This window comes from Microcaecilia unicolor, chromosome 6 (genome assembly GCF_901765095.1).
Source record: "Microcaecilia unicolor chromosome 6, aMicUni1.1, whole genome shotgun sequence".
In the NCBI taxonomy this organism is placed as follows: domain Eukaryota; kingdom Metazoa; phylum Chordata; class Amphibia; order Gymnophiona; family Siphonopidae; genus Microcaecilia; species Microcaecilia unicolor.
The window spans coordinates 317,793,567-317,937,745 of record NC_044036.1 but is presented as its reverse complement, the minus strand read 5'-3'; the positions used below and the strand labels follow the sequence as shown (position 1 = coordinate 317,937,745).

Sequence of the window (144,179 nt, the reverse complement as noted above, 5' to 3'; positions counted from 1 at the left end):
TGCCTCCTTGTTCCTAATACCCCAACTCGCTCCAATCTTTGGTTACACTCTGTCCAGGAACTAATTAGCCAGGCAAAGATTACTTCCCCTTGTATTGTGTGTTCCCGATTTTCTCCTTATACTACAGATGTCCCAGCTGTTCCTGTCCCTGTGCAACTCCCAGCTCTTATACCTCCCTACTTTTCGAGTTCAGGCCCTTGGAGCCAGGATTATACTTGGTGGTCCTTTTATAATGCTACTTCCCCCTCTGACTCTTCTCTAAGGCCAGTTTTTACGTCTCCCTATCCAGCTTCTGGAGTGTTTTGTTTAACAAGAAGCATCTCAACTGTTCTTCCCATTCCCTGTAACTATACTAATGTTCTCCCAGAGAAGGAGGAACCTGTGTGGGTAGTTTCTCCAGGTACTCCTATGTGCCCTACTACCATACCTGTAGATTATGACCAAGGTGATTATCTGGCTCCTAACTATACTACTGAGAAGACTATAGTGTCCCATCCTATTTTCTACTTTCATAAGTCCCCGGGGGATGAAGGGGTTGCATCATATGAGCGGTCTGTTACAATTGGGGATTGGCACCTATGGTGTACAAAGTCTCCATTTCTTCTTCGTTCCCCCTGGGATAGGGGCTCGCATTATGGGCATCCTAATCTCCATCCTGTGCCTACATTTATTGGGAACTTTCGTCGCCCTCTCCTTGGTCATTACTGGCTCTGTGATAATGTCCTCCACATGATTCTTCCCTCCACATATGATTTTTGTGTATTGGTAACCTTGAATTATTTTCCTAAAGTTATTCCTCTTAAGCCACTATCCCCGCACCGCTCTAAGCGAGAGGCTTTGTCCTTACCCTCCTCCGTTGCCACAGAGGATGAGGCGATTGAATTAGCCCTCCAGTATATTAATTCTACTTATCCTCTGACTAAAAAGAGACTTGTAGCCCTTTCTGCCACGGCCTGGATTCCAATTGGAGGCCCGGTAGCGGGTATTACTGAACTAGGTATGGCTACCCGGAGACTTCAATCCCTACTCCATGTTCTAGTTCATGAGCTGAACGTGGTAGTCAATGCATTGCAGGATCAAATTAATGAATTAAGTATAGTTTCTAGATATAACCGTATGGGCCTTGACTATCTCTTTGCAGCCCAGGGTGGTCTCTGCACAGTGTTAAATTCTTCAGAGTGCTGTACTATTGTCATAAATAGGACGCATGTAGTTAGGCATGCCATGGATAAAGTCCTACAGTTGGCCAGCCTTAATGTGGAGGATTACCGAGGAGGATTAGACCTTACCTCCTGGTGGTGGTCATTGACCTCCTGGATACGTCCCTTGTTCATTTCCCTAATAGTCTTAGTTTTAGCAGGGTTTTTGTTTTGTTTCCTGGCCTCATGTGCTTCGGCAGTATGCCGTCGGACCTTAACAAGTAGGGTAATGGTGATTCACAAGTCTATTCCTAGTTAGGATCACTATAGTCTCCAGAGTTTGAGATGTGAGACTTATCTCTGCATAAGCTGATTTTAGTCTCAAAGGGGGGAATGAGGCAGCCATGGAATAATTATATATATAAGAAATCATATGAAGGGTTAATTCTGTTAAAAGCTTGAAGTTAGAATTCTAACTTTTTACTTTGCAACTGAAGTGAAGGAATGCCAGATGGTTCATATTATTTGAAAGTCTTGCCGGGCTGGGTCAGAAAGGTCAGAAAGACCCTTGTGAGGGATGGATTGCTAAATGCTGGCACAGCTGTAAACTATTATGAATGAACAAAGGAATGAGCCAGACATGCTGAAGTTTAAAAGGCTGAAATACTATTTCAGAAGTTCTTGATATGTAGATTTGTTATAAGGAAATAGTTAGATTCTAAATAATTCTAGATATTCCTGATATTTAGAATATGTCTTATAAGAATGCTTACTTTAGAATATGTTGTATTCTGTGTAAATTAATAATTCTGTGTAGGATGTTTGTTCAACTCTGTGTTACTTTTAAAATGATCCTTTGTCTGCTGTTTAAGGCTGCAGTGAGGAGATCAACATGTGTTTTGAATTAACTATGGTCTTAGCTAGTTCTGTGTATGGAGCTGATAGGTGAAAAAGGTCAGGACTAGTCAGCTCTCTTCTCCTTGATTAATTATAGGTAAAATGCAGAAATGGTCTTGGAAGCAATAGCCTGATATGTATGCTATTAAGTAAGACTGACTTTTGACCTCTTTAATGAATGCCAGAGTTTAGTTAGTAGGTAGTATGAAGCTGATTAGGAATATGAGAATAACCAATGTTAGATGGGGCCTCTTAGTCTCAAAGGGAATCCAGTTTAAGCTATAGATGAGACATCAATCATAATGAGAAATGTAAGAGACTGGAGACCAAATGTCTGGCATGAGGGGCCCCAGGTCACAGGTCAGTTTAGGATGTCTGGAACCTATGTAACTGATATTTCAAAAGTAATGATTGGTTGAGGCAAGGTAGCCAATCAGTTTCTTAACCAATTGGGAGTAAAGGGGGCTAGGCTAGGAGGAGGGCTTAGGACCCTATTTAAGTGGGAGCAGAAGCAGTTTACGTCAGAAGGAGCTCAGAAGAAAGAGAAGGACAGAAGGAGCTCAGAAGAAAGAGAAGGACAGAAGGAACAGACAGAAGAAGGAGAAGACAGCATAAGAAGAGAAGCAGCTGAGACAAAGACACAGAGAGCTGAGAGAAAGACACAAAGAGCTAAGAGAAGAGAAGAGAGCTAGAACTGATGTCTTGCTTTGTTTGCTGGCAAATAAAGAAGATTTCTCTCTCATACTGGTGTGTGCTGTCTGACTCCTGAAGTATCACAAATTCCTATCTCAATTCCTGCAACAAAATTGTACAGCGCTGCGTAACCCTAGTAGCGCTATAGACATGTCAAGTAGTAGTAGTGTACCTGAATGTTCACCTTGAGCTGCCTACTACTGAAAACGTGTGAGCAAAATCCATAACAGTACAACAGGCAGAAATTGCAACTTGAATGCAGGCATGCACATTTACACTTGCTCAAGTACAGAATGCCGCCACATGTACCTCCTGACCGGCTAAATGTAGCAGGGTGAAAGGCAGCCTCATCGTTTTGCTTACATTATTTTGAGTGTGCTGGATGACGGTTGCGCGGAGGAATGGAAACAGAGATTAACCTAATTGGTTTTCAACAAGGACCTCCTTGCTCGTACCGTTTCCTGTTCCCAATCAAACCTCCTTGGGGGGACGCGGCCTAGGGAAGGAAGTTGCGTCAGAGGGGGGCGCGGCTACGGAAAAGGAAACTGGCGGGAGGCTGGAGCTAGGCTTAGGGGTACCCGGTTGCGGGCCTGGGGGATTCCTGGGTGCGTGGGCATGCAGATGCGCGTGATTTGGTCTCTCTGGCTTATTGCGCGTGTGAGTGTGGTTTTTAGGAAAGGGGTTGGGGTTTGTTATTCCGCTTTTCTGACAATCAAATTGGTTTACCTGCATTATTTTGTGCCTGGGACGGTGGAGGGTTAAAATTGACGCGGGACCAGCTTGTTTATTAATTATTTTAACGTTTTTATCTAGAAGCTGGCCATCTGGTGATTTGTGGCCTCTGAGTGGCTGACGAATATGGAGGAGCTGGATGTGGATCCTCCGTTGACGGTAGGAACTGGCAGCGGATTCCGGCCATTCTTATTATGAAGTACAAGGATTTATTTAGTTATTTATTGCATTTGTATCCCACATTTTCTCACCTATTTGCAGGCTCAATGTGGCTTACAATGATTCGTTATTGGTAAATAAAGATTAAGATAACAGTTGTTGTTGCATACAGGCCATGAATAACATGATCAAGAATATAATCAAGTATTTGGATACGGAGAGAAGCAGAATTTAGTTTGACGGGATCGTCCTGTCCCGATTATTGTATTGCAAGGACCCTGTTAGGCAGTAGCGGTGATGTTGCTGCTGCAAGTCACCTCCTTCCTTGACTGACATGACAACGTAACGTGTCCTATCCTCAAAATGTTCCTAAGGTGGTATGAATTGTAATTATCAAATAGCTTTTCCGTGTTAATCAGAAAGTATCAATGCATTTTTTTCAAATGTTTCTTATGCTGTGGCCATCTTTCCCAGAAGCTCAGGAATGAGGGGGCATAGGATTGTAAGCTCTTTGAGCAGGGACTGTCTTCTATGTTTGTGCAGCGCTGCTTATGCCTTGTAGCGCTATAGAAATGCTAAATAGTAGTAGTAGTAATAGGATGGTGAAAGAGGATAGACTTGAGTAATCTATGGAAATGCTTATTTCCCGAAAGGAACAGAGAGAAAAGACTCTATCTGAATCCAAGAAAGCTTAGGATAATCCAGGGAGGGGAAGGAATAGTGGAAGGTGTGAGTGAACAGACTGGATAGGCCATATGGTTTTTATTTGCTGTCATTTTCAATTTTGATTGTCTGTGTAAGTACAGGAAAGAAGGCAAAGCAAAGGGAAACAAATGCCTTATGGGTAGATGCAGCAACAAAGGGACAGGGAGGCTCAACAAAAGAGCCCAAGATTTAAAAGTCAGTTTCATTTATTAATAGATTCAACAGTCATGCAGTCATAACAAAGGACTAAATACATTTGTTTCTGCACAAAAGCCTGCATTAGGAGTCCATTACAACTATCAGTGTTGTAACTTCGATGTAAACCGCTTTGATTAGAACCAGAGAAAAGCGGTATATCTAATCCCATCCCCTTTATGTATGTGATCAGAGAAAAAGCCAAATGGATGGCATTCAGATTCATGTTCTGAGGATACAACTCACGTTCGAGGTCAGCTGTGACCAACCTCGCAGCTTTCCATCTTCAGCCATAGCGTTATAACTTTGATAGCTATAAATTGTAATTACTGCCAGTTGCTTGTTAGCAACCAATTATCGACACCGATTGGCTTGTTAACCCAGTGATTCCAAAACCTGGTCCTGGAGGCACCCCAGCCAGTCTGGTTTTCAGGATATCCACAATGAATAGATTTGCATGCAGATCTCTCTCATGAATATTCATTGTGGATATCCTGAAAACGTGACTGGCTTGGGGTGTTTCCAGGACCAGGTTTGGGAGCCACTATGTTGACCAATTGAGCTGCATGCGGAAATCTAGGCATATTCTGATTTGCGCACGCAACTCTATTCATACTATATAGATTCTGGGGATTACATTTACCCACACAAAGGGGCACATAAATGCCTGGGCCTAGATTATAGAATTGCATTCATAATACACAGGAAATCAATTACTACTTAGTTTTTTGCATTTAATCCCTTGAGTCAAGAGAGAGTTCTGACATCCGTATTCATACGCACTAGCACAGACACTTCAGATGAACATTTGTGTAACATTTTTTCATGGAGCTCATAATGTCAGTGTTACATATGCTTGGATTAGACGCACAGGTAACAGTGTTAACTTGTGTTGTAAGGTGTAATTTAATTAAATAAAATACTGATCTGGCTTTTACTGTTGCTGCCTTGATTGGGTGATCTTACTGGTGTTTCATTTACTAACCCTCTTACAGTTCCACTGATCTGTTTAGTGGCTTCTGCCCCACCATCACCCTTACATTCCTCCTCCTCTTCCTCAGTTACAGGAAGTGAAGAGTACCCAGTATTTTTATCAGTCTATGTATCCTAGATACATATAAAGCAAGGTGCCTTTCCGTTCCATCTTAATATTGCTTACTTTGATCTTTTGTCTTTCTTTCTTCCTGGCTCTTATTTTGACCTTTTTTATTTAGAATTATGTTGTAGACCATTCTGCTGCTCATGTGAAAGGTGATATATAAAGTATGGTAAACATAGCCTTAAGATTGGTTCTGTTAAACTGGGGCACAACACACTAAGAAGCTAGTTTTAGAAACCTTAGGCAGTGTTTGTGTGTTTGAAAGCTGGATTTATACCATTGAAGCAGTATATACATGTATGTGGCAGTTTTAGAAAAGGCAGTTCTGTTACATAGCTTCCCACTATCCAGAACCTGTGAGATGGTTCTGTCTGTCAACCAGCAGGTGGCGATAGAGAACTGAAAACTGATCTGAGAGGTATGTCTTTTGGCATCCAGTCCACCTCCTCAGTATTTTCTGTTTCCAGCAGGTAGATGAACACACTTTTCAGCCTCTGGTTCTGATTAATTTGCTCCTGGTCCAGTTGGTCAGCTGGTCCCTAGTTAAACTTTGTGGGTGGTTTGAGTCTGCTGAATCTTATCCGGAGGTCATCAGATCCCTGTCTCTGGTGCCCCACAAATTGACTTCTTCCCTCCCTTCATCTCTCCCCTGTTTCCTGTGGCGCTCTCCTTTTCCAGTGCAACAATCCAAAAAAAAAAAAGAAAGAAAAAAGGTTTACTGGAGAGCAGGGGCGGCAAAATTCCAATGGGGTCCAGCTCTGGGGTCTCTCTCTCTCTTTCTCTCTTCTACTCCTGATGGGACCCAGGTGATTGTATCCCAACAGAAGCAGGAGATTGAAAACTCCAGTGCCGGGCCCCCTTGGAGGCTCGGGAGGACCTAGAGGAAAAGGCACAGCAGGCTGCTCTTCTTCAGTCTGCCACTTTGCTTTCCCCTGCGGCTGCCTTTCCCCTCAGGCCGCTCATGCACGATCTGAGAGAATAAAAAGCAGCCACAGGGGAAGGCCATGCAGCAGAAGGAAGAAGAGCAGCGCTGGAGGGATGAATTCATCTGCTGGCAGGGCCTTGGGATCCCTGCCAGGCAAGGTATCTAGGGTGGGCAGCGGTGGCAACGATCCTTTGGGGGGGGGGGAATGGGGGTGATGATGGGGGGGGGGGGCTGGCAGCGGCCTTTCCCCAGGCCCAGCTCAATCTCTCGGCGGCCCTGCTAGAGAGCATGGGACCAGAGTACCAGTCCTGGTTCTTTCTAATCTGGGGTAAGACTTGTGGAGACTGTGAGCTTGGGGGGTGCAACCGGCAGTGTTAAGTTGGACTGAAGTTTGACTCTGAGCCGCTTGGAGGTCTGCAACTTCTATTTGGTGCAGGGGAGGGATCTTGACTCACTGCTTGGGATTGCATTATGCTGTGCTTGTGCCAGTTTGGTGAATGGCAACTCCCGCGGAGGCAGTTAAGCGGTTTTCCCGCTGTGTGACCCACCGGCCGGTGTCAGGGCGCTGCAGTGCGTGCAAGCCAGGAATCCTGCGAGACACAGGGGAAATGGTCAGTGGCAGCACATCTTTAGGTTTGGCATCATGTCCAAATATGCCAGGGACTTGGGGCTTGCCAGCAGGGCCGGTGCACTGTTTGACCATGGTGATTGAAATGGTGCCATTATAGGAGTCTTTTCTCGGCCGCTGGTCTCCAGTGTCACAAGTACAACCTTCGTTTTCCTTTGACACTGGTCACCAGATGGAGTATGAACTGGTGGTTGCCCAGGAATTGGAGCTCCCTTTCTGATAACACAGTGGGAGGTGGTGACAACAGACACCAGCAAGTCAGGTTAGGGAGCTTATTACAAGTTCCATCTGGCACAGGGCACCTGGTTGGAACAGGAGTCTCAGCAGTCAGTAAATTGCTTGGAGCGCAGGACAGTTTGTAATGCCTTATGTGACTTTGCTCCCTTCCTAGCTTGGACTTCGGTCTGAGTTTTCTCTGACAGTGCGATGGTGGTGGCCTTTATCAACAAGGTGAGACCCACTGATGGCGATGGAGGCTACCTCCCTTGTGAGTTGGGCAGAGAATAATATTCTCTGCTTGTCGGCAGCTCACATCGCTGGATCCTTGAATGTGGAAGTGAACTTTCTCAACAGGCACTCCTTGGACCTGGGAGAATGCGAAATATCCAGCAAAGGTTTTCAGCTGTTAGTGGACCGATAGGGTTCTCTGCTTCTGGACTTGATGACGACAAAAAAGGAAATGCCGAAGTACCCAAGTTCTTCAGCTGTCGGAAGGAACCACATTCGATGGGAATCAATGCCCTACTGCAGCTCTGGCCAGAGACATATCTACTGTGTCTTCCCTCCTTGGCCCATAGTAGGGAACTGGGTACTCTTCACTTCCTGTAACTGAGGAAGAGGAGGAGGAATGTAAGGGTGATGGTGGGGCAGAAGCCACTAAACAGATCAGTGGAACTGTAAGAGGGTTGCTTTGCACCAGGGTTGAATAATTCTCGTAGCCCTGTACTGGCCACAGAGGCCGTGGTATGTGGACCTGATTTGACTGTTGGACGGGGATACTCTCCTCTGTATTCCACAGGTGCAAGGTCTGGTGCTCATGGAGGATCTGTAGTACATATGAACCAAAATGCATATGCTCAGGAGCATTGCATTTCTAGACTGACTTTTAGTGATTGACCTTTTCAGAAAGATAAGGCAACATAAGTTTTAAGTGTGAGTTCAGATTAACCTGTTATTTACCTTACTCGGAAGTGAAAGGAGGTTCTTTTCTTCTGCGTAACCAAACTGACAAGAAGTATTAGTGGTTATGGTATTACATATGAGCAAAGATGAATTTGTAGCCTAACTTACAAAGAAGAATCCTCTGTAGGATGTTTCCCTTGGCCCTGATTTGAATAAATATTAGCTTCTAATTTATCTTCTTTAGACCATTCCTGGCGTGAACTCTAAGAAGAAGTGCATGGGGTTTGATTGGGGACCTGGAGAGATGCTGGTATATGAAACATGCTATGAAAATCAGAGTAAGAATCTTTATGAAGGTTTGTTTTTAACTCTGTTTCTGGCTAACTGTGCCTGTTCCTCATATTAAGTGAGCCTTTTAAATCCCGGATTCATTTTGTTGTATGAAGTCATATGGAGGGTGTTTTTTTTATAACAGAATGCCTAGACTGTCAGGGCACATAGGTTTCCTGTTTTGTAGAGGTAATATTATGCTAATGTGCCTCTATAAAATTACCTCTACACAAACTTCTACACAGAGATGTATTTTCAAAGCACTTAAGACTTCCAAAGTTTCGTATGGAACTTTGTAAGTCTAAGTGCTTTGAAAATGAGTCCTAAAGTTCGATAAAATAACCCATTTGGAGAAGTTGCTCCTTAGACCTGCTCCAAGGCAAGAATAACTTTGTGTATATGTGCCAGTAAGGATCTGCATATGTGTTATAAGATACATAGGTGCCCACTCTGTCCAGTATTTGAGATCTAATTTTATAATATTTGTGTGAAAAAAGTTGCAAAATGTCCTGTTTTATAAAGGTAATGTGGGAAACTTATGCCCCGATGATCAAAACTCCGGCACTGCAGGAACAATGCCGCAGTTTTACCGCTATGGAAGTCCCTTGACCTAACTCCTCATGAAGCTGGTATTATGCAAATGATATGTGTGCGATTAGCGTCCATCATGAGGGAGCAAAGCGGACGGATGTCACCTGGGACATGCATTCAAAAGTTGTGCGTTAAGCACAACCTTTGAACACGTGCCCAGGATACGGGCTGTCGGTTGCATGCATGTAAATAAAAACCAGCCTGGGGGTCCAGTGGGACCCCTTGTGCTGACTCCCCTGACGGGGGGTCTAGTGTCACCCGCAACAGGGGGCCTGACTTGATCCTCCCCCACTGAAAAGCTTTCCCTGGTGGGCTAATGTCGGTGGAGGGATCCCCCAACCCATCCCCCTCCCCAGTACCTTAGAAGTTGGAGGAGGAGGGACTAGTACTTCCTTCTCCTCAGTGGACATCACCTCAAAATGGTGGCGCCCTGCCCGGAGCATCATGGGATGCAGAGGACGGGGTTTAACTTCCATCACCAGGGAAATTTTGTCGTTGGGGGAGGATGGAGTATCAAGTTGGACCCCCTGTCATGGGTCATACTAGACTGGCAGCAGTGGCAGCTGAGGGGGAGTGAGGACAGGAATCCCACTGGACCACTAGGCTGGTTTTTATTTGCATGCAGGCTTCAGGGGTCCACTGGACCCCGGGGGCTGACATTGACAACCCGGGCTTCCTTGTCAGAGCAAGGGGGAGGCTCTCCCCTTAACTCTAATGCCAGCTTCGAGCTGGAGTAGGGTTAAGGCGGTAGAAGCACGCACGGGAGGGTCAGAGTGTAGTTCTCTGATCATGAGGGGGGGAATACCAGTGAGCTTTTTAAAAAGTAATTGAGCTCTGTGGTATTCCCTGGCGCGTTTATTTGTCACGCTGGAGCCCTCTGATCATTCTGTGCAGGTAAATGCGGATTCTAGTGGCCTCTAGCGCCTGCATTCACCTTTTATCATCTCCCTATTAGCGCACATTTAAAATAAGCTTGTACTTATCTTTTCCAACTAGCCTTTGGGCCTTCATGCCCAGCCCCTTGATTTCCTGCCACTTGTGGCGGTGGTTTGGTGGATTGACCAGTGTGTCTGTACGTGTGCGTGTGTGTCGTCTTTTGTTTTTTTCCTCACTCCCTCTCATCTTTCCTTTGATTATTGGCGTTCCTTTCCTTTTCTTAACCTAGATTGTAAACCGCTTTGAGCATCCCCTCATAAGGCAGTATATTATACTTATTGGGAAACTCAGAAGAGGAGACTCTTACAGATACCAAATTTGTGCATTCACCAATCTTTTTAAGGAGAAAAATTCTAAATATAAATCTTATAAAAAGAGATCATTGTAAACAATGAGCAATGACTCTCGATAGTACACAAATGCTCTTGTACAAATTTACACCTTTTCCAAATATGTAAATGCATTTTTTTTTTTTTTTTGCACGTTCAAAATGCCTTACAAAACAAATCCCATATTGCTTCAGTCTTCACTTCCAGTCCTCAAGAGTCATTAATAGGTCCCAGAAGGCTGCAAACAGGTCATGTTTTCAGGATGTCTTTGAGTATGCGTGAGAGAGATTTGCATGCAGATTTCTTTCATGCATTTTCATTAGGGATATCTTGAAAACTTGACCTTTTTGCAGCCTTGGAAGACTAGTGCCATATGACATAGCAGTGAAGACTACGTTTGTATACATGGGGCAATTTTTAAGCATCTATTTAAGCGTGTAAAGTGCTGTTCTAGATGCTCAAGTTACTTATAAAATTACCCTGTAAGTGGTCAGTAGGGCTACATGCCATTTGGGATTTTAGTGCTGATCCATTTTGTACTGTTTTCCAGGAAGAGCTGAGAAAGGCCTTGGGTGTCCCTTTATCCGTATTGTACAGAGAGACGAGGACATATACTCTCCAGTTCTACGCAAACTTTTTAATGAATCCCATGGTATTTTTGTGGGACTTCAGAAGAGTGAAGAGGAGCTTCCCAGCAAGTCACGCAAAACACAGTGAGTGGTTTTTACACTGTGCTTTCCCTCCTGTACTTTTGGGCTTCCAGCTCGGTTGGAACCAACCTCTATTGGGCTGTGGTGCTCTAAGTTTTCCTCTTCAACCACATGAGTTTTTATTTTGTGGAGTGGAGGAGTGGCCTAGTGGTTAGGGTGGTGGACTTTGGTCCTGAGGAACTGAGTTTGATTCCCGGCACAGGCAGCTCCTTGTGACTCTGGGCAAGTCACTTAACCCTCCATTGCCCCATGTAAGCTGCATTGAGCCTGCCATGAGTGGGAAAGCGCGGGGTACAAATGTAACAAAAAAAAAAAAAAAATTTATAGTCTCTTCCAGTCACGTATTCTGAGTCTGGCCACTTGATGTTGCCATAGTGTAGTGACTGAAACCGCATTACATTGGTGATCTGCAAGGGCCGACTTCTACATGGAATGTTGCTAGTGGAATAGCAACATTCCATGTAGAATCTCAAATAGTAGCAACAGTGGAGGAGTGGCCTAGTGGTTAGGGTGGTGGACTTTGGTCCTGGGGAACTGAGGAACTGAGTTCAATTCCCACTTCAGGCACAGGCAGCTCCTTGTGACTCTGGGCAAGTCACTTAACCCTCCATTGCTCCGTGTAAGCCGCACTGAGCCTGCCATGAGTGGGAAAGCGCAGGGTACAAATGTAACAAAAATAAAATAGATACTATTGGAGATTCTACATGGAATGTTGCTACTATTGGAGATTCTACATGGAATGTTGCTATTCCACTAGCAACATTCCATGTAGAAGGCTGCGCAGGCTTCTGTTTCTGTGAGTGTACGTGCAGGACGTCAGACTCACAGAAGCAGAAGCCTGCGCGGCCACATTGGTGATCTGCAAGGGCCAACTTCTACATGGAACGTTGCTAGTGGAATAGCAACATTCCATGTAGAATCTCAAATAGTAGCAACAGTGGAGGAGTGGCCTAGTGGTTAGGGTGGTGGACTTTGGTCCTGGGGAACTGAGGAACTGGGTTCAATTCCCACTTCAGGCACAGGCAGCTCCTTGTGACTCTGGGCAAGTCACTTAACCCTCCATTGCTCCGTGTAAGCCGCATTGAGCCTGCCATGAGTGGGAAAGCGCAGGGTACAAATGTAACAAAAATAAAATAGATACTATTGGAGATTCTACATGGAATGTTGCTACTATTGGAGATTCTACATGGAATGTTGCTATTCCACTAGCAACATTCCATGTAGAAGGCTGCGCAGGCTTCTGTTTCTGTGAGTGTACGTGCAGGACGTCAGACTCACAGAAGCAGAAGCCTGCGCGGCCACATTGGTGATCTGCAAGGGCCAACTTCTACATGGAACGTTGCTAGTGGAATAGCAACATTCCATGTAGAATCTCAAATAGCAGCAACAGTGGAGGAGTGGCCTAGTGGTTAGGGTGGTGGACTTTGGTCCTGAGGAACTGAGTTTGATTCCCGGCACAGGCAGCTCCTTGTGACTCTGGGCAAGTCACTTAACCCTCCATTGCCCCATGTAAGCCGCATTGAGCCTGCCATGAGTGGGAAAGCGCGGGGTACAAATGTAACAAAAAAAAAAAATTTATAGTCTCTTCCAGTCACGTATTCTGAGTCTGGCCACTTGATGTTGCCATAGTGTAGTGACTGAAACCGCATTACATAGGTCTGTGAGCATAGCCTCTGCAACTTGCACAGCCTCAATTTAACCCAGGAAAGAAAGTCCTAGGAATTTAATCTAGGTCATCTGCATGGTGGTGCACATCACTGATTTTGAATCATCAGACCCAGCTCCATCCACAGTATATATTTCCTACTTTACTTTGCTTAAGATTGCAGAACCAGCAAACGCTGCAGAACTTCATCTGCTTCTCTTCCAGTAAATGTTCCTTTATTAGTATTTAGAGGTAATCTTGCCTGAAAGCGGTACTGCAGCTATGCTGCATTGCTGGTGGCGGTGTGATGTACACTGACAAGCATTCCCCTTATCCCTTCTTCATACACAGCACATTTTCTGTCCATCATAGTGAGAGTCTGTCAGCCTTCTCATGTTAGCTCTCTGTTACATATGATGGATCTCTCTGGCTGATGGACAGTTTTAAAATAATAGTCGTAAGAGGGGAGAGGAACTCTTCTTGTATCACCAAATTACACTGAATGCTTCCTTTGTCTTCCATACTTGGTATCAAGTTGCCCTTGCAATGTGTACCTGTTATATTTTGAACTGGGGTTTCCCAAAGTCCACATGCGATTGTATTACTTGAACCCAGGTGGAAGTTCTTTATCAGATTCTCTGCTCGCTAACTGGTGATTAGTTAAGATTCTTCCTGAAGATCTGAAGCAACTCTTTTATTCGTCCCATTTTAAAAACTGCAGATTTTATGAGACTTTTACTTTTGAAACAATTTTTAATTGATGGTTCAGCATGTTACACATGGACATACTTGTATTATATAATTACATAATTACTTGAATAACATAACACACTTATAAACATGAATCATAATTTCCTGCTATTTTAAATTTTTTGATTTCTCCTCCCCCCCCCCCCCCTCAATATTTTATGAGACTTTTATTGATTGTCACCCAGTGCTTTGGTCTTTGGATTTTGTTTTTGGGCAGGTTGGTTCGAGTGAGTAAAAACTATCGGTCAGTCATCGGAGCTTGCATGGAAGAAATGCATCAGTTGGCAGGCAAGTGGTTCTTCAAATCCTCTTTGCAGTCATTTTCAACTAATTTTTATTAACTTTGGGGGTCTGGTACAAAGGCACGGTAGCGTTTAAATGCTAGAGAAACCCATAGAAATACATGGGCGTCTCTAGTGTTTAGCGCACGCTTATTTTTAGCGTGTGCTAAAAACACTAGCGTGTCTTTGTAAAAGGCTCACTGTATGAGTAAAGCTGTTTTCTATTTGCTTTGGCACTTGTACTTCATATAGTTATGTCAGCAGTTCCCAAACTGGTTTGAGATCCCCAAATGGGATCACAGAAAAAAAAAGGCCATTCCTCTCCTTCCTGAATCTTAGTTCTGACCCTTACCCAACAGAGTTAGCCCATGTAGGGCCTGTAAACCTGTTCCACCCTCCAGTGCGACCTTCCAGTTAAGACTGTGCAGAGGGTCAGGGCTGGTGTCTGTAATCATATAGTGAACCACAGGCCCTCTGCTGCAGCTGCTTTCATGCTTTAAGTGTAAGGGAGAAATAGGGAAATGGAAGACTGCCATTTTTCTTTCTAGCACTGTCCAAGTTATATGAAATTTCAAATATTAAAATGGGTTGATTGGGAAACACTGATTTGGGTGAATTCAGTAAGCACTGCTTGTTAGTAGTCCCCTGTTGATTAAAAAGACATTGCAGTTTAGTTCTGCTCTTGACAAAAGACTAAACATTTCTATGAGATTATGGAGTGACTGGAATTTTGAGCCCACAAAAGCTGTTAATGAATTGGACAGTTCTTTATGTTGAAGTGGTGCAGACTACTACTACTACTTAACATTTCTAGAGCGCTACTAGGGTTACGCAGCGCTGTACAGTTTAACAAAGAAGGACAGTCCCTGCTCAAAGAGCTTACAATCTAATAGACAAGTGAACGGTCGGTCCGATAGGGGCAGTCAAATTGGGGCAGTCTGGATTCACTGAACGGTAAGGGTTAGGTGCCGAACGCAGCATTGAAGAGGTGGGCTTTAAGCAAAGACTTGAAGACGGGCAGGGAAGGGGGCTTGGCGTAAGATGATTTGATTTTTGTGTGTGTGGGGGGGGGGGGAACAAGCAAAAGTGCTGGCCGCAACTGGCAAAATTTGCACGGGGGGGGGGGGGGGAATCCTGTGCACTCCTGCTACCAGCACATCATCTGAGAAAATATTTTGCAGGAAGGACTTGGGAAGACGAGAGCTTGACTAAATCCTGAGATTGTTGATGACTTATTTTTCATCCACAGATTAAAAAATCATAACAGTGGTTTGTAGGCAGTGGCGTAAGAAGGGTGGGGCGGTTTGCCCCAGGTGCACGCCGCTGGGGGGGGGGGGGGGGGGGGGGGGGTGTCGGCTCGCTGGTTCCCTGCTCTTTCTGCCCCGGAACAGGTTACTTCCTGTTCCGGGGCAGAGAAAGCAGGGAAGCAGCAGAGCCGACGCAGCTCCCAGTGACGTGCACTGGGGGCGGATCGGCCCTCCCACCTGCCCTCCGCTGCAAGGTAAGGGTGCGTTTCGGGGGGGGGGGGGGTGCGCCGTGCCCTGCACCCGGGGGGGGGGGGGGTGCGCAGTGGTGACCCGCCCCAAGTGTCAGGCACCCTCGCTTACGGCACTGTTTGTAGGGCTTATTTCTCCCCCCGCTAGGGCATACAGAGCAGGTTGTATTTTGTACCCCTGGACATATTAGGGTGGATTAGAATTTCTTGGGGTAGTAGGTCGCCTTTTTGTTGTGGTTGTAAGGGTAGAGGGTGTGGGGGGGTGTTATTATATTTGCTCGTTATTATTTTCTATTTGATTTATAAACAACAATTGCACAGAACATTGTTCCTTTTTATACTGTAATAAAAAGATTTAAATATAAAATCATAAGTGTTTGAGGCACATGAGGACAGAGCCCGCCGGGACGGGGATAAACATTGTCCCGTGTCATTCTCTATTATGGCGTTAATTTTGATCTGACCGTTGGGAACATTTTTTTTTACAATTCAACAATTTTTTTTTTATTGATGACTAATATAACACAGCAAAATGCACATAATAAAGAAAAAATAACACAGCAGTCATCAAAATGGAAACCATTTTAACTTCCCCCACACGTTTTCCCCTGCCACCCTCGATGAAAATAAAAACAACTAGGTAAACAAAGGAGAAGAGAAAAGGGGAGTAAGAATGTCTAGCATGCCTGTGCTCTTATGGCATCCCAGAAAATCTTTAAACAAGATCAGGTCGCAGAAGTTCATCCCCAGCCTTGAAGGAAAAAAAAAAAGGGTGAAACCACGGCGTGCCCCCCCCTCCAGGAGACACACACAAAAAAAAATACCAGTCTGAAAGCAAGTCACAGGCAAAAATATTAAAAGGAATTAAGAATCAAACTCCGAACTCTGAGACAGAGATTGAAGATAAACCTCCAAGGTAGCCAAAAACATCTTTTTCCATTTAAGAGAATATTGTGCACGCTGCCATTCAAGGAGCATGAAAGCGATTCCTCCAGAGCCAGAAAGAAGGGGTTTCATCATTGATCTGCACTCTGTAGATAAATCGCTTACCCAGCACTCCTGCCTTCCAGAGCAAAAGAGTTTGAGAACGATTGATAAGATGGAAAAACTTTTGTACTTATCCAGAAGTAACCCCATTGGAGCAAAGGAAAGATAGTGTCCGAACAAAGTCTCCATGTAACGCAAAAGGGTTCTCCTAGAAAAGCTGGACTTTCAAACAATTCCAAAGTGCATTAAAAAAAAAAAAAAAAAAAAAAAAAAAGAATTAACCCTTTGATGGCATTTCTGACAAATAGGGGTGTCTAGCCTTCCCATCTTAAACACCCATTGTGTGAAATATGTGCGATGGAACTGGTGTTCCCAGAGTTCAACACTGGTAGAAATCTCTGGAATCCGTCTAACCAACCTACCCAGAGACAGACCCAAATCCCAGCACCACAGAGTCTGAAGCTGTTGACTGAAGAAAGCATTTGCAAGGCCCGATGAAGAGAAGATACTGACAAACCACCATCCTGAAATGGTTAAAATAAACTCCCAGCAATTTTTAGCCTGTAAAGGAAAAGCCAACCCCACCAAATCCAGAGTATGAACATAGTGGTGTAGCCCATGAGCAAAGAAATCTCTGGGTTCCACCACTTCGCTAGCGAGGTGCTCCTCCCAACAAAGGATCGTACCATCGGTGTCCAAAACATGCCACAGATATAGTACACCCTGTGCCACCCGATGATGAAAACTAGCATTATCATATCCAGGGAGGAATTGCAAATTTTCGGAAAGAAGTAACTGATCAGATACTCGAGGATTGCCCCCCCAATAGCAAGACAAAATCCTGCCAGGTATCCTGCAAAGAGCATAGTAAAACACCCCTATGCAAATGTAAGATAAAGGATTGCAACGAACTGAACACCCCTATGCAAATTTAAGGATTGCAATGAACTGTGCAAAGGAGAAGAAATATACCCCTCGGACCATGAGTTAGCTTATAGTCCGTGGCATAAGTCTTAAGGAACAATTTCTCAGATGCCTAAGCAAACAAGCCAAATTACATTTCTTCAAATCTGGAAGGCAGGAACTTTTTTTTTTTTTTTTTTTAACATGGTCAGAGGAGCTGTCCAGACTTTGATACTGAACATTAAAACATGTAGGACTCAGCTTTGTTATCCTATATTTTCCCCATTTTGACAACTTAGCTCTTGATCTATATATCCATATATATATAATATATAAATATATATAAAGTCAAAGGAGGCAGAGGCCTGCTACAAATGAAGCAAACTGAAGCATCGTCATCTCCCCATCTCATGAATAGGGCTTCTAAAATAACATATTGCATGTGTATATCCTGGCTTCCTTATCTTCCATGCAAGCCAAACCACCACAAGGGTGGAGGTACACAAATTCCTACGAAAAGTAGAATTTGAGGAAAGGGGGAGTAGGAGGAGTAGGCTCTTGAGCAACACCAGTAGGCGACGTAGATAGGAACAATCTCTTTATTTAAATATACACTCGACTCAACACAGCCGTGTTTCGGCGCTACAGACGCCTTCTTCAGGAGTCTTGTGATATATAGATATACGAATATTAAACTCAAAGAGAATGAAAGCAAGGCTTCTGCTACAATTGTAATCCACTGCCGATGCAGGAAAAAAGCTCAGCGTATTCAATTGCTTTCATTCTCTTTGAGCTTAATATTCATATATCTATATATCACAAGACTCCTGAAGAAGGCGTCTGTAGCGCCGAAACACGGCTGTGTTGAGTCGAGTGTATATTTAAATAAAGAGATTGTTCCTATCTACGTTGCCTACTGGTGTTGCTCAAGAGCCTACTCCTCCTACTGTTGAATTCTTTCAACAAATCCCAATAAAGTTATAAGTCCCAATAAATGTATATACAGAAAAACAAGAATTAGAGAAACAAAAATTGTAGAATTTTTTCTTTTTATTCAACTGCCAATGCCATGACAGAGCTATGTAGAGAACATCTACATAGGAAGCAAGAATATAGGAACAATCTCATTCAGTACAGAGATGAAGTTGCTTACTAAGACAGTTCTCATCTAACTTATATACACATATTTCTGGCATCATCACACATCCCTTACATGTTATTTAGCTCTTTACTAATTTATCTCAAGCCATCTGGCGTCTAACTTTCTCTCCCCTTTTTTTCCCTTCTGCAGTACTATCAGACACATGTTTCACATGTCTTGCCAACCTTTGTTCTTACTTTCAACTCATGGTCATGCTGTAGACATCCTGTTCCTCTACCCCCTTCTTTCTCAGGACTCTCAGTACATTCTTGATAAAGGTTATTATAATGTCAGATTTTCAGTGTCAGCTATTCCAGCTGCACTTCTGGAGTCCATTTTATATTTGTGACTCCATTTTGTCAGTTTTAATATATACACTACTCCCCCTTTCCTCAGATTCCTTATCTTCCATACCAGACAAGTGGGTTATGTTCTCCTACCAGCAGATGAAGCCAGAGAGAAGTGTCTTAGAGCTGCCTTCGCTCCCCTTGAAGGGGACTGGTGGTGCCCTTCAGCTCCTTAGTATTTATTTGGCTCTACTTTTTACCAAAAATACATAAGTAAAGCATGTTGGACCCTTCTCTCCCTCTTTTTCTCTCTGCTAGAGAAATGTGGACGTTCATGAAAGTTCCATGTCTATTCTCGGGCATGGCAGAGCCTGCACAGCTCCAGTTCTCTATGGACTTAATATTTCAGCAAGTGGAGTTCCTCTCTTTTCTCCACTTCCTCCCAGCTAGGAGAGTAGTAGTGGGAACAGCCTGCAGAGCTAGCTCTCTCTTCTGCTCTTCTACACAATCGAAGCCTTCCAGAGTACCTTTAAGGTCAGATTAGGCTTGTGATGCATAAAAATGGTCTTCAGCCTAAGAATAATCTACTATAATAAAACTCACCCTCAACGTTCTGAGGACACTGATGTCAGTGAAGCCAAGCCCTGACTTCCTTCAAAAAGGTTCGAAGGTTCGTGGTGGTGAAGCCACCAAAATCGCTCCGGGCCCCGCCCTCGAGGGCGGAGCTATGGCAGAACAACGAAGGGGTTGTCAGGGAGGGAGGTGGGAAATTGCTCCGGGCCCCGCCCTCGCCTCCAACGTCATGATGTTGGGGGCGGAGCAATGGCAGAACAACGAAGGGGTTGGCCAGGGAGGGGGGGTGTTGGCGACGAAAACCTTGCTAGCGCCCGTTTCATTTGCTCATGGGTGACCTGCTTCACAGCACCTTCAGGGTCCTCATTGAGCTCTGTGTCCCTGCATCAAAAGAACCCCAGGTTGACTTTGGCAATGTTTGAGATACAAGAGGAGGAGGAGAGAGACAGTTCAGCAGACGCAGGGAGATTGCCTCATCAGAAAGGGGATAGTGCCTCAATGGGGAGATTGTTTGGGTGTGGGAAGCTGGTGACCCGTATTTTGTAAGGCTTGATCTCTGGGGTAGATCTTAGATGACAAACAAAAAAAGCAACACTGGGCCTTCAAGACTGAGACAACAGGAGTATTTTATTGACAAGTGACCCGACACGGGCCGTGTTTCGGCGTTAACGCCTGCCTCAGGGGTCAGGGTCTGGATGTAATCTTTTTAAAATTATATATGTGTCCAATGTCTCCGAAAGTAAACGGAGAGGGTCTTTACAACCAAACTCGCCTGTCAAAATACGCAACGGCGATATTGAGCGAAAAACTTGTGTGTAAGCCTTTTCTTTAACAAAATGTTAATCTGTAGGGAACTGCTGTATTCCTGGGTGGTCATAGTGTTGCCCCTTCTATCCTGCCAAGTGCTTCCTGACAAAATCTGATAGCTGAAGATAGGATCTCTTCAGGCTGTGATACCTGATTCTATCCTTATGTGGCCAAAAGGTTTTATATTCTCTTCGTAGTAAAGAGAAGAACAAGGTGTTGGGTCACCTAGGGGTTCATCCTTATGTAAAACCATAATTAGAGGGAACCCTCAGTCTTTCATGTAAAAAAAATGTTTCTACATCATATTTCATAAACTTTGAAATACTTTAGCTATGATTCATATAATTTACTTTTACTAAAAAACATCAAAAGTTTGAAAGTAGGGATAAAAAGTCCATGCTGCATCTAAACATTTTTAAATAGCATATATTTGAAAATGTGAAAAAAATAAATTTTAAACTTGAATTCTGTGGGAATATCTTAAATGGATTGAAACACTTAACATTATTTAAAAGTTGTTTGTTTTATGGCCTATGCTCAGTTTTAAGACTTTAACAATTCTCTTTAAACATGAAAGGTCTGACTGCTGTTCAGGCTTTGGCTCTCAGCTTTTGGAGGGCATGTCACACTGATCCTTTTTTTAACACCTCATTTCATCTCTACTACTTTGTTATTACAGTGCTTGGCTTCCCCTGGGCAAAAATAAAGGATGGTCATAGTAGATGTAGGTTATAATCTGTGCTATAAATATTTGATCTTTTATGGCTAGGCTAGTGGTTTTCAAATTAGTCCTCAGGACACACCCAACCACTGGGAATATTCAGGCTGTCCACTGTTCCCACTGTAAGCAAACTTATCTCATGCATAGTGTGACAGTGGGTTTTAAGCCTGTAAAACTGAATTATTACTTGAAGTGTATTTCTGTAGTTTGGCCAGCAGGTGGTGCATGTTTATGTTTAAAGCTGTTACAGAGAACTGAGTATACCTTCTTTAGTTATCACAGATAAGAGGTAACCTTCAGTGATGTGGCCAGCTATTTTTAAAATTTGTTGTTCTGGGCTCTGATTGGCACAGGAGCTCAAACTTCAGCTAGGATGTATTGATTTTTTCTCCAGCCCTAGCCAGGGAGAAAAGAGAGAAGGGTCTCTTTGCTGAGATCCTGTGAACAGTTATATTTGATGACCTGTGAGCAGCTATATGTCCTGATCTCCCCAGATACTATTTAGGTAGTTTTATAATTGATCCATATTCAGTTGCCTGTTATTGTGTGCTGTTTTTGTTCTATCTGGTTTATGGTTCACTGTTTAATATTTTTAATAACAACAAACATTCTCAGTTTATTGCCTCTGGACTGACTTAAGAATCCTTGTGGTTTGTGTGTTGGGTCTGTGGGTGCTTTCTAGGAACTGTGGGACCACTGGGAGTGTGGTCCTAGTAACCTAGAAATCACTGAGGATAATTTGAGAGCAGGAGACTCACCCAGAGGTAGTTGGGACCAGTCAGTGTGTGTAAACTGCATGGGAACAAAGAAACTGCAGTCGGAGAAAGAAGTTAATTATGGTCCGAAAGGTCCAGAAAATTCCATAACAATGGTTGTTGGACTGGTGCAGTTCTTTGTTGTTTTTCTTGGTAGGCCTGACTGCTGTGGCCCTGAACCATAGCCAGGGCCTGGCTGGTTAAATCCTTGGTGATGTGCTCTTCCTGGGATTAATCTGTCCTGGTATAGTTTAATTTTTCAAACCGTTATACTTTACCAGTAGTCCTAACCTTTTTATTCCAGTTATGAACAGGTTGTCTGCATAGTCAACATTTTCATTATCTTCTGCCAGTTAATTTTTCCAATTTCATTATCAATGACAGGTAAAATGAGGATTATTCATATGAGATTTGCTAACCGCTCCCCCCCCACCCCCGGCAAAAAAAAAAAAAGCTCAAGGTTCATTGCTCGGTCGTTCTAAGGTTGCACAGTGCCCTTGAGGGGCAGATCACACAGAACTACTTAATTTCTCTGTCTTCATCCACTGATTGACATATAACACACAGGTTCTGCTGCGTACAACTGGTAGCGCTATAGAAATGATATATAGTAGTAGTAGTAGTGGTGGGACTAAAGGAAAGAAAATTAGCAGGTAAGACCTAATTTCTCCTTTTATTTTCTGCCAGTTTCCACCCGGGATGCCGCGTTGACTGCCCAATACACCAGTCAGGTAGGAGAACTCTGTGTCATAATGCCATTTAGACAAGAGCATACACATTGCTAAATTAATTGTAGCAGGAGAATAACAAAGAGGATGATAACATATAGAAGGAAGACCAAGAGAAATAAGGGAGTGCCAAGGAGGATATGCTAATGCTGTGGTTTTATGAATAAAATAGATACTTATATTTAGTAAGCAAAGGGGGTGGGAATGGTAGCCCCAGGGCCAGTCTTAGGCAGAGGCGACCAAGGCGGCCGCATAGGGCCCCGCGCCTAAGGGGGCCCCGCTCAGCGTGCCTCAACTCTGCCTCGTGCCTCCGCTGTGACCCGGACCGGGACCGCATCGAGTCACTCAACCTCTCTTCAGCCATAGGCAGATAAAGCATTCCTGGCATACATTGTACACTGTAGCACTGTACTGGATCTTTTCTTAATATTTTTCCTTATTTTCTCCTTTGTTATGCGAATTGGAACTACTAATTGTAGTGGACTTGAACTGAATAATTTCTGGGGAGGGGAGGTTTCATGATGATAGCATTGTGCTTATTATTTCAATCAGTTTTTTTGTACAAGTTTAGCTTTATTTGTCTTTATTTGAAATTTCATAAATAAAAAAAATTTCTAAAAATGGAATAATCTTATCAATGGGGTGGAGCTAGGGTGGGGGCGGGGCTAGGATGGGCCCCCACCAAATTGGTCTGCACAGGGCCCCCGCACTTGCTAAGACCGGCCCTGGGTAGCCCATTGTTAACATAATAGATGTGAGTATGGAGTTACTTCTGGGTTCAAAGAATACAGCCACTTCTGGGAAATGTGGAAGGAGCACCCAGCTACATAATTGTCAGCTTAAGTTCCTCCCCTTTGGCAATTGGTGTTGATTTAAATTGGAACAAAAGAGAGAAGGTGTGAAGAGTTAGAAGGTGCTTAAAGTCTGGAAACAGTATGTAAATTCCAGGAAGCCCTTGACACACTGCACTGATTCACTCTGCTGAACTAACACTACTCCAAGAAGAGTGCTGGAGAGACTTTGTTGTGAACATTGTGCTCCTGTTTGATGTGATTTAGAAGATTTTTATGATTTACAAGGACTATAATTTGAACCTTTAAGGACAATATCTAAGACACAAGTGGAAGATTTGAAATTGAGGAAACAACAATTGGGGAGCATGTACACAGATTGTGGATATATAGAAATGTGCCCACACAAGGTTTATGTGAATGGGTGGTGAAGTGAAGGGTGTGACTGGGCGAGTTCCGGAACTTGCATAACATAAGTTGTTTTATAAGATATATGTATTGTAATAAAAGAAATTAAATATTTTAAAGGAAGAACGTTTTTTGTGATATAGATTTAAATTGGCAGCCATCATCCCTTTGCTTCTCAGGTTCTTTTTTTTTTTGGGGGGGGGGAGGGGAAGTCTGATAGTATTCCTGTACCTTCCAAGGGATAGCTTGGAAAGTTTCTCAATGAACACTGTATTTTGGGAAAAAAAAAAAAAAAGTAAGACGTTTTTCTTTTTTTTTTTTAAGTTGGTATATTTTGTATTTGGATTTCGTACATTTAATCAAAACGTCCAAAGTCCGACGGTAGACCCACTATTAAAAATGCCCCTCCACATAACTTTGTAAGTCTGTGCTTTGAAAATGAGCACCTTTGTCTCTAAGGTGAAAGACACCAGTATTAGTCCAAATATCCATAATACCTAGTGAAGCTGTTGCCTAAACGGCTGCCTGCCGTGTGCTCACTGATATTAGGGGTGTAACCGTCAGTGTACTGTCCACCTTGTAGACCTGATGCAGCTGTACTGCTGCTCTCTGCACATAGGTTCTATTTGCCCCTCCTTGACCTGTTTCATACCATGGAATAAAATTCAAGCTGCCTCTCTGTTCTGTCTGTTATCCCTCACCTGCCCTTATCACCATGTGTTGTGTGTCCTGAGCACGTTTATATTCTCTGTTTATTTGATACCGCTTCTGCTGGTAGGGTATCTCTGTAAAGAAGTTTTTCTTATATTTTCTCTGAATCTTTCTCCCTGCACCTTCATTCTTTGTCTTCAAATTTCCTTTTTCTATGGAAAAATGTTATCCCTGCCTTATATGGAAACTTGGCAGTGTTTTTTTTTTTTTTTTTTTTTTTAATGTTTCTGTTGTGCAGCCCACCCCATTCCAGAGCCTCTGCTTTATTCCCCAGGTCTCTGTTTTGTCTGCCATGGAACTGATCTGGAATCTCTGTGAAATCCTTTTCATTGAGGTAGCCACAGGTGAGTTTTTTGTAGCAAGTTAATTTATTTTAGCACATTTATATCCCACATTTTCCCCCACATGTGAGCAGGCTCAAAGTGGCTTACATTGTACCGATTAGGCTTTCACCAGACCAGTGGTGAAACAATTACAGTTGTTAGATACGAAAGAATAGAAGAAACAGGGAAGAAGAAATAGGGAAAGGGTAAGAGAGTCCAAAATGGTCCCAGGAATTGTTGTTGGGAAGGGCTTCAGGTTGTATATGGTGAAGTGCCTTCTGCCTTGCCTTTCCTGCTTGCACCAAGAAGAATTTTATGGCTGCTTAATAACTTGTGTGATGTGACGGATGGATTCTGATTACGTGGTCTTATGCTTACAGCTGGTTCACTTCTGCTTCACCTCCTTGACTGGGTCCAGCTGCACGTGTGTGAAGTGGACAGCATGGCCCAGGAAGTCCTGAACAGCGAAAATCTGACAAAGCATGATAAATACTGGAATGTTGTAAGGAATAACTTTAAAAAAAATCTGTTTTGGGTCCTTGCCGTTTACGATTTCTTTGACATATCTAGATGTGATTGCTTGCCTATTTGAAGGATAAATCATGCCCTGCCCCTGCTCCCCCTGTACATTACAATTTGCATTTATTTAGGCAAAAAAACGTTTTTAGTTTTGAACAGCACCTTTCGTCTGTGTTACATTCTACAACATTTTACTTTTATAAGAAGACTAGTAAAAAAGGCCCGTTTCTGACACAAATGAAATGGGCGCGAGCAAGGTTTTCCTCAGAGTGTGTATGTTTGAGAGAGTGTATGTGAGAGTGACTGTGTGTGAGAGAGAGAGTGAATGTGTGAGAGAGAGAGTCTGGGTGCGAGTGTGTGCAAGTGCGTATGTGAGACAGTGTGTGAGAGAGAGAGTGTGTTTCATACAGATACAGTGTGTACGAGAGAGTGTGTGTGAGACACAGACTCTCTGTGAGACTGAGTGTATGAGACCAATAGAGTGTGTGACACAGAGAGTGAATGTGATACAGTGTGAGACAGAGTGTGTGAGAGACAGTGTGTGAGAGAGAGAAAGACATTGACTGTGAGAGAGAGAGTGTGTGTGTGTGACAGAGATACCTCCCCCCCTCTCTGGTGTCAGGCCCCCCCCCCTCTCTCTGGTGTCTGAGCTTTACTGTGCAGGACGCTGAGCTCTGGCTGTGCTTCATGGAACTGACCAATCCTATTTAATAGAATGCACTTCCAACATTCTGAAGCTGAGAAACCTCGTGTGGTTGGTCACTTCTGCTTGTGACGAACCCGGAAGTACGTGATGTCAATTCAGGAGATGGATACAGAGAACAGGAATGCCTCAGCCATGCAGTCAGCTTCAGAATGTTGGAGGTGCGTTTTATTATATAGGATGGGCAGAGGGAGGCAGGTCACACTGGGAAGGGGAGAAGAGAGAATAAAACAGCATTTTGGTGTCCGTAAGCACATTTAACCATAGCAAGAACTGGACAAGAAAGAAATAAAGAAAAGCTTGGGAAGAATGATTAACTGGTTTTGTTGAGGATACATTAAACTGTAAAGAGGAGATCTGATATGTTCTCAGGTTTGCACTCTGCTTTTCCCCATGTGTTGCCAGCTCTTTCTTTAGTTCTTCCCCCCTCTGTGGTGCTGTTTTCCAGATTACCAGCTATGTACTGCAGGGCCGGATGGATGAAGCACGACAAATGCTTGCCAAAGAGGCCAATGCAACAGCCGCTTCACGGGGCATGTGCAGGATTCTGGATGGACTGATGAAGAAGATGCCTGTCTTCAGTGTACGCAAAGCTGGGATTGTGAGGGAGTGGTTTGAAAGGGGGGTGGGGTGGAGCTGTTTTTGTAGCCTGGGGGGAGCAGGGGAAAGGATCCTCTCCACCTTTTCAATGTCCTCTTTCCTTGTTATGTTTAATCTGTGTCAAATCTGAAAGATCAAGTTGCAGAATAGAGGCTTATTTGGACATCCAGAAGTTTGACGCTGCTTTAAGAACTGGGTTCCAAATTAAGTGTATAAGTCAGTGCAAAAACAGCACATTATACCAAAAATAAACGACTTCATTTTAAGTAATAACGAATTTGAAGCTCGTTTTGTGACTTGCTTTGTCTCACAGAATTCTCATTCATAGCTTTTCTAGAAGAGACATCGTAATTATAGCCTTTGCTTCTCCCACCTTCGTCAAGTCATTGTAATCTAGAAATGCTGATGTGTAACTTTAGGCATTGAGTTGTAAAGTTAATACTTCACAAGTGTGAAAGGTATCTTCATAACTAGAGACTTGTAAATATGTCCCTGGCCATCACGTCAGTTCTGTTTCTTATTCACTTTGCTGTGGAGGATATGAATTGCACTTCAGTTGTGTACCTTGGCTCTTACATAGCCTTTTGGGTGGGTGGAGGGACTAGACAGTGGGAAATCCCAGGCCCATCAAAATTTCTCCTAGTAGTAGAATCCTTGCAACCTTGCTTTTGACTGCCCACAAATGCATGGTTATGGTAGCTGTGAGCCTAGTCCTTTCAGACTACAGGCATTGACAAACTACTGTTGGCATATAGGTGGCTTGCCAGGTGCTGTGAGGTGGGAGTGATTATGAAGGTTGGGAGAGTCCGTACTTTTGCTTATACTGTACCTGAACATGCCATTCAGATGCAGCTGTTGGCAGGGATCTGTTTCTGATTTTGCTGAGCTTGTGTTCTTTGGGTTGTTCACAGCCTGGAGGTACACAGACTCTAACTGAGTTTGAATTGAAGTGGCAGCACTGGCATGAAGAGTGTGAGCGGTATGTGCAGGATGGGACATTTGCATCCAGTAGCCACCTGGAGTCCATCTGCAAGGTCAGTTCATTTGGCTAGGAGCTGCATCTCAAGATTACTGATGTCATTCACATTAACTGCATGTTAAATCAGTTCCTATTTTATCTGTGCGTATCTCTGGAATTTGCTTAGTTTTTAAATGTAAGGATAAAGTGCAACAAACAAGTTAGCAAGTCTACTAAAATCTTGGTAGTCAATATTTAGCCTGCGACACTCAGCCATTTTTTAAAAACATTGGCCACCGCAGGCAGATTTTGGACCAGATATTCTGCGCTGGGCCAAAGCCAGATCCAGTACTGAATATCTGGTACATCGGTGGCTGCTGGAAGTTATTCAGATCTGGCTAAGGTTCAGTGTTTCATTCCTGAACGACTATCCAGGAAGGTTAGGACAGCCCTTCATCTGGCCCAGCTTGCTCAGATAGTTATTCGGGCGCTGGCAGTTGTACCGGATCAAGGATTAGAACCACCCCAGTTTTCCCCAGCCACACTTACCCCAATCGTATCTTGGGATGAACACTAACAACCTAGTTACAAAAGAAAAGTACAAACAAGAGAATCTTTTGATATTAGTAAAGTTTTATTCTTACAAAATTAGGAAGAATAAGACGTTAGTTTTTTGTAGAGTTACCATATTTGCTGTGACAAAAAAAAGAGGACACAACCCGCCCCTGTCACACCCACACCACACCCCTGCACCACAGTCTCACCTTCACCCCCCACCCCCAAAGAAAGCCAGATTCCCTCTTTCTTCCCCCATGTGTGTCCCCTCCCCAGTCTTTTTTCCAGCCACCCACCCTTTTTTTTATAGCTCCTTCCACCCACATGACTCCATTTACATCCCCTCCCCTCCTGTACCTTATTGTCTCCTGGTGGTCTAGTGGTCTCTTCAGGACAGTAAAGAGCTCCATCTTTCCTGCCCAGTGCTGCCGCAGACTTCTCCCTCCCGGCGCCACTTCAAAATGACTGCCAAGAGTTCAGGCAGTTCTGCGAAAGTCTCGCGAGACTGCCACTTAAAACTCTCTGCAGCCATTTTGAAGCAGCGCCGGGACGGGAGCGAGAGGTCCGTGACCGCGCCAGACAGTAAAGGAGGGGGCTCTTTCCTGCCTCAGAGGCCACTAGACCACCAGGGCACGGCAATAAGGTACAGGAGGGGAGGATAGGACACCTTGAGGCCTGCCAGCCTGCCCGTCCGTCCGCAAACTCAGACAAACAGGCAGGTTGGCAAAACCCGCCCTGGCGCCCTGCAGTGTCCTCAAAAAGAGGACATGTCCAGGTAAAACCGGACGTATGGTAACCCTAGTTTTTCGTAGCAAAATAAAGCAGGGGTGTGAAAATACAATGAGGGAAAATAGCCAGCACTCAGAGAGGCTGGTCACTGGTGTACCAGTAACTTGAGATGTTCTGCCTCACTCCATACCTTTTGCTGAGATCTTATATAGCAGTGTTTCCCAAGTCCAGTCCTGGAGTGCCCTTTGCCAGTCAAGTTTTCAGGATATCCAAAGAAATAAGCAGTGGATTTTTCCCCATTTTAATCAGGCAGGAGCCTTCCTACACAGTTAAATTTGTGCCAAATATTGACTGCTTTATTTACACTCAGAGTATGGCTAGCATAGTGCAATTGAAGCTGCTGCTTATAATGGAGCTGGTGACCACTTCCTACAAATAAAGGACTACTGATTGGAGCTTCAAAAATGTTCCCATGTCAGTCACTCTTTACCAAAAATCAACTTTCTATTCCTTAGCAGCCCTCCAGACCAGTCCAGACCCTTGGATTATACATGCCTACCAGCAGATGCAGCCTGAAAACACCTGACTTGAGAACATACAAGTACGCTGTGTAGTTCTCAGCCAGTCAGTATTTCTCAGTCTTCCTGCATATAGTGGATGTGCAAGTCTGTGCTGGTCTGGTAGGCCCTGGAGAAGAGGCCCCGGGATCCTTGGAACCATTCGTTTATTCTAATTTTACTATGATTTGTGAATATATTTAAAAAAAAAAACAACTTTTGTCTTTTTCCCTCTTTCTGAGCCTTTGGGCTTCTGGGGTGTTGGTCCATGGGGGCCATCTTTATCCCGCATATGCCACATCCGGATCACTTAAGTCCCTCTTCCTGTTGAGAGGGACCGCATTGTGCCTCAGCTCATGTTTCTTTAAACCGGAGCCTTCTGAGGAGAGGCTTCGTCTCTCCTTTTGTACTTGGGGTCCTCCTCTTTCTCCAGGGTGTGAGGTTATTACAGCCAGGAGCAGGAAGTCTGTGATTTGTGCTGTCATAGTTCGTGTATGGCAGCCATACCATGAGTTCAGACCATTTGTGCCTTTGCTGTGCCTGTGGGCACAGGGGGGCTGGAGGTGCCCGGGACTGGATGCAGCCTCTTGGGGGAATATAAGGCAATGGTTATGGCCGCATCGTAAGAAACGTGGGACGTTAGCAGGGGCTGTGTTGGTGGCAGCGAGTGAACTAGTGCAGCAGTGGTCAGTTTTGGCGAGAACCGTCGCCATTTTGAGCATGGCCCGCACATCAGACTAACTGCAGTGCCTGGTAACAGTCTGCTTCCAGGTTATTCCTCCTGTACTAATGACAAGGGAATCCTCCAGTGGGAATGTGTTTCCCTTTTGATTTTATTTGGACTGTGTTCAGAGCTTAGAAGGCTGGGGGACACTCTGATGTGGGCATGGAGATGCCGGACCAGTCTCAAATGTCTGTAAAGATGCCCAGATTGGAATGGACTGATGAATATGATGAGTTCCAGAATCTTGGAAGGAAGCTTGAGCTATCAGGAAGATTTCTGTTCCCTTCAATAGAGCACATTTTCCACAGAGATGAGCTGATGGAACTCATTGCTCAGGCATCCACTGTTCTTAAATTTGAGGGGGAGGATCCCAAGGAGGGAAGGACTAGGAAAGTGGACCTGTTGGTGAAGGGTATTAGGAAGCCACCAAAGTCCTTTCCCATGAACCAGGACCTAAGGGGGTGTTGTGCACGAAGAGTAGGCTTCATCTGGCACTTTGTGTAAAGTTGCCTGGGCAATGATTAAGCTGTATACTATCCCTTTTGAGGATAGTGGCCTAGTGGTTAGGGTGGTGGACTTTGGTCCTGAGGAACTGAGTTCAATTCCCACTTCAGGCACAGGCAGCTCCTTGTGACTCTGGGCAAGTCACTTAACCCTCCATTGCCCCATGTAAGCCGCATTGAGCCTGCCATGAGTGGGAAAGCACAGGGTACAAATGTAACAAAATAAAATAGATACTATTGGAGATTCTACATGGAATGTTACTACTATTGGAGATTCTACGTGGAATGTTGCTATTCCACTAGCAACATTCCATGTAGAAGCCTGCGCGGCCACATTGGTGATCTGCAAGGGCCGACTTCTACATGGAATGTTGCTAGTAGAATAGCAACATTCCATGTAGAATCTCAAATAGTAGCAACAGTGGAGGAGTGGCCTAGTGGTTAGGGTGGTGGACTTTGGTCCTGAGGAACTGAGTTTGATTCCCGGCACAGGCAGCTCTTTGTGACTCTGGGCAAGTCACTTAACCCTCCATTGCCCCAGGTACAAATAAGTACCTGTATATGTAAGCCGCATTGAGCCTGCCATGAGTGGGAAAGCGTGGGGTACAAATGTAACAACAACATATGGAAGTGTTGGTTGTCGCAGCAGTTACCAAAAAGACTACTTTCCTAGTAGAAGAAGGAGCTGCCCTGAAGGTCCCTCAGGACCACAGAATGGCAGTGGCCTATGTTAATTGCTAAGGAGACACGAAGATCTGTCAGATGGCAGCAGAAGCGATGGGTCTTCTAGATATTTCAGTAGCTCACATGACAGGTGTAGAGAGTGTGCAAGTGGATATTAAATAAGAGGAGGATAAAGGGCAACCTTGTCTGGTTCTCTTGGATACAGAGAAGGGCCCTGACGAGTTTACAAAGATGTTAGCCTTTGGATTTAGATTTAAAATTTGGATCATTTTTAACAAATTGAGGACTAAAGCCAAACCATTTAAGAGCACTAAATACATGATTCCATTCAACTATATGAAAGGCCTTCTCCGCTTCCAGAAAAAGGGCAATTTAAAGTATCTGGGTGAGAAGGTTACAAAAAAAAGTCTTGCATTATCAGATGTGGATCTTTCAGCTATAAAACCATTTTGATTGGGATGTATAATGGAAGGGAGAACCTTGGTTAGTCTATTTGTGGTGATCTTATCATAGATTTTACTATCTAAATTAGAGAAATGGGCCTGTAATTTTGAAACTAGAGATGGGTCTGAACCTGTTTTTGGGCAAAGCAATAATTTGGGCTTCTATGAAGGTACCATCAACTGTTTGATTTTGGATGAAGTGGCTTTAGATAGTTTGTAGTGTGGGGGCAAAATCGGAAGAAAAAAATATATATTATTCATCTATAAAACCATCAGGTCCCGGTGCTTTGTTTAAGAGTATGGATTTAATGGCTATTTGAATTTCTTTGAGGGAGATGGGAATTTCTAGTTGTTTAGCTTGTGCATCTTTTAAGATTTGGATGAAAGTTCTCAATATCTAGTGTAGAAGCAGTAGTTTCAGAGGAGTACAGCAATTTTGTAGAATTTTTGGAATTCTTCTAAATATCTGACTTTTGTAATAAGTAAGTCATTTATATTTTTGATGGAAGTAATTCCAGCTTTTAGTCTTTTGCCTTTTAAATAATTTGCAAGAGTGTGGCCAGCTTTGTTGTGCTGTAGAGAAGTATCTAGCTCCAGTAGTTGCTGATTGTAGACCATATTTACAGACAAAATATAAAATATTACAGAAGAAAAATCTGCATAATTCCTCCCTCATATAAATTATACATTAAAAAAAAAAAGAAACAAATTAACACCACAAGTCACCCTTTCATCCAACCATGATCCATCGTACCTTCCATTAGAAATGATCAACATCCTGTGTATCAGCTCTCTAACTCCCATTTATCAAGCAAATGCTTGAGATAAAAAGCCAGATCTTTAAATTTCTCCACAATAAAAGAAATTCAGTCTCCCTCTGCAGCTGTGCCAGTGGAGTTCCACAGCATAGGTACTTAAATACTAAAAGCAGTATTTCACGTATGTAAAGGCCTGGCTACCAACATAGCTGGAGTCACCAAGATCCTCTTGGGAAGACTTTAATGTACTTGATGCAACTTTCTGTGTCTGGTCGCTTGTCAAATTAAGATGCAACCTGATGATAAAACTTAAAAGCCATGGAGGATTCTTGCACATCAGTACTAAATATGTACTTTCTCCTTGTGTAGATCCTTTTAGGAGATGAAGCTACTTTGCTGAAGCAGAAAGAACTTCTGACGACATGGTACCATTTCTTAGTGTCACGATTGTTGTACACTCATCCCATGGTGAAACCAGCAGAACTTCACGTCTATGCACAGGCAAGTCTGTTCCACCTCTATGCAACTGCACAACACAGAATTAGTGTACAATTCCCCACCTTCGCAAAATTCTGCTTAGCCACCGGCATCAGCTGCTCTCCTGAATTTCTGTCTCCCTTCCCCGCAGAGATTTCATAGCACATGAAGTAGGCAGACCACTTCCTCCTCCTCTGATGGTCTAGACTAAACTGTTCATTTGAATTGCGGGTCTGTACAGAGGTCTGCAGGGTTTACATAAACAGTTGGGCCTAGGACGGCAAAAGAGGAGGATGCAGTCCGATGTGCAACTGTTCACTTGTTCTCCCCTTGCCACATAATCTTTGCAAGGTATGACGAGTATAACTGATTATGGTGGCAGAGTGTGTGCCATGGAGATTTGGTGGTGGTGGGGGGGGGGGAGGCAGAGCAGTGTGAATGTGCCATGGAGATTGGGGGGGGGAGGGGGCAGCAGAGAAAGCTTTGTGCCATGGTGGTGGAGGTTGGGGGGGGGGGGGGCAGAGCAAGCTGAGTGAGGATCAGGCTAAGCTTGAGGGTGTGCCATGAGGGGGAGGGTGGGGAGAAATACAGTGGGAGATGGGGGTGTGTCCCTGACACAATCATTGCCATACTGGGACAGACTCAAGGCCCATCAAGCCCCGTATCCTGTTTCCAGCAGTGAGTGGCCAATTCAGATCACAAGCACCTGGCAAGATCCCAAAAGAGTAAAACAAATTTTATGCTGCTTATCCTAGTGGATTTTCTCAAGTCCATCTTAATAATGGCTTTTGGACTTTTCTTTTAGGAAATTATCCAAACCTTTTTTAAACCCTACTACGCTAACTCCTTTTACCACATTCTCTGGCAATGAATTCCAGAGTTTAATTACACGTTGAATGAAGAAATATTTTCTCCAGTTTATTTTAAATTTACTATTTAGTAGCTTCATTGTGTGCTCCCTAGTCCTAGTATTTTTGGAAAGAGTAAACAAGCAATTCATGTCTACCCGTTCTAGACCTCTGTCATATCTCCTCTCAGCCGCTTTAGCCTTTCCTCATAGGGAAGTCATCCCATCCCCTTTATCATTTTCGTCGCCCTTCTCTGTACATTTTCTAATTCTGCTATATATTTTTGAGATTCAGTGACCGGAATTGCACACAGTATTCAGGGTGCAGTTGCACTATGGAGCGATACATAGGCATTATAACATTCTCATTTTTGTTTTCTATTCCATTCCTAATAATTCCTAACATTCTGTTTGCTTTCTTAACCACCGCTACACACTGAGCAGAGGGTTTCAACGTATCATCAATGATCCTAGATCCTTGTTGGCAGTGACTCCTAATGTGGAACCTTGCATCACTTAGCTATAGTTTGGGTTCCTCTTTCCCACAAGCATCACTTTGCACTTGCTCATATTAAATGTCATCTGCCATTTGAATTCCCAGTCTTGTAAGGTCCTCTTGCAAATTTTCACAATCCTCTTGCGATTTAACAACTTTTGAATAACTTTGTGTCATCAGCAAATTTAATTACCTCACTCGTTATTCCCATCTCTAGCAGCAGTCCCAGCATAGACCCCTGGGGAACCTACCTTCTCCATTGATAATACCGACCATTTAACCCTACTCTGTTTTCTATCTTTTAACCAGTTCTTAATTGATAACAAGGCATTATCTCCTTTCCCATGACTTTCTGATTTCCTCAGGAATCTCTCATGAAGTACTTTGTCAAATGCCTTTTGAAAATCCAGATGCACAATAATATCGACCAGCGCTCACCTTTTATCCAAATGTTTATTCACTTCTTCAAAGAAATGTAGTAGATTGGTGAGGCAAGATTTTTCCTTGACTAAATCCATGTTGCCTTTGTCTCATTAATCCATGCTTATGTTTATGCTCTGTAATTTTGTCCTTTATAATAGTCTGTATCGTTTTGGACTTTGGAGGGTGACCAATATAACACCATGCTTGATTTTAAATATAAATTACATATTACTAACAATAGCTCTGTAAGTTAATTTTTCAGTTCTATCTCTACTCTGAGATGTACACCATCTGGCCCAGGTGATTTGCTACTCTTCAGTTTGTCAGATTGTCCCATACATCTTCCAGGTTTAAGAAATTGGTTTCAGTTTCTCTGACTCATCAGCACTGAATACCATTTCTGGCACTGGTGTCTTTCCTACGTCTTCCTTGTTGAAGACCGAAGCAAAAAATTTAATTTAATCTCTCTACTATGGCCTTGTCTTCCCTGAGTGCCCCTTTTACCCCTCTCATCTAGCAGTCCAGCTGGTTCTTTTATTTATACCCCACATTTTCCCACCTATTTGCAGGCTCAATGTGGCTTACATATTCCCGTAAAGGCGTTCGCCAATCGGTTGATAACAAATACAAGGTTGCATTGTGGTCAAATGAGGTAGGTGTGTGTCGGGCACCGTGAAGGTCTAAGGGAATGAGGATTGTATATTGGCCAGTACGATCATTGGTTGTGCTGTGTTGCTGAATATGGGGATTTACGTTTGATCAGTGGGGTAAGCCTTTTTGAAGAGGTTGGTTTTTAGTGATTTTATGAAGTTTAGATGGTCATGGATTACTCTTACAGCTTTTGGGAGTCCATTCCATAGTTTTGCACTTATGTAGGAGAAGCTGGATGCGTAAGTTGATTTGTATTTAAGTCCTTTGCAATTTGGGTAATGTAAGTTTAGGTATGATCGTGATGATCACATTCTGTTTCTGGTTGGTAGATCTATGAGGTCTGTCATGTAGCCTGGGACTACGCCGTAGATAATTTTGTGGACAAAGATGCAGATTTTGAAGATGATCCGTTCTTTGATTGGGAGCCAGTGCAGCTTTTCTCGGAGGGGTTTAGCACTTACGAAGCGTGATCTACCATATATCAGCCTGGCAGCTGTATTTTGGGCGGTCTGGAGTTTTTTTGCGAGTTGTTCTTTACATCCCGCATAGATTGCGTTGCAGTAATCTGCACACAATCTATGCGGGATGTAAAGAACAACTCGTCTTTCTTCTAATATACTTTAAAAAAAAAAAGGTTTTACTATGTGTTTTTGCCTCTAACGCAATCTCCTTTCAAAGTCTCTGTCTTTCTTATCAGCGCTTTGTATTTGAGATGCTATTCCTTATGCTGTTTCCTATTTTCAGTCAGATGGGAAGGGAGTTGAGAAATGAAGGTATTATGTGAGGGAGAAGACTTTGGGGGTAAACAGAATTAGGGGTCTTGCTGGGAGATAGAAAGAGAGAGGGAACTATAATTGGAGTGAGAGGGAATTGGGGAGGCTGGAGCCTGAGGAGAGGAAAGGCAGGAGGGGATTTCATTCTTTATTTTGGGGGACGTCTGTGCAAAAACACTACAAATAAACTGCAGAATTGTAGAATATCGCATGCAGAATTTTCAAACATTTTGCACAGAATTTTTAAAAAGCTTTTTGAGCTGAATGCTTCCAGGAGTACTTGGATAGGGATTGTCATTTCTAATAGGATAAATAGCTCAAAGGAAGGTTGAAGTAGATAGCTGAATCGTTTGGACGGGGTAGCCTCAAGATGATTAAAGGATTATTGCTTTGAAATTCTTTTGGTTTAACAATTATATAATGTAACTAATTTGTCTTGTGATTTCAACCTGATCATAAGGTGAGTGACAGTCCGTTGAGGAGTGTTTTATACATGCCTTTGGTGTACAGCCCTTTAATTTTACATTTCTTCTTTTTTTTTTTTTTCCTTTCCTATAACATTGGTGGTGGTAATTTTTTTTTTTTTTTTTTTTTTTTTTTTTTACTTTAAAGTAACAAGGCTAAAAGAGTCCATAATTGTAGTTTGTGATCTTGTTTGTCTTTGGTTCTGCAGTCCAGTTTGGACATGTTCCTGGGAGGGGACAGCAGCCCAGAGCCTTTGGACAATATCTTAATGGCAGCCTTTGAATTTGATATCCTCCAAGTGATTAAGGAGTTCAGGTAGACCTTTTAATCATGTTTGTGTTTCAAGATTGAATTACATGTGGTTTTACTGTATCCAGATGGGACTGGTTATAATGTTTTCTTGCTCCTCTTTCCACTTTGGACATGATTGCTTAGTTTGGGCAAAATATTTAGTAGCCAGACTTTCCACAGAAAGGGTGATAATGGGGCTCATTTTCAAAGCACTTAGACTTACAAAGTTATATAGTAACCTATGGAGCTTTGTAAGTCTAAGTACTTTGAAAATACACCTCAATATGTGTGTGAGACACTGAAGACGTATTACAGAATGTGTTGAGGTCCCATTTAGGTGAGAAATGATATAAAGCTTCTATATTTCCTGTACAATCCAATATTTGCTTCCTGTCTCATAGGTATTAATAATGGGGTGGGGTAATGGTGAGCCTTTCCAATAAACATCTTTATGTTTCAACGTTTTTATTGATGGTACAACCAACTTGACAGTCAACATTCTCAATATACAACCAGTGAAGAACCAAACGGACCGTTGGGTAACAGGATAGCAAATATACCATCATACATTTTTACATTTTCTCACTCCCTTACTCCCCTCCCTTAAGCTACTCATACTTACATCCAAATATTGTAACATTTCTCATCCCCCCCCCCCCAACAAACCCCCCTTTTACCAAATTGAACTGCCCTCCCCCGAAGAGACAGTATTGTTGCGTCGCAGGGTCTTGGCATTTATGATCCTCCCGAGGTACCTCCTGAGGTATTGCCCTAACAGATCAACAAAACCACTCCCCCCCACAGCCCTCCCACTAGCTGTGTTCAACATTTTTATTGCTGACATTTCAGGGAAAACCCTTTGCAAATAAGAGATCTCCAAAAAAAAAAAAGAGGAAGGTCCTCCTCCCTCTCCTTTGTGCCTAAAAATTATTAATGATGAGACTGCACCCATGAGAATTTAAGATGTTCAAATAGGGGTTCCATATAAGCAAAAATGACTTCTTTTGTCTAATTGTTCCCTTTGCCTCTATTGCCTCCCAAGAGATCAGAATATGTATCTGATTCCTCCAGTGCCAATAGGCCGGAGGGTCTGAAGAGATCCAGTATTGCAAGATAACTTTCTATGCCACCAGACATAGCTTGCGGCTCAAGAGAGTTGCGGCCCTAGGTAGAGGGTGAAACGCTCCCGGGACATGCAGCAAGAATTGTTCTACTGACCCCTTGACATCCAGGCCCAATAGTCTGGACAAAATCTCCTAATCTGTTCCCAAAAGCTCCGAACCCTTGGGCACGTCCAGAAGGCGTGATGTATAGTATGGCGCGGATGCCCACACTTTAGACAAGATGAATCTCCTCCAACTCCCATATGAGCCACCTGGATGTTGGGCATAAATGCTCTCAAAATCACTCGAAACCCACACGGTCTCGCATGAGTAATTAAGTTATAGATCCCCTTAATGGAGGCCAATACATCCCAGTGATCCAGCACCATCCCCATCCCCCATCTAGCTTTTAGAGGAGAGAAATCTTTGAGTCGAGTCCCTCACCAGAGCTCTATGGAGTTGTGAGATTGATAGTCCTCGAATCTCCACTTCAACAAAAAAAAACTCCCGAATCAAAACCCCCACCTTGATCTTGAAGGAGTGGAACGCCTAATGCTACCCGAATACTGCTGAACAACAGGACAACCTCATGTTTTTGTGCCTACTGATGGACGTATACTTATGCACTCTACCTCTGCTTTTGGGATTTCCCACCTGTTTCAATCTCTAGTAGGGACCTATCCAAAGAAGAGATGTAGTGTTGCAATTGTGCATAGGCAAACCGATCCCTCCAGGAACCACCCACCTGACCTAACAGATACTCCAAAGAGAGCATCTTCCCCCCTTCCCTTACCACATGCTCAGAAATTCCTTCTCTTTCTCAAGCTTTGAAAGTGGAATTATCCATCCCAGGGGAGAACAACCCATTCCCCCGAATGGGAAGCTGATCTGTAATATTGATATGCCCCCCCTACTCTTCCCACTTATACGTTCCACATTTCCCGAAGGGGGCCCAACAGCACACTATATCTAAATTGCCCTGCCAAATGTGCCGCCTTGCAGTGCAACAGATAATAGAAAGAGTAAGGTGCATAAAACTCTTCCTCCAAATCCACCGGAGTGTGTTCCTGAGTATCTCCGAACCAATCTCCCGTATGGCGAAGCAGACACGCTTGGTTATACAGTTTCAGATCAGGAACCCCCATACCTCCCTGTCTCCAGGATCCCACCAAAGATGCCATTTTCAATTTTGGCTTCTTTCCCGCCCAGCAGAACTTACTAAATAACCGGTATATACTTTGTAAATCTTTTTGAAGTATCCTCAGTGGAACCATTTTCAAAAGACTTATCCTCCCCATCAAAGACAACAGAAGATCCTTCCAGCCTGCCAACGCCCGACGGGTACCCTCCAGTAAACTCCACATATTTAATCCTATACAGTTTCCTGGTATCAGTAGCTAGTTTAATTCCCAGATAGGTAAAATAATCTACTGCCCACCTAAGAGGAAATACCTGTCCCCATGACTCTCGCACCTGGGGCGAGGACAGCAAGGCCTCTGATTTTTCCAGGTTCAGCCGAAGCACTGCAAAGTCCCCATATTCCCAAAAGGAGTCCAATAACACAGAGATTCTGTAGGGTTTGTCAGATGTACCAGGATGTCATCGGCAAAAGTCGCCACTTTAAAACATTGTGCCCCCATCTTAATTCCTTGAATATCCGGGTTCATCATAATCTCTCTTATAAGAGGATCTAAAGACTAAACAAATAGCAACGGCGAGAGAGGACATCCCTGCCTTGTACCTCTGCGCACCGAAAAAGACGATTCGTTCCCATTCACCAATACCCGTGCCTTAGGCCCTGAGTATAATGCCCTAATAACCGACAAAAACCAGCCCGAGAAACCATAAGCCCTTCAAGAAGCAAACATAAAATCCCAACGAACCCTATCGAATGCCTTTTCTGCGTCAAAACTAATAAGAATCAACAGAATGGCGTGGCGTTGCATAAATTCCAAAGATGCTAAACTTCTGCGGAGGTTTTTCGTGACTGAGCGACCTTGCACAAATCCCGCCTGTGCCTCATGAAACAGCTTAGGGAGCACCCAAGCCATTCCATTTGCCACAATTTTCGCTATTAGCCTCAAAGTTTAAAAGGGAGATAGGCCTATAAGATTGCGGCAGCAGCGGGTCTCTGCCTGGCTTGGGTAGAACTACAATATTTGCCAATGCCAGAGAGGGAGGCAACACCTCCAAGTCTATTACCTTGTTAAAGAAATTTGTTAAAGGGAAAACCACCTCCTCTCCCATTAGTTTGTAAAACTCCGCCCTAAAACCATCCTCCCCCGGAGCCTTGAGTAACGGACTGTTCTTTATTGCCATCATCACTTCCTCCTCCTCAATCTGAGAGTTCAAGAGATCTCTATCTTCTTTGAGTCAGAGAAGGAAGGGGTCATATTATCTAGATACAACTCCCCAGGTAGTCCCTCCTCATCAGGAGCGGCATACAGCTCACGATAGTAATCAAGAAAAACCTCGCCAATGCCCTCATCAGAGTGCACTCTCTGCCCTCTCTTATCTTGAATTGTTAGAATCCTTGGAGACCCTCCCTTGGGGCGGGCTAACCTAGCCAATAGCCTTACCCGTCTTATTTCCTTGTCTGTATAGCAAGTATCTATAATATTTAAGCGCTCTCTGGTGTAACAATGAGTTCAGCGTAGAATATCTAGAACTTGTTGGCGATGCCGCCCCTCTCTAGATGCTCCAAAACGCTGCTGCGCTCGTCACAGTTGCGCGCCCAGTCTTAAGATCTCTCTGTCCATAGCTTTCTTGACATGATAGGAGTAGCTAATTATCTCGTCCCGTAATACCACCTTCGCAGTTTCCCAATGAAGAATGGGGTCCGATTCATGGGCAGCATTAGTGTCTACAAACCCCTTCCAATAGCTTACCAAACGTTCCTGAAGACCCTGGTCATTGTATAGGTCTAAGGGGAATTGCCATCTATATTGGCCACCACCCAAAGATCTCAAGGACCACTCCATCCACACCCAAGCATGATCAGAAATAACATAGGGTCCCAACTCTGCTTTCACTACTTTACTAAAATCCTTTTTCGAAACCATGATATAGTCTATCCTGGCCTGTGTAGAGTGAGCTCTAGATAAGTGAGTATAGTCTGACTTCGTGGGGTGGAGCTCTCTCCAAACATCAACCAAATCCATCACATGCGCCAATTCTTAGTCCTTTATTAGTGTGATAAGACGCTTGTGGATTAGATCTATCCAGAATGGGATCCCACACTGCATTAAAGTCCCCTCCCACTATCCAGGAAGCATTTTGGTGCTATAAGAGAAGGTTAGTCACCCTCCTATAGAAAGTTTTATCGTATTGGTTCGGGGCATAAACATTGCAAATTAAAAAGGTATGTTTCATCGTCACCTCTGCTAAAACCTCCCCCCTGGATCTATCGCTACTTTCTGCACCCTATCCGCCACTCCTTTCCTAACCAGAATTGCCACCCCACCCTTCTTCCCTTGGGTATCCACTGCCACACAATCCCCCACCCACCAGGTTCTGAGCTGAGTGTGTTCCAAAGCCTGCAAATGTGTCTCTTGCAACAGTGCAATATCTATACAGTTTTGCTGTAGGTGTTGCAGGATCTTTGTTCTTTTAATGGGCCCATTTATGCCTCCCACATTCCACGATACTATCTTCACCATGTATCATCACAGTAAGAAATGGCCCATTTGCAAAGGCCAAAAAATTCCAACTGTCCTGCAGGAGGGTCCCAGCCCCCCCCCCCCCCCCCCCCCCCCCCCTGAACTTCAGTGCTCCTCGAAAGCAAATTCCCCTCATCAAAGAGAGAGAGGACAAAAAAACAAACAAAAAAAAAACCTTGCCTCCCAACCCACTCCCCCCTCCCCTTTCCAAGATAAGTTCCCCCACACAAGAACCGTCACATATAACACCACCCCAGCGATTCCAGCTCTGAGCAGATCTAACTCCAAGTATTCACCCTCTCATCCAGAAATGCCCACTGCACCCTTACCACTCTTAGTATTCATTATCCTCCCCACTCACTCCAAACTCAAACATAACAGAACCCCACCCCGCCAAACTCCCTCAAAAACTATATCAGCCACTCAAATGAACATGCTCTCTCCCAACCTCGACAGAGACCCCAGTCCACACAGGGATGTCTCAAAGCGGAGAAATCATGCGTTCGCAATCCATCCTATTCCTCCGTTTGTCATTGTTATCATGAACCAGCAGGCTGTACACTCTCCACCATAGAAAGGAATTCCTGCGCCTCCTCCACTGTCCTTGTAGTTTTAGAGGATCCATTATCTGAGATTTTCAGGATAGCAGGATACACCAGAGCAAAGTTCACTTTTAGGACAAACAATTTGGAACGTACGGGAACAAATGTTCTGCGCTGCATTGCGACCCCAGCTGAATTATCTTAGAATCCTGTGGTTATCATACATCAGTGCTTTCCCCATACGCGTTGCCCAAAGAATAGCTTGTTTATGCATGAAGTCCAACACTCTTAAGATGACTGCTCTCGGCCTGTCTGAAGAGCCCTGCCGAGGGCCTATCTGGTGCGCGTGTTCAATACGTAGGTGGCCCTTCTCCTTGATATCTGTAATTCTTTAGTGAGCCATTCCTCTAGAAAATCAATCGGAGTCTTATCCATTATGGACTCTGGTAGGCCCACGTCTCAGATTATTTTATCGCGATCTGTTCTCAAGATCCTCCAATTTTGCTTCTAGCACTGTAACCTTTTTTTTGTAAAAGAGATTGCGTCCCCTCCACCTCCGTGACTCTGTCTTCCACTGCACTTGTACGGGTTTGAAAAGATACACACGGGAGAATTCATCCAGCTGGGTTTGCAGTCATTCAAGCTTAGAGTCTATCGGAGAGAGGCACCGTTCCAGCAGATCTTCCAGAACTGCTGACATCTCCGCTGTTATCTCCACCACCCATTCCGAAGAATCTGAAGGGCCCGCGGGGCTGGAAGGCGCTGCCATTTTGTCTCCGCTGCTTTTGCCACACGGCTTCTCTTTATACTCTGTTTTCGCCGCCATTACTCAGTCGCAACCAAGCCAAAGTGAGCCAGAGGATTCCTGAATGTCTGTGATGCACAATTTTGGGGTAAGTTTCAGCGAGTGCCTTTGTAAAGAAGCTGCCTAGCATCTTCCTTCGGACATGACGTCACATGTCTATTTTTGACACCCATGTATTTTCTTGCTTAAAGATGTTTATTGGGGGGGGGGGGGGTCACGTGCATAAGCTATTTTATGTTCACTGTCTTGTAAGATGTGTGTATGATGCTACCTTTAGTAAATGGGTTGTGCAACTAGGATACACTGTGCAGTAAGATGCCAGTTTCAGTTCTTTGAAACATGTGAAACTAAGGAAGTTGTACAGATTTTCCTCACTTTGGAGATGTCCATGATAAAAGCTTTTCACTGCACTGTCTTCACATTCATCTGTTCAAATCACTCTAGAAGTACCAAAAGACAGTTCAATAAGTGCTTCTGCACCAAAGGGTCTGTCCCTGCACAGCTCAGGTTCGCTACTACCTGTGCACATCTGTACACTGATATACCCTTCCACCCACCTGCTGGGTCCCACTTGCCTCTGGGCTAGTCTCCCACACAGTTATTTCCTGGTGACTTCTATGTTACTGGGGCCATACTCTCTCAGGGGTCCCACAGTTCCCAGAAAGCATCCACAGACCAAAACACAAACCACCCAGGCTTCTTAGTCCAAGACAGCAGAGTTAATAAACTTTAGGTTTATTATCACAGAACTTGAACAGTGAACCATATAAAACAGATGGAAAAGTAACAGACAATAACAGGTAACTGAATTTAGATCAACTATAAAACTGTCTAAACATTTGTTTACTATCTAAGTATTACCTGGGGAGTCCAGGAACAAGATATAGCTGCTCACAGGTTATGAAGTCTAACTGTTCACTGGGTCTCAGGAAAAAAGAACTTTCTCTTTCCACTCCCTTATCTGCAACTAAAAAAAATTACTTCACAGCGTAAGCTAACAGCTTTTTGCGGGAAGAAGAAACTGACAGTTCTGTAACAACTTTACAAACAACACAGTCACCACCTGCTGGCCAAATAAAGGAAATGCACATCATAAACCATCAAACATATAAATGGCAAGTGACCGACTCACCTGCAAATGCGCAGTAGAGACTTCCCTCTCTGTCCCGCCCTCGCGTCAAGACGTGATGACGTCAGAGGGCGGAACAGAGAGGGAAACGGAGTCAGACTGTCTGACGCTGCTGCTGGAGCCTGGAAACGAACATCGCGCGCACCACCCTCCCCCCCCCCCCATCCCCGCCGCCGCTCCCGCCCCCCTCCGTATCGGGCCCCCTTCACTGACCTGGCAGCGCTTTCACACGGAGGTGAGAGGCACTGTCAGGTCAGTGCAGAGGGCCCGGCACGGAGGCGAGGAAATCTCACCCGTTTTAACGGGCTTAACGGCTAGTAGCTATATAATTTACAAGCAGGAAAATTCTGTTTCGCCACACTAGGCATAAATGTTTTAGACAAACTGAATTTTATTGTTTACATATTCAGATATTTGTAATTTTTGCTCATTTCTGACAGAAGATGGTATTGCTTTTGAAAGCTAGTCAAAAATGTATTTAGGCCAATAAAAAAAAAATTTCATTTTTTTGTTTTATTTCTATTCATTACCTTTAAAAGTGGACTAACACAGCTACCACGTTATTTTATCTATTATTTACATCGGAAAGGACACTTATGAAATACTTCACCTGTAAGCTGTTGCGGAAGCAGGCACTTGTTGAACTGTCTTTTGGACTTAGTGCAGTAAAAGCAGTTTTTATAAGACACTGCATTATTTGAGCATAGCTTTTATTCTTTACCATTGACATTTTTATCATTTATCGATAAGGGAGGCATCACAGTATTTGTGTTATGGTGTAATGATTTAAGAGACAACACTGAAACATAAGAAAGCATTGTAGTAGTTGCAAAGAGAACATTTATAGACCCTGTAAACCAGATATGTCAAACTTGTGATTAATGATGGGTTGCTATGACAGTTGTGCATATAAATCTATTCCTCCCCATTACAATTACTTAGGAGCAAATTTATATTATGTAATTAACCAGATGTTAAATTTAGGATGCACATTAGATAGTAAAATGGAAGGACGAAAAAGCAGATCAATCAAAAAAATATAGTTTATTAAATGACAACCAAATAATCAAATCAGCTGATTTGATTATTTGGTTGTCATTTAATAAACTATATATTTTTTTGATCTGCTTTTTTGTCCTTCCATCTTGGAGTTACGCAGATCGTTTGCCTTGCTATTTTCTTGGACCCTCCCTTTTGGGCATTAGATAGTAAACGCAGGCCAGATGTCTGACACACCTGCGATATAAACTCTTTGTATGGATACATTGTAAAGTTTCATATATTTTTTTGTTTTGCCACATTGTACACACTGGTAATGCAGCATCACTTCAAGCAACTGGTGGTTTGTTGCACATCTGACTGACCTGTTGGATCACTGCCAGCTCCTTCAGACTCACAACCTCTAGTGAGTATACCTATCGATGCAGGGGACATAGTGGAAATAAGTGAGGTGATTTATTGACCTGTGTATGGTAATAGACTAGTACTTGGAATAAGGAGTTGGGGAGAAGGATAATGCAGAACCAATGAAATCCATTTCTGGGCTGGGGAGATCGCACGCGCGCACACACATGCATGCACACACACACACACACACACCCCTAGTATATGATAGGCTTTATGCCACTGAATGTAATCCTTTCAGAGCAAAAGCAGACCATGTCCACTTAATTTCAGCTATGCACTGATTCATAGACTCTGTGGCTTAAAGGCTTAGAAGAAAAATCAGGCCATGACCATACCTAATCGGTTTTGCTATCTGGTGAGTGGCTTTTTATGTGCGCGTTACTTTCTTCATAGTCTTTGGAACAAGAATGGGCCATGCCCATGTGTTGTAAGACTTTGCCATTGAGATACCATGTGGTTGTAGAATTCTTATGCATTAAAGCCAAATCAGGCATTGCTTGTTCTTTTTGCTGAAATTTTATCATAAGTGCGTGTTTTAAAATCTCTTGTGATTTTCTAAACGTGAAGATAAAAGTTCTGCTTAGAAATGCAAAAGGTAGTCATGGTCCGCTTTTGTTCTGAAGGGCTCAGTTATTATCTGCTAGCAGAGAACGCACAGCTTTCGTCAACAAGAGCTGCCTGCCGCTCTGTCAAGGTAGCATAATTGGAAGGGCGTGAGTATTTTTATCCTGTCTTGTTTTATAAAGAAAACTTGCATTAGTTACAAGCATGTAAAATAGACCAGAGGATTATTCCAGCTGCACCTTTTTTTTTTTTAAATGGATCATGCTACTTTGATTTTCTACACCCCCTGTATGCCTAATACCCACAAAGGGGATTTTTTTGGGTTGCCCAAAATATTGTACCTCTTGTGTAGCTTAGCTGTGTCAGTCCTGTCTCCCTAAACCAAAATACCTATGTCAGACCAAACAGTTATAGTACAACGTCTACTTTCTTTTCAAATATTTTAATCCGTTTAACAAATACTTAAATACCCCAGATCATTCAACCGCATTCACACAAACACTCTTCCATAAACCTATTCTCACTAATACATCAATAACTGACTGCCATAAAGCACATCTGAACAGCTTACCACCCTCAGCTGTGCTGTGATAAACAGAACTCTTTATCTATATATGACCACCTTAAGAGTCATAACACTTCTCTCCTGTGATCTAAATTTTTACAAGTCCTTCACAATCCAGGTTTGTCGTCCACTTTCATTATGCAAAAGCGTCTTTCATAAAGAGAATGTCTTTCAGATCCTTAAATTCTTGTTTCATGCAGAGATTATCCTTAAATTCATGATAATATCCAAGTCCTTGCATATCTTTAGTTCAGATGGTTAGCAGTAGTTAAACCCAAAATAGCTTACAGCCAAACACATATATTCAGTTCGCCATGCTTCTGACCCAGACTCTACACTGCCTGTGTTTCACTGTTAAAGCGTCATCAGGAGTTGGGTTCTTTTGAATAATTCTCACAGCTTATGGGTACTGCGTGGGGAGGCTCAACCCCACACGCCTGCATTCATACTCCAGCGTTCAAACGCCAGCGCATGTAAAGGACTTGACCTGAACATGTATACTCTGGAAGAAAGGAGAAACAGGGGTGATATGATACAGATGTTCAAATATTTGAAAAGTATTAATCCGCAAACAAACCTTTTCCAGAGATGCAAAGGAGGTAGAACGAGAGGACATGAAATGAGATTGAAGGGGGGCAGACTCAAGAAAAATGTCAGGAAGTATTTTTTCACAGAGAGAGTATTGGATGCTTGGAATGCCCTCCCGCGGGAGGTGGTGGAAATGAAAACGGTAACAGAATTCAAACACACGTGGGACAAACATAAAGGAATCCTGTTCAGAAGGAATGGATCCTAAGGAGCTTAGCCGAGATTGGGTGGCAGAGCTGGAGGCGGGGATAGTGCTGGGCAGACTTATACGGTTTGTGCCAGAGCCAGTGGTGGGAGGCGGGGCTGGTGGTTGGGAGGTGGGGATAGTGCTGGGCAGACTTACACGGTCTGTGCCCTGAAAAGGACAGGTACAAATCAAGGTAAGGTATACACAAAAAGTAGCACATATGAGTTTATCTTGTTGGGCAGACTGGATGGACCATGCAGGTCTTTTTCTGCCGTCATCTACTATGTTACTATGACTTGTAAAAATTTAGATCACAGGAGGGAAGTGTGTGACTCTTAAGGTGGTCATCTATAGATAAAGAGTTCTGCTTACCACAGCACAGCTGAGGGTGGTAAGCTGTTCAGATGTGCTTTATGGCAGTCAGTTATTGATGTATTAGTGAGAATAGGTTTATGGAAGAGTGTTTGTGTGAATGCGGTTGAATGATCTGGGGTATTTAAGTATTTGTTAAACGGATTAAAATATTTGAAAAGAAAGTAGAAGTTGTACTATAACTGTTTGGTCTGACATAGGTATCTATTAAATTAGTTATTTTAGAGATTAAAACCTAGGTGCATATAGAGCCTAAACAAAAATAGGTACAGGGAGGAAGTATGCAACTACAGATCCATTAGTCAAACTTCTGTAGTGGCAAAACTTTGGAAACACTACTGAATAAAGAATGCAGAGCTTGAAAGAAGACTTTGAGACAACACAGCTTCCTGTTGGACAAACTTTATTCTGCTCTTTAAAGAGGTGCTAAGGGTGTCTTATTGGGGAAGTGTCTTAAATATTTGGACCAGTAAAACATTTGCCGTTTCAACACAACCCCCAAATCTTTCCAGTTGGAGCACTTTTCTAACCCAGGAACCAAGATGCCTAACTCCCTTTTGAAAATTGTCTTCAGAAAGGGCAATAACAGGATTGAGAGGTAGGATAAAAGACATGGGTGGCAAGTAAGGAAAACTGTAACCCCCCCCCCCCCCCCCCAAAAAAAAAAAAAAAAACCAACACAACCAAAGGGGCAGACAGGATGGGTCAACTGATCTTTATCAGCCATCACCTATCATGTTACTATATATAAGAATGAAAAATTACATCTGCTTTGTAATCTGTCATGTCATATATCTTTTTTGGCCTGACAGCTGCTTCCTTTGGGCTCATAGTTGTTAGTTTGTACCATGACCCTCATTTTTGGCTACATATAGGTTTTAAACACTTAATTTCCTCTCCCGTCTTCCATCTTGGACTGAATCTTCCACTGGGGACTGACACCTCTGTGATTGATGTTCTGTTGCTGCGAGATTGATCATGTGGTCAGGACGTTTGATCATTTTGAATATTTACAGACTGATTTGTTCTGCAAGACCCACTCAAGGCGGCTTGTAAAACAATAAAATACAATGTACAAATTACATGGCCAAACATCTAAATAAAACTTGCTTTACCTAAAGGAGCAATGTTAGATATGTTCGAGGTGTATCATCTACTAATGAGACTAGTGTAAATATTAAGCACCTCTTCAAAAGAGAATTAATAAAGAAGCAAATATCTAATGGAGTTCTTTAGGACTTCCATCTTGTGATCTTCTCAAAGCTTAATTGGAATGTAGAGCTGAAGAGCTAAGGAAGAAAGAGGTCAGAGGGAACTCTTAGTGTGAGACACAGTAAAGCATTATCGTTCCATGCACTATCACTTTGCGTGGGTTATATACCATATGTTTCTTGTTGCAGTTTTGGCTCCAACATGCGTGAATTCCTTTTGCTGGAATATGCATCTGGGCTTTTTGCCCATCACAGGTAGGAATCTTGTCTTCCATGTGCTAATTTCTCAGCTGCATATAATCTCCATAAAATTCTGACCCTGAATGGCGTTAAAAGCAGGAGAATTTTTGAGGGACTAGCTGCTAATCTAAAATAGTGGTGCTCAAGCTGTTCTTGGGGATTTTCAGGATATCCCTAATGAATATGCATCCAAATATCCTGAAAATCTGGCGGGGGGGGGGGGGGGGGGGCTAAGAACCCATTTGTGCACTACGGATTTAGAAGATCAAGTTTACCTATCACCTGTTTTGACAGCCTGTAAGTAATTCTGGATGATAGTGCTCTTTGGCAGGCTTCTGGACTTTTTCAAGACAGGTATAGCAAGGCAAAAGTTTAAAAAGCAAACCAGTAATGAAAAGTGAAGTTTCTGTATCGTTCTGAATCATCTAGTCTTGTTCCATGCTCCTATATTGTAAGCTGCATCACTTTTTATCTGTGTTGTACATGCTCTGTTTTTGGATTGCAGTAAACTGCTTGTAGCATGTAGCTAAGAGTTCACCTGTTTGTGCTCTGCCATATAAAGCTTGTGGCAGCTGGGGGTGGATTATTTTGACCACTGTCCGAAGCTTGGACGTGTTTATCTGGAGCTTCACATTGAGCGGATCCCCTTGAACACTGAGAAAAAGGCCCTGAAAGTGCTGAGGATCTGTGAGCAGAGACAGATGGGAGAACAAGGTACTTTCGTGCTTCTTAACAATATTAAAGTGAAATTTTTTTAGTTAGTATTGTGTGGTGGAATCTCTCTGCTGGAGCTCAAATTACTTTTAAAAAGGGTTATAACTTGATACGTTTTTCTTTTTATAAATGAGTTATGTGCAGAATTCCTAGGCCTAATTTCGGCAGTAAAGTTAAACATCTCTTGGCTTTCCTTACAGTCCGCAGTATCTGTAAATCTATGGCAATGAAAGCAGTGCGGAATAATCGCTTGGGATCAGCCTTGTCCTGGAGCATCCGTGCAAGAGATGCAGCCTTTGCCACTCTCATCTCAGATAGGTGAATCTGCAGATCTGCTTTAAATCACTGCAAGGGATTATGAATATTGTTCCGCCTGGAACCCGATGGCTAAATATAGTAGAGCTGAAGGGTTTGTGAAACTTAACACATTTCCCTTGTGTGAATTGATTCTCACTTTGCACCATGGCCTTTATCATTGCTTGATACACATCTGATCCCTATGATTTGCTTTCTCAGATTTCTGAAGGATTACTGCGAGCATGGCAGGTTCTCCGACCTTGACCTCATTGATAACTTGGGACCAGCCATGTTACTCAGTGACAGACTTACATTTCTTGGTGAGAAACATCTGTTTGAGTGCTTCCCAATTAGAGTGGATGGGGGAGGGGTCTTTCTTCTCCTCTATGTGCCTTCTTCTTCTGTGTAATGACCATTTTTGATAGGGTATATTCTTTAATTGGCAGATGGGGAAAAAGGAAGCATGAGAATTTGTGTATGCTTCCTGTTGCCTGATAATCTCCATCAATCCAAGGCTACTGCCTGATTTGGCTGAGAAATCTATCATATGACTGAAGACTTTCCAACTGCTGACTTTCATGGGATCTAACTATTTTGTCCTTAGGAAAGTACCGAGAATTCCACCGTCTCTATGGTAAGAAGTGTTTCCCAGAAGCTGCCAAGTTGCTGCTCTCACTGATGACTGCTCGGATTGCTCCTTGCTCCTTCTGGATGACTTTGCTGATGGATGCCCTGCCCCTCCTAGAGCAGAAACAGGTGTGTTGGAAGGGGGAGGGAGACTTTCCAGAACCATCCAATTGTAGATCGAGCAAACATCAGAGCTGAATTTCACTTTCTTTTAAACTCCCTGCGAGCATGAAAATGAGATGTGTGTTCTACAGAGGATGGTAGTGTGTGGAGTTTGTCCCAGTGTATTTTCATAATAGGTACATTGTTGCTAACCCTCTTTGCTTTGAGAACTGAGAAGCAACTGAGTTCCCAAGTTTCTGTAATACAAATAAAATCAGGTTTAATATTTACTAATTCAAAAATCAATCCCCTTTTATTCTAACATAATGTGCTTTCATTAAAATAAGCAATGCATTACAGGGTTAATTTCACTTATTGGAACTGGTGACAAAACCCATTTAAAATGTTTAGGATAATAATGTGGTGCTAAATCACCATAACGCCCCTGACCTACAACTACAGGAATAGATTGTGGCATGTGATGTGTTTTCAATCTTCGCAAAATCTAAATTCTCCCATGCCTCCATGTCCACACAAAGGAGTTCCTTACTTGTGCTCCTTTGTCAGCATAACAAGCACTTTGGTTTCTCCAGCACGTTGCACCGACCAGCTCCTTTTCACTGTAGATTTGTGTGTTGGGTCTGTGAGTACTTTCTGGGAACTGTGGGACCACTGGGAGTGTGGCCCCAGTAACCTAGAGATCCATGGGGATAATTGGAGAGCGGGAGACTCACCCAGAAATGGTTGTGACCCAGTCAGTGAGAGGAGGGTGCTAGTGTAGAGCACATGTGGCAGGTGCAGGCAGACTTGAGCTGTGCTGGGGATACTCTCTTTAAGTGGTTGCGGGGTAACCCCAGGCAGGTGGCTAAGCGTTTAGATTTGTGTGATTTGCCTCTTAAGGGCACTGTATATGACCAAGAATAGTAGTGATGTTCACACTTCTGGTCACGTCATAGTCATCCATTGCCTTAACCAATAAGTCAGTGTTGTATTATGCTGACACACAGTTCTCCAACTGGGTCAGGAGCTGCTGCCACTGGCAGACATTATGGGTGATTCAATAACTCTTTCAAAAGCAGACAGAAACTGCTTGAACCACCAGAATGTTTTCCAACGCATGTCCTCTGAGAACCTAAACTCCCTTGGGCAAAGCTGAGCCAACAGGTTCCCCCTCATTCACAAAATGTCCTAAATGGTGTAGAGATTACCTTTAATCCCAAAGGAGATTGGGGGGGGGGGGGGGGGGGGGATTCTGACTTCTCCGAGCTATCCTCTCAGCTCTAATGTGCTTTTGAATAGCTCTATTTTTTTTTTTAAATCATAGCTGATTGCCAAACACCCCTGCTGAACTGGGAAAAGCTCTCTAGGCTGCCCCAGGAGCCTGCATGACCCATCAGTTCAGAAGTTGCACAGCTAGTCCACTACCATCTGCTGGAGACAGAATGTTCAGTATTTTTCTGAGGCTGCATGGTGCCCTTAAGGGGCGATTCACATAGAACTACTTTTTTATTTCCCTGTCTTTATCTACTGGTTGATAAGACATAACCCAAAAGTTCTGGACTGGTCTGGTATAGGTGCTAAGGAAAAGCAGTTAGAGACAAGAAAATATTTCCTATTGTATTGGGTGCCACAGGTTTAATTAAAAGACTTTTTCATGCACACCTTCATAGGCTGCTTATGTAAGTAATATCGTATGAATCCCAGAAGGAAGTTCTTTGACATATGATGTAAGTACTACGGCAAGCCTTAGCAGGAAACTTGAGAAACTGAGATCATACACCACATACCCTAGCTTAGGTGTGAGGTTTGTTGCTGTCATAGTATGTGGAGATCCAAAGAACTTTTAATTGTACAATACTTGAGGGTATAATAGATCGCCTGGTGTGGCAGCATTTTATCCACTATTGGGGCAAATGATACTGCTAAAACGAAATAAGTATTAGTAAAATAACATTAACTTTATTTCATTTGCCCCTGATGCAGTCCTAATAGTGGGTGAAACACAGCCATAGCAGATCTATTTGTATTAGCCTTAAATGTTGTAGAGTTAAAGTTCTTTGCACCTCTACTTCGATTTGCTCATTTTTTTTTCTGCTACCTTGGCATTTGCAGACTGCTTGCCTTGTTTCCTGCAGTCATAGTATATGCAAAACTAACCCATCTGGAGATGTTTACATTGTCAGGAAGCGTGAACGAGAGAATTAGTATGTAACCTGCATGCAGTGGCAGATAACGCTCAGACCACCTTGTTGGGCAGACTGGATCAACTATATGGGTAAACGCCAAGTGCTATCACAGGCTCTTCCTCTCCCCCAACTTCACTACCCTAAAGGTGGCTGGTTACTGTTAGCAATGCAGGCCTGCCTCCTATATTCAATTTAACCTCCTTGTGTGGTGGCCCCCCCCTCCCTCATACTGTCTCCTGTTCCCAGTTATATCCTTGTGCCAGCGGGGGGAGCCTCCCCTCCCTCACGCTGTCTCCTGTTCCCAGTTACCTCCTTGTGCGGCAGCAGCCCCCCTCCCTCATGCCGTCTCCTGTTCTCAATTTCCTCCTCGTGCGGTGGTGGCAGGTTGCTGTTCCCGTCCGGACATAGTTCAGGTGCCCTCCACTGCCACTTCTTACAGCTGTGACCAGAGTGGCGCTGAGGAAGAACAGCAGAGCCCCGGAGCATAGCGGGGCCCAACCATGAAACTCCTCGCACCCAGCTCTTCTGCTGTAACTTCCTGTTTTGTGAAACAGAAAGTTGCATCATAAGGGGGGAGTCAGCAGAGGAGGAAAGGCCCCAGAGCAGGCCTATGGGGAGGAAGATAAAAAGGAAGGCGGGAGGGAGGAGACACCGGACCTGCAGTAATTGCGGTTTTTATTTTTTACTGCGTGAGCAAGGTTTTTTACTGCTCCCACATCTGCGGTAAACCTTGATATTCAAAAAATGTTTCCGCAGGTCCCTGTCCCCGTGTCATTCTGTACTTAGGCCTTCCCTGGAAATTTCCTTAAACCAGGGCTACTGACTTCAGAGAGGTGGTCTGGTCAAGGCAGTGTTTTGGTGGTACTAAACTATTTCTACTATACAATGATAGAGCTGACAGTGTCCTAAAGGGTATGCAAACACATTTAAATTTTCTTGTGGCCTTCCCCCCAATCTGTTCTTTGAATAATTTTATTCTGAGTTCTTACAACATATTAGACATTTGCTTCAGCTTTTTCATACAACAGATTCAGTTTGATTCTTCATCCAGGAGTGTTCAAATCCACTCAACTATTATTAATTGGGCATGGATGGGCTCTATTCAACTTGAATATTTTTAGAGGCAGAATATTAAGACTTCCACAAGACTATCTTTTTCACATGAGGATACTTAATCAAAATCCTTTAAAAATGTTTTTATTCAACAGGATTATCCTTATTTATCACAACCCACACCAGTGTGGTTTACAGTGGAATTAATCAGATAGGGCACCTTTTTACCCAGACCTAATGTCCATTGATATCTGAGGGATCAGCTAGAAACCAGCTATTATTCCATGCAGTCATTCTGGGGGACGACGGGCATGTAGAATTGGTAGGTTAAAAATAAATTGATGGTGAAGGGTTTGTTTTGTTTTTTTTCCCCCCGCATACTCTTAGGTAATCTTTTCAGCTGAGCAGACTTATGAGCTCATGCGATGTTTGGAAGACCTGACTGCAGTGAAGCCAGATATGGGAGAAACTGATGAAAGGCGGCTGCAGGTAATCCTTTTGTGTCTGCGAAATCCAGTGACTCAGACTGGTTATGGGTTGCTGGTCTCCATCTTGACCCATATCCTACCTGCTCAACAGCAAATGGCTAAGATACAGAGAATATTAAGGTTGAGCTTAATTTTTTTTCTTTTGTTTTTTCTTTCTAGGATGATGGTGATGATGTTGAAACTACAAAAGTAGAGATGCTGAGACTTGCTCTGGCAAGAAACCTTTCACGAGCAATTGTGAAAGAGGGTACATTGGATGGGTGGTGATTGATTAATGTCACCAAGGTTGTCAACGGACCTTTGTCCCTGTACATAAAAGCTCCATTTACATTTTTCAGATATTTTTAGGTAATAAAAGTCTTTTTTGCAGACTGGTGGTTTCCTATTAGGGTTATGTTAATAGTTTGATAATTTTTTAGATTTGATATAGCACCAAGCCTGGCAGATCTAGGTGATTTACAACGGTACAAAATGTGCAGAGAATAGAAAGGAACTACAGTATTTGATAGGAAAGAATAGCAGGCGTACAAAGAATTAAGCCACACACAGGAAACAGAAGGGGAAAAGGTGAAATTAGGCCCTACCTGCTACTTTTCTTTCCGCTAGACCCTCCAGACCGGTCAAGACGCTTGCGTATGCTATCATGTCTCTCAAGTCTTTATTCATGGGGAAAGAACAAGGGGGGGGGGGGGTGCACTGAATCCCTTTAACCAAAGGGTCTACCTGCTTCACATTCCCCACCTGAGTATCTGTGGCCTCAAATTTGAGAGGATGAAACCTGGTCAGTTTATTCCACTAGCTCGTCCCTATGAAAAATCCTAACCAGTGAGGGGTCCTTCCCTGGCAGGGAACAATACTTTTCCTGGTCTGCACCCAAAGGAAGATCCTTACTGAAGTCACTGAAATCTTCTTCAGGATCCTGGGGAGAAAAAGGCTCAGATCCTCTGCCCAATTCAGGCAATGTCTCGATTTCCATGCTTGAAATAGACCAACTAAAGTCAGGAGGGAAACCCATTCTTCCTGAGTTACGGTTAAGCAAAACCGGACCGGGACATATAGGGCTCTGCAACGGCTCAGCTGAGTGGTGAAAATCTACGATGGCAGCGGTTCCCACTGAAATTGGAACCACCGCTAAAACACCTGACAGAGGAACCGATTCAGCCCCCAACAACACTCACTGCGGCAACCTCTGCTGTTAACTCCGGAGGAGCGGAGGACAGCGGCTTTGTCTCTACACCCCAACGCAAGTAGGAACAGCAGTGGAGCAACTTCCCTGCTGACATCACCGGGGGGAGGAGAAAAGGACAAGACACAAACCGGAGTAAAAAGGAGCCTGCCCAAGTACAGCTTCCTTGCACCAGCAAACTCTGCACTCTGACAGCCCAGAAAACAAGAAAAAAAAGGAGCTAGGTTGGAACCGGAGCTTTTTTTTTTTTTTTCCTTCCTTCTTTATTTAAGCCCCTCTGCTGCAGGCTGAAGTGGCTCTCAAGGCTCATGCCCGAACACAGGAGCCGAGGCACAAGGCTGTCTACGCAGGAGAGCAGGGGAAGGGACCCGGCCACCCGGGTGTGACACCACAGGGGAAAAGAGGGGACCCACTTACCCGAAGCACCGAGACCAAGTACAGGGTTTTTTGTTTTTAGATAGCCCAAAGAAGTGAACCTAAGTAACCCCTAGGCCTACCAGACCAGTCAAACTGCATGTCTACCCTCTGCTGGAGACTGAGAAATGCTAGTTGGGGTTCTGCACAGGTTACTTATACAGTGTTCAGAGTTTAGTGTGTTCTCAGTCTCCCTCTGCTGGTAGGAGTGCATAACTCAAGCATCTTGACCAGTCTGGAGGGTCACTGAGGAAACGGCGTCTAGCCCAAAACACATCCATACTCTAGGGCAAGCCAAAAGCCAAGCCTTTAGTTCTGCTTTGCACATTCGTGCAGAATCCTATTTTAAGAATTTTAAAGGAAGTGAATTCCAGTGAGAAGGAGCTGTGAAAAAGAGATAGCGATATCTAGTGGTTTCCAACTGAGTATACTTGGGGGCAGGCAAGACCAGACGGTCATCGTTCAGTGAGCGGAGGTGACTAGTGGGTGAATATGGGATGGTGAGAGGGGAAAGATGTTATGGAGGACTGAGCCTGTGTGCCTTAAAGGTAAGTGTCAGCAATTTGAAGATATGCTGATTGATAGGAAGCCAGTGATATTGTTGGGGGGGGGGGGGGGGAGAGAGAGAGAGACATGGTCGCAGGAGTGGGCATGACACAGCAAGCGGATAGCTATGTTTTGCAGGAAATAGTATTCTGAGTACAGCCGAGATAATATTATAATAGTCCAGTCTTGCGGTTAGGAGTGCAAGGATTAGTGAATAGAAAACAGTGAACTGAAATATTGATGAACCGCACAAAGTTGGCGATGATCAAAGAACCCTACCTTGGACATTCGCAACTTGAGGCACGACGGTAAGGCGTGAGTCAAATATGGCCCCCAAATAGCAGAATGAGTCTACTAGTAGAATGCAGGACCCAAAAAGATTGAGAGAACTGGATGGGGCAGAATGACCCCTGTGATGAAATAAGGGACTTATGTCTGTGACTTCTAATGTGAAGGTATGACATATTTGTTCCCCAGTCCATTTCCCTTGTTTGGCCAGCAGATAGTGACTGTATTTTCCTTTTTTTTTTTTTTGTAAACCTGAGACCTTGTTCAAAGCTTGTGAGCAGTTAATTTCCTGACGTTCCCAGGTGCTAGCCAGGTAGTGACAGTGTTTAGACAGTTAATATTGATCCTTAGTCTATTGCCTGTTACTTTTCCATCTGTTGTATATCGGTCACTGTTTTGTGACAGTAACCTTGTTAGTTTAGTGGCTCTGTTGTCCTGGTCTGACAAGAATCCTGCTGGTTGTGTGTTGGGTCTGTGGGTCCCCTGAGAGTGTGGCCCGAGTAACCTAGAAATCACTGGAGAATAACAAGAGTGGGAGACTCGCACAGAGGCAAGTGGGACCCCAGTCGGTAGGGGTGGAGGGTGCTAGTATAGAGCACATGCCTAGGTGCAGGCAGGCCTGAGCAGTGCTGAGGGCAGACCCTCCAGGTGCAATTTCATGACAACCCCCTGTAAACCAACAGGCTAAAGTCTATGGTCAGCAAGCCATCTTGAAATGAATTCCAAACAATTGTGAAATGATGCAAGTGAGGTATTATAGTAAGATGTCATCTGCATAAAAATGGAATGAAACATTGGTAGATTGTTTTGTAGCCCTCTCGCAACTTTAATTCAGATTGAAGAGGAGAGGTGGGAGACTCCACATGTCAGGGGGTGTGAAGATTTTCATGTGGCAGTGACAACTGTGTGAGGGCAGTTAGAGAAGATAGGAGTTCCAGGATAGAACAGATCCTGTAAGACACAGTGAGGAGAGAGGGGAGAGTATGAGAGAAACAGCAAGGACATAGTTTTTCAAGGGTGAGAATAAATTTAACTGAGAACTGCAGTGATGTTTTCAGTGCTGTAATGGGCCCTAAATCTTGATTTTTCGGTAAAGAGAGTTGGAAAGTAAGTAAAGGTTAGAGGCTGGTCAGTAATGTGCAGGGTTTTGGGGGTCTAGGGTGGGATATTTCTTTAAAGGGTTGTGGGACAGCATTCCTCCTGACCATTGATTTCCTCTTTCAGTTTGCTGTAAGTCCTTGCATTCTGTACATAAAATAGGTAGTAGTGATCATTATCACAAGTACTACTACAGTTGGCTAACTTATATCAGCTATAAAAGTTAAACAGATTTAAAACAAATAGGAGGAAATATTTTTTTCACTCGACGAATAGTTAAGCTCTGGCACTCTTTGCTGCAGGATGTAACAGCAGTTAGCATATCTGGGTTTAAAAAAAAGGTTTGGACAAGTTCCTGGAGGAAAAGTCCATAGTCTGCTATTGAGACAGACATGGGGCAGCAACTGCATGCCCTGGGAGTGGTACCATGGAATGTTGTCACAATTTGGGTTTCTTGGGCCACTCTTGGAAGCAGGATACTGGGCTAGATGGACCATTGGTCTCACCCAGTATGGCTACACTTATGTTCTTATTTATGATTTTTAAAACCACATTTTGTCTTCTCCAACACAAAATAATTCAAAAATATGATATACTAAATTAGTAAAACATAACTCATAACTAAGACAGCTATTCCTTTAACATCGATCCTAGCCAGGCAGGCTTTCACACAGAAGTAACATATAAAGCATAGTTTGAGGCATCGGGCACAGTATTTGATTCATATTATTAAACATGCCTTTTATAGACAGACCTGCCTCTGACAGCTACAGCTAGTATATATATATACTCCTACTTACGGAACCTGATGGAGTTAGTAGGCCAAAAGTTCCTGCTGTGAACAGCCAATATGTTTTATACTGTGTAGAGCTTAGTAAAAAGGAAATAGAACAAGCTGAATGGATAGGGAGGATTCTGGTGCAATACAACATAAAGAAAACAGTATTTATTTAACATGCAGCAAAACAAACATCTCAGAAAGACATATTTACAGTTTGGCTATTGCCTTTGAGGTTGCTTACAGACATTCACAAATATTGTTAGTTCCAGAGCAAAGACTACAGGGGCAGTCCTTTTTCTTTCTCCATCGTTCACAGTTTAGGCTACCATACCAAGCAGCCACAGCAGTGAAACCTGCTTTATAAGTGTACCTACTAACATTCTCTAATACAAGAATCATTTCAGGTGAAATGTATTCATATGTGTTAATTTCCTTTTTCCTTTCTGGACAAATGGGCTGTGTCCACCTACCAGCAGCTGCAGGTAGAGAAACTGATCTCTTCTAGGGTCATCAGTGGTATAAGAGCTGGTGCAGTCTGGAAATGTGCAATATTTGTTTTCTTTTCCAAAGGCTACCCTGCCGCTGGCATCGGCCTCTTCTACTGCAGCCTGCGTCTTGGAACTTCCTATTTCCTCAGAAGTGGGACGCAGTAGCAAAGAGGCCAGTGCTGCCGGCAGGGCAGCCTACTGGAATCATTGCCATTGCCACCTTTTGGGGGTGGGGGAAGATGCTAGACCAGGGCAGCATCTCATCCCTGCCATGGGACACCTGTGGCTGAGAAGGCCAAATAGTCTCCTAAAGTTCAAGTTATTTCACACTCTCCAAACCATAACTCAGCTGAAGCATAAAGAAAACATGCTGCTCTCCAGGCCCTAAAGTCTTCTGATTAACCCCTGTGGCTAGAAAAGCAAAAAAACAAAAATGTATTTTAAAGTTAAGGTTTGTAGCACTATTCAGATAGCAATGTACACACACACCTCACTGCACAATTTTGTGCACACTGTTGTTTAGAGACTATAAGGAAATGAAAAAGCACATCTGGCTTTCTTCCACAAAGTAGTTACAGCATCTCTGTTCAAACTCTGTTGTTTTGGGGGTTTTTTTTTCCCAAAAATAGTCTGCTTCAATTGAAAATGGAATAAATATAGGTGCAAGGATCCTGCAAATTATTAATTAAAATAGCAGAAGCAAAGAAAAATAATCTAAGCAATACAGTGCAGACTGTATGAAAACATTTGTAGCTAAAAACCACTACCTATCCTGCACCATCAGACATAGCTTTGGTAAGCTGGGCCCAGGTTCTCCACATGACTAGGGGCATGTGTAGGGCAGCTTACAGATAAAGTAGACACCCAGTGGTGGGACAGGCAGTCAAGGAGCTCAAACTCAAATGTCATCTTAGCAGAGGAACAGGAATGGCTAGACAAGGACAAGCATAGGAAAGTGTTGGATGAGGAAGCAGAAATAGGTAGAAAATGAAAGCCAGAGACTTTGAGGGCACAGTCCCTAATCTATTTGCATATAGTACACACATACACCCCATACAGATAGAGACCCACACAGGAGGCAAAGGTCCATGTATCTACCCTATTTTTGGTGAGGAATTTGTACTAGTAATTAAAAGCAGGCCATTTTTTAAAATCATAAAATATTTTTTTATAGTGGTAATGTGCACACATTCTATGCTAGCTTAGAAAAAGCATTTGGTTAACACAGACTGCTACCTTACAATAAAAAACAGTATCTGGGTGTAATAAGTATACATATTCTATAGAATCTACTCTCTGAACACAGTGGAATACTTCCACATCAATCCATTGATGAGAAAGGAAGCAAAGCAAAAAAGAGGAAAGTATTTTAACTGCTCTCTCCAGCATGGATTTTCTTGTTCCCATAGTTTATTTCATTGCCTCTTGTCTTAAGAACAGCCAAGATGCATACTGCAGGGTGTGTGTGTGTTTCCTGAAGTATCAACAAATGGTTTTCTAATCGTCCCCAATCTATATTAGTACCCACACACTCACTATTTGTTAAAAAAAACCCCAATTAATAAATACATGCCATGGCATCGATACCACCCCCTGCACACACAGCACTTCTGCCCTACCTAATTACAGGAGCCTTATAAACATTTTTCATTCTAGGCAGTGTTAAAAAAAAAACTGGTAGTTTAACATTCCACCATAATACTATCCAAATAAAAACAGTTTACTCTATAACTTGTGGCATCCAGTTATAGATTATACTCTTGCGAACCCACAGCACTGCAACTGAAAGGGTAGCTGGATCAGCACCATTCTTAATACTCCTCTCCAGTCCTCTATGGCACGCAGGGACAGTGTGGGGGATGTTTAACCAAGGAGGAGAGCTACAGTGGGGGAAATAAGTATTTGATCCCTTGCTGATTTTGTAAGTTTGCCCACTGACAAAGACATGAGCAGCCCATAATTGAAGGGTAGGTTATTGGTAACAGTGAGAGATAGCACATCACAAATTAAATCCGGAAAATCACATTGTGGAAAGTATATGAATTTATTTGCATTCTGCAGAGGGAAATAAGTATTTGATCCCCCACCAACCAGTAAGAGATCTGGCCCCTACAGACCAGGTAGATGCTCCAAATCAACTCGTTACCTGCATGACAGACAGCTGTCGGCAATGGTCACCTGTATGAAAGACACCTGTCCACAGACTCAGTGAATCAGTCAGACTCTAACCTCTACAAAATGGCCAAGAGCAAGGAGCTGTCTAAGGATGTCAGGGACAAGATCATACACCTGCACAAGGCTGGAATGGGCTACAAAACCATCAGTAAGACGCTGGGCGAGAAGGAGACAACTGTTGGTGCCATAGTAAGAAAATGGAAGAAGTACAAAATGACTGTCAATCGACAAAGATCTGGGGCTCCACGCAAAATCTCACCTCGTGGGGTATCCTTGATCATGAGGAAGGTTAGAAATCAGCCTACAACTACAAGGGGGGAACTTGTCAATGATCTCAAGGCAGCTGGGACCACTGTCACCACGAAAACCATTGGTAACACATTACGACATAACGGATTGCAATCCTGCAGTGCCCGCAAGGTCCCCCTGCTCTGGAAGGCACATGTGACGGCCCGTCTGAAGTTTGCCAGTGAACACCTGGATGATGCCGAGAGTGATTGGGAGAAGGTGCTGTGGTCAGATGAGACAAAAATTGAGCTCTTTGGCATGAACTCAACTCGCCGTGTTTGGAGGAAGAGAAATGCTGCCTATGACCCAAAGAACACCGTCCCCACTGTCAAGCATGGAGGTGGAAATGTTATGTTTTGGGGGTGTTTCTCTGCTAAGGGCACAGGACTACTTCACCGCATCAATGGGAGAATGGATGGGGCCATGTACCGTACAATTCTGCGTGACAACCTCCTTCCCTCCGCCAGGGCCTTAAAAATGGGTCATGGCTGGGTCTTCCAGCACGACAATGACCCAAAACATACAGCCAAGGCAACAAAGGAGTGGCTCAGGAAGAAGCACATTAGGGTCATGGAGTGGCCTAGCCAGTCACCAGACCTTAATCCCATTGAAAACTTATGGAGGGAGCTGAAGCTGCGATTTGCCAAGCGACAGCCCAGAACTCTTAATGATTTAGAGATGATCTGCAAAGAGGAGTGGACCAAAATTCCTCCTGACATGTGTGCAAACCTCATCATCAACTACAGAAGACGTCTGACCGCTGTGCTTGCCAACAAGGGTTTTGCCACCAAGTATTAGGTCTTGTTTGCCAGAGGGATTAAATACTTATTTCCCTCTGCAGAATGCAAATAAATTCATATACTTTCCACAATGTGATTTTCCGGATTTAATTTGTGATGTGCTATCTCTCACTGTTACCAATAACCTACCCTTCAATTATGGGCTGCTCATGTCTTTGTCAGTGGGCAAACTTACAAAATCAGCAAGGGATCAAATACTTATTTCCCCCACTGTATATCATGCAGGGGACACAGGTGCAGAGTGTGGTCCATAGACCAAGCTGGGCATCCACATATATATGTTTGCCCATCTGCCTAATCTGAACAACAGCCCTCACCGATGCTGAAAATAGCACTTAGGTGGAAAAAATGATGGATAAAGGCTATTTAAAATGTAATGAGCAGATACAAGTACACTATTGGAGGAAAGCATTTCACAAAACTCCATGGCTTTTTGGCATGAATGAGGGGAAATAGGCAGTATTTTCTTGCTTTTAATGCCACGTTCATGTGAGAGGCAGACGGAAAGGAATCCACGGTAAAGAGTTTTAAATAAGGGTGATGAAAAAAAAAAGGTATGAGCTAAAGTGCTGTTCTTTGAGGCTCCATTCCTGACACTGAAGATGTATACAGAGCATAGCCATGGTTTCTAAACAACTTGCCCTGGAAGAGAGCTCCACAGTGATATCACTGCTCAGCCATCCTTAGTACAGTTTCTTGAAAGAACTGGTACAGGAGAGGCGACTAATACTCATTAATCTCCTCTGTTGATACAGTTCCACAAAATGGTAACACACATTTTCAAGAGAACAAAGATGGAAACCAAAAATAAAGTGCAGACAGTTGCTGTCAGTCTGAGCTTGGGTATACATATCCTGGGACAGCATTGACCAGGCAGCAAACAATTCTTCACTAAAGCTACAAGCAAAGTGATCAGGACATGTAAACAGAGCTAGACATCACTAGCTGAAGAGCCAAATGGCCCTTTCCAAATTCCACCCATTCTAATCCGTTTGAGACAGATGCCCGACTGGTCCCTCTGAGAGGATAGTCTCTGGTGAATGTGAGGTCATAGGTTCCCCCATTTCTCAACTGGTGGAAACTGGTCCACTTCTCCAACTTCAGTAGTTGACTGTTCTCCTAAAGTAAATGCCAGTCTGTACCTCAGCCTCACCTTCTCCTGTAGGTAAAAAGAAAACATGAGGATACCTCATCCAAAAGGAATCAGATTCTTCTATGCAATTACTCCTCCACCAGACAGTGAGTAATTTGTGTATATCATATGTGTGTGTGTGTGATATATATCAAACCTATAAATGGCAAGTGACCGACTCACCTGCAAATGCGCAGTAGAGACTTCCCTCTCTGTCCCGCCCCCGCATCAAGACGTGATGACGGGGGGAGGGGGGCGGGACAGAGAGGGAAACTGCGCGGAAGGGGAGGGAGGGAACCGCTGACGTCGCTACCGCTCCCCCCCCCAAGGTAGCCGCTACCGCCCCACCCCCCCCAGAGTCGCCACCACCCCCCCCCTTCACCCGGCCCAGGCCCTCTCTTCGTTATTCAACTTACAGCAGCGCCGAAACAGCAGCAAGCAGCAGCTCCCGTTGGCCTTCCTTCACTGCCTGTGCCCCGCCCTCGCCGACGTGACGTCACATGAGGGTGAGGCACAGGCAGTGAAGGAAGGCCAACGGGAGCTGCTGCTTGCTGCTGTTTCGGCGCTGCTGTAAGTTGAATAACGAAGAGAGGGCCCGGGCCGGGTGAAGGGGGGGGGTGGTGGCGACTCCGGGGTGGGGGGGGGGGAGGGGACATGGGAGGTCTCAGAAGGAGGGGGGCCTTGGAGCTGGGAGGGCTGGACTGAAGGGGGCCTTCCAGCTGGCTGGGAAGGGGGGGGGCCTTGGAACTGGGAGGGAGGGAAGGGGGCCTTGGGAGCTGGGGGGCCTGGGGCCTTGGAACTGGGAGGGAGGGAGAGCGGGGGGACTTGCAGCTGGGAAGGGGGGAGGACTGGAGCTGGGAGGGAGGGCAGGGGGGCCCTTACAGTTGTGAGGGAGAGCAGGGGGCCTTGGAACTGGGAGGGAGGGAGGGAAGGGGGCCTTGGGAGCTGGGGGGCCTGGGGCCTTGGGAGCTGGGAGGGAGGGAGGGCGGGGGGCCTTGCAGCTGGGAAGGGGGGAGGACTGGAGCCTTGGAGCTGGGAGGGAGGGCAGGGGGGCCCTTACAGTTGTGAGGGAGAGCAGGGGGCTTTGGAACTGGGAGGGAGGGAGGGAGGGAATGGGGCCTTGGGAGCTGGGGGGGCCTGGGGCCTTGGAACTGGGAGGGAGGGCAGGGGGCCTTGCAGCTGGGAAGGGGGGAGGACTGGAGCCTTGGAGCTGGGAGGGCAGGGGGGCTGTTACAGTTGTGAGGGAGAGCAGGGGGCCTTGGAACTGGGAGGGAGGGAGGGAAGGGGGCCTTGGGAGCTGGGGGGGAGGGCCTGGGGCCTTGGAACTGGGAGGGAGGGAGGGCGGGCAGGGGGCCTTGCAGCTGGGAAGGGGGGAGGACTGGAGCTGGGAGGGAGGGCAGGGGGCCCCTTACAGTTGTGAGGGAGAGCAGGGGGCCTTGGAACTGGGAGGGAGGGAGGGAAGGGGGCCTTGGGAGCTGTGGGGGAGGGCCTGGGGCCTTGGAACTGGGAGGGAGGGAGGGCAGGGGGCCTTGCAGCTGGGAAGGCGGGAGGACTGGAGCCTTGGAGCTGGGAGGGAGGGACAGAGGGGGCCTTGGAGCTGGCAGCGAAGGAGGATGGCAGGGGGCCTTGCAGCTGCAACGGGAGGGGGGCCTTGGGAAAAAAAACATTCCAATACGCGCCCGTTTTAACGGGCTTAACGGCTAGTATATATATATATACATACACACACACACATATATAGACAGATGTGTCTATCTATATTAATATATAGTAAAAGAGAGAGAGGTGTTTTATTTTCCAACTAATTGGGTTCTGTGAGGGTACCAAAAACAATTATTCCATAGCGTCCCACAGATCAATCCAGAGAGTTGTGGGTTATGTCCCTCTCTACCAGCAGATGGAGATAGAAAGAACTCTGAGGTTTGCTATATGTGGTCATGTGCAGCCAGCTCAACTTCAGTATTTCTCTCTATCTAGCAGGTGGAGGGTCATACCCGTGCAGCTCTGCAATGATCTGGCTCCTATCCCATTCCCTCGGGTGCTGTTAAGCCTGAATTGGGAGTGGTGCCAGGTCTCTCCCCCTGCCGCCCCCCCCCCCCCCCCCAATCCCCAATCTATGTGGGCTGTGTGGTTTTGGTCTGCTTGATCTGGCTTCTTCCTGCCTCTGTTTCTCAGGTACAAAAAAAAAAAGTTAGCTGTGGAGTGGGGTTTAAAAAAAAAAAAATCTAACAAAGGGCCAACTGCAGGAGCGCTGGGCCGAGAATGAACCAGCAGCGCGTGGGGGGCTCAGTTTTAACCAGTTGTTTAAGGGGAAAGCATGTTGGCGCCGTTGGAATTGGCAAAGCCCTGCTCCCAGTTTGGGGGCCACAGAGCAGCATCGGGGAGCTGCGAGGCATGATTGCGGCCAGGATCACAGGGGTTGCAGTGTCCGGATTCTGCAGCAAGAACTGTGGCGGCAGAACGCACTGAGTCACCCAAGGCTGTTTTAACGGAAACTCCGGCCATAGCGTTGCTGCATGTTCCCGCGGGCGCCATCTTTTCCCCTCCTAACCAAGTGGTTTTTACTGCGGCAGCGGGAACACAGCCGGGGCAGTTTCCCCGAGTCAGGTCTGGCGGAGGCGGGAACTTCGGGGGATGGGACTGAAGCTTCTGAAGCCGATGCCCTGTTTTTCCCAGAATTTGTGCCTGTAACGCACAAACTTTTTTTACTGAAGCACACAGGGAAGCCTCAAGTCCCTTCCAGGTTGCCATGCCCCTAGGGGCCCCTGGCCATTCTCCCTCCATTGTTGCCTAAGAGACCATGGGTGGAGGCCCCGCGGGCCAAAGATGATGGGGGGAAATTACCGCTGGAGGGAGATGACCCCACAATGGCGTGCTATTCCGGAAGGAAGAGTTACCCTTCCTCATTGTCCAGGCACTAGAGGTGTTGAACATTTCCCCCCGGATGTGGCGCCCGCAGCGTCTTCTACCCCTTCCATTATGTCAGGGACCAAGAGTCCCTCAAAGTCCTTCCATATTCATGATACCATGAAGGTCCTCATTTTGACACAGTGGGATGCATCAGATGCCGGCCTTCGAGTGGCATGGACTATGGTGCACCTTTACCCCCTGCGTTCGGAGAACTCGGAATCCCTGCAGATACTGACGATGGACTCATTGATTACTGGGGATCACAAAAAAGGAACACTTTGCCGGTGGAAGGGGGTACTGCTCTTGAGAACCTACAAGATCGTAAGCTGGAATCTTCCCTTAAGATGGCATTTGAGGTGGCAACCTTACGCCTCCAGGCATCGGTATGCAGGTCCTATATGGCACGTGCTTGTCTCTCGTGGGTCCTGAGGGTGTCCTTTGCGGACTAGCTTGTTGATTCCCTGCCAGCCTTGGAATCTGGCCTGGCATATCCAGCGGACCTGCTTTAAAATATTCTTCGGGCATCGGCCAAGGAGAGGACAGCTCGTAGGTGGATTTGGTTGAGGTACTGGGCAGCAGATGTAGCCTCCAAGTCTCGTTTGGCTCGGTTGCCCTTTCAAGGTAAACTCCTCTTTGGGGAAGACCTATAGAAGATTATTAAGGCTCTGGGGGACTCCAAAGGTCAACGTCTGCCGGAGGATAGGAGTAGGGCGAGCTTCCGCTTGAGGCCGCCCACCTCCCGTTTCAGGGAAGCCAAGTGTTATAGGCCCGGTCGGTCGGGATCTCTTCAGAGGCTTTGTTTCCAACAGAAACAGTAGCCCTTTTGGGGTGACTGATGCCCTGCAGTCTCTGCCCCCCGGGGGCAACCTGCCACCAGAGATGCCCAATAATGGGGCCCTGGTCCATCCCCTGTCGATCATTGGGGGACGGCTCTCCCAGTTTCGAGGGGAGTGAGCAAGGGTTACTTCAGACAAATGGGTCTTGGATGTCATACAGGACGGCTACGAGCTCGAGTTTGCCTGGCCTTTGGCAGATTTTTTCTTGGAGTCACCTTGCAATGCCACCACCAAGGTGGTGGCAGCAGTGGTGGTGTGGGTAACTCAATGAGCTGCTACGGCTGGGAGCAGTGCGGCCTGTGTCTCTAGTGGAGACCGGCCATGGACACTACACCATTTACTTTGTGGTGCCCAAGAAGGGTGGGTCCCTCCGCCCGGTGGTGCCCAAGAAGGGTGGGTCCCTCCGCCCGGTACTCAACCTCGTCTGTAAACAAAGCACTGTGAATGTGTCACTTTCATATGGAGACCTTACGCTCCGTCATCGCTGTGGTTCAGCCAGGAATGTTCTTAACGGCTCTTGACCTCAGAAAATCATATTTGCACATCCCCATCTGACCCCCTCATCAGCTTTTTCTATGCTTCACGGTGTTGGGTTGGCATTTTCATTTCCAAGCCATGCCCTTTGACCTGGCAACAGCGCAACGAACCTTCTCCAAGATCATGGTGGTCATAGCAGCGTTCTTGTGGAAAAAGGGCATTCAGGTGCATCCAAATTTGGACGATTGGCTGATTCGCGCATCATCATGAGGAGAGCTTGCACATGGCTGACAAGGTGATCCGTTTGCTGCAATCCATCAACTGGGTGGTCAATATGATGAAATGCCACTTAACTCCGTCAGTCTCTACAATACCTGGGGGTACTTTTCGACACACAGGTGGGCAGGGTGTACCTGCCAGAGGCCCGCAGCCTGTGCCTACAGGGTCAGATAGCCAACAAGTTGCAAACCCCTGCCCCCAAGGCATGGGACTATGTTCAGGTGTTGGGTTCAATGGCAGCGACATTGGAGGTGGTGCCGTGGTCCAACAGCCATGGGCCCCTGCAATTGTCCCTGCTCAGCCATTGGTCTCCTCTGTTAGAGGACTACATGGTCCGGATTCCTTGGTCTCCATGCGCATGGTTTGCCATGCGCTGGGGGTTGTTCCCGGAAAATCTGCAGAGGGGGATGCCTCTGGTGACACCGGAATGGATCGTGGTAACCACAGACGCCAGCCTGTCCAACTGGGTGGCTCACTTTCTTGGAAGGACAGTCCAGGGAACTTGGCCCCTGGTGGAGTCAGTGTGTATGATCAACTGTCTGGAACTGTGAGCGACTGCGGGACTTCGAGCCTCTCATTCAGGGACCGTCAGTACGTGCTCTTTCAGACAACGCAACGGCAGTCGCATGTGTCAACAGGTAGGGGGGCAACCGGAGCACTCTGATCGCGAAGGAAGCATCACTTCTCTGCCTCTGGGTGGAGAAACACCTGTCCCTTCTGTCGGTAGCACACATTGTGAGAGACTAAACATGCAGGCGGACGTCCTCAGCCGGAACCAGCTGGATCCAGGGGAATGGGAGATTTCTCAGCAAGCATTCGATCAGATCATGGCACACTGGAGGTTCCAGTGATGGATCTGATGGTGCACAGATCCAATGCCAAGGTGGTTCACTTCTTGAGCAGAGGCAGAGAATTCGGATCCGAAGGGATCGATGCGCTTAACCAACCCTGGCCTGGGTCTCTCCTCTATGTGTTCCCTCCATGGCCCATGGTGGGGCATGTGGTGGGTCGCATTGCGAGGACCCGGGTCCGGTGATCCTGGTAGCTCTGGACTGGCCCAGACGGCCATGGTACACTGACCTCATCCAGCTGCCGATCGACCGGCTTCTGTGCCTGTGGGCCCGCAGCGGTCTTCTGTTTCAGGGACCGGCTTCTGTGCCTGTCGGCCCGCAGCGGTCTTCTGTTTCAGGGACCAATCACCATGGAGGATCCCTCCCCCTTTAGGCTTACGGCCTGGCTCTTGAGAGGGTGCGCTTGAAAAAGAACGATTACCCCGATAGGGCGATTGGAGAGATGTTGCAGGCGCAGAAGTGCTCTACTTCCACGGTTTTCGCACAAGTGTGGTGCACTTTCGAGTCTTGGTGCTCCTCGTCGGGAATATCAGTGGAGGCAGCCTCGATGACTTCAATCCTGGCCTTTTTGCAGAAAGGCCTCAATAAGTCCTTGAGCTCTTTGAAAGTGCAGGTGGTGGCCTTGGCCTGCTATTACGGCCACATTCACGGTTCTTCCCTGGCCGCACATCTGGATGTGGTGTGCTTTCTCAGGTGAGTGAATCACCTGTGGCTGCCAGGGTTACCAGTGGTCCCGGCTTAGAACCTTAATCTGGTGGTGTGTGTCAAGCAAAGTTCTCCATTTGAGCCCTTGGATCGATTGTCTTTGAAAGATCTTACTTTGAAGACAGTGTTCTTGGTGGCCATTGCGTCAGTGAGGCGAGTGTTGGAGCTTCAAGCATTGTCCTGCAGGGATCCCTTCCTCCGTTTCACGGAGGCGGGGGTCTGCATTCAAACGGTTCCGTCCTTTTTGCCCAAGGTAGTGTCGCATTTTCACCTGAACCAGTCTCTGGTGTTACCGGCTTTTCACCAGGAGGAATACCCAACAGACTTCCGAGCCCTGCAATGTCTGGATATGAGGCACATTCTTATGTGGTATTTGGAGGCCATGAATGGCTTTCATCATTTCAATTATCTTTTCATGCTGTTTGCGGGACGTAATAAAGGGGTTATGACCTCGAAGGCCACTGTGGCCCGATGGCTTCGGAAGGTGATCATTTCAGCCTACCTCAAATGGGAAAGTCGCCCCCCGCTTCAGGTGCAGGCACATTCTACTAGGGCGCAAGCTACTTTATTCGCGGAGTCTCGTTTGATTCCGTCAGAAGACATTCGCAGGGCTGCCACGTGGGTTTCCATAGATAAGTTTGCTAAGCATTACTGACTGGACGTGGCGGCCTGCCAGGATGCTGCCTTTGGGGCACTGGTCCTGGCTTCTGGGGTGGCACTGCCCCACCCTACTTGAGAATTGCTTTGGTACATCCCACAAGTCTCTGGATTGATCTGTGGGACACTATGGAAGGTAAAATTAGTCCTTACCTGATAATTTTCTTTCCATTAGTCCCAACAGATCAATCCAGAAGCCCGTCCTTAATTTTGTAATCTGCAGAATGTATTGAGTTGTGCTCTTTCAGTTTCTTGTTCAAGCCAGGTTCCTTCATTTGGTCTGTTACAAAAAAAGAAAAAGAAAAACTTATGTGTCTGTGTCCATGCCATAATTTTCTGGTGCAGCTTGGAGAGGCAGAAGAATGTTCCTTTTTCGGGGACATGAATTTCTTTACACTGCTTTGGTATCATTCATACTGAGGTTAAGCTGGCTGCACATGATCACATATAGCAAACCTTGGAGTTCTCTCTCCACCTGCTGGTAGAGGGACATAACCCACAAGTCTCTGGACTGATCTGTTAGGACTAATGAAAAGAAAATCATCATGTAAGGACTAATTTTACCATGTTTTACCAGTGGTTTCATGCCGTACATTCTGTTCGTTTGGTACCTTTTCTGATGAAATCAAGTATGTAGGTTTGCCTCATTTAGAAGAGGCACAAAAAATGAGTGGAGAATACAATATAAAGCTAAAGGAGAGGTGAAGAGTACTAGGGAAAGTGGTGGTGTTCTGGTGTTTATCCAATAAACACCTACTTTAATTATTTTGCATTGGGGTGTTTTAATTGGTGTGTATTTGTTAAAATCTAAAATCAGGGAGAGGGTGAAATTAAAAGAACACGTTTGGACATGGTGAGGGGGAAACAGTTATGGAAAAAATTTTTTTTTTGGTTAGCGATTTGGTTGTATTAGAAATGTTTTCCTTGCTGCCATGTTTGTACATGAAAATAATAAAATAAAAGGTTAAGAAAAAAAAATCTAAAATCAGAAGCCCTGAGTATAATGTAACAGATAAAACACAGAACCCAGTTACTATATGATCTTAAACAAATTACTTTATTTTCTTTGTTCATCTTTTCTGAGTATTTCTTAACATTACTACACCTATGGCCTATTAACTAAGGCCTTTCTCCTATCCTGTGTGTATTGGGAAAACACTTGGTAAATCAGACCCTAAGTCTAGCATTTAAAGGGCATGGCCCCCTCACTTTTTATATGCCACTTATTAAAGTGTGGTAGTAGCACTTCAGGGATGGCACCTGCTTAAATAGGAACCTTAAGTAGATGTTACTAGTGGTGAGTTACTAAAAAGCACCAACACAGACAAATCGCTCATACTCTCACTCAGATTAATTGTGGTATCTCACTACCTTCCTTAGCAACCCTCCAAGACCAGACCAGATGCATGGGTTTATGCACTTCTACCAGCAGATGGCAACTGAGAACTACTGGCTTTAAAATGATCCTATAAGTATCCTGTGCAGTCCACAGCCAACTAGTAGTCTCCAGCAGATGTGCAGTATTGATGTAGGCCTAATTAGGGTGGAAAGGGCAGATCATAGCCTTCCAGAATGAAAATTTCACTTTAAAGGGCATAAAGAGGTTGGTACTGGTCAGTCCACTCCTATTTTTGGCCTTGGGGTGCTACACCTGGATGGTGGGTCCATCCTCTCCCTGCTCCTGGGTGCTTGCTGGCTGGAGTGGAAAATGTCCAGGCAGACTTCCTAAGCAGAAACATGCCACATCTAGAAGAATGGAGTCTTGCGCCAGCAGCTTTCTCATGCGTTATACAGTGGTGGGCGCAGCCAATGATGAATCTCATAGTGATGGCTGCCAACGCAAAAGTTCCCCAGATTTTTGTTGCAAAGAGAGAGTGTCATGTAGAGGATATTGACATATTAGTGCAGCTGTGGCTTCAAGCCACTCTATTATATGTGTTCTTCCATGGCCCCTGATGGGAACAGTCATTCAAAATATAGGAAGTCATGATGGCCTGAAAATGCTTGTGGTCCCAAAGTGGCCAAGGAAACTGTGGTACTGATGTGCTTGGCAGTGAGGACATGTTGGCATTTCCTGTGTTGGAAGGTTCTCTGAACAGGAATGAAGCATCTGTCTCCATATTGTATTACGGGCCTGGCTCTTGAGAAGGCAAGGTTGCAAAAGAGAGGGGGCACCCCAGTAGGGTGATAGATACCCTCTTAAACTAAAAAGTGGACCTCTTTCTGAAATGCATGTCAGCTTTACAAATTTGTGAACAGTGGTATCAAGAGTAACAAGTTTTGCTCCCGAGGTCATTGATGGCAGAGATTCTGGAGATTTTGCAGGATGGATTAGTGCCTCCCTTAAGGTGTACAGTTTGGTGCTGGTGTGCTACCGAGGGTTGGTTCAAGTCAGAGCACTAGCTTCCTATTCTGATGTGTATTTTCCAAGAGCAGTACAGCTGTTGAGAGCCCAGAGGTGCCTGATGGGTGCTACTTTTGGGACTGAAGGGGGCAGACTCAAGAAAAATGTCAGGAAGTATTTTTTCACGGAGAGAGTAGTGGATGCTTGGAATGCCCTCCCGCGGGAGGTGGTGGAAATGAAAACGGTAACGGAATTCAAACATGCGTGGGATAAACATAAAGGAATCCTGTTCAGAAGGAATGGATCCTCAGGAGCTTAGCAGAGATTGGGTGGCAGAGCCGGTGGTGGGAGGCAGGGATAGTGCTGGGCAGACTTATACGGTCTGTGCCCTGAAGAGGACAGGTACAAATCAAAGTAGGGTATACACAAAACGTAGCTCATATGAGTTTATGTTGTTGGGCAGACTGGACCGTGCAGGTCTTTTTCTGCCGTCATCTACTATGTTACATGAATCTTGTGTTATCAGCCTTAGTGAAGCCTCCCTTTGAAACTTGGGAGGAAACTTTGATAAAGGATGTAACCTTGAAGACAGTGGCCAATTATTCAGCTAGCTTTTCAGGCTTTTGTTCATCTCGAAGGACAAAACGATGCTTCAGCTGGTTCCCTCTTTCCTCCTGAAGGTGGTGTCCTCATTCCATGTTAATCAGAGCATCTCACTTCCGGTACTGGGGGAAGTGGGAGAGGACGAGGAGGAAAAAGAAGTTATATTGCTTGGATGTGAGATGAGTGTTTCATGGTTATGTGAAGAAGGAGGAAATCCATCACATGGACCATTTATGTGTGTTGCTTTTTTTTTTTTTTTTTTTTTTGGGGGGGGGGGGCAGAAGAAAGGAGAAATGACATTGAGACTATGGTCTTGCTGAATTAAGGAGGCCATCTCTTCAGCATATATGCTTAACGGTTGTGAGATTCCCTCTGGTCTGAACACTCATGCCACTAGGGGACAGGCAACCTCTTGGTCAAAGCACAACCTTATTCCCTCTCAGAAAACGTACAGAGTGGCCTTCTGGTTGCCATTATATTTCTTTACAAGGCACTATCACTTGGATGTGCAGGCTTGCTAAGATGCAAAATTTGGGACAAAGGTGTTGACTGCAGGATTATTATTCCCCCCATAAATAGCATTGCTTTGGTACTTCCCATGCAACTGGACTGGACTGGAGGGATGCTAGGGAAGGAAAATCAGATTTGACCTGCTAATTTTCTTTCCATTAGTCCTACCAGATCAGTCAGTCCAGAACCGGCCCAGGATCAGTTTTTTTTTTTTGTAGTTAGGCAAAAGTATTAAGAAGGAAATAAAGCAAATAATTTTGAAGCAGGAGGTTGGTCTCACTTGTCTTCACCTCTTAGTTAGGCAGTGGTTCAGGTATTAGCATAGTTATTGCATATTATTCCAAGTTTGTCTGTTGCTAATTGTTATATTGTATTGTATTATATGATTTCTATTCCGCCTTTAACCGTAACAGCGCAAAGCGGAGTACAAAACTTTTAAAAGAGAATCCCAACTGGAAAGAATTTAGAAAAAAAACTAGTCATTTTACAATCTCTACATCAAAATAAACCAGGTCTAAACACTAAAAAATCAGGATTGCCAGTGTAAAAACAAAAATGTTTTGCGTGCTCTCTCTAGTTGATGGGAGCTGTGTTTCTTTGGTACATAAATAGTGGTTGGCTGTAGACTGCACAGGATACCTACAGGAGCACTTTGAAGCCAGTAGTTTTCAGTCTCCATATGCTGGTAGGAATGCATAAACCAATGTATCTGGCTTGGCCTGGTCTGGAGGGACTAAAGGAAAGATCTAATTTATCCTTCTTATAATTCATGTCATAATATTGGTTGTACTGTTTTTCAAATAATTCAAACTTCATTAGCATTGAATCTGTCAATAGCACCACATCCAGACTTTTCTCTTCAGAACCTGTACCTTACTCACCTTCATGGGATTTGCCAACAGCATAACTTGGGTAATTGCAGCTGGTGGATGGATGGGGTTGAAAGGGGACAGTTCTGTCCCTGAGGGTGATTGAAGCTTCACTTTCATAGACTGTAACAAAGAAAAAGGATTTCTCAGTAAACATTTCTTGAACACCCATAGTTCTGGGAACAAAGAACTTAGGTAATACAATTAAATAATGTACAACACACAAACAGCTAGCTGTTCTGCAGGACTACACATTGCCACACTTCTGCTCCTGCTCACAAATCATAAGAATGCAAGAATAGCCATACTGGGTCAAACCAATGTCCATCTAGCCCAGTATCCTGCTTCCAACAGTTTGTCACAAGTACCTGGCAGAAACCCAGTTAGTAGCAACATTCCAATTAGTAAGGTGGTGTGTAACAGAATCAACAGATTTATATGAATCTGACAGGCACTGCAGAATGAATGTTTTTGCTACAGACTCTAGAATAAGACTCCTTTCACATACAAAACTATTTGTATGTGGAGCTGTATTTGAGCTGCTTAACACGAGGTAAAAGACTCTGGAATACTGTGACAAATCCCTGGAGCCATCCAATCTCCCATACTGGCACTCTGATGCTACAAGATAGTGCAGAGCAATGGCTCTCAGTCTGCAAGCTGAGGGATAACAGTGGGCCACTGAAGAATTTCAGGAGTTGCCGAAGGAAGAACCCACAGAAAAATTAGGAGGAAATGCAGGAGAACCAGGGCTCCATTTATTGCAGTTTTTAAAACTTAAAACAGATATGGTATACAAAGCCTAGTGGCTTTCTCACCCTGATACCACATTCACTTTTACACAAAATGGTGGTGTTTGCATCTAGCTTTCAAGAACCTAGTACACCATCAGTGTTCTTACCTTTGGCACTGCAGCCTGCAGGACAATGTTTTTGATAGGCAGTGGTGCTGTGTTTAACATGGAGACCACCACCACAAGAACATCAGGCCGTCCTGGCGGGCATTCACTAGCAAAGTGTAGCAAGATCCTCAACCCACTCTTATCATAGGCTGTTACTGGAAGAGTACTACCTTGAAAAGGAAGAAAAAAAAAAAGGAAATATAAGTTCCCCTTACAGAATAACAACAAACCATAAAGAAAAAAAATACAGTTTACTGGAGTTATGATAGGTGGGGATGCATTTTAAGGGGAAATGTAAACTTACTTGTTAATTTCCTTTACATGAGCCTGCTAGACTAGATCAAACCAGTGGGTTAGATCCCTCAACCAGAAGACAGAGGTAGAGAAAAATAAGTTTCCAGTGACATCACCGGTACAAGAATAGATGCAGCCTCAAGCCAGTCAGTATCATTCTAACAAAGCTTAAATTTAAACTTAAAAACCCTCAGAGATCCTGGAAACACCCCCACCCCAAGAAAGTTAACCAAATTACAAAAGAATCTAACCAGAACTCTGAAGGCTGAAGGACAGGCCCAAAGCCACTGATCGAAGCATAACCCTAGGATACACCCCAGCCCATAGTTTTCCGGAGCGGGATCCTGGACTGGATTAGCGGGACTCAAGGAAAGGAAATTAATAGTAAGATTAAATGTCACCTTCTTTATTGTCCAACTAGACCAATCCAAAGAAGAACTCTAGACATCCAGGCAAGAGGAAGACAAAGCCCCCTGTACAATCAACCTGCCAAAGGTGCATGTTGCATCTCGCCCACAGAGAGAACTTGTAATGCTTCACAAAGAAATGAAAGGAAAACCACATTGCCACTCGGCAAATGTCCTCTGGGGAGACTGCCTATACCTCTGCCCATGAGGTCACCTGAGCCCCTGTCAAATATGTTTGAAGATCGGCTGGAACCACTTTATATGTCACAATGTAGGTAGTCTCTATGGTAGCTTTGATCCCGCATGCAATGGAAGCCTTTGATGTCACCTCCCCCTTACACTGCCACTGGAATAGGATGAATAATTGGTCCAACTTCCTCAACTCATTAGAAACTGCCAGATACTTCAACAAAGCCCTGCACACACCCTGCCTGAGAATCCTGAGAAAAAGTGGGAAGCGACACCTTTTAATTCACATCAAAGGGGGAAACCATCTTGGATAAAGGGAAGGAACTTTCCCACAGGGAAACTGCATCTCTGGAGAATGACGAGTAGGGATCCCAGCAAAAAAGAGCTTGCAGCTCAGAAATCCAAACAGCAGAACAAATTAGGGTTGGGCATTTAGTGCACTGATTAATTTTTAAAAAGTTTACCTATGATTACATTTTTTAATCCTGATCAAAAATTTTAGCTCCCCTCTGTTGTCCAGCATTGCTTTCTCTCCCGTCTATCCTATGTCACCTTGGCATAACATAGCAGAGGGAAGGCATTGACGTCAGTTGCAAGTAGCACGTGGTTAAACATTAAAAACAATTGAAAAGCACGTGCAGGATAATCAGCAATGCTGAGCATTTGTTCAAAAGAATGTTTAGGTCAATGTTAAAAATTTGAAAAGCATGTGCCCAAAATGCGTGCTGTGAATAAGTGCAATCACTTGTGCGATTAAAATTTTAAATCGCACGATTATTTGTGATTACAATTCTTGTTACCCGCCCCTACTAGAGATATACATAACAATACACCCTGCCTCCATGAATATGGAGACAGAACATCCACGAAACTCTTTGTGGATGAAGAACAGCTGTCATTTTGCATTCTCTAATGCTGCCATCAGATTGAATCATGATGAGCTGAAAAGCTGTGTAGCTGAGGGCCTACTCAGCAAATGAGAAAGTCTGCTTGCATGCTGTACACCCAGTGACGTGCATCACTAAAAGTGCCGAGAGATGATGTTCTGCCCAAGCATACTACTCCTGAGCCACCGCCCTGCTCTTGGTCCTATCTCGCTGGTTGACACAGGCTACCACTATCACATTGTCTGACAGGATCCGAACTGCTTTGATACATAAGAGGGGAAGAAACTCTTGAACTGCCAGCCAAATTGCTCTTGCTTCCAGACAACTGATGGACCAGAAAGCCTCCACCAAGGACCACACTCCCTGCAGTGGTCCTGGCAGTAGTTTTCCCAGCCCCTGAGGCTCGCACTGGTAGACACCACCATCCACTACAGGATGCCAAGGAAACCCTGGCCAGGAGACGCTATGAGCAATCCCACCAGGCTAGCTCTTTTCAAAGGGCTGTCAAAAGAGATAGACTGTGAATTCCTGGGACGAGGCACTCCACCAGAAGAGTAGTGACAGTTATAGGGGTCACGTGTGGGCCTGTGCCAACAGGACTACCTCCAGGGTGGCAGCCATCAAGCCCAGGAGTTGGAGATAAACCTGCACCCTGGGAGCAGCCAGCCCGCAGAACACCTTCTTCGGGGCCTGCAGTTTGAGCACTCTCTCCAGAGTCAGCCAAACCCAACCCTGCTTGGTGAGAAAGTGGACTTTCATGTACTCCAGATCTCACACCAGGAAGAAATGGCTCTTCATGTAATTGATGACCCCAGCCAAGGCTCTCAAGAAGCTGAATAACATAAGCTATGGTCGAATGGGGCTCCTCAACCAAGGCAGCTTGGATGAGCCAGTTGTCCAGATAGGGGTGCACCTGTACTGCCTCCATGTGGATAGAAGCCACAACTACCACAGCTACTGTCTGGGGTGCTGTGACTAATCCAAACAGGTCAGCCTTGAATTGATCTTACTTGCCCAGGACACAGAAGTGCATGCACTGCTAATGTGCTTGATGGATAAGGATGTGAAAATATTGGCAAGATCTAGGAAATTGAAGCACTCTCCTGGCTGCACAGAGGCTAAAACCAACCAAGGAGTTTCAATGCAGAAACTCAAGACCCGCAGGGTGGCATTGTCTCCTTTGAGGTCAAAAATGTGGCGGAAGGTCCCTCTCTTATTTGGCATCACAAAGTAGATGGAATACCAACCTTGGAATTCCTCCCTCTGGGGGAAACGGGTCTTCCACCACCTTGACTTGGCAGAAGAGCCACAAGGAGACATAATAAAGGCAAGGAAAAGAAAAGAAAGGGGGATGGGATTTGATATACTGCCTTTCTGTGATTACAATCAAAGTGGTTTGCATATTATATACAGGCATTTATTTTGTACCTGGGACAATGAAGAGTTAAGTGACTCATCCAGAGTCACAAGGCATCTGAAATGGGCTGAGTGAACTCCAAAGCATAGCCATTGAGCATGACTTTCAGGATCCACAGGTCTGACATAATGAAAGCCCATTCCCAGACAAACCCACCAAGATGACTATCAACGTCCACCAGTTCAGGAGGGGCCTGCTGAACCTCACTGGGCACCCTTGGGGCCAGTGGAGAAAATACCCCTCTGTCCAGGCTCCACTTCACCCCTTGAAAGGCAAAGGTGAAGCATGATCAAATCTACGGGCATGACAAAGAAAACGAGCGGCTGTATTTTGAAGTGTCTGGAGTTGACCTATTTGAAATTTAGTGATGCTCATGTAAACAACATTACAGTAATCCACTGACCTGTGTGGAGGGAACCAAGCTGTAAACAGAAATTTCCCATTCTAATATAAGGGTCCACAAAGCCTGAAACAAGCTTCTTTGCTATAAAGATTAAGAGCTGTAATGGGATTTGAACCTGGGTCTTCTTATTCTCTGCCCTGGTTCTCAGGCAACTGCACAAAGCAGACTACTCCTCCATATTATTTCTTTTCTTTTTTTGTCAGAAAAAAAACCCCAGCTGCCAAAGGTACATAATATATTGGTACACCCTGAAAGATGGAGAATAAGTATACAGAAGACTATAGCAAGATACTGTACCTATCCAGCTATGAAAACCAATATAGCTTCCTATGCCAGCAAACATCTAGGAACTGCTCATAAAAGCAGAGATCAAGATGCAAAGTATCATGAGAAATATAGAAGTAAATTCTAGCACTGATTAGTTCCTGGGAGAAACAGATAAGAGAGCTCTAGGGCATGAGAAAACAACTTGCAGAAAAATCTAGAAATCAGTTTGCAAAAATTTAAAGCTGGAAAATACCCAGACTCTCTTTTAACCCAGATTTTAAATATAAAGAAATAATCAGTGAGGGCCACAACAATACAAAACATGAACAACAGATCTTTGTGCTAACAGTAGTAACCACTCAGCATGATTCACAGTGTGGAGGAGTGGCCTAGTGGTTAGGGTGGTGGACTTTGGTCCTGGGGAACTGAGGAACTGAGTTCGATTCCCGGCACAGGCAGCTCCTTGTGACTCTGGGCAAGTCACTTAACCCTCCATTGCCCGCCGCATTGAGCCTGCCATGAGTGGGAAAGCGCAGGGTACAAATGTAACAAAAATAAAATAGATACTATTGGAGATTCTACATGGAATGTTGCTATTCCACTAGCAACATTCCATGTAGAAGCCTGCGCGGCCACACTGGTGATCTGCAAGGGCCGACTTCTACATGGAATGTTGCTAGTGGAACAGCAACATTCCATGTAGAATCTCAAATAGTAGCAACAGTGGAGGAGTGGCCTAGTGGTTAGGGTGGTGGACTTTGGTCCTGGGGAACTGAGGAACTGAATTTGATTCCCGGCACAGGCAGCTCCTTGTGACTCTGGGCAAGTCACTTAACCCTCCATTGCCCGCCGCATTGAGCCTGCCATGAGTGGGAAAGCGCGGGGTACAAATGTAACAAAAAAAAAAAAAAGAAAGGAAAACTGGAACCTGAAAGGAAACTGAGGCAAACAGCTAGCACGGGAAAAGAGGATTATATATTAAGAGCACCCAGTTCCAACAGCCTGAAAGAAACAGAAAAGCTGTGATAGATACTACTAATAAAGTCAGGAAGGGAAAATGAAGGACGAAACGTTCCTGTGCTTAATTTTTTTGTTGTTGTTCCTACACTGAACAACCACAGCGATTTAAGACAGAATTATTAGAGCTTAACAGAGTACTAAAGGCGACTACGAAGAGCAGCAGAGCATTCAAACCTCAGCAGAGAAAGCCCAAAATTTCCTTAGGTGTGCAGGCACATCCATATGGCAGCCCAGTGTCGTGGCCCACATTTAATACAGGAATATTCCATAGAAAATGAAAGGAACAACTTCACCAGAACTGAGCACTTTGTTCTGTGCTTGGTCCTCCCAGACTCATGGTACATAAACACCAATTTATCACCTCCCACCCTGAAAGAAACTACTCACCACAAGTGTAGAGTAATTCGCTCTAGCGCCAAGATCCTTGAAGGAGGAGAGAGAAGGTGGCTCAGCACACTGCGCTGGTACAGTAGCTATTTTCAGCCTTTAAAAAAAAGTCCAGAGAGGAACCGAGAGTAGGCGATGAGGAAGCAAGGAGGAACAGCTGAACAGTCAGATTTCGAGGTTTACTCCTGCTGCAGCACCTAAAAGACTCTTCTCTGGAAACGGAGCAGCAAACACCCAACGGTGTTCTGTGCTCCGTTGATCACTCTGACAGGTACAGTATCGGGGTGGGGGGGGGGGGGGGGGGTGAGGGGTAGGGAACAGAATGCAGAATCTCTGAGTTATGCCCCGGCCTTTGTAAATGTCAGCAATGTGGAACCCAAATTTTTACAGGTATCCCTGGCTCAACTGAAGCTCAGTTTCCAAAACTGATTCAGGAGCTATTCAAATGACTATTCCAGGAGATGCATGGTTAACCGGCCAACCATCCGCTGGAGAAATACTGAGCATTCCAAAAGTGCACAGTGCCCTTCAAGGGTAAATCAGACAGAACTACTTTATTTCTCTGTCTCCATCTGCTGGTCGATGGACATAACCCATAGGTTATGGACTGGTATAATGGTATGGTATGGATGCTAAGGAAATAAAGTTTTGTTTGGCTTCTTGATAGTGTGCACACTGCCATGCAGAAGACTTGTTTTCAATTCTCAGGTGTGGCTTCTGCTTCTTGGATCAGCCAAGATGCTGTCCCACACAGGAGAGAGGGGCTAAGGGTCGTTACCCTAGTTTTTAGAGGAAGCCGCAGTTTATGGCCCTACAATGGACCAAGTTGAATGTGGTACATAAAAAAATAAGAGCAAAATTCCCAGCTAGTCATGAATAAAAGCTCATGGTATGTCAAAACAGCAACCAACAGGTCAGGGTAAGAAAATTCCCATGTATAGTCCAAAACTAGTATAAAGGATTAGGGTGGACCAAAGAATCTCGTCAGCCGATGGTAGGTTGAAGTAACTTTATTCAGCACCATACACACATCTGGTGCTGAATAAAGTTACTTCAACCTACCATCAGCTGATGAGATTCTTTGGTCCACCCCTACTCCTTTTATACTGTTAAAAGCTCAAGGTGACATAACCCAACAGAAGCTCAAAAAAAGAGGAAGAAGGAAACTGCTATCCCCTCCCCCTCCCTTCCCCTAAGAAAAGAAAACCGTCCAAATGTGTTTGTTCCTAATTAAGTTATGTAGACAGGATAAGCACAAAATTCTATGGGTCTGAATGCATTGCTCTCTTATATAATGTAATTTTATAGCTCTTTTAAACAAATTATTCCCAGTTTTACAGGTCTGTGAACAAGAAAGAGGGAATATGGAACACAGGCATATATAAATGAAAGGAGGCGAGGGAAGAAGACAGGAAGTAGAATGATATACCTACTGGGTTTAATGGACTCCAGTGGGATATGCACATTGCCCAGAGAAATCTCAGATCCTTTCAGAGGGCTGTCATGTTGGTGGAAAAGGGGGCTACCAGGTCCTGCAATGCTGCTGGAGCCAATTGGATAGGTAACAGAAGGGGCTACAGAGGCAACTGTGGTCACTCCAGTGGATGGCATTAATGGAGATGGGGAGACGGTGGCTGTCAAGGTACCTCCAGCCTGGAAAGCTGAGGATGGAGAATTCCCATGGGCTGAAGTTCTAGAAATAAAGTTGCAAAGTAAATTCAAGAACAAATCAAAATAGAAGATACAGAAGCATTTAGGGGCTAATTCTCTACAGGCTGTCTAAAGTTAGATTCTGGGATGTTGTGTGCTAAACATAAATTCTATATTGGCAATTAACATGCAAATTGCCATTACAGAATACTAGCGTAGTCCACAGTAATGTGCTAACTTTAGGCACATGCACTTATTGCTAGCTCAATGGCTGCTGTAAATGCTCATGTCTAATTCTGTCAGGCACATAACTGACAGTATTGTATAACCTGTGTACATAAGTGTTAGGTATGTCAGGCTTCTCTCTCTTCCTTAATCGAACGCCAAAGGCTCTGAAATTACAATCTCAGAAAAAAAAACCTGCAAAACCATGTGTGTTTTATTTTCCTCTAAACGCAATGGGATTTTAGTTTGTCAGAGTTAGGCACTCAATTTCTGAAAAAGAACTCTAAAATGAAAACTACCTACCACTAGGTTTTCATGAGTTCCAGAGAAAATGCTAACTAGCAGATTGCACCAACAGACTGGATCAAGCAATATGGTGCTATTATGCACCTGTCTTCCTCTTGCTTAGTCCCCTGCCTAACTGCCCTTTCTGAAAGCATCAAGAGTATTAGTTTTTATTTTGCCACAGCTAGTTCCTTCTGCCTTCTTTTTGGGCTTCCAACTCAGTAGAAAGCCACAGGTTTTCCCTAAGTTTATACCCTTACTCTAGAGCAGCGATTATAGCAACAATCCGCTGTGGCATGTGCCTCTCAGCCAGTCCCTTCAGGACCCAATGTAAGAACACTCTTGGCCAGGCAGAAAGGTGTTACTGCTGTGCAATGGCTAGGACTCCCTAATTTCAGAGGCTGTGAAAACTGCCCCTGCAGCATCCCTAGCAACAGTTTGGCTCAAGAAATGGCAGCAAAGTTCAGAAAGTGAACCCAGGCATCTCTGCCAGCAACACAGAGCACTGCAGTTGTCAGGCTGTGCCAGGGTATTAGTGTTTTAATAAATCTACGTGGTGTGTGCATTATTCTGTTATTCTAAAGTAGTACTTCACCCAGAACACTAATACTAACTTAAGAAAGAAGAAAAAAAATCTACTAAACAGAAATTAAGACTACACAACTAAAATCACGTTGACTTCCCCGCCCCACAAGAATGGCTTCCTTAGTGCTCACCCTTCTGACTTGCTACCACCCTCACATTCCCACCTGAGGAATCCTTATGGAAGAAGACCACGTTGACAGTACAAGAGGAAATAATTAGGCTCTTACCCTTTGACTTCTTTCAGGAGCTGTTGTCCCAGCACCTCCAACTCATGTAGGGCACTGCCCCCAAGAGAAGGGCTAAGGCCCCCTGGAGCAGTTTGTACAGGTGCTACTTCACTGGGAAATGAAAATGGGGAGGGATTAGGAGCAATGCCACTCGGGAGTGTTTGAGAAAGTGGAAAGGCCGACGTCACTGATGCTGCAATGCCACACATGGACTGTGCTGAGGGCTGCAGGAGAGAATTCGTAGCTGAATTCATGACAGTGGGTTCTGATATGGCACCAAAGAAGTCCAGGTCCTTTTCATTATTCTGTAAGAATAAGGACAATAAGCAGAGACTAGATTATTGGTACTTTTATGCCATGTAGAACTGGATCCAATCCTTGTTTGAAATTCAGTACCCAGTCAAGTAAAACAGGAACAACTGGCATTAAGTGCACCAGTCTGAAGACTGCATATTTCAGGATACTGCTGCATACAATCATGGATTATCCTTAGAGATAATTAATGCATATTTTCACAGCTGTTTTACAAAAATGACACAGTTTCTCTGTCAGTTGATTTGCTTCGGGTTATGTAAACTGCCATAATACTTTGTTAATGGCATTATATCAAATGTTTGAAACAGATGAATAAATAAAATAAAACTGATAACATATGGAAGACACTAATGTTTGTATAACTGCTCTCTAGTTAAAGCTTATGTATCACAACCTGTGCTCTTTATCTTTTTGGATGCAGAAGCATATACATTCCAATAGTTAAACCACCCCCAGCTCTCCTCATGTCTTTTACTCACCCTCACAATCTGTTCCTACCACTGCCCTCTATATCTGCCCCAATCATGTCTACATTCGATTACATTACTGGCTTCCACCCCCTTTACTGGTAGGCTATTTCATGCTTCATTGTCTTTCTTGTTCTTACAAGACATACCCATAAACACATAGATTACTTCCCAAGTGTTACTATCAAGCTCAGAATTTATACAGCATTAATTATTAATTCTAATTTTAAAATGTAATCGCGATTAATGATTGATCGCCACACCTCCCCCCATTATGCATGGTCCGGCATCACTCCTTCCCCTCCCGGACCTGCCCGTGGCTCTCCCCCCTCCTCCGTATCTGCAGCCCCCCCCCCCCAATGTACCTTTTTAAACAGAAGTCCAGCGGCAGCCATACTCAAAGGCTGCCTGCGGCCTTAGAGTTGCCAACTAGATCCAGATTCGCTCAACAGGGTTGATACAGTCCTGGACTTACCCCACTGCATGCAGGGACTTGTTCTGATTTCTCTATTGGATTCCCTAAGAAAAGCAAGGCTACAAGTCCGTGCACTGGGGTAAACCCAGGACTGGATCAACCCTGAAGGGCACATCTGAATCTATTTGGCAACCCTACACGGCTTGCATAGGCCTTTCCCTCTGACCTGGCCTGCCCTATCTGAAAACAAAAAGTTGGGTCAGAAGGAAAGACCCGCGCAGGCCACAGGCAGCCTTTTGAGTACGGCTGCTGTTGGTCTGAAGGGCTGAATAATTCTGTTTCCAAAGGTACAAGGTGGGGGGAGTGGAGGGAGGGAAGAGGAAGCGAGCGATACCAGACCATGCACAATGGGGGTGAGGTGCGGGGGGTGAGGCAGAAAGCGAGCCCATGCATTTCAAAAAGGTACACTGGGTGGAGGGGTGCAGGTGGGGACGGAGAGATCCCAGGGAGGAAGGAAGGGAATTGAGAGAACTGCGGGCAGGGCCAAAAGAGGAAGAGATGCTGGACTGTGCACAGGAGAAGGGGGAGATAGAGATGCCAAACTGAAGGAGAGAAGGAGGGAGGGATGAAAGTGGAGGGAGGAGGAAGGGGAGAGAGAGAGATGATAGTGGACCTGGGTGGAGAGGGTGGGGGGAAGGAAGAAAAGAGAGAGGTGTTGGACGTGGGGGAATGTTGGGGAGGGAGAGACAGAGATAATGGACCTGGAGGAGGGACAAAAAAAAAAAAAGATATTGTGCCTATAATCAGCAGCACATCTTGGGGGGGGGGGCGGAGCAGGGCCTTGGAGACCTTGGCCCCACCACCTTGGGCTCAGATCCCCTCCACAGCTGCAATACCTGTTGAATGGCTGGTGGGGTACCTGAAGCCCTGCCAGCAGAAGACATCTGCTGCCAGTCACCCCCTTCCTCCTCTTACTGCCTCAGGAACGAGGAAGTCAGCAGCATGCCTCCAGCCACCGATGGTTACACTCCCCAAGCATACTAAGTTTATGCATGAACTGAGCATGCTCGGGGAGCTGGAGGCACCCTGCTGATTTCCTCGCTCCCAAGGCAGTAGGAGGAGGAAGGGGAAGGCTTTGGCACTGGATTTTTTTCTATTGGTGGAGTTTCGGCATCTCCACCTGCAAAGGTGTGATACTTAATGTGGTGGGGGGGGGAGAGGGATAGCAAATACATGGCCCTCATCCCTCCCAATGGACTGCTGACTATGCCCCACTTTTAATTGTGCAATTAATCGTGATTAAAATTTTCAATGAAAATGCAGCCCTACTAAAAATACTAGAGAGACTGTTATCCTGAACATCCAGCCATCAGAGCATTTTAATCCTAATGCTAAACCAGTACTGACTTTCTGCTTCCCTTCATATTCTACCAAGCAGACATTTAAATTGGCAGCACAAGTGTAGTCTGCTTCTTTGTTGGGGGGGGGGGGGGGGCGCAATGGGGTAGGAGCTCGGTTACTGGTGGGGGGGATTTTCTGTTCCCCTCAGACTGGCATCTATTAGCTTTCTCTACCCTACCCCTAACACTTATCCTCTCTTCCACACACATATGCACGCTATCATGTATTCCTCCTACAGGGCTCCTACTACCAGGGTCAACCTTTCCATCTGTTCAGTCTAGCTGCAGTAGCTCCAGCAAGATGTTACAATAAACATTTTCACACTTTTCTTTATCTATCTTCTTTTTATTATTTGGATATATTTTCATTTTTCTAGCCTTTCCTTATTTATTTTTTTATGCCATTTATGCCTCACATTTTCCCGTACAATTTCAAGTTCAATGTGGCTAACAAGCTAAAAAGAAGTCATTATAAAATATGAAACAATAAATAAATCCACACATATCAATAAGGAAAGAACCGTAAATATATAAAGAATTCAATAATAAAGCATAATGGGGAGAATGGAAGGGGGAGATTAGGCACCATGACAGAAATTTTTTTGGAAAGGAAAGATTTCAAAAACTTACAAAAAACCAAATCATGTTGGGATCTTATATTTTTCAGAATTCCACCATTTAGTACCTTGGTAAGAAAAAGTAGCTGAATATATAGATTTATAAACTACTTTCTTACAGGTAAGAAAATGAAGACATAGGTAGTCTCTTGCACCAAAGATTGAATTGCGAGAAGGCAAAGTAACAAGGGGCAACATATTGTCAGGGGCAATACTATACAAAATCTGAAATATGAGAGCACAGAGTTTGAATACAATCCTGGCCCTAATGGGAAGCCAATGCAAATGTATCAGCAAAGGAGTAGCCCTCTCAACGCATAGTACATGCAAGACAAATCTAGCCACAGTATTTTGGGAAGTATGCAGCTTCCTTAAGATACATTCTTTACATCTTATTAGTTCATATTATCTTTTCACACATTTCCTCTCCCCTTTGATTTCTACGTTTTTAATTCTGTTAACTCAATACAGAAAAAACACACAGTCTCATCCTCTCATCCCAATACAACGTGAACAACCCCACAAATGTAAACACCCCAGATTACACCCTCCCCATCTCAGACAGCCTGAAAATCCTTGGTGTTACAATCGACCACAACCTTACACTAGAGCCACGTGAAATCTACAACAAAGAAAATGTTCTACTCAATGTTGAAACTCAAACGCGTGAAACCATTCTTCCCAAGGGAAACATTTCGCAACCTGATACAATCAATGGCTCTAAGCCATATAGACTACTGCAATGGAATTTATGCAGGATGCAAAGAACAACTCAAAGAAACTTCAGACCGCTCAAAACACAGCAGCCAGGCTTATATTTGGAAAAACACTATTCGAAAGTGCCAAACCCCTCCAAGAAAAATTGCACTGGCTCCCAATCAAAGAAAATATTGCTTTCAAAATCTGCACCCTGGTTCATAAAATTATCTACAGCAAGGCCCCGGGATACATGACAGACCTCATCAATCTACCAATCAGAAATACAACCGGATCAACACGAACATATCTAAACCTCCACTACCCAAGCTGCAAAGGACTCAAAATACAAATCAACTCATGCATCCAGCTTTTCCTACATAAGCACACAACTATGGAACTCATTACCAAAAGCCGTGAAAACAACGTATAACCACCTAAACATTGAATGGTTATTGATCATGTGTTGTTTTTTTAGGACTTCATGATTGGTCACTTCAGCAGTATTCTTGGATTGGGCGTCCTTTTTTTCCCCTGAAGAAGCTCCTCCGGCGAAATGGGTCTGTTGGGCGGGGAACCCCATTTCCGACGCTGCTTTGAGCTAAGTGGGTTTTTTTATATATTTGATGTCCTTTTAAGTTTTTTGGTGCACAGTGGATTGAGCATATTTCTTAAAAATTCCTTAAAAATTATATTGTTCCACACCAAAGGAGGAGGTTGGGTAGAGACCGATGATTGATTTATGGTGATTCTCTAAATGAGTAATTTCAGCAATGGTGCTTTAACTTCACTTGTCCGAGGTCTCTTCCCCCCTTCCATTCATTGTTTGACACCCTACACTCTGCAAGAGTAGATCCCCAGTGTATATGATTATTGGATACAAATGTAACAAATAAATGTTATTCTCTCAGCATTTCTTCTAGATTTTTCCATCGTTGTCTTTCTTTTGCTTATGTTGTACATTGCACTTCTTTTGTTTCCTTTTTTCTTCTGATTTTCTTTATCCTACCTATACTTTCAAATTCTCCTCTCCCTCCCCACTTACTTATCCTTCCCCACCTTTCCATAATTTTCTCATCTTTCACCTTTCGTGCATCTCCTTCTTGCTTATTTTCCTCCATAGTATCCCTCCTTCTTTCCACTTCTAGCCCTTCCTATTCATCTGTCCTCCTCATCCTTTTCTCAGCTCTTCTTCCTCTCCCCTCATCTCTCCCTTTCCTCACCCTTCCTCTCTTCCTTCATCTCCCCCCACCCCAATCCCCATTTCTCTCCCTTTTCCCATTTCTTATGTTCTCCTCTTCCCCTACTCTCTCAATCTTTCCCTCCTTCTTCTTGGCACACACTCTCACCCTCCCTGGCATACTTGCCACCTTTGCACACCCTCTCTCCTACCCTTACTTCTCCCCAGGTGTTCTTTCCCCCCTTTTCTCTCCTCCTCCTAGCACACTGTGCTCCCTCCCTTCCCCCCCTCCCTCCATACAGGTCCAGCACCTCATCCCCATCCAAATCAGGCCCAGCATCTCTTTCTCTCCCTCCTCCCCCACTACAACCAGCATCTTTCCTTTCCCTTCTCCTTTACCCCTCCCCAACCCGGTCCAGCATGTCTCCCTCTCCCCCACCAAATCCCTCCTTACCCCTCCTCCCCACCAAGTCCACCATCTTTCTCCTTCCCCCCTAATCCCTGGTTCAGCATCTCTCCCCTCTCCCTTTTCCCCAGATCCAGCATATCTCTCTCTCCTTCCTCCTCCTCCACCCATCAGATCCACAATCTGTTCCTCTCTCCCTAGGTCCAGCATCTTTCTCTCTCCCTCCCCCTCCTGACCAGATGCAGCATCTTCCCTTCTTAAACCTTCATTCCTATTGGGGCTCATTCTCAACTGGGCAGCAACAGCAAAATTACAATTTGTAACATGCATCATGCAACCTTTCTACCCACATCCTGTTGAAGGGTCTATCACATCTCAACCAAAACAGAAGTACAGATTAGAAGGGGGGAACACAGCAGAGTCTTTAATAGCACAGGGGTGTGAAGGCTCAGGACTGCTCATTGCTGTTTTGAATTTTACTGTTGCTGCCCTGCTGGAAAGTATCCTTGATAGGAAGGGATGTTTGAGATAGAAAAAAGCTGGGCCACGGGGGTGAGAAGAGGTGTAGAGAACAAAGAAGTGATAGCAGCAGGAGGGTGGGGCCTTTATATTTTAAATGGACTAGGGCTTGTGTAACTTTTCCCTTTCAAGCATTGCCCTGAAGCATTTGTGTGGGAGAGCACTTGCCCTACTGCTTATCGTCAAGTAAAACATTACGTCAATTCCTTGGATCGACTGGCCTTGAATGAAAATATGGTTGATTTACTCTCAGAAACTTTTACATTATCAAGACAAACAAATGCTAGCCTATCTTTTTATCAAAGGAGTCTTGGTACTTTCCAAGTACTCTGGTACTATGATGTTTTGGCTTCGGCTTGTAATGCAGAACTTTCACTTAATCAGCACATGATGGGCGAGAGTCTTCGTCATTTTATGTTTATATTAGAATTCTTTTCCAATTGATGACTGTGACAAAAAAGTGAGTTTGTAAGCTTGTAAACTGTATTATTGAAGTGTATTTCTCTAGTTTGGCCAGCAGGTGGTGCATGTTTTATGTTTAAAGAGAAATGACTTCCTTCTTTAGTTTAACACAAAGAGGAAGTAACATGCAGTGATGTGGCCAGCTACTTCTAAAAAATGTTTTTCTGGGCTTTGATGGGCTCAGGAGCTCAAATTCAGTCTGGAAATACTGGATTTTTCTCCAGTCTCAGTTTGGAAGTAGAGAGAGAAAGCCCTCTTTACTGAGACCCTGTGAGCAGTTATATTTCCTGTACTTCTCAGGCAGCAAAATGTTTAGATAGTTTTATAATTGATCCTTATTCAGTTACCTGTTATTTTCCATCTGTTTTTATGATTCACTGTTCAATATTTCTTATGACAAACATTTTTTAGGTTATTGACTCTGCTTGTCTGGACTGACTAAGAATCTGGGTGGTTTGTGTGTTGGGTCTGAGAGTGCTTTCTAGGAACTGTGGGACCACTGGGAGTGTGGCCCCAGTAACCTAGAAATCACCGGGGATAACTTGTGAGTGGGAGACTCACCCAGAGGCAGTTGGAACCCAGTCGGTGGGAGGAGGGTGCTAGTGTAGAACACATGCCCATGTGCAGGCGGACCTGAGCAGTGCTGGGGACAGACCCTCTAAGTGGCCACTGGGTTAGACCCAGGTGGGTGGCTAGATGTTTTGTGACACTGACTATCCAGGAGCAACAGTATAAGTTTTTACTGTGGATGTTTCTGGGCAGGAATCTCAAGTACAGCGCAGTGCCCTTGGTGTGAATTCTCTCCGGCCATTTAACTCATATGATTTGGTCCTGTGATAGAATACAACATTTTTTGGAAAAGCATCATGGCATACTTATATACAACGTTGCATAAACTAATACCTTTATGGGCAGATATACAGTTGTTTTCCAATTTTGTCTCTTTGGGACTGAAAAACTAATTTTCTACTGGAAAAAAAAGCCTTTGTTCTGGCTAGGAAATGTATATTGCGGAATTGGAGAGAGTCACAGTCTCCATCCTTGATCAAATGTAAAAATGAAACATATCAGTTACTGAAACTGGAACGCTTGAATGCTAAGAAGGAATCCGCAAAAGCAAGGTGGATTTTTTCACAAACTTGCTCTTTTGTGTGGGAAGGTCTCTCTCATAGGTTACACAGTTATCTCTTGAACACATAAGGCTTTCTCCTGGTGTGTCATGTTTGAAGTGTTTTGGTGGGACTGGGGTTTGGGGGAGGCATTGGTAAGGATTTGGGGTAACCTGATATATGGTGATTGGGTATTAGGGTGGGTAGATATATTGTTGCTATGGGCAAGGTCACCATGAAGAGCACATATAGGTGATCCCATTTATATTCTCTTGTTTTGATTGATTTTGTTGTATGTTGGGGTGGGGTCTTTCTTCTATGTTTGTGCAGCGCTGCGTACACCTTGTAGCGCTATAGAAATGCTAAATAGTAGTAGTAGTAGAAAAATGCTGTATAAAATAAGAAATGGGGACGGTTTGTATATATTTCTTTTCTATTTTGGTCTATTATGGTTGGTTCCATCTTTCTAATAAAAAGGATATAATAAAAAAAGATCAAGAGTCCTGATCGGACACTCAGGCCTAAGAGGGCAGAGGGAGTTGCGCAAATAGAAAAGAAAAAAAACAGGCCGAAAATACCAGAATTTTAAAAAGGGGTTAAAATAAAGAAATAATGAATAAAAGATCCCACATATTGCTAGGGAAGGCACCAAAAGAAGAAAATGAAGCACTAAGGAGAACTGGCAAACACGATTGCTCTGCTCCACGTATGCACAGTGCGGTGCTGCCAAAGGCTTTTGAGAATCTTCTTGAATGCTGGGTAGCGTCCATGCTGAGGCTCTGATGACATCACCCAAATGTGAGAAAATTATGTCTTGCTTGTCCTCAGAGTAAAATCTTAACACACGTCAATAAATTTAACGAGATTAACCAAAGATGCAGTGTCAGGAGATGCACCACACAATCCCCAGCAGTCTGTGTTTATGTGTTTTCAGCTGCGCTCCTTCCCAAGTCTCAGCAGCAAGTGACACTTAATTTGCTTTCACTACTGGTGCATGGAAGTGAAAAAGTGCCACATGCTGCTGTAACGTGAGGAAGGAGTGCAGCTGAGAACAAATGAATGCTACACTGTTGAGGGAAGGGGAGAGGGGAGATGCTGCACTGTTAGGGAGGGATGGGGAGAAAGGAAAGAGTGAGGGGAGAGAATACAGGGAGGATTTTTTAAATGTGTTTGTATTTTCACCAAAAATCTTTCAGAAATATATACTAAATATGAAATGCAGAGTGAAGAGAGAAAATGGCAATGGCCAACAATAAAGTTTTGTTGAATGGCAACTTTTGCTTCAAAGACAAGACACAGTAACATAGTAGATAACAGCAGATAAAGACCTGCTCAGTCCATCCAGTCTACCCAATAAGATAAACTCATACCATTTGTTGATATAACATATATTCTTGATCTTTATCTGTCCTTGCCATTTTCAGGGCACAGACCAAAGAAGTTTGCCTGGCACTTCCAGATATGTCTAGACACAAATTGTAGTCGTCTGCTCAGCACTGGTCTTATTCCTCAATTACTGGAGCTACCATCTAAGCACCGCTATGTTTTATTTTGTTTCCATTTGTGTTTATCCCATGCATTTTTAAATTCTGTTACCGTTTTCATCTCCACCACCTCCCACAGGATAGCATTCCAGGTATCCACCACCCTTTTCCTTGAAAAAGTACTTCCTGACATTATACTAAGTCAACCCCCCTGCAACCTCAATTAAAGTCTTCTAGTTCTACCACTTCCCCTTCTTTGGAAAAAGATTTGTTTCCATATTAATACCTTTCAAATATTTAAACATCGGTATATCACCACCACTATCCCTCCTTTCCTCTAGGGTATATATACTCAGTTCCTCAAGTCTCTTCTCATATGTCTTTTGGTTCAAACCCCATATCATCTCTGTTGCTTTTCTTTGAACCACTTCAAGTCCTTTTACATTAGCGAGAAACAACCGCCAAAACAGAACACAATACTTGAATTGGGGCCTCACCAATGACCTGTACAGTGGTATCAACATCTCTTTTCTTCTGCTGGTCACACCTCTTTCAATGTAGCCTAGTATCCTTCTGACTAGGGTCACTACCTTGTCACATAAGTGTCTGGGCATCTCAAGGCAGTAAAACAATCACCCCAAGTTCTCTTTCCTGAGTTGTGCTTATCAGTCTGATCTCCAATCTTGTACATCTCCTTTGGATTTCTGCATCCTAAATGTATCACTTTACATGTCTTTGCATTAAATTTCAACTGCCAATCCTTAGACCATTTTTCTAATTTTTGTAGATTTCTTTTCATGTTTTCTACTCCCTCCGGGGTATCCACCAAAAAGGTAAACTTTTCCTCCTAACCGTTCGCAATGTCGCTCTCAAATATATGAAATAGAGTTGGCCCCAACACTGATCCCTGACGTACTCCACTACTCACCTTCCTTTCCTCTGAGCAGGTTGCATTTACCACCACACACTGTCATCTGTCAACCAACCAGTTTCCAATTCAGTCCTAACTTCATGCTGTTCAGCTCATTTATGAGCCTCCTGTGAGAAACTGCATCAAAAGCTTTGCTGAAATTCAAGTAGTTTACAACTAGCACATGTCCTTTATCCAGTTCTCTGGTCACTCAGTCCAAGAAATCAATCAGATCTGTTTGGTAGGATTTTCCTTTGGTAAAACCATGCTGCCTCTGATGTCGCAGTCTATTAGACTCTAGGAAGTTCACTATCCTTTCCTTCAGCAGAGTTTCCAATAGTTTTCCAAGGAAACTAATAGAAATACTGTGGGGTAAGGATTTTAAATATCATCAGAGCCTCACTATGTTAACCTATCACCTTAGAAACAAACATCCTTTCACACATTCATCTAAAGCTTCTGTTCCTGGGGCCTCAGATTTAAATTCCTCTGGTAAGCAGAACCTTGAAAGTTTCCTGAGAAATTCAACTTTTATAAGTAAGGCAAAACCTGATGCATCGACCAATATGTTGATACAATGGATCACGATGGACTGCTGAATGTGACTACAGATGCAGGGCTGAAGGACTTCTTCGGGTCAGAACCTACTTTTACTGAAGAATTTCAAGTTTTAGACCGGTGGAGAAGATGCTGCACCAAGTACTCAGCTCTCTCAAAATTGGCAAGATGTTACCTTTTTACTCCAGCAACCATGGTTCCATGTGAATGTTCATTCTTAAAAGCAGGATTTATTACTGACAAACATAGATCGTCTCTGCTTCCTGAGAGTGCCAATCAACTGCTTTGTCTAAATAATTGGCTTAATGATAATTAGTTTTACTCTCTGTGCCTGAAGGAGTTACAAGTTCTTTTAAGGTAACTTAAATCAATGCTATTTTTTTAATTTTTAAATACAATAAAAAATGTAAACATTATGTGCTTGCTGAATTTATTCTGATTCTGTACATTCCATTGCATGAAAGGTTGGTTTATGAAATTAATCATGATTAAAATTTTGAAGTATAAGATTGAGCAATTATGATTTTTAATTGATGTACAGCCCTAATAAAGATATTTTAAAAATATGCATTTTCTCATTCAGAATAGGATGGTTTTATGCACATAACAGTTCAGTACAAGATGAGCAATTAAGACTGAAATATTCAATATTCCCTGCACATCATCGACTGCAATGAGTTCTTTAAATAATTTTATTTTTTTAAAAACACAAATAAAATGACACCTTACACTAACCAAGAAACACGATGAAGCCAGGCAAACTCAGGAATGGCATTTTCACACATTTTTAAGGGAACACTTCTTTCTCATTTCATACCTGGAATATGTTCCACTGACTGTCTCCTGCTGACTCTGTCTCAGCACTTGGTGCTGGATCATTCAGTCCTACAGTTCAAGCAGATGGGAAAGAAATTTTAGAAAACTGAAAGAGAAGGCATACAAAATCTCTACATGTTACAGTCCACAAGCAATTAAACCTGGAAGAGAAAGAAGATAGCATGCAAAACAGATTATGTTTTTCAAATTTCCACATCTTTGCACAGACACTATAGGTGATCATGTACAAACTAACAGTGGAGGAGTAGCCTAGTGATTAATGCAACGGACCTTGATCCTGGGGAACTGGGTTCAATTCCCACTGCAGCTCCTTTTGATTCTGGGCAAGTCACTTAACCCTGCATTGCCCTGGGTACAAATAAGTACCTGTATATACTATGTAAACCACTTTGAACGTAGTTGCAAAAAACACAGAAAGGCAGTATATCAAGTCCCATTCCCTTTCTCCTTTTCCTTACCAAAACGTTGATGTTCTCAAGTATACATCAGTAGGGAAGTTAAACTTTCAAAACATTTAGACTTACCCACTAATTTTCTTTCTTTGAGTCCAACCAGACCAGTTCAGAATGTATGGGTTATTTATGTCTGTCAGCCAGCAGAGGGACACAGAGACTAAAGAGCTGCGAGCTCTCCCTTTAAGCTGGAGTGCAGCCACAGCTACTCAGTAGTCCTGTACTAAAGCAATGATGAACAATCCCTCCTAGCTCCTACACAAGGAATGTCTCAGAGTACCAGGCAAGAAGAAAGACAGAAATTATTTCAGAACAGAACAACAAAAATACCCCAGAGAACGGGTATCTGGACTGGTCTAGTTGGACTCAAGAAAAGAAAATTAATGGGTAAGGCTGCGAAGATACTTTCTGTAGAACACAAGACAGGCTCCACCACTCATGCGCCTTCCTGCCCGCGGCAAGAACGCAGTCTCCTCAGTTTAAAACTATAGCAAAAAATAAAGTAAAAATAGCAATAGGAGACAACTCCAAGGGGAGGTGGGAGGGATTGTGTGAAAATAAAGCCTGCTGTCCTCGGAGAATACCTGCTAATGGTATGTATCTTCGCTTTCTCCGAGGACAAGCAGGCTTATATATGCTCACAAGTGGGGAATCCCTAGCATCCAGGCTCACCAAAAACAGCAAACACTGGTCAACTGGGCCTCGCAACGGCAAGGACTTAACACAGATTAACCTGAAACTATATACAATCTGAATGAGAGTGCAGTCTGGAACAGAATAAAATGGGCCTAGGAGGGTGGAGTTGGATTCTACAACACTGTCTGCCCAAACCGACTGTCACGTCGGGTATCCTGCTCAAGGCAGTAGTGTGATGTGAATATGTGGACTGAAGGCCACATCGCTGCCTTGCAAATTTTTTCAATGGAGACTGATCTCAAGTGGGCTACCGATGTGGCCACGGCTCTGACATTATGAGCTGTGACATGACCCTCCAAGGCCAGCCCACCCTGGGCATAAGTGAAAAAAATGCTGTCAGCCAAACAGAAATGGTGCACTTCCCAATGGAGACCCACATCCTGTTTGAGGGGAAGGTTCAGAGGGAATCCCATAGAACTCATTAAAGGAAAAAGTACCTGGGATCCTCCTCTGAACCCCATTAGCACTCCTCTTCGGTGTCAGACAGTACCTCCTGATGGAAGTGTCAAAACTGAATCTGGCTCAGTGCTGAGAAACCATGTCCTCGAGAACAGCGTTGAGAAATCAACTCCTGGACTCTGGCGAAGCTTCCTCCACTGACATCGAGGGAGTGCCAGCTTGGGTGGCAGTTGACACAGGGGCCGCATACAGCGCCGATGTCAACTGCACTGCAGGCTGAGGGCCAAGCAGGGCCGCAACAGGAAGCAGGGTAGGCACAAGCACCCCCGATGCTGATGCACACCATTGCATAAGGCCATCCAACAGCTCAGGGAGCAAGGCCTGGATGCACTCATTGAGGGCCGACACAGGGAAAAGCTAGGGTGCCGGGTGAGGCGCAGGTTGCAGAATTGTTTAGGTCAACGCGGGAGCTGGATCTTGGCTGCTAGGAGATAGATGTTTCAGTACCTCCTGTATGGAGGGGGAGTGGTCCTCCCGGCACTGACGCTTCTCAGGTGCTGAATCCTTTGTGGCTTTTTGGAAACCTGGCTGGTGGTATCTTCGCAGCTGCAGAGCCTTGCAGGACCCCTCCGCATAGAGAGCGCACATCGACTAGGCCCGTACCATGTTGCTGGTGCAAGGCCCAGAGTGGTAATTTTTAAACTTTAGCATAAGCAGGAAATCCTGAGAGTTCTGCAGTCCAGTAAATCGCTTACTTATGAGGGAATTGTATCCTCTGTTTTCAGGACTACTCCGCAAGGATGACAGCACAATTTAGTCCTCTTTGTAAAATCTTATTTGAAAAGAAGATTTGTTTCACGATGCTCTACCCAGCAAACATGAAGGCACTTCACATTTTCTGGAGTCCGTGCCCATGGCAAAAGAATTTCTAGCCTGTACTGCAAATGACTCAGGACAATGCTTGAATTTTGGAAGGCTCTACATTGGCTGTTAACACTGTCTGCTCCAAATGTTCCTTGTAGACATCTGACACTTTTTCTAATCTTTGAGACCGAGAGATGCCACAGTCATTAGATTTTGCCCTGGGGCAGCTGTTTGGTCCTGGTACTTTTTTTCTATCACTGTAACTAAATGGTTGGCTGCTTCCATTAGAGATATAACTCAAAACTATTTTATGGACAGAACTGTCTTTGGGACTTGCTAAGCTGGAATCCATCAGTCTCTTTTGTTTGGGGTTGTTTTCACCCTTTTTAAAATTTTTTATTTATGGATAATTTCACTTACATATCAAGCAATTACACAAGATTAGAAAAACAGAATAAATCACATCAGGCAATAGAAAAAAAGTAAAATTATGTCTTACCTGATAATTTTATTTCTTTTAATCATACCAGACCAGTCCAGACTAATGGATTATGTCCATCCACCAGCGGAAGAAGACAGAGGAAATAAACAGTTCCAAGTAACTCGCCTTTAAAGGCACTGTGTAGCCTGGGTTAGAAGCAGCACTGTTTTCACTGCAGCGGTGAAGAGCAGGGAGAAGAAGCCACAGAAGAGAAGGGGCCTCTGGAATACCATGCTGGGAGAGGTAAGGTGCCGGTCAATGGGGGAGGTGCGACGTTAACACGTTAAAACTTTTAATGTTATTCATTTAATGCTTTGTGTTATTAACGCATTAAATGTACAGCCCTAATATTATATATATATATATATATATATATATATATATATATATATATATATATATAAAATTGCAGCAGCAGGAGGGGGGCGGGGGGAAATGAAAGACGCCAGGCAGCAGGGAGGAGGGAAGGGAAAGAGAAACCCGACCATAGGAGGTGGAAGAAGGAGAAAAAAAAATGCAAGAGCGCGGGGGGGGGGGGGGGGGGGGGGTGGGAAGAGAGGAGGAATTGTTGCCTCCCAACCCCTGGGCCCCTCTCAAAAAAAACAACTGAGTGCTGGATATGCTCTATATGTATAAATATATATACACACACACACACACTCTCAAATAGTCCCACCACTCCTAAGAGGGCTGGAAGAAAATGAGGAGAAGAGGAGAGGGAGGGGGAAGGACCCAGACTCATCCAGTAATCCCCTGCAACAAATGCTTCGGTGACCTTTCTTCTACTTTGCTCAAGTGGGTGAACAGTCCACCAACTGGGCTTAAAAGCAAACCTCATCAGCTCAGACTACATGGGACATCCACCATCATGGGCTGATTTGCTGTGGCTGCACTAAACCTCTAATAGGTCTGACTCCATATGCTGGCTGACAAGACATAGCCCATCTGTTCTAGACTGGTCTGGTAAGGACAAAAAGAAAGTGAGGATTTTTGAAATGAGGACATATTGCAACTAGACAGAGACTACCCAATTCATTTCACCTTCAAATTAAGTCAGGGTGGTACCCAAAGAACTAGAGACAGAAGATTAGACTTAACACGTCACACTGTGATGCAGCGTAGCTCAGAATTAACCTTACCTAAACACAGCAGCTCCTCATCCAGCAGGGACAGCGAGTTGGTAATGCTAAGGGTGTTTTCCACTTGACCTGAGGGCAGACTCACAGAATGACCAGATAAAGCAGGTGGTGGTGGTGGGAGGATTGGGATCACTAATGGCAATGGTGGTTGTAATGTAGGTTCCACTGGCAATGGTAGAGGTAGAGGAGAGGAAACATCAAACTGCACGAGATCAATGAGGGTGCTGACACCACTGGACTGCTGGCTATCTGCAGTATCAAGAAGACAAACATCACTACAAAATTTCAAAATCTTTTACAAATGAAAAAAGAAATTGGGGGGGGGGGGGGGGGTAGCTTGGGGCTCAGAAAATCATACAAGTGACTTCTCAGCATTTGGGAAGACCATATTGTGTGGGGATAGTTTTGTACAACTAGTCCCTTCTCAGATAGAGTAATATGCTACATCAATACCATCAGTATATGTGAGAACTGTGACCAGTGGACAAAGGATTGCAATCTATCAAGGTCTGTGCTGAATCCTAGATCCAAACTGGGGAGGGAATGGGTTGCTTCTAGTGGGGAATTTCTCATCATGTAATTCTAACTTAACAGGATATGCACGCCATCGCCACTGTATATTTGGAAAAGCACAATAAATAGCTCTCTTGGGGGAGGGGAGAACCCTTTTGTATTGGCACATTCAGTACAATGACATGTTAATACAATCAGGTGAGACATTGAAGAGGTGAAAGGAGAAGACCCTCCGGCTCAGTGCGTGGTGGTGGTGGCGGTGGCTAAGAAAGCAAATAGATTGTTAGGTATTATTAGGAAAGGAATGAAAAACAAAAAATGAGGATGTTATAATGCCTTTGTATCACCCCATGGTCCGACTGCACCTCAAATACTGTGTGCAATTCTGGTGGAATTAGAAAAGGTACAGAGAAGGGCGACGAAAATGATAAAGGGGATGGGATGACTTCCCTATGAAGAAAGGCTAAAGCGGCTAGGGCTCTTCAGCTTGGAAAAAAGACAGCTGAGGGGAGATATGATTGAGGTTTATAACATAATGAGTGGAGTGGAACAAATAGCTGTGAATTGCTTGTTTACTCTTTCCAAAAATACTAGGACTAAGGGGCACGCAATGAAGCTACAAAGTAGTAAATTTAAAACAAATCGGAGAAAATATTTATTCACTCAGTGTGTAATTAAACTCTGGACTATGTTGCCAGAGAATATAGTAAAAGTAGTTAGCTTATCAGGGTTTAAAAAAGGTTTTGATAGCTTCCTAAAAGAAAAGGCCATAATCCATTATTAAAATGGACTTGGGAAAAAATCTACTGCTTATTTCTAGGATAAGCAGAATAAAATGTATTGTACTGTTTTGGGATCTTGCCAGGTAATTGTAACCTGGATTAGCCATTGTTGGAAACAGGATGCTGGGCTTGATGGACCTTCGGTCTGTCCTAGTATGGCAATACCTATGTACTTATGAGAAAGCAGACTAAATAAAAGCAGTAAAATAAGAAGGAATGGGAAAAAGCTAAGAAAAAGTTTACCTTCTGTGGCTGATGTAGAAAAATTTGTCTCTCCATTAATGACTTGACCTTCTATGATTTTTTTGTAAGAGTTGATGACACGAGACAAATTATCGCTAGCTTGTAGAATATCTCCTAAACACACAGAAAGGCTGCATTACATATTTCCTCATTAACATTCTACAAAGCAACTAGTGAGTTTATCAACATTTGTGACCTACAGTCTTAAGTAAACCACTTTGGTTATAACCACAGAAAGGCAGTACCATCAAGAATCTGATAAACAAAACATACAACTCAGCTCAATGCAGTTTTCACCTGAACCTTCTGCTAGCCCCTTCACTGTGCCTACATCATTCTCAAACATTACCGTACACTTAGAAAAGATTCTTTTTTACCTAAGCTGTTGTCATTGTCTTCCGTCTCGCTGGCCAATTTAAATAACGTCCGTCTCTTGGTTTCACACCTTTCAAACAGCTCCTGAATCACAACAATTGGCAAATATGAATGTAACCTACTAACGCACATCCAGCTGGAGACTCTTTACCATAGTCAAACTCTCACACTGTATAATTGTAGTAGCAAAAATGTATATAACAGGCAACTTTTGGAGAATCTCAAACTGAATGGTCACCTCAAATGTTTTGCAGTTAGCTCCTAGTGATCACAGGATCAACACACACCTCCACTGATTTCAACAACATTGCACAGGTAATAATAAGTTTGCAGTGGTTCCCCCTTGTCTGCAATATTGTTCGTAAAAAGTTACCTTTTACCTCTCTTTTTTTAATTTTCTTTTTGTTTCATTATGAGGGAACCTAGACAGTCCATAGATTATTAAAGGCAATACAAGATATATATCCAGTGAGGTTTTATGGTAGAATTTAATAATATTTAATTTCTTGCTATGGATCCTATTCGTTAAACATTCTGGCACTGAGGAAGAATGCATTAAAGTGCGTTAAAAAAAACTTTTTGTTATTTTACTTTGTATTAAAGAAGTACATAGATAGATGCTGAATTAATTATATAATTTCCACTGTGCAAGTTATAATACTCATTTTTTCACCTTTGACACAGCATGAGGTGCTCTGAACCAGTAGCCATTGTTCAGTGTTTTTTTTCATTTGATATAATCCTCAAATGTTTTCAGGTAACTGTTTTTGATGTGAACGATTTTTAGAGAGTAGACAGTAAACAAGTTATCACTGGAGGTATAGCAAAACAGGCTTTTGTACGACCCCTCAAAGAAGAGTCCACTGAACAGTGCTTATTGTGAATACAGTTGTTCTAGATGTTCATTTACAAGGTGAAGTCTGACCCCATTTCATCAGAGAAAACACTGACCATTTTGAGGTGCCATTCAGAATTTCTCAGCTGTAGACTTATCACAGGCAAAAATTTGATGGTTTACAGAAGGAGTACTCAAAGTCCAGACCATGGTCCACAATCTGAACCATGAACCTGATTCCTGGACCGCAGCCGAGCCTTAATGTGAAAAGCATATTACAAAAACAGAGTTTTACTCACAAAACGAAACCCAAAGATGGCCATGCCCATGTGCGACTCAAAAATCATAGCTAGTAGGGAAGGTTGGAATTCTGCAACATTCCCAAGGCAAGGAGGCTAGAGTTGGGCTCTGATGATGTCCCTGGGCTTGGCCCTTTCTCCTTCCTGCCACACAGGAGTGAGGGAGTGGCTGATCTGGAAGCAGCCGCTGCAAGGCACAGGGGCATGGGGAATTGCTTCTGCCAGCAGTGCAGTGCTTGAGCTTGGGGCAGCGAGAGGAGAGAGAGGTGAAACAGCAGCGGTATCAGGCTCCTGCAAGAGCCCAGAGTGATGTGAGAAAAAAGTCATGAGCAAAAGGTGAGAGGGAGTGGGAAGGTAAGGAAGAAGAATGGAGCGGAGAGAGCAGGGGTTGGTTAAGGCGGCAGTGGTGGAGCCCCCTCCTCCCGTAGGCACAGTCCCTCGCGCACAGCACCCTCCCCTCCCAGCCGGGAAACAGCTTTGGTTATCTTTACATTTCCACCGAGCCCCATATAATTATCTTACTAGGACAAAGTACTACTTCTTATGTTAGAAGGCTTCATGTGCTTCCATAATAAACCCAGTGCAGCAGGACTCATTCTTATTAACTTTAAGAATATGATAGACTAAGTTTAATATTTCCACAAAAATAATAAAATCTGTAAAAGCAGCCTACTGATGTAGTTTGGTATTTAGGACATACTTGCTTAACCATAAACCATAGTGTCTGTGCAAGCCGACCGGCCTGCTTAGTTTTAGACTTGCAGTAAAATGTGTAGGTAGGTCAGTTAATATTGTGGACCGTGAACAACTCGGCAGTTAAAATGGACTGCTTGACAAAAAGTTTGAATACCCCTGGTTTATAGTGTATTAAGCAGAGCATTTTCTTCTGTTTGCTTCCCACACATTCATGGCATCTTCAAAGGTGAAAGCATGCACTAAGCCACTGTTACGTAGACTAACGGGCCTTACATAACAGGCTGATACCTTTGCCTGCTTATCCAGGCAAAGGTATCAGCCTGCTTATCCGACATTGCTGCCTGGATGTCCAACCGTCACCTGAAACTGAACATGTCCAAGACCGAGCTCATTGTCTTTCCACCAAAACCCACTTCTTCTCTTCCTCCACTTTCTATCTCAGTTGATAACACCCTCATCCTCCCCGTCTCATCTGCCCGCATCCTCGGAGTCATCTTTGACTCCTCCCTCTCCTTCTCTGCGCATATCCAGCAGATAGCCAAGACCTGTCGCTTCTTCCTCTTTAACATCAGCAAAATTCGCCCTTTCCTCTCTGAACACACCACCCGAACTCTCGTCCATGCTCTCATTACCTCTCGCCTTGACTACTGCAACTTACTCCTCACCGGCCTCCCACTTAGCCACCTATCCCCCCTTCAATCTGTTCAGAACTCTGCCGCATGTCTTATATTCCGCCAGAACCGGTATATCACCCCTCTCCTCAGGTCACTTCACTGGCTTCCAATCAGATACCGCATTCAATTCAAGCTTCTCCTTCTTACCTACAAATGCACTCAGTCTGCTGCCCCTCACTACCTTTCTACCCTCATCTCCCCTTACGTTCCCGCCCGAAACCTCCGTTCACAGGACAAATCCCTCCTCTCTGTACCCTTCTCCACCACCGCCAACTCCAGGCTCCGCTCATTCTGCCTCGTCTCACCCTATGCTTGGAACAACCTTCCTGAGCCCATACGCCAAGCCCCCTCCCTGCCCATCTTCAAGTCTCTGCTTAAAACCCACCTCTTCATTGCTGCGTTCGGCACCTAACTCTTACCGTTCAGTAAATCCAGACTGCCCCAATTTGACCGTTCACTTGTCTACTAGATTGTAAGCTCTTTGAGCAGGGACTGTCCTTCTATGTAAATTGTACAGCGCTGCGTAACCCTAGTAGCGCTTTAGAAATGTTAAGTAGTAGTAGTAGTAGTAAGTAACCTGTTCTTATGTGAATTAAAATTAGTTATTTAGTCTGCACTAAGTAGAAGAGCAGATGTCTGTGGGAGGCAAAACGACTGAAAGTGAATCCAACTCCTTCTTTGTAGCCCCTACAAAACTTCACAGTTGATAACAAGTTTTGAACTTATATTCTGTGTTTTCACCTTTCTCAGTAAAATAATACACCCCTGTAATAAACCACACTGATCTGCATAGACTGCAGTGCTCTCATCTACAACAGGAATGGAATGATCTACCTTCATTAGTTCTTTATCAGCCTCCGATGAGTCATCCTTGCTGTAGTGAGCCAGCATTTCATGTAGCAGCTTCACATTGTTATTCACTTCTTCCAGAGTATGTAACCGTTTTGTTACCTTTTGCATTCGAACTTCATCCTTAAAGGTTTCAAATAAAAACAGGAAATAAAAAAAAATGCCTTCATAACCTAGTGAGTGAGCACCCACAAATACAAAAAAAAAATTGTTTTAAATTCATACTGACTAAAAGCAGAGCTGTTAAAACTCATTAAACTTCATGAAACTAAATATTGTCTTTCATAAGGCAAACATTGTTTCAGGGTAAAGAAAGTTCCAGAGGAAGGGATCCTAATACGAGATTAAAAGAATGATTACAGAAGTATTTGATCACAGAACAAATTCTGCAGTACTGTCTGACCAAACCAGCTATCATTTCGGGTATCCTGCTCAAGGCAGTAGTGGGATGTGAATGTGTGGACTGAAGATCACATTGCAGCCTTGCAAATCTCTTTCAATAGAGGCTGATCTCAAGTGGGCTGCAGGTCTTTTTCTGCCGTCATCTACTATGTTACTGATGCAGCCGTGGCTCTGACGTTATGACCCTTTACACGACTCTCTAGAGTCAGCCCAGCCTTAGCATAAGTAAAAGAAATGCAGTCTGCCAGCCAATTTGAAAAAAGGTTTACCAATGGCCCCCATCCTGTTGGAAGCAAAAGAAACAAACAGATGAGTGGACTGTGTAAAGGACCCAGTCTGCTCCAGGTAAAAGGCCAAGGATCACTTGCAGTCCAGGGATGAGCATGCGGTTTGGGCAAGAATGTTGGCAGGATGATTGGTTAAGATGGAAATCCAACACCACCTTAGGAAGGGTGGGTATGGAGAACTACTCTGTTGTGATGAAATTTCGTGTAAGGTGAATCTGCTACTAGGGCCTAAAGCTCACTGACTCCGCGAGCTTTCATTAGCTAGGTAAGGACAACATGGAGGTCCCATGATACCAGCGGATGTTTGACCGGGGGCTTCGTTAAAAGTAAACCTTGCAGGAGTCAAACAAATAGAGGCTGTCCAGAGATGGGCTTACCCTCTACACGATGATGAGCAGTAATTGCACTGAGGTGAACCCTTACAGAGTTGGTCTTAAGACCAGACTCAAAGAAGTGTAGAAGGAATTCAAGCAGGTTCTGTGTAGAGCAAGAAAAAGGATCTAGGGCCTTGCTCTCATATCAAATGGCAAACCTCCTCCATTTGAAAGTATAACCTGCAAGAAAAATAGTATAAGTAAACCACTTTGACTGTATTTATAGAAAGGCGGTATATCAAGTGTGACAAACAAACCCTTAGTAGAATCTTTCCTGGAAGCCAGCAAAACCTTGGAGACACCCTCCTGGAGATTCAAAGAAGCAAATTCTATGTCTTCAACATCCAGGCCTTGAGAGCCAAAGACTGGAGGTTGAGATGCAAAAGAGATCCCTCGTTCTGCGTTATGAGGGTCAGAAAACAATCCAATCTCCATGGTTCTTCGGAGGATAATTCCAGAAGTGGGAACCATATCTGCCTGGGCCAAAACAAGGCAATCAGGATCATGGTTTCCTGGTCCTGCTTGAGTTTCAGCAAAGTCTTCTCCACTAGAAGGATGAGAGGATATGCATACAGAAGACCTGTCCCCCAATGAAGGAGGAAGGCATCTGACACTAGTCGGTAGTGCAATCTCATCTGGGAGCAGTACTGGGGGACCCTGTGATTAATCAGTGGAAAACAGATCCACCGAGGGAGTATCCCACTCTTGGCAAATCTCACAGGCAAAGCCCATGCCAAGAGTCCACTCGTGAGGTTGTATTGCCCTGCTCAGTCTGTCGGTCACGCTGATGCACTTTCCTGCCAGGTACGTGGCTCTGAAGACTATCTTACGCTCAATAGCCCAGTTCCACATCCTTAAGGCCTCCTAACATAGAGGGTAGGATCCCGTACCCCCCTGCTTGTTGACCATTTAAATGAGTACAACTTGCTGAGTAGCCCATTTCTGAAAGCCTTTACAGCAATCCAAATTGCCCGGAGCTCCAGAAGGTTGATCTGCAGCTGCCTCTCTTGGGATGACCAAGGACCTTGAGTGTGAAGCCCATCTAAATGAGCTCACCACCTTAGACTGGATGCATCCGTTGTCAATACCTTCTGGGGTCGAAGAATTTTGAATGGTAATCCCAAGGTCAAACTGGACCGAACTGTAGAGGAGGGCTCAAATCAGTTCTAGGGTAATTCAGATGACATCCACCAGGTTCCCCTTGGCCTGAGACCACTGGGAAGCTAGGGTCCACTGGGCAGATCGCATATGGAGACGTGTCATGAGTGTGACATGCGGCCTACCAACCTCAGCATCTCCCTTGACCTGCTGGCTGCTGTGAACCTACTTGGCAATGGAAGCAAGAGTGTCTGCCCGTGCTGGATGGAGAAAGGCTCACGTTTGAACCATGTCTAGCAGGGCTCCTATCAATTCCAATTACTGAACTGTTGGTAGATGGGACTTAGGGTAGTTGATAACGAACCCTAGTAGCTCCAGCACCCAAATAGTTCTCCTCATGAACTCCTAAGCACCCTCTTTCGATGTGCTCTTCACTAACCAATCATTCAGGTAGGGAAACACATAGACTCCCAGTCTGCATAGCAATGCTGCAACTATCAGCAGACACTTTGTAAATACCCTGGGAAGTGACGTGAGGCAGAACACAGTACTGAAAGTGATGTGTCCTCACCCAAATCGAAGATACTTATTGTGACTTGGAAGTACCAGGATAAGAGTATAGACATTCAAGTCCAGAGAGCATAGCCAATCTTGTTCCTGAATCACAAGGATAAGTGTGCCTAGGGAAACCAGCCTGAACTTTTGTTTGACCAGATATTTATTCAGAGCCCTCAGAATTTGGATAGGATGCACCAGCGCCACCACCAAACCCCCGCCCCCTCCTCCGTTTTCTTTGGCACAAGGAAGTACCTGGAATAGAATCTCTTCCCTTCTTCCCTTGGTGGAACGGGTTCGACCACATGGGCCTTGAGAAGGCAAGAGAGTTCCTCTACAAGTACTGCCTTGTGTGGAGAGCTGAGGCAATTTGGAGGTTTCTTCCACCAATGTAGCGCACAACCGAGAGTGACTATTTGAAGAACCCACCAATCGGAGGTTACAAGGGGCCACTTGCCTTGGTAAAAACTCAGCTTCCCCATGACTGGAAGGTTTTCAGAATGGTCACTTTGACGGCAGCTATGGTTTCCTGAAGCCAGTCAAAAACCCACCCCCTGTTTTGACTGGGGAGCCAGCTGGTTGTTCTGTGCACACTGTTGATGAGAAAGAGCACGCTGCGGATGAACAGACCGAGTGGGGCGAGGAGTGTACCTACATCTCAGAGGAGTAGGGACTCACTTTGACTTGCCAGAAAACCTTCTAGATGAAGAGAATGCAGAAGATGTCCACCGGGAGAGGGTGTCGATGATATTAGTATGTTTTTTGATCAGCTCAGCGACCTCTTCCACCTGTTCCCCAAAAAAGGTCATTTCCATGGCAAGTAGCAGCGTAAACCTCTACTGAACCGTGGGGTCTAAGTCAGAGACATGCAGCCATGAGAGTCCGTGCATCACTATACGAGAAGATCCTGGATACTATATCAAAAGTGTCAAAAGCACCCCTGGCGAGAAATTTATGACAGGCCTTCTGCTTCTTGGCCAACTTGCATAGTGACTCAGCCAGCTCCAAAGGGAGAGTATCCGCCAAGTCTAACATATGGGAGATGAGAATCGAGGTCTGATATATCTTACATCCAAACTAATCCAGTGTCCAGGCTTCTCTGGAGCTGAGACAAAGTACCTGGAGCTCCTGGCCAGCTTGAGTGCAGATTCAACCACCAAGGAGTGATGAGGCAATTGTGGACTCTCAAACTCAGGTGTATTTTGAACCCAATACATTGTGTCAATTTTTTGGGACATAACTGGGACAGAGGGGACTCCCAATTCTTCATCTGAATATCCTGAAGGATTCTGTGAATAGGGACAGTCACAGCCTCTCTAGGAGGTAAATCGTAATCCAGAACCTCAAACATCTCAGCCCTGGGCTCATCCTCCGTCTCTAACTTAATAGGGAGGGCAGCCACCATCTCCTTTACAAAGGTGGGAAAACAGAGACTCTCAGGTGGAGATTTATACCGAAGGGAAGAGTTTGATGGAGTTCCATAGAACTCCTCCTCCAAGAAGTACTTAGGATCATCATCAGACTCCCATGACCGGTCCCAAACCAGAGTCAGCAAAATACTTCACAAGGGAAGGCCGAGTCCATGCCTGCCTCAGACGAGAGGAACCACATGGACGCCTGGAATGGCGCTGAGACGCAGGTTCATTCCTTGACTTTGGCAAAACTTCCTCCACAGAGATTGAGGGGGTACCTACACGGGCAGGTGCCGATGCCTCATGCAACACAGGCGTTGGTGACTGTAAGGCAGGGAGTAGCAGAGTCAAGACTGGCACAAGCACCCCTGGTGCCAATAAACTCTGCACCTGTAGAAGTCCTGCCAGTGTTCTTGGAGCATGGCCTGGATCTGTTTATCAAAGGCCAACATCAGTAAAAGCTGGGGTGTCAGACACAGCTTGCAGAGTTGCCGGTGTCATGTCAGAAACTAGGTCCCAGCTACCTGGAGACTGGTGAGAAGGCACCTCTGCAATGGAGGGAGAGAACTTCTCTCAATGCCAATGCTTCTCGAGTAATTGATGCCCTGGAGAATGCACCATGCGTTGAGTGGGATCGATGATTGTGCTACTTAGACTTTGCCCAATGCCGAGAATTGACATCGAATCCCCATGCCTCCTCAGTGTCAGGTCTGATGCTGACCAGTCCCGGGAACCCTGTGGCTGGCACTGAGGCAGGTAGAGACTCACTAGATGCATGTCCTAGTGTCTGAGATGGGTCTAGTAACCATCGGGACCGATGCTTCCAGTGCAGACGCTGAGACTGATACAGATACAGACATCGACGATTCAGACCAGGCTCTAAAAATCTTCTCTTTTTGAGCCTCTATGGATTTATGGGTTCTTTTCTGCATACACAAAGAACACAGTTTAGAGAATCGTGTTCTGGCCCCAAACGCTGGATACACCAGGAATGGGTGTCCGCCCCAGAGATGGTCCTATTGCACTGGGCTCAACACTTAAAGCCACTAGGAAATTTAGATGACATGGAAGGAAAAATGCCTGAAACTAAATCAAACAACTCAATAGTGAGGGGGAAAAAAAGGGGGCAAGCTCACCTGAAAAAAATCTCGATGTTACTCAGCCAGTGCTTAGGGCTAAGTAGGCCTTCAGAGCTGAAAAAGAAAGAAAACCTAAAACTGGGAAAAAAATTTAAGAAAGGTATACTTGGTAGAAAAAGAAAATTATGAGGAACGAAGCCAAAAATCCCCAAGAGGGAAGGCACCAGATGAGAAATAAAAAAACAACGCGCTGAAGAAAACCTCAGGCAAACATGATCTTTCGTCACATGAAGAAAGACTGTTGGTCCAGCGCTCACGACTTAGGTAGAAAGGCACCTGCGCATGCGCAGTGGAAAAACTGCCTCAAACTCTTAAAGTAAAACTACACTATGCAGTGTTTTCCACACCAGGCTCTGTGGATGCCGTCACCCACAAGCAAGATTACTATGGCCTGCTTGTCCTCGGAGAATACATAAAAACATGAAATCAGTTAAATCACTGTTAAAATTAAACTATTAAGGTGCATATGCCTATTTAAACAAAAACATCTTCACTCTCTCTCTAATTATGGACAAATCATTTTCATTCCTAATCATTCAAAAAATGAACTCATAACAAAGAAAATGTGATTACACGACTCCACTGTTGACATCACCCTAATAGAGGGAACACATAATAAGAGGGGAAGAAACAAATGAAGGACCTGAAGTTGGAGGGGAGGAAGAAAGATGTTGGACCACAGGGGCGGGGAAGAGAGAGGAAGATATATTGGACCTCAGAGGCAGGGGGAGAAGAGAAAAGAGATATTGGACCATAGGGACGGGGAGGGAGGGATGCTAGCCAACAAATGGGGCGTGGAGGGAGGAGAGAAACTGTGAGTGGGGAAACCATAAGGGAGAGGTCATGGGGGATTGTCAAGGATATAAGTGAAAGGAGGATAATATGTTCAGAGGGTAAAAATGCAGTAATGGGGAATAGAGGAAAGATAGAATGGGTTAGGAGGCATGGGAAGAAAAGAGACAGGAACTAGGAGAGCTAGGTGAGAAGAGATGGAAAGTTGGTAGGTAGTTGAAAAGTAAAAAGAACTAGATGGAGGACTGTGGGGTGAGAAAGCAGTTGAAATCTCAGTTGATAAGGAGGCAGAAAAAGAAAAAAGAGAAAGATCAATACAAGAACATAAGAACCGCCATACTGGGTTAGACCAATGGTCCATCTAGCCCAGTATCCTGCTTCCAACAGTGGCCAATCCAGGTCACAAGTACCTGGCAGAACCCAAATTAGTAGCAACATTCCATGCTACCAATCCCGGGGCAAGCAGTGGAAGATTACATCAGAGACAGAAGTAATAAGGGAATGGAATGAGACAGGAGGAGAGAAGAGAAATGAGAAATGGACAGCAGCCCCTGGAAAGAGAACAGAAGACAGACAGGAAAGCAGAAAAGAAAAATTAGGATCAACATGATGTGAAAAATGTCCAGACAGGAAAGGTAGAAAAAAAGTGTTTTATTTTGAATTCACTAACTATATTAGTTTAGGAAATGTACATCGTGGATGTCTTTGTACTATGTTCAGTATAAGAGGAAATGCATTTCTGTTTTTATTTCTTCTATGTTGTGGTACATGCCTAGTTTGATTTCTTGGGGTTCCCAGTTCAATTTTTGTCTGTATATCTCTATTTCTAATTTGTGATCCTGCTCTGTATTTGATGAGGGTCTGTCTGTTTTGCGTGTGACTAAGGTATGGTATTTTGTGGGCATGTAGCTGCTGTGTAGAGATCTATATCTGTCCCACTTGTTCTGTTTTAACAGTAGGAGGATGTGTATTGGTGTTTTTGGGCCCAGTGTAATAGTTGTAGTGCTGCCTACTCATAGGTAAGATTCTTACTATCTGAATCATAGGAATTAGTGCTACTGTTGTAAGACATTTGTATACTTATGTTAGGATTCTTTTCAGGTTTTGTATTTTTTCACAATGTGCTTAGTGGTGGAGAATTTTATTTTGCTATGGCTCAGATGACATAAGAATCAGAATATTTTTTGAATGGTGCCTTCCATGTTTTTTTTAATGCATGTTATCTTTGAAGCGTTTTGTTGCCCTTTTGCCAACTTGTGTTTTCAATAAAAATATTCAACTACAAAGATAACACAATGATTAAAAATGTAATTATTGAACTTTAAACACAATCTTAATACTTGTTTGTTAAATGATAACATATATATATATACTTAAAAAATTGATGGGTGTGCCGCCTTGTCAGTATGTCGCAAGATGAAAAAGGTTGAAAATCACTGCTGCAAAGGATAATGGATTTGATATACCGTCTTTCTGTGGTACAGCCAAAGTGATTTACAGTAACAAGTGTTCTATGTAGAGAGCAGAATCATACAGTCACACAAGTAAGTGCCGTCATTGCAATAGAGTTGAATTGATGCCCTCTCCTAAAACTCAAGAAATCTCTGGAAATATTTTGTGAGCCTCTGCAAGTTTTCTCACACTCCAGTGGTGTTCCATCTCCTCAGTCAGTTCTTAGCTAGTGTCAACCTACGGTGAAAGGGTGTGATAGTAGATAGCTATAGGATCCTGCTGTCTACAGAGAATGCCCATTATATGTATGTAACTACAATTTCTCCACAGACAAGCAGGATCACTACAGTCACACAAGTGAAGACTCCTAAGCTAAAGATTGCAGTAATCCTAACTGAACCATACATGCAACTTGTTTTGAGTATTAGGTGGAAGAGGTAGGCTGAAGCATCAGGAGCACACCTTATTGAACACTTCCAGACCAAAAGCACTGTCCGCTTTAACATTTGGGTCTAAGCAATAACGTCTTGTGAAGATATGCATCAATGACCAGGTTGATGCTTTGCAAATGTCTTCCATGGATATATATATTTTTTTGTTACATTTGTACCCCATGCTTTCCCACTCATGGCAGGCTCAATGCGGCTTACATGGGGCAATGGAGGGTTAGGTGACTTGCCCAGAGTCACAAGGAGCTGCCTGTGCCTGAAGTGGGAATCAAACTCAGGACCTCAGTTCCCCAGGACCAAAGTCTACCACCCTAACCACTAGGCCACTCCTCCACTCCACTTTGGTGTTGACATCACCAAAGCTTCAGTTGGTGAGCCATCATGGTTGAGAATGACATTTTCTTGCTGGTAATGTAAGAAATAGTTTGAAATCCAAACTTCTCTTTTTGACTAGCTGGCTTAGCCTGTTTGGGTCAAACCCCAAGAAAATGTGTGACGATCATTTCCTTTGTTGTTCTCTGAAAGTATATTGTGATAGTTGTTTTACAGTCTAAACTGTGGAGCTTTTGTTGATCTGCACTGGTGTAAGGTGGTAAATTTGAAAAAACCTTTGTTAGGAATTTTGGATGTGTTTGTAGCACAATACAGCCTGTAACTCTTACAAATTGTTTTTTTAATGTATATATTTATTAGCTCACAAAATAGGCAACACAGCATAATTGCCCTTCCAGTTTGTAACTTTAACTATTATTCACTCCATCATTTATTTTTTTATTTTAGTTACATTTGTACCCCGCACTTTCCCACTCATGGCAGGCTCAATGCGGCTTACATGGGACAATGGAGGGTTAAGTGACTTGCCCAGAGTCACAAGGAGCTGCCTGTGCCTGAAGTGGGAATCGAACTCAGTTCCTCAGGACCAAAGGCCACCACCCTAACCACTAGGCCACTCCTCCACTCCATGATACACCAAATGCATTTACAGACAGGTTTACAACTCCTCTCTCCATAGAGATACTTTATAATATAAATATTAGCTATAGCCATTTAAGGCAAAACTTCACAATAGCAGTCTCCCCAGTTCACGGGCCATTCAATCCCACGTGTCTGTTGCAACCATCTCTAATATCCTTCCCACACTTTCTCCATTTCTTTCACTTCCCTCTTCCCTTACATACTAGGTTTACATTTAGTTTAAACTATAGAACTTATTTAGTCTTGCATAAAACCTTCTTGTGTCTGACAGCTTTCCTTGTTGAGGGAAAATAGGAAATAATCTCTACAAGAGTCCAAAGAACACCAAAGGAGTGGAGGATGACACCTGACTTTCACGCAGGGAGTTACAGACTGAAAATCTTTGCGGAACCAAAGTAAGAACCAACATGGGTCTGTGTTTAGGCAGATGAACCGCCTGCTTTCAGGGGTCATGAACAAACACTCTGGAGCCACTGCACTGTGTGTGGTGCCTAATACAATGCATAAACGTTGCTACAGAAACAGCAGGATCTCTGCCAGAAAGGGCAGTATGTTTAACCATAACTGGGATCAAGACACCACCATAGTCGGACACAAAGTTTTCCTTGTTGCCAGTTTGTTGATATTTCACCTTTCACTGCCACTATATATTATTTGATTAACTCCCAATGCTGTTTATCAGCATCTAAGGTTTTAACTTCTATATATAGCAAAAAAAAAAAAAAAATATATATATATATATATAACAAAATAAGGTTCTCTTGGTATCTCAATTTCTATAATCTCATTCATAGTGTTAATACAGCCATCCCATTATCTTTCTACTTCTGGGCAGTTCCACCTCATGTTTATATATGTGTCAATTTGCCCAAATGCCAACATCTATTCTCTTTTTTTTTTTTTTTTAATATAAATCCAATATATCTTTTCCAGGGTTAGATCCCATTGATATAACATACTACTACAATTTTCCAGTAGGTTACCTGCAATCGATATTTTGAAATATTCTCTTCTACTCACCCTCACATCTCAATATGTCATTGGTGCTGTACAGTACCACATAAAATTTAGAAATCACCCCTCAGATCCTTCCCAGGGCTTCCATTATTGCCTTATATTGCTAGAATGGGCTGGTTCCATCAAGCTTTGCGAGCACTGTACACAACACCCAGAGTGGCAATCATGGTAAATGGCAGAAGAACAAAAACATTTGTGATAGAGCACAGCACCCAAGGTTGTTCACCCTTGCTCTTTGCACTTTATTTAAAACCGCTTCTAAGTACAATACAGAAAGATCCCAACATTGCAGGGCTCTCATATGGTGATGGGACTTTAAAAATTCTTGCGTATGTGGATAACATGTTTGCTACTTTAGCACACCCCCACTCCTCATTGCCCAGATTATTAGAAGCAGTAGAAGAATTTGGTTATTTTTGGGGTTGTCCCTCAATTTGCAAAAATCTATGTCATTCCACTGCAAAAAACAATTTGACAGAAATGGAGGGGTAATTTCTGTTAACCTGGGCCGCAGATGCAATCCCCTATTTAGGTTTGTAGATTCCACAGGACTTCTCGCCTCTATATACTTAATATACAGCCCTTGTTGTTGTTTACATCTCGTAAGATCCTTCTTTGGCAACACTTCCTTATACCTTTATTAGGACGTATAGCAATATACAATATGATGATTATCCCAAAGTGGCTTTATCTGCTTCAGATGTTGCCGCTTCACTTGACCTTCCAACATAACCGTGAGCTAGACAGACTGCTGATAAACTTTCTGTGGTGAGGCAAACAAGCCAGGGTACCCTTGTCAGTGTTGTGGTTGCCCACCAGCAAAGGAGGTTTAGGTCTTTTAGATGTATGTCTTTTCTCCATTACTTGTGGCACGAGACACATTCCTGACTGGTATCGGGGTACCTCTTATTTTTCGGCTACAAAGGTGGAAACAGCTTTGGGTGCCCCATGGCATTTCAGCAGCTGGTTGCACTCATCGCCTCCACTGGTGGTCTTCACAGAGGCTCGCTCATTATTTTTTGCACTTCTGCTTGTGGTTTGGCATCAAGTTTGCAAAATGTTAGCTTTGCCCTCAACAGTTACACCGATGTTATCTATTTGTGCGAATGTGGCATTTCCACCAGGTGTGCTACACAATACCTTCCAATCATGGAGAAGAAGTGGTTTAATTTATTTATTTCAGGTTACTAACGAGGAAGGTGAGCTAAGGTCTTTTGAAGAGTTGATGACAACATATAACCTGCCTAATCTAACATGGTTTTCTTATGGGCAATTAAGTCATTATGTTCACATTCCTTTAAGTGTGCTTTTCTTGTCCTCTCATGAGAAATTAGTGGAGATTTATTGGTTGGACGCTCAAAATCTGGTGCCACTTAAGTGTTACCCTAAGGAACTACAAGAACGTGTCCCGGTATTAGACTATGAACATTACATAAATCAATAGAACACAAATATTCAATTAACGGGTGAACAATTTAAAAGTTGTGTTTTGCAAAGTGGTCGTTTTTTACAAGATGTTACTTATAGAGAACTTCAGTATAAATTCCTGTTAAAGATGTACATATCTTCACACAGAGCTTTTTTAGCTACACTTAGACCAGATGACACATGTTCCAAATGTAAACAGAGACCTCTTACCATGGGCCATATGTTTTGGGCGTGCCCAGCTGTGCTGGTTTTCTAGCAGCAAGTGGCAAATCAGGTTTCTCTCCTTTGGCGCTGGAGGTGGCGACCAACAAAGTATATGCTTTCTGACCAATTTAATTATGCTAGACCAGCACCCAGGCGTTATACAGGCATTCTGAAACGTGCAACATTATTGGGAAAAAAAACGTATTCTGAAGCAATGGACGGCAGCAGATCCACCCTCTACAAGGCAATGGAGATTATGATGATACATCAGGCCTCCTTGGAACGCTGTGAAGTGCAGGATCTGGACTCTTTAGCAGGTAGACGCTTTACTCAAATGTGGGAGCCATTTTGGACTAGGTTAACCCCATTAGCCAGAAGCCGATTACTAAATGCTTGATTGTTGCTTAAAGTTAATTCACACGACTCTTTAATCAAATTAGTAGCGGGAAATTGGATGGGGGAAGTTTGTTTATTGAAAATTTGGTTCAGCTATTATATGTATTGCTTCTCTGATATGCTGTGATTGCTCTGTGTTAGAACCAATAAAGAAGAGTTTAAAAATACATATTTTTAAATACTGACTGAAGAAATAATCAGAGACTGCAACTATGGTTAGAACAAAACTGAGGAGACAGAATACTGAAGGAGCACGGGAACACTCGTGCAGGCTCACAAAGCTTTTCCAGAGATTTCCGAGCTCTAGGAGAGGGTATTCAATTCAGCTCTACCCCAGAGACATCACCCACTTAAGTAGGTGTAAAGATCCTGCTTGTCCATGGAGAAAATAAAATCTGCACACGGGAAACTAGACAGACCAGATATCCTCTTAGTAGGTAATTCTATAATTATGCAGGCAATTCACCTAACGGGTGGCCACCAAGGATAAAACCAATGAATAGATAAGTGTTGACTAACTTGATAAAGTAAAAATAAATGAAGCAAGGTCTCAGTGGAAATAAAGGAGAAAATTAAAAAATCATGGTAAGATAAAGGGAAAGCTTTTGGATACAATGAATGAAATCAACTAATGAAAACAATAGAATTGGACTGATGGGACATCATGACAGAGACAAAAGTGAATGAGGGATGAATAGGTGGACAACAATAACAAATCTGTTTTTACCTCTTTTACCATAGATTTAATTAATTTATTGGCCTCCTGCAGGTCATCTGGGTTTTTGCTTTTTAACAGTTTGGCTAAAAGCTGCAACAGAAAAGAGAACAGAAAATATTGGCAGGCTGGATTGCAAGAAGATGGAGTGAATTTCAAATCTCACAGCTAGATAGAGTAAAAATCCCTTCCTCTAAAGGAAAAAGTTGCCTCTTTCAGTAAAGATCAGCTGGCAGGTCTCTCACCCCTACACGAAGGCCACACACTTATGCAAGGATTCTCCTGTTCCTGGAGTGCGGCAGGATTCACAAAACTAATTAACACCAAAAATTATCTTTTTTAATTTTTACTTTTAACTATTATACTCAATTAAGCCCATATACCCATAGCACTTATATTTACCTTGGATTTCTCCTCATCATCAAACACAGGGTTCTTTGGACGAGGAGGCGGAGAGGGAATGAGAGTCCTATCCACAGGAATAAGAGGGTCAGACAATACTATCCCTAGAATAGGAATAAAGAAGAACAATGCTGGTTTGGAACAGCAAACCAAGGTAACACTGTTGTATCTGTAAACATTAATCCTTTTATCAGTGATGCAAAGGTTAACATCAAGTAACAAAGATTTCCTTATCCCAAAGGGAAGTAAGGGAGTCAGAACATGCTCTATTCCTTCCAACTTAAGCCCACATTTTTACTTCTAAAACTAAATGTGACCATCTCTAGAAAAATGAAGTTTTAATGAATTCTGTTACAATAAACAATTTTAATACAACAGACCAAACCCCATCCTTTTATGTGAAAAACAAAATTACAGAAATTCAAACAGACTGCTTATTGTATATTCCTTCCTATACTAGGCCTGTAAGATGGCCCTGCTAGCCCTCAGATTTCCTAGTTTTATTTATTTTGCATTTGTATCCCACATTTTCCCACCTCTTTGCAGGCTCAATGTGGCTTACATCATGAATGGTGGAAATACATTGTAAAATAGGTATTTAATGTTACAGAAGAATCTTGGGTAACGTGACAATGAAAAGAAGAAGAAAAAAACCTGATAGTAATATAGCAAGCAGGTGTCGTTCACATTTGTTGATCTTTGTGGTACGCCTTATCAAAGAGATGAGTCTTCAGTAGTTTGCGGAAGTTGGTTAAATCGTGAATCATCCTTAAATTGCGCGGTAGTGCATTCCTGTACTGTGTGCTCAGGTAGGTAAAGTTTGACACATGCGTTAGTTTGTATTTCAGACCTTTGCAATTAGGGAAGTGTAAATTAAGGAATGTGCGGGATGATCTTTTGGCATTCTTGGATGGTAAGTCGATCAGGTCTGGCTGGTGCATCTCCGTAAATGATTTTGTGAACTAGGGAGCATATTTTGAACGTGATGCGTTCTTTAAGTGGGAGCCAGTGTAGTTTTTCTCGTAGTTTTGCTGTCACCAGCATAATTTTACTTTCTCCCTGCAGCTGCATATAAGCAGAGTGCAACCTCAGAAGGAACTGAGGCTATACGGCCCATATATGGCAGATATACATGGATATACCCTTGATCGTGATGAGAGACTGAGGACTCTGCAAAGTCTAAGATATTCCATCGGAAATATGTGCTCAGAGAGCAGAACACCAGGTGTTTCATACTAGTTTGCTACATGGTTTTGGCACACTGGGAGCACGCTTTACTGATAAGGGATTAGCCAATGGCCACAAAGTGTGCATGTGAACACAAGCAGGAGAGGATGATAGAATAGAGGAAATTGCCATTTTTGTATATTACTATATTGTGTAATGGAAGGAAACAGGAAATTCCATATATGATCATGTTAGTTTAGGAGAAATCACATGATTTAGGAGAAACAAAAAACTTATAACAGTATATATACGAAAACAGAGAAAGTTTTGCTGAGTAGTTTTTGTTATTCAGTCTTTGCGTCTGGCTTTTCTGGGTGACAACCTGCTCCAGAGAGAACAATTATTTTGTATTGGCTTAGTGCGATACCAATAAAGATTTTTACTGGTTGCTCCTATACCTAAGTCTGATTGTCTCTCTTATTCCAGCCTCTAGGGCTGAAGTGTTTTCCCCTCCCCAGGAGCAAGGGACGGGACTACACATTATGGATCCATAACATTAACAAAAATCAGTCACGCTCAATATTTTGGACCCACTACTTTAGTCACCTTTTTCCAGAGACGGTTACAAATATGTGACAAACAGACTGTGGGCAGAAAAGTGTGTATTCTCAGACAACCTGCTCTCACCTTGTCTTTTCAGCATATGGTAAGCATCTTTGATTTTAGACTCCTCGGGAAGGGCCACAGTCCAGCTGTATAGAAGTTCAACCACTTTAGCTTTTACTTTTTCTGAAACTCTGTCTCCTAGATACTACAAAACAAGAAATGGAGATTAAAGTAGGCCAGAATATTTACAACTGCCTCCCAGGTCAACACATCACAGAAACATGAGGTCCCACACATCTCAAATACTGTAATATTTATCAGCAGTGCTTCTGATGATTCAATAAAATCTCCTCACCTACATCTGAAACAAATTCTCTTGGGACTATTACAATCTATATTTGATAATTTTCACAACAGAAAATAAAGGAAACCGGGCTTCCCATATTAATGCTCATTTACCATAATATATTTTATGTGCTCAAGATCTTTTGTGACAACCTTTGTCCCTTGGTAGGATTCCTTATTGTATTACTGCTTACAAATGGGAAGAGTGTTTCTGATGTTACAATGGGTGATCATTTGGCATCTAGTGATCACCATATGCTGTGGTTCAAAATTAAAAAATGCATTGAGAGGCTTTATTCGAAGTTGAAGATTTTACACTCTAAAAGAACTAATTTTGTCGAGATGGGGGAATACCTAAAGGAGTTGTTAGCTAGATAGGACCAGCTGGGGGAACTAGAATAGCGGTGGGGGTAAAACTGAAAGGGACTATTTTAGGGCAACAAACCTTTTTGTTAGGAAAGTAAACAAAAGAAAGAGGAAAAGAAGGCCACTTTGGTTCTCAAAAGTAGTAGATTATTAGGTAAGTCTTGTTGTGAATTTAGGGGTCCAGAGCCCCCCAAGAAGGCTGGAGTGACCTTAATCTGACTCCATCTCTAAATAGCACTAGTACTGGGGTAATCAAGGAGTTGTGAAGTTCTAAAAGGAATTGCCACTAAGAGAGGTGTTAGGTCTAAGGAAAAGATACCAGCCTTATGACAAACTGGATTTATGTCACAGGTTATACAATGCAGTGAAAGACAGCCTGATATAGCAAAAGCATTTATACTTACAGCCTTTCATCATTAAGTGAAGCCCACAAATCATCATTTGGAATGAGGAGTTTATTTGCCAAGGTACAAGTCAAATAAGTGATTGACAACAGGCACGTACAATCAATTAGTTATAGGAATATAATAATCCAGCTGCAAACAGGTGTTAATTAGTTCCTAATCTTTTATAATTTCTCTTACCAATTAGAGGTTTTACAAGGGAAAGCAATTAGGTAATTTGTCAATTCTGCTGGACACATTGGTTTCCCTTGGAGAGAGAGAGAGGCAACCCTTTTCTCTCCCTAACTTAAACCAGGAAATACCCTGATTTTTATAGGTGCCCTCAGGATATGGATAATATGACAATAGATATACCTGATTGGATCTATGCTAATGTCATGGTTGTCACTGATTGGCTCATGCTAATGAGTAGCTTCTATCTTGCTAACATGGTTTTGTCTTTAGCTCGCTTGACCACAAATCTTAAGCAAGACCCTGCATCCAGCTACACCTTTCCTTTCTCACACCATGGCTGACCACAATCCTGCTCACAGGAAAGTCTCATTTCTCAACTTGTTTTTCTAACTTACATTAGAGAAAATTCCACTTTGTAACAGATACGGGCTTCCATTTTGTGCTGAAATCCTCCATTTTGTTTCCATATCTATTGACCTAACTTTTCCTAATTTAGCTTATTTAGGCCTCAATCTGGGCTACAAACTAGGCCATACTTTTCCAGTAAGCTCCCAGTTATGTCAGCCATCAGATTTCTGACTCAGCCAAGGTCTGTAATAGCCTGAGCTCTATGACTGGGCCTGCCACCATTCCAGTGGGGGGTCTCTGGCTGTACCATAATTATACAGTCTTCATAAATTAAAAGGCCTCACAGAAAGCTACAATACCTAGAAATGCAGTCAGGCAAGCAAAGATACAAATGGAAGAAGAAATAAACAATAAGATAAAATTCATGGACAAGATATTCCTTAAATATGTAAGTGATAGGAGAAAGTGCAAAAGTAGAACTGTGAGGCTCAAGGAGACTGTAAAAGCACTAGATGAGAGGGCCCTGTTGGTGGATCTCCAGGGGATTGTGGTTACATTTGTTAATATTTATGCCCCAAGTTATTAACAGGGTCAATTTTAGAGACAGGTGCATGACCTATTGGAAGATAAAGCACGGGGGCATATTATCTCAGGGGGCGACTTCAATCTGGTGTTGAATTCTATGTTAGACAGACCGACCCCCCACAGTATCAGGGCATGGGGACCATCCAAAAAGTTGTACGGGATGCTAAACTGACCAACCTTTGGAGGACAGCACACCCTCAAAGTCAGCAATATACCTTTCACTCTGTTGCTCATGACAGCTTTGCATGACTGGACATGCCACTGGGCTCACCTTTTTGGCTGGAAAGTTTAATGCATGTTTATATTGAGCCGAGCACCTGGTCAAATCAGGCGCCAGTTTGGGCGGAGTATCATCTCCCAGAGAAGAAGCAGATTAGGTCCTATTGGCGTCTTAACAAGAGTTTATTGAAAGATCCTAGAGTAGTAAAGGATATTACTCAGGAATTGCGCCTTTATATGGAGATTAATGATACCGGGGAGGTATCAGACGCCACATTGTGTGTGTGTGGGGGGGGGGGGGGGGTGTCTCAAAGTGATGATTAGGGGATTGTTGATAAAATGGGGATCTAGGATAAAAAGGGAGAGGGCAGACTGGGAGTGTTCTTTATTGATTCATACAACAGATACAGAGCAGCGATATCAGCAAACTAAATTGAGACGGGATAAATTGGACTTTGATAAGTAGCGTAATGAGCTTCACATGTAATGCCTTCATATCCTATAATTTCAACTAAGATGAGCTTGACAAATGTATTTTGAGTTTGCAGACAAGGCAGGCAGATTATTGGCCTGTAAATTACAAAAACACAATCCCAGGCTCAAATTCTGAAAATTAGGAATCATAAAGGGCACTACTTATTTAAGGAACAACAAATTCAAAATCATTTTTTGGAATTTTACTCTCACATATTCCAAGGATACATCTATCTGCCCAGAGGATATTCTTCGCTATTTAGATAGTGCATATCTGCCTAGAGTGGGCGAGGAGGACCTGCAGAATTTAGAGAGAGAGATTACGATTGAGGAAGTGTGTTCAGTGATTTGTTCCCTTCCAGGGAGTAAGTCTCTGGGATTGGGCGAGTTTTCTAACATCTTTTACAAAACATATTCCACTCAGGTGTCCCCTATTTTAAATAGATTTTTTAATTCCTTGACAGCAGGTCAATCCCTCACACAGCAGGATAATACAGTGGGAATCACAATATTATGTAAGCCTGGGAGGGACAGCACTTGTGGTTCTTATAGACCAATCTCCTTGATTAATGTGGATTGAAAAATTCTGGCTAAACTGTTGGCCAATAGGTTGGTGAGTCTGCTGCCATCATTGGTTAAAGCAGATCAAGCTTGTTTCGTATCAGGATGGCAGACATTGGATAATATCAAATTACTTGGCTTACGTGGGTGGTGGCACACAAGAAGTTACCAACCATGCTATTAGCAGTGGACAAGGAGAAAGCTTTTGACCGCATCAACTGGCCCTTTATGTTTAAACAATTTTATTGAAATAAACCAGTAAAACATACCAATATAATAATCGCCATTTTTTGTTACCATACAAAGATTCCTCCTGTTCCACACACCCCATTTCCCAGTCCAATCAATACAATCAGAATCAGCAACAGAAGGCCTGTACTCTTATGAACCTCTGAGCCCAAATCCAAGAACAGGTTTACCACATGGAACCCCCCCCCCCCCCCTCAAGAATAGCTCCATCCCATGTCGCTTCTGTCACCCACTGCTGAAACAATTCTTCCTGCATAGAATCAAAGATCCCTTTGCTCCTAGTCGATCCCGCAGCAGGAACGCCCCAATTGACCTCAGGCATATTAAAATCTTCCTCTTTCCTAGCTACCTTGTGGATATCTTCAATTAAGTCTCTGTCCATTTCTTCTGACTGTGAAGGTGACCTGTATATTACACCAATGTAAATAAGTTTTCCTTTCCCTCTTACCAGTTTAACCCACAGCGCTTCTTCCTTACCCCATATGTCCTGCAGTTCTGTCACTTTGATATTATTCTTAACATATGATGTCTCTCCTCCAACCTTTTTTCTTACCCTGTCCTTCCTGAATAGATTATAGCCAGGTATAACTATATCCCAGTCATGGCTCTCCATGAATCATGTCTCCATGACCACCACTATATCCAAGTTAGCTTCTATCACTGCAGCCTCTAGATCAAGGCATTTGTTTATCGTTCTACAGGCATTGGTATGTAAGGCTCTACAGATATTACCCTTATTCCCTTTCTATAGGGGTATTTGATGTCTTACCTTCCTGAGGATTGTTAATGACTTTGGGGCTTTTCTCACCCATCCCAAGACAACCTGGTACAGTCAATGGTGCTAAGCCATCTAGATTACTGCACTGGTTGTAAAGAGCAAATTATCAAGAAACTTCAAACAGCCCAGAACACCGCAGCCAGACTTGTATTCGGAAAGACGAAATACGAAAGTGCAAAACCCCTAAGAGAAAAACTACACTGGCTGCCTCTCAAAGAACGCATCACGTTTAAGGTCTGCACTTTAGTTCACAAAATCATTCACGGAGATGCCCCGGCCTATATGTCAGACCTTATAGACCTGCCACCCAGAAATGCTAAAAGATCAGCATGCACATTCCTTAATCTGCACTTCCCCAATTGTAGAGGACTAAAATACAAACTAATACATGCGTCCAGCTTGTCTTACATGAGCACGCAGTTGTGGAACGCACTACCACTTAACTTAAGAACAATTTACGAACGAATTAACTTTCGTAAATCCCTGAAGACCTATCTCTTCAACAAGGCATACCACAATGATCAATGACTAGAACTGTAAATCATCACTACTCCACCATATATTCTGTATGTTCTCTTACTATATCTACTTGATTATATTCTATATGTTCTCTTACTATACCTACTTGCTTAACTCAAGAATGTCATCCATGCTCTCTAAGCAATCCAATTGTATCTTTCACCCTGGAATGGCGAATGCCATGACAGAACATTGTAAGCCACATTGAGCCTGCAAATAGGTGGGAAAATGTGGGATACAAATGCAACAAATAAATAAATAAATAAAATTTAGTATAAAGCTTTCTTTAGTACTATAGCCAGTTTGTTACTGAAAACATTTCATCCCTTTCTTGAAAGATGGACATCATCGCTGCTCAGTAGCTCTTGGAAAATCATCCCATTGTCCAGGAAACCGAAGCGCAAAGGTCTGCACCATCCACGCAGCCACACATTTAGCTCCAGGATGTGAGCTTCCCTCATTCGGCCTTTACCTTCGAGAGGAAGAATCGATGAGAACACCACCTGTGCAACTGGATGCTTCACCTTATGACCCAGAGCCATGAAGTCATGTTTGAAATGTTCAGTATGATACCTAGCAGTATCATTTGTGCCCACATGGATTAGCAGCATAGGTAGTGGTCAGTAGGCTTGATGAGTCTAGGCAATCTTTTTCCTACATCTCGAATCTTGACACCAGGCAACAGCATGCCTCCCTGGACATCATGTCTGGTCGGAAGATGGGTGCCTCAGTACCCCGCAGAAAAGAATCACTGACCACCACTATCTTTTATTTCTTATAGGCCACCAATCCGGTGGCCTTGGGATTTTTGATTGTTATTTCCTCCTGTTCCCAAGATGTTTTCAGTTCTTCTACCTCCAGGCCTGTGAACAGATTCTTCAGTTCAACAGAAAATAGAGTTTGGGGGTTGATTTTGCAGAATTTGGTGACCTGTGTCCAGCTGTCCTCTTTCTGCTCAAAATCTTCTCTCCGTTTACTAGTGACCCTCAATGTTACATAAATATATATGTATTGCCATACTGGGACAGATCAAAGGTCCATCAAGCCCAGCATCCTGTTTCCAACAGTGGCCAATCCAGGTCACAAATACCTGGCAAGATCCCCAAAACGTACAATACATTTTATGCTGCTTATCCCAGAAATAAGCAGTGGATTTTCCACAAGTCCATTTTAATAATGGTCTATGAACTTTTCCTTTAGGAAGCCGTCCAAACCTTTTTTAAACCCTGCTAAGTTAACCGCTTTTACCACATTCTCCGGCAACGAATTCCAGAGTTTAATTACACGTTCAGTGAAGAAATATTTTCTCCGATTCGTTTTAAATTTACTACTTTGTAGCTTCATCGCATGCCCCCTAGTCCTAGTATTTTTGGAAAAAGAGTAAACAGACAATTCACATCTACCCGTTCCACTCCACTCGTTATTTTATAGACCTCTATCATATCTCCCCTCAGCCGTCTTTTCTCCAAGCTGAAGAGCCCATCAGTCTCCGGGAAGACTTTCTGGTTGTCGCAGATGCTTCTTAGTTTTGCCATCTCCTCTCTTAGTTCATGTACTTCTTTCGTGAAGGATTCAATGTGCATGCATTTATCGCATGAAACCAGAATCTTGTCTTGGGCCAAGCATTCAGTCTGTACAGAGGCAGGAGCCGTAACGAGAGCTGCAGCTTTAAGGGCATGATATTTCTTTGCCATACTACAATTGTAGGAGCTATTTGTACCTGTGGATAAAAAGAAGTGAAGAGGCCTACCAAAGTCCCAACCCTATTTTATTTTCCTTCACCTGCTCTCTAAGTTACTGGATGCAGGTAGTTTAATTGTGAACTCTGTAGAGAAAAGAGTATGACTTCTTGCCCTCTTTTGAAGAGGGAACTGTAGAATGCGTTAGCTGTGAATACTATCTCCAATGATGTAATAAACTACCTTACTACACTGCAAGAAAAGCATGCCACCAGGGCCAGGTGACTGCTTTACAGAAACTGTGGGGGAGGGGGCAGGAGAAGTTGTAGACAGATAATAAGATGATACAATGCAGTTATTTGGTTGTCTTATCTTTAGATGAGACAGAGATTCCAGCTGCTCTGTAAGCAAGTCCAAGGACTCAGGGGCAGATGCACTAAGGTCCTCGGAAGAGCCCTTCCCTTACCGATTCCATAGCAAATCGGTAGGGAACGGCCATGCATTAAGGAAAGGGAATGCAAATGAGCTGTTCGTTGTAGCTTACTTGCATTCTCTATTCCCTCGGAAGCCAGTCGGCTGGTTGAGCATGCGCAGAGCAGCCAAGCGTTATGCTGGCTGTTCTGCGCATGCCAAGGATGTCCTTTATGGACGTCCTTCACTAAAAACAACAAAAAAAGGACGTCCTTCACTAAACCAAAAAAGGACGTCCCTGATGAGCAGGACAGGCTTTTCTTCAAGGGTGCTCGATTATGCCCCTCCTCCAGGTCTCTCTCAGCCAATCACAGCGCGTTTAGCTGTCACTGGTGTCAGCTAAACATGCTGTGATTGGCTGAGAGGCCGTGGGGGGCCTCACAATCGTCCATTAGCCTTCTATTCAGCTGCTGATGAGGAAGGGAAAAATGTCTCAAAGAAAAATTTAAAACAGAAGAGCAAGAGTAAAAATTAAGAAGTACGATGTCCTTTTTTTTGTTGTTGTTGTTTTGAGTGAAGGACGTCCATAAAGGACGTCCCGGACGAGCACTTGGACGGTTTTTTTCCCCGACTGGTTTTTTGTTAAATTTAATTAAGAAGTATGACATCCTTTTTTGTTGTTGTTGTTTTGAATGGACGTCCAAAAAGGATGTCTTTTTGGAGTGGGTTATACGTCCAAAAAGAACGTCTTCGGAGTGGGTTTTTTTTTAAAACAGGTGAAGGACGTCCAAAAAGGACGTCCCCGACGACATTTTTTTTCTTCCGATTCTTTCCTTTGCCCCAACAAGAAGTGTAGACCTCCCGTTAGGTTTTCCACAGTAAGGGGATCAGAAAACGGTAGTGCATCTCATTATAATAGCCTTGCAACGGTAGTGCAGCTCATTATAATAGCCTTTGGATCATCTGCATTCCGTTTTCGTTAGCTACTACTGTGATCGGAAAATGGCTCGGAGAAGCCTTTTGTGCATGCCACGGTTTACTACTTGCTCGTTAATGGCTCGTTAAGTTTAGTGCATCTGGCCCTCAGTCTAATAGTCTGAATAGCCCCACCTATGCTTCTAACAAAGCCCGCCTCTAGTACCAGGTAACTGCGTAGAGAAACTATGGGGGAGGGGCAGGATACTGATATCACCTTTTTTTAAAGCAGCAAACAAATAAATAGATCACTGATTTCTTAAAAAAAAAAAAAAAAAAGTTTTAAAGCAAAAAAATCACAGAAATAAATAAGTCTCATTTCTTCCAAACCAGTGCTAGCACTCCGACATCACGAAATTAACAGCTTTAATATAGTAGTGCACAAGCTGGTAAACAGATATCAGAATGTAACAGTTCAGGATGTAAGTAAGCAGTGCACACAATGAAAGATAAGGTTTAAATATTCTCTAAATAGATACAGAAAAAGTACAGAGAGGCAGATGTAGACAGGTAAATACTACTACTACTTAACATTTCTAGAGCGCTACTAGGGTTACGCAGCGCTGTACAATTTAACAAAGAGAGACAGTCCCTACTCAAAGAGCTTACAATCTAATAGACAAGTGAACGGTCGGTCCGATAGGGGCAGTCAAATTGGGGCAGTCTGGATTCAGTGAACGGCAAGGGTTAGGTGCCGAACACAGCATTGAAGAGGTGGGCTTTAAGCAAAGACTTGAAGACGGGCAGGGAGGGGGCTTGGCGTAAGGGATCAGGAAGGTTGTTCCAAGCATAGGGTGAGGCAAGGCAGAATGAGCGGAGCCTGGAGTTGGCGGTGGTGGAGAAGGGTACTGAGAGGAGGGATTTATCCTGTGAACGGAGGTTACGGGCGGGAACGTAAGGGGAGATGAGGGTAGAAAGATAGTGAGGGGCAGCAGACTGAGTGCATTTGTAGGTAAGAAGGAGAAGCTTGAATTGAATGCGGTATCTGATCGGAAGCCAGTGAAGAGACCTGAGGAGAGGGGTGATATGAGTATATCGGTTCTGGCGGAATATGAGAAGTGCAGCAGAGTTCTGAACAGACTGAAGGGGGGATAGATGGCTAAGTGGGAGGCCGGTGAGGAGTAAGTTGCAGTAGTCCAGGCGAGAGGTAATGAGAGCGTGGACGAGAGTTCGGGTGGTGTGTTCAGAGAGGAAAGGGCGAATTTTGCTGATGTTAAAGAGGAAGAAGCGACAGGTCTTGGCTATCTGCTGGATATGCGCAGAGAAGGAGAGAGAGGAGTCAAAGATGACTCCGAGGTTGCGGGCAGATGAGACGGGGAGGATGAGGGTGTTATCAACTGAGATAGAAAGTGGAGGAAGAGGAGAAGTGGGTTTTGGTGGAAAGACGATAAGCTCGGTCTTGGACATGTTCAGTTTCAGGTGGCGGTTGGAAATCCAGGCAGCAATGTCGGATAAGCAGGCCGATACCTTTGCCTGGGTCTCCGCGGTGATGTCTGGTGTGGAGAGATACAGTTGGGTGTCATCAGCATAGAGATGATACTGGAAACCATGAGATTAGATCAGGGAGCCCAGGGAAGAGGTGTAGATTGAAGAGAAGGGGTCCAAGGACCGATCCCTGGGGAACACCAACAGATAAGGGGATGGGGGTGGAGGAAGATCCATGAGAGTGAACTTTGAAGGTGCGGTGGGAGAGATAGGAGGAGAACCAGGAGAGGACAGAGCCCTGGAACCCAAATGAGGACAGTGTGGCAAGAAGTAAGTCATGATTGACAGTGTCAAAAGCGATGATAGAATGTAAGATGATAGAATGTAGTTATTTGTTTGTCTTACCTTTAGATGACTAAGAAAAATATATGGGGTAAATACAAACGTCCTGGTTTCAAAAATATGCTTCCCTATACAAAAAATAAACTGTTGTATACCAATACAATCTCTTATTTTTTTGTTTTCTTATTTGCTTGTGAATTGCATGTTTCACAAGCAAATAAGAAAAAAAAAAAAAAAAAGAGATTGTATTGGTATACAACGATTTCATTTTTGTACAGTGGTGGAAATAAGTATTTGATCCCTTGCTGATTTTGTAAGTTTGCCCACTGACAAAGACATGAGCAGCCCATAATTGAAGGGTAGGTTATTGGTAACAGTGAGAGATAGCACATCACAAATTAAATCCGGAAAATCACATTGTGGAAAGTATATGAATTTATTTGCATTCTGCAGAGGGAAATAAGTATTTAATCCCTCTGGCAAACAAGACCTAATACTTGGTGGCAAAACCCTTGTTGGCAAGCACAGCGGTCAGACGTCTTCTGTAGTTGATGATGAGGTTTGCACACATGTCAGGAGGAATTTTGGTCCACTCCTCTTTGCAGATCATCTCTAAATCATTAAGAGTTCTGGGCTGTCGCTTGGCAACTCGCAGCTTCAGCTCCCTCCATAAGTTTTCAATGGGATTAAGGTCTGGTGACTGGCTAGGCCACTCCATGACCCTAATGTGCTTCTTCCTGAGCCACTCCTTTGTTGCCTTGGCTGTATGTTTTGGGTCATTGTCGTGCTGGAAGACCCAGCCACGACCCATTTTTAAGGCCCTGGCGGAGGGAAGGAGGTTGTCACTCAGAATTGTACGGTACATGGCCCCATCCATTCTCCCATTGATGCGGTGAAGTAGTCCTGTGCCCTTAGCAGAGAAACACCCCCAAAACATAACATTTCCACCTCCATGCTTGACAGTGGGGACGGTGTTCTTTGGGTCATAGGCAGCATTTCTCTTCCTCCAAACACGGCGAGTTGAGTTCATGCCAAAGAGCTCAATTTTTGTCTCATCTGACCACAGCACCTTCTCCCAATCACTCTCGGCATCATCCAGGTGTTCACTGGCAAACTTCAGACGGGCCGTCACATGTGCCTTCCGGAGCAGGGGGACCTTGCGGGCACTGCAGGATTGCAATCCGTTATGTCGTAATGTGTTACCAATGGTTTTCGTGGTGACAGTGGTCCCAGCTGCCTTGAGATCATTGACAAGTTCCCCCCTTGTAGTTGTAGGCTGATTTCTAACCTTCCTCATGATCAAGGATACCCCACGAGTTGAGATTTTGCGTGGAGCCCCAGATCTTTGTCGATTGACAGTCATTTTGTACTTCTTCCATTTTCTTACTATGGCACCAACAGTTGTCTCCTTCTCGCCCAGCGTCTTACTGATGGTTTTGTAGCCCATTCCAGCCTTGTGCAGGTGTATGATCTTGTCCCTGACATCCTTAGACAGCTCCTTGCTCTTGGCCATTTTGTAGAGGTTAGAGTCTGACTGATTCACTGAGTCTGTGGACAGGTGTCTTTCATACAGGTGACCATTGCCGACAGCTGTCTGTCATGCAGGTAACGAGTTGATTTGGAGCATCTACCTGGTCTGTAGGGGCCAGATCTCTTACTGGTTGGTGGGGGATCAAATACTTATTTCCCTCTGCAGAATGCAAATAAATTCATATACTTTCCACAATGTGATTTTCCGGATTTAATTTGTGATGTGCTATCTCTCACTGTTACCAATAACCTACCCTTCAATTATGGGCTGCTCATGTCTTTGTCAGTGGGCAAACTTACAAAATCAGCAAGGGATCAAATAATTATTTCCACCACTGTATATGGAAGCTTATCTTTAGATGAGACAGAGATTCCAGCTGCTCACCAGATGGAAGTCTAATAGTCTGAATAGCCTGCCTCTTAATACCAGGTAACTACTCACAGAAACTATGGGGGAGGGGCAGGACATTGATATTACAATGTAACTTTTTAAAAGCAACAAACACAGAAATAAATAGATCACCGATTTCTTCCAAGCCACTGCTAGCACTCAGACATCAGGAAATTAACAGCTTTAAGAGATAGATAGATAGATAGATAGATAGATAGATAGATAGATAGATAGATAGATAGATAGATAGATAGATAGATAGATAGATAGATAGATAGATAGATAGATAGATAGATAGATAGATAGATAGATAGATAGATAGATAGATAGATAGATAGATAGATAGAGACATATAGATATTTATACATATATAAAGTAGAGAGGTGTGCTACTACAGTACAAAGAAAAAAAAAGCCACAGACAGAATTCCCCTTGTAGTGACATACAACCCAGAGCTGGAGAAACTGAGGAAAATCATAAGAGACCTACAGCCACTACTTCAGGAAGATGAATTACTGAAAGAGATATTCCCATCCCCACCAGTGCTGGCCTTCCGACAGCCACCAAATTTAAAACACAAGCTGATCAGAAGTAAACTTCCAACACAGACGGAAAAAGAAAAGGGCACGTTTCCGTGTAACACAGCCAGCTGCAAACTATGCCAAAACATTTCACAAGACCCCACAGTCATTCACAAAGGAAAAATATTCAACATAAAGGACTATTTTACATGCTCATCTTCCAATGTGGTATATATCATTCAGTGTAACAAATGTAACGAAGGATGCTATATTGGAGAAACAGGCCAGATGCTTAAGACAAGATTCAATCTGCACAGACATCACATGAAAATAGCTGGTGCCAGTCAGGCCCCCCACCCCTGTGGGCCAACACTTCACTAGACCAGAACGCTGCACCAGTGATTTCACAGTAAGAATGCTGAAAGGTAATTTTAAAACAATACAGGAATGTAAGACCTTTGAAATAAGAATGATTGAATATTTTGACACCCAACAAACAGGACTTAATAAGGATCTGGGTTTTCTAACTCATTATAAAACATAAAGCTGTATTTCTCTGTTTATTACCCTCCTCTCACCTACCAACACCCATTCTGTTAGAATATCAATGAAGAGCTTTGATGTCCCCATGCATACCCCCACCCTCCCACTCTGTTAGACTGTCAAAGTAATGCTTTGATGTTTCTCTCATATATACTATCTGCTACCACATTTGCTTATTTACGATCTGAGAAAGAAGGGCAACCTTCGAAAGCTAATCAAGAAATGTATTAAGTTATGTCCAATAAAAAAGGTAGCATCTTATTTTCTTTTCCATGTTTTATTTTGTTTGATTTCTATTGATATACATATATAAAGAAATAATCAGCAAGGTGAAATGAATATAAGAAGGTGAACTGATTCACCCAAAAAGTCATAAAATCAACTAGAATGCCACGAGGAAGCCCAAGATTTGTTACTGAACAAAAGCTACTTTGTTTGGAGACCAATTTTTAAAAATACATGTCAGTGGTAGTACTGAAGTTCATGATGTCTTATATTTCCCCAAAAGAATGCAGATGCATTCTGAATTTATTTTACCATTTCAGAAACACAAAACAAAAAAGTCAGACTGACCTTTGGAGAGACAACCTTTATCAGCTCATTTAAAAAACGAAATTTCCCAACTTCATTATGAAATCTTCTCCCACAGTTCTTCATACAGGCTTCCAGAACCTGAAATCAAGTCATCAACAAATGAAGTAACAGGTACTGAAAGATGCAGAGGACAAGTTTTGAGTTTCTGTCTATAAAGAAGGGATTCTCAACCCAGTCCTTGGGACACAGGCAGCCAGTCAGGTTTTCAGGAAACCCACAATAAATATACACGAGATAAATCTACATATATGACATCCATCGTATGCAAATCTCTCATATGCATATTCATTGTGGGTCTCCTGAAAATCTGACTAGCTGGATTTGATGGGCCTGGGATGAGAACCACTGATCTAGAGAGAGCTCTACTAGGAGTTTAAGATGTTGCTGAATTGTCCCTGTTCCAGACAGCTGCATCTATGAGGCACAAGTGTTGAGTGTTCAAACTTTAAAACCCTCAATTCAGGAAAATTCCCCCAATTCAAATAAAGACCAAAGAACACACAATGCTGTCTTCTTCAAAAAGGAGGAATGGATAAGCAAAGTAAGGGCCCCCTTTACTAAGCTGCGTAGGCGACTATGCGCATCCAACGCGTACCAAAATGGACTTACTGCACGACTACAGCGTGGCTCTTGCAGTAATTTCATTTTTGGCGTGCATCCGCTACGCGAGTCTGAAAAATAATAATTATTTTCGAATGAGTGTAGCAGACGCGCGTCAAGTGGCATCTGATACACGTAGGTCCTTACCGCCCAAATTCTTTACTGCTAGGTCTATGGCTGGCAGTAAGGTCAGAGACACAAAATGGACGTGCGGCAATTTTGATTTTGCTGCATATCCATTTTCGGGAGGGGGTTGGGGAAGAGGCCTTTTTTTTTTTTTGACAGGCGCACTGAAAAATGATTCTGCGTGCGCCCAAAACCCGCACCTACACTAAGGCAAGCCACTTTGCAGCGCGCCTTCGTAAAAGGACCCCTAAATCTTATTTCTATTTTATGGATATGCACTACTTTGGCTGAGCCCATTGGGGACCAGGAAAAGAGGTCTGTAAGAATTTTAAATAAAGTGATACCACAGTGAGCGCCAAAAAGTCTTCAAAGCAAACTGTAACATTAATTGCAGGTCAGTTGCAATTACGTACTCATTATTGTAGTCTCTCAAAACTAGCTAAGATAAATCCTAAGTCCTGGGCTTTATCTGGCTCAGTTGTTTCTAACAAAGTAGAATCTCCAATCGATGACTATGAGGCATATTTTCAAAGCACTTTGGGAGGCTAAGTTCCATAGGTTTCTATGGAACTTTGGGAGGCTAAGTGCTTTGAAAATATGCCTCTTTGTGGTACTAACACAATCTACATTGTTGTTCACTGTCATCATTCTGTTCTATAAACTGTTCTAACTCTACTAGCCTCACCTATCCATGCACACAGGTTTCCAGTTTTGTGGAAAAGGCTATACCTACTGTGAGTGCCTGGACTGCTTCCCATTCCTGAGGGGACTGTATTTTATGAGCCAGCAGTCGTACAGCTATCTGTGGTCTGAAAATGAATGAAATGTCAATTTGTCAATCAAGTAACACACATCCTGGGGGGGGGGGGGGGGGGGGGGGTTGTATAGTTTTCACCTAATTTACTACTTTTATTAGACATTGCTAAGAATTTTAAGATTGAGGATATAAAAGTATTTCAAATAAATACTTTACTAGAAACCACAAAGTCTTTCTAAACAACAGACAAAAAGTTATTAGTTGTAGTCATAAATCATTTGTATTAAATATGTCAAAATTGATCCCCCTCCTGCCCTTTTCTTTTTCTTTTGCTAATTTACATGACATAAAATATAGGCACTTAGGAGTGCACCTCCTATTCCCCCCTCTCCCAACTACTATTCCCCACTCCCTTTTTGAAATGATACACAAGAGGAGGGCCATTGGGATCAAAGTCTGGCTGCCGCTTTGTCTGAAAATGTGCACACCTGAGCCAGTACAAACGCATCACACTAAGTCGACAGCCTCCTCCTTCCCCTACTTTAACCCTCACTTCAGATGGAAAGGGACTGGAAAGACAGCCACCAACTCAGCAAAGCTTATTCCAAGCTCAGCTGTGATGTCCATGTTCCCCTGCTCCATCTTCAAACCCCTCCCTCCAAGGAATGAAAATCTGCCAGTCTGGGGATCATCAACTAACACTGCATCCCCACAGCATCAACTGCACTACTAGAAAAGCTTCCATCTCGAGTTCTCTAAAAAATATTTCACCCACTCAGATTTTCCACCCCCACTGTGACAAGCAACAACTTTCAAACAAGCCAAAGCAACAAACAGAATTCCACCCTTCACTTACTGCAGGGCAAGTGGGTGGGACTTGTATTTACAGAAAAAAAACATGAATGTGGCATAAGACCCTGCTCTGCTGCAACCACAACCGATCTGCCACCTTCCCATGCCCTACCACCCTCTTTGCCCAATTAATAAATACAGGATTCAAAATTTATCCCCATGCCCACTGTCATTTACTTCCAAGCTTCTCTCAAAGCACTCACACCCCTCCCTATGGTCTCCATCTGCAATGGGGGGAGGGATCTCCCCTCAGTCACTTTAATCTTAGCTAGCCATACAAGCGGATAGCCTAACCTCTTTTTCTTGTTCTTTCCTCTTACTCTGAATAACACAACAAAGAATTAACATTTTTCACTTACCAACCTAAGCTCTATCCACTGTAGATTTATGACCATTAAAATGTTTTGTGGCTCCAGTTCGCTATATGGTTCTATGTATACACTGATATCCCACAGAGAACCACAGGAAAAGACAAGGAGTAGGAACGGAGTCAGGCTCTTCGAAAAAGACGAGAGACGCTGGATGTAGGTAGAAGACTTTAATTAAGGCTGACTCAACAAGGTACCATGTTTTGGCACACAGGGTGCCTTCTTCAGGAATCTGCACAGATACAAATTAAAGCAAATGAACAAATCATAAAATATATATATATATATATATATATATATATATATATATATATATATATATATATATATATATATATATACAGGTATATATATATATATAATATATGTGCACATTAAACTAAAACATTAACATTAAAAATACAATAAAGATTAAACATTGAAAAATCATACATATGAGCAATTAAAATTAGAAATCAAAAGCAAATATTGAAAGAGTATAAACATAACGATAAAATATTCATACATAACTATAAAATATTCATACGTGAAAGGAATACAAAGCACAATGTTGTACATCCGTTTGTCCTTCATGTAATCCCTCTACATAGTGCCTTGAAATTCCTTTCACTTATATTTTCTAGTTATATTTAGACTCTTTTACATATGAATATTTTATCATTATGTTTATACTCTCTCAATACTCGAGTTTTAATTTCTAATTTTAATTGCTCATCTGTATGATTTTTCAATGTTTAGTATTGTAGTTTTAATATTCATGTTTTACATTAATGTGCACATATATTATATATTTTTTTATATGATTTGTTCATTTGCTTTTATTTGTATCTGTGCAAACCCCTGAAGAAGGCACCATGTGTGCCGAAACATGGTGCATTGTTGAGTCATCCTTTATTAAAGTTTTCTACCTACATCCAGCGTCTCTGGACTTTTCAAAGAGCCTGACTCTGTTCTCACTTCTTGTCTTTTTCTATATATACATTATCATATCCTACTGCTGCTGCTCCTTGTGATCTTAGGTATGTCACTTAACCCTCCACTGTCTCAAGTATGAACAGGCTAACTTTCCTTCAGGGACAAGGAAAATACCTACCGTACCTGAATACAACACACCTTGAGCTATTACTGAAAAAGGGGTGAGCCAAATCCAAAAAAATGTCACCATGTATTTGTTAGCTTGTTAAACAATAATGTAATTATTCCAAAGAAAATAATGTTTTGTATTTTAGGATCCCCAACTATGAATTGAGTACTTCTCAGATGAACTACAAATAACGAGATGCTACTACATACCCTTCCAGTTCTTTGTTGATCTGATCACAGAAGCCAATGATATACTCCCAATCCTCCTGACGATTACAAGGGTTAGTGGCCTTATCTATAGTAAGGACAAGAAAATTAAATATATACAGTGTTTTCAGGAAAGGCAGGCCAACAGCATAATACCTAGTATAATCTAATCCTCAGGTTTATCTGTGTGCCCAATCATTTAATCTGTGTGCTAACATGCAAAGCTAGTCTTATATGCAAAGACCTTCTGTTATGAAAGAGAAAAGTGCATTAAAGATGTCACCTGCCGTCTAAACGGGGTAATCTCTCTACCAAGAACAAAACTGCCAATGACTTATTATCTGACCACCAAGTAACTCTTGTTTAGTATAGAGCTGTCTGGGTTTGCAGATCAGCCAGCTTTGTATATATAACTTATTCCCTTATTTATGATCTAGTAGGGCAATTAGATAGTTTGTGTCTTCTTGGTCTTCTCACAGACCATAGACAGGCTTGCTTAGCCCTAGTAATGGGCCATAAACTTTAAGAAGTGTCTGTTTGTTTGCTTCAAACAGGCTCTAAACATAACACAGAGACATTTTCAGTGAAGGACAATTATGAGTGATAAGTATTCGAGGGACAGAGGTTACAAAGGGCAAATGATGGATAATTGGGAAAAATACCAAAGAAGCAGAATTATGTGAAGGTGACCTTAGAGGTCAGAGTTGAAGACTACCAGATAAGTAAGGGAGAAAATATAAGGCATTAAGTGATTGGACAAAATTAAGCTTAAGTAATCTGACAAGCACATTTTGTGGCAGTCAGATTTTTGTTAAGCTTCCAGGGAAATACACAGAAACACCAGAGAGAGAGAGATTTTATTTTTCTTATACTGAAATTTGGACTGATATAAATTAGAATTCAATTTTCTGTAACACTGAGACAAAATAATTTTTATTGTAACCATTTATTTACTCTAATAAATTGTAGCATTATTATAAAAGAGAAAAACTCATCTCTGGAGTATTTCTCCTCTGTTTTGTTTATCTTCCCTTTAGAGGCAAGAGGGTTGCTATACACTCTCTTTCTCCCTCCTCCAACTCCACCTCTTTCACTTGTCTTCCCTCCCTCCCAGTATTCTCCTTTTCCATGGCCCAACTAGCTCTACTACTACTACTACTTAGCATTCCTATAGTGCTACTAGGTGTACACAGCGCTGTACACTTAAACATGAAGAGACAGTCCCTGCTCGACAGAGCTTACAATCTAATTAGGACAGACAAACAGGACAAATAAGAGATAAGGGAATTACTAAGATGGGGATGATGAAATAAGGGTACTGAACAAGTAAGGGTTACGAGTTAAAAGCAGCATCAAAAAGGTGGGCTTTTAGCCTAGATTTGAAGGTGGCCAGAGATGGAGCTTGACGTACTGGCTCAAAAAGTCTATTCCAGGCATATGGTGCAGCAAGATAAAAGTAAGTGGGCATAACAGAAGGTCTACTGGATGTCTATGTAGGCTTCAGTGTGGAGATTTAGTATTTATGGATTTAGCAACATCTGTTAGCAGTGCTGAAGTCTGGGTTTTACCAGTAAAGCCTAGCTGTTCAGTTTTACTGCTTGATTTTTTTTTTTTGTCCTGTAACGTGTCCACTTCACACCTAAACTAGTGTTTTGTGGATGTGTTCAGATTGTTCATAGCCTCCCCCTTCTGGCACAGATTTGGCCATACAGCTGGGTTCTGGGTCTTGTGTGAACCCTCACTCAAGGATAAGTAGCGCTATGTCTCCTTGTGGTTTCGGTTTTCCCACATTGTCCAGAGTACACGATACATCATGTGTAATATTAGGGATCAACTGTGAGGGTATATATAGGCTGCGCACTTTTCCATCAGCAGCAGACATGAGGATTTCCTCTTTCTAGCTCTGTTCTTGCCAGTTATAGTAGTCAAAGCTTCCTCTCCCTGGCCTCATTAGCAGCAACCATAACTTCCTATCTCTGATCCCATCGGCAGCAGTTGCTGCAGCTTCTTTCCATCCAGACACTGTTTACCTCTCTTCTGTTGGACGCTAGGCCTGAATTTTGCTGTTATTGTTATGTGCTGTCACATCAATGTGGACTCATGGCAACCTTATAAATAGTTGTCCTGAGCTGTGTTCGGTCTTCAATCAGGTGGTCAATTGCTGATAGAGGGGCATCCATTGCTGTTAATGTAACAATCTATCAAATTGCTGGTCTTCATCTTTTGCACCAACCTTCAACCTAGCCAAGCATGATGTCTTTCTCTAATGATCTTCCTCTTTGCATGATGTGGCCAAAGTATAAAAGTAATAGTCTTGCCATTTGAACTTCTAAGGAAAGCTTGGGTTTGATCTTCTCCCATTTTAGATGCCTGGAATTCTTCCAGCTTGACCACTGTGCATAAAGAACAGTATTCAAAATATTATCATATTGTCAGTTTAAACTGGTCTTAGGTCGAAGTCCATCAAAGCCAAAACATCTCCACGTCAAAGACAATGATCTGTGAACTAGACCTAAAAATGAATCCAGACAAAGCCAACATACTCTGAATGGGGGGATGGGGGCATAAAATATTCCCAACCAGCCCCCAAAGTTAACAAACATCACAACCAGCCCCCAAAGTTAACAAACATCACAATACCCTTAACCAAAAAATAAAAAGAGAAAGTTACTAGGGGTCTGGAAAGATTCTCATCTAACAATGGTCACACAAATCAACAATGACATATGTAAATACTTATTACTGCGCCACATCAAACACATGCTAAACACTAATCACTTCCAGCTTGAGGTACAGGCCCTTGTGATATCAGTCCTAGACTACTGCAACATAGCCTATTACCCAGGCCTACCAGACAACTACAAATAGTTAAAAACATGGCAGTCAAGCATATAGGAGGAGGTAAATGGAGGGAACACATTACTGGCTTCCTTGCAAAGCCAGAGTAGAATTCAAACTAATGACACTAATCTTCAAAGGATTATACAGTCGGATCTCCCCTAACAGTGGGCCGGTTCAAATCCCACTGCTGCTCCTTGTGACCTTGGGCAAGTCACTTAACCCTCCATTGCCTCAGGTACAAGCTTAGATTGTGAGCCCTCCTGGGACAGAGAAATATCCAGTGTACCCGAATGTAACTCACCTTGAGCTACTACTGAAAAAGGTGTGAGCAAAATCCAAATCTACTATAATAATTTCCACCGCCAACGTTCTGAAGCTGACTCCGTGGCTTCACTGAAGTGAAGGGTTCGTAAGGTTCGTCAGTCTGTCACCATCTCTCTCTGTCCCGCCCTCGCGTCAAAACGTGATGACGTCGAGGGCGGAACAGTGAGAGACAAGGCAACCAACCAACCAACGAAAATAGTTTTCAGTGCGCCTGCACACTGCCTACCCTCTTTGTGTCTCGCGGTTGGCAGCCGAGCGAAGAACTAAGCAAACAGCATACGCGCGAAAAAAAAACAGAAGCCGAACATGCTGAGTGCCCGTGGCTGCATCAGCCCCGCTGTTGTCTCTCGGTGTCTGTGAGTGAGACAGTATGCGGGAGCTCCTGCTGGCTGTGGGTCAGGCCAGGACTTAGCTGGTGGATGGGAGAAGCACTGTGGTAGGGTGGGAGGGAAGAGACCCTGGAACTGGGTGGGTGGGACCCTGGAACTCGGAGGGAGAGGTGGGACCCTGGAACTCGGAGCCAGGGACCCTGAAACTCGGAAGGAGGGAGGGAGAGAGGGGAGGACCCTGAAACTCTGAGACAGGGAGACCCTGAAACTCGGAGGGAGGAGGGGACCCTGAAACTGGGAGGGAGGGAGGGGGTGATGGACCCTGAAAATCGGAGGGAGGGGGGGTGGGGACCCCTGGTACACACTCTCATTCTCACACACACACTCTCGCACCTAGTCTCACTCTCTCTGTCACACACACTCGCACATTCACTCTCTCTCTCTCTCACACACACACTCTCGCACCTAGTCTCACTCTCTCTGTCACACACACTCGCACATTCACTCTCTCTCTCTCTCACACACAGTCTCTCACACACACTCTCTCAAACATACACACTCCGAGGAAAACCGTGCTAGCGCCCGTTTCATTCATGTCAGAAACGGGCCTTTTTCACTAGTAAATAAATAAAAACTATATACAAACATTTGTAATGCTCTACCAACTAAAAGAGCCCTAAGATCTTTAAAGGACATCAAATTGGTCATATCTTCACACCAAGACTGCCGGTTGAAAACAATTCTCCAATTCCACCTTATTGGGAAGGAGGGCAGAACTTTGGAATTTCCTTCCACAGGACATAAGAACAATAACCTGCATCTGCTTTTGTCACTTGCTAAAAATATGGCTATTTCAAAAGTACTATGGAACACACTACGTCCCAAGCAAAGAAACCAGTAACCTACAAATAATCATTACACGAGAACCCCTAGGACGAAATTAGAAAACATACAAACTCAAAAACCAACTTGCAGTCAGGATTAAAGTCATGGGTAATTAGAAAAGGACAAGATAAGGGATCTCCCAAGAACTGGGACTACTAGATTCCACAAAAATCAGACACTTGAAGAAGATGAAAAAATCAACTATATGGATGATCTGTCAAATAATCCTGCTCACTTTCTCACATTCCCTATGTTACGATCAAAGCTTAATTTTAACTATTCGACACTCTATTTTATTAGATACTCTATATAATTGTTAGATTTGAATTGGAGCACATATGCCTTTACCTATATATGTAATTTTCCTTATTTTCCTGTAATTGTTTACATTCCTTGTGATGGTCAATCCGGTTCTTTGTACAACCCTTTCTCATTCTATCTGTAACAGTTACTTCAACTAAGATTCTGTACTTTGCCTAGAACTTGTAGGTTAAACGGAATATAAATGCCAAAAACAAATTAAATTAAACAAGTGGTCTTTATTCTAAAAGTCAAACATTCAAGACAATACGGCTCCATGTTTTGGCTAAGAAGCCTGCATCAGGAGTCTTGTTACAATGTCATGAACATTATGTTTTTCAGTACAAAATGTATTGAAAATACAGCAGTCTGTGCCCAATATCGAAAAGGGAATGAGGACAAACTTTGTCCCATTGTGATTTTCTACTTTGAAGTCTGTTAAAGAACTGGACTATTATTTAAGTTTGAGTGATGCAGATGACAATATTTAGATTTTTTTGGAAAAACAAGCAAATATGCTGGCCACAACTAGCAAAATTTTAATGAGGGATCCTGTACATCCTGCTACCTGCACATCTTCTAAAAAGACAAATGTGCTTGAGGCTTCTGCAGATGAGGCCAGAGCCCACAGGGGTGGGGCGGGGACAGAAACTGCGGGGAAGGAGACAGGGTCCATGGGGATGGGGCGAGGATGGAGACAGAACCTGTGGGGATGGGGTGGGGACAGGGACAGAACCCACGGGGACGAGTGTCATTCTCTAATTATTATCTCAGGTCTATGGGCTTCTGCTATATTAACGAAGCAGCCCCAAGGTCCAGAGCTGTCAAGTTACCCAGTTCCAGGCTGGAGACTTTGAGCCAGCCCTGTTTTGGAACTTATACCCAAAGCAATGTGGGAGTTGTAGTGTCTGATCCTGCCCATTGAAATCAGTGCTACAGGTCCCACAGGATGGGGTGGTCACAAATCCAGGACTGTCCAAAATTCTCCAGTCTGGAATTGGGTAACTTGGCACCTCTAGAGGTCTCCGATAGTTGACACTTTCAGGGGTTGGGAGGGGGGGGGGGGTTATGGTTCAAACAGACATGAGCACATTGATCTATCTAAATATTGAGAAAGGTATTTGGATCAATCAACAATCAAGTTTCAATACAAACACAACATGGAAACCCAGGCTTTATAAACACACAAGTGACCTGAAAGAGACTTGTCTACAGCCAGGTTAACGTTTCGTCGGGACCAACCCGAGGGAGATGGGGGGGGGGGGGGGGGGGGGGGGGAGAGGAGGTTCATTTCAACACTTTGCTACACTTGGTCTTAGAAGGGAAGAAGTGTTATGTCTACGTGTAGTGGGTAGGTAACGGTGACTCCCCCAGCAGTAATGAGGCTGAGACAGGCGGCTGTCACTGAGAAACAAGAGTCCTTTCAGCGTTCCCGTTACCGAGGGGATGCGACAGGCCTGGGGGGGTAAAAAGGGCTCTGTACTGCCGCCCTCTGCCCACAGTTATACCGGCAGCAACAGCAACATCTACAATCCCACGATCAGGACTCTCGTTCTTTATCCCCTTGCTCTCCTAAGTCCGCCTGCCTCCTTCCCCCCCGCACCAGGTTACTCACTCAACCAGGACTCCAAGCTCTCTCCTTCCGCCTCCGCCATATTGACGCCCCCAGACTAGTGTGTGAGTCTACCCGGAACGAAGTATCGCGAGAGCCGCAGCCGGCGCGAGATATCGGAGCCAAAGAGGCGGGAAATTCTGAAGAGAGAAAAAGTGCTGCGCTGCCAGTGCAGCAAGGTCGATGAGGGAGAGGAGAGGACAAAATCTTAAGAGGTGAAAGAAAATGGTTTTCTACAGAATGAGTGAAGTCTGAGAAAGCAGAGGACGAGATCATGTAAGGTTAAAGGAGAGCCTTAACTACAGGGTGAAAAAGACTAAGAACATAGTAACATAGTAGATGACGGCAGAAAAAGACCTGCATGGTCCATCCAGTCTGCCCAAGACAAACTCATATGTGTATACCTTACCTTGAATTGAATTTGTACCTGTCCTTTTCAGGGCACAGACCATATAAGTCTGCCCAGCAGTATTTCCCGCCTCCCAACCACCAGTCCCGCCTCCCATCACCGGCTCTGGTACAGACCGTATAAGTCTGCCCTCCCCTATCCTTGCTTCCCAACCACCACCCCCTCTTCCCCCCACCTGCTCCGCCACCCAATTTCAGCTAAGCTTCTGAGGATCCATTCCTTCTGCACAGGATTCCTCTATGCATATCCCACGCATGTTTGAACTCTGTTACCGTTTTCATCTCCACCACCTCCCGCGGGAGGGCATTCCAAGCGTTCACCACCCTCTTCGTGAAAAAATACTTCCTGACATCTTTCCTGAGTCTGCCCCCCTTCAATCTCATTTCATGTCCTCTCGTTCTACCGCCTTCCCATCTCCGGAAAAGATTTGTTTGCGGATTAATACCATTCAAATATTTGAACGTCTGTATCATATCACCCCTGTTCCTCCTTTCCTCCAGGGTGTACATGTTCAGGTCAGCAAGCCTCTCTTCATACATCTTGGAACGTAAATCCCATACCATCGTCGTAGCTTTTCTTTGCACCGCTTCCATTTTTTTAACATCCTTCGCAAGATACGGCCTCCAAAACTGAACACAA

At 43.7% G+C, this 144,179-nt stretch overlaps 2 protein-coding genes across 9 annotated transcripts; one reads left to right on the top strand and one right to left on the bottom strand.

The window, feature by feature from the left end:
* The first annotated feature begins 3,247 nt into the window (after positions 1-3,247).
* NUP85 (nucleoporin 85) lies at positions 3,248-54,860 on the top strand. 3 transcript variants are annotated; one of them, XM_030208303.1, is made up of 20 exons: positions 3,248-3,386; positions 3,546-3,620; positions 8,539-8,650; positions 11,031-11,193; positions 13,803-13,873; positions 22,223-22,266; positions 24,448-24,517; positions 24,877-24,998; positions 26,167-26,301; positions 27,230-27,352; positions 32,599-32,730; positions 36,570-36,676; positions 45,212-45,295; positions 48,974-49,039; positions 49,587-49,738; positions 49,939-50,056; positions 50,255-50,355; positions 50,640-50,791; positions 54,391-54,492; positions 54,651-54,860. In XM_030208303.1, exons 2-20 carry the CDS (start codon positions 3,588-3,590, stop codon positions 54,756-54,758), a joined length of 1,995 nt encoding a protein of 664 aa, XP_030064163.1. In that variant the 5' UTR covers positions 3,248-3,386; positions 3,546-3,587; the 3' UTR covers positions 54,759-54,860. The 3 variants fall into 3 exon arrangements, with proteins under 3 accessions (XP_030064163.1, XP_030064164.1, XP_030064162.1); XM_030208304.1 differs by having other exon boundaries at positions 3,543-3,620; positions 8,539-8,632; XM_030208302.1 differs by having other exon boundaries at positions 3,543-3,620.
* Positions 54,861-62,774: 7,914 nt separating this feature from the next.
* On the bottom strand, positions 62,775-143,205 carry GGA3 (golgi associated, gamma adaptin ear containing, ARF binding protein 3). Of its 6 annotated transcripts, XR_003942650.1 has the most exons (18): positions 143,135-143,205; positions 136,844-136,928; positions 134,307-134,382; positions 132,827-132,925; positions 119,496-119,619; positions 117,642-117,745; positions 117,252-117,332; positions 104,530-104,667; positions 101,194-101,275; positions 100,817-100,930; positions 99,279-99,527; positions 95,228-95,295; positions 83,873-84,177; positions 82,334-82,593; positions 75,630-75,799; positions 74,741-74,851; positions 70,556-70,682; positions 63,630-63,714 (listed from the first exon to the last, which is right to left on the bottom strand). XR_003942650.1 is itself a non-coding variant. In XM_030208296.1 (17 exons), the coding sequence occupies exons 1-17, from the start codon at positions 143,172-143,174 to the stop codon at positions 63,604-63,606; spliced, it is 2,217 nt and encodes a 738-aa protein (XP_030064156.1). In that variant the 5' UTR covers positions 143,175-143,205; the 3' UTR covers positions 62,775-63,603. The 6 variants fall into 6 exon arrangements, 5 of the variants coding, with proteins under 5 accessions (XP_030064156.1, XP_030064157.1, XP_030064159.1 ...); XM_030208296.1 differs by lacking the exon at positions 70,556-70,682 and having other exon boundaries at positions 62,775-63,714; XM_030208297.1 differs by lacking the exons at positions 70,556-70,682; positions 117,252-117,332 and having other exon boundaries at positions 62,775-63,714.
* Positions 143,206-144,179: the final 974 nt, after the last annotated feature.

Coding starts and splice junctions, on each gene's coding strand:
- GGA3 (XM_030208296.1), bottom strand. CDS start 143,174: ATGGCGGAGGCGGAAGGAGAGAGCTTGGAGTCCTGGTTGA. Junction 117,333..117,641: donor ATGATGAGGAGAAATCCAAG/GTAAATATAAGT, acceptor TTTCTGTTGCAG/CTTTTAGCCAAACTGTTAAA. Junction 63,715..74,740: donor TGTTGGCAAATCCCATGAAG/GTGAGTAAGGTA, acceptor TTTTACCTACAG/GAGAAGGTGAGGCTGAGGTA.
- NUP85 (XM_030208303.1), top strand. CDS start 3,588: ATGGAGGAGCTGGATGTGGATCCTCCGTTGACG. Junction 32,731..36,569: donor AACTTCACGTCTATGCACAG/GCAAGTCTGTTC, acceptor TTGGTTCTGCAG/TCCAGTTTGGACATGTTCCT. Junction 54,493..54,650: donor CTGATGAAAGGCGGCTGCAG/GTAATCCTTTTG, acceptor TTTTCTTTCTAG/GATGATGGTGATGATGTTGA.